Genomic DNA, 144,179 nt, shown 5'->3' with positions numbered 1-144,179 from the left:
ATAAAGATGACAGTAATTATCAGGTTTTCCATAGTCATACCTGTGCTAGTGGAATCCTTACCACACCGTACCGTACACACCTGCCCCAACATAGGTAAGTACAACCCTCCTGCAGTGCAACAATTCTTCAACTCAAATGACAGATGCTTCCGTACCATGAACGAGTTGTGGAAATAGATGCCCACTGGGTAGGAAAATGGTTTTAATTCTTGGTACTGGGAGAATTTCCAGGAACTGTACTTGTCCTCCTCCACACATGGATTACACTTTTAGAGGACACTTTATTGACCATGTTGAATTGTTATGTTTGCGTTATTACAAACCCAGATATTCCAGTTTCCCTTTGATTCTGTTCAGGAGTTTAGGACTTTGGACAGAGCCAGGCTACAGTAACTGTGCTTCCAGTCCTGCTTCCAGTCTTAATGCTAAGCAAACCTAACCACATCCTGTCTCCAGTGCTATGTTCTCTTACCCCATGTTTCCTCACCTTATGTTCCTTCAGCCTATGTCCAGTCAGCCTTATGTTCCCTCAGCCCTACGTTTCCTCAGCGGCTCTAACTCTGCTGTGACAATGTGAGTAATGAGTAATGTGAAAAGTGAAAAGTGTTATATTTAATCTATTTCACATAATAATAATAAAAAAAACATTATTTGGCAGTGAACACATTAGAAAGTGTAAATTATAAGTTTCTTTTTCAATATTTTTGCCATGCTTGTATGATAAAAACTTGTGAAGCTATTAATCTAAATAGAATGGCATATTTCTTTTTATCCTGCTGAACTACGGCGGCGGAGCTCTCGACTCCAGAGGGTTAACACATAGACACGCGAGGTGTTTAAATCTCATCTTACTTGAATAAGCACGTTTCCCAAAATGTCAAACTATTTCTTTAATCCCTGTTGAGAGGCAGACAGTTTTTTTTTCAATCCCATGAGTCACACATTAAGTCACTTAAGTCACTTTTAAATCCAGTTAAAGCTAATTTTCAGATGATACACTCCTATCAGTTTCTGCCTAGTGCTGTAAGTGGCTTGTTCTGCCTGAGAACAGGCGTTCTCCCCTGTGCTTCATGAGGTCATTGTATCTGAGTTACAGTCCACTCCAGGTCATGGGCCGCTCCAGTTCATGCTGAGGTCCTCATGTGACTGTTGCTGTTGTTCTGGGATCCAGCCGTGCTGGTACTCAACTGCTCTAGTAAAATCTGGAAAGCAAAACATGGGGAGTGGGAGGGAGAGAGAAAGAGATCACAGGACTCTACATGGAGAGAGAGAAAAGAGAGGAAAAAAAGAGAGAGAGACAGCGGTGTCTAAATCTTGTCCGGTTGTGGTTGCCATGCCAAGAGCTAAACAAGCGTTTTATCAGTTTCTGGGGCTCAGATTTATTCTGGTGTCGGGAGTTTCTGCCTCACAAATCAGTGCATGACTCAGCCTGTATTTGCCGTTATTGGCTGAGTTACCCCTTTGGAAAAAATATATGTATGTAGAAGGGTTATAGTGTGTGAAGCATCAGCTGGTTAACAAGCACATTAAACCAAATAGACTCTGAAAATGATTTCAATGTATACTCTGATGTCAACAGCATGGGAATGAACTTCCAAAGAATGGGGATTTCCAATAAACTGAGCTGAGTCTAACCAAAACAGTGATAACAAAAAACTGCATTTGGCCTTTTGATGCATTAAGCTGCATCTTTTCCTTGGAACAGACATTCTTCATTTTTTTGCGACATGCCCTGAGGTCACCTCAGATGTTTTTTGAAATGGTGCCGCTGGACGCACACCAATCCCTCTGCTCTAACCACTATGGAGTGAGAACAGGCGACGACAGTCTCCTGCCTCCTGCAGTGATAATACCTGCAATAACCACAGTCACATAAAACTGACAGAGGATGGGTGCTACACTGTACTCATCTCTTCTGACATGTGTAACCGCGCATACAATTCTCACCTCTTTTATGATGTGGTGCTATAATTGTAGACACTTAGCCCTACCACAGAGCCTTTGTCTGAGGCTTTCTGGCTTCGGACGCTGCTCAGCTGAAACAATAAAGGGATCAATGCCTCGCCTTTTTTTTCTCCTCTTCATGCCAATATTTGTAGTGACCTGTTTAATTTTACCTTACGCTTCCTTCACCTCCTCCTTCTCACTGTGCTGTATGACTTGTTCGTGTGCTCGGTTTCCACACGTGACAAATCTGGTTCTGCTTCTTATTAGGCGCGACCACAACGACCCAATGCTGCGATAGAGCCAGCATGTCCCTTCCAACAATAGGAAACACCATCACCTACAATTAGCCAACCAATACAGAATCTCTGGCTCCAATCACAAACCTTCAGTCTCGATCGAATTTGGCAGCCGCTTTGCGGATAGCCCGATGGAGACGTGACAAAAAACAGAATTATTGCCTAATACCATGTACAATCTTAGTTTCTAAGTTTATAACATTGTTTACCCCACTGGCCAGATGGATCTGACAGCGAGACCCTGCCAACAGGACACTTCCAAACCGAGGAACACGATCAGCCAATCAAGACAGCTATTTGGTTCTCTGTCAGGTACTTTCAGACTGTGTGATTGTGCATTACGAATCCTGGCACCAAAAATGGAAGCTTTTCAAATGGAACAGTGCTACAGCGCTGTAGGGAGTTGGGGTTTCATGGGAAAGCTAACAACTTTCTGTGTCCTTAAAGTGATAAGTGATACCATTTAGTCTGTGAGCACTTATACTATGTCTAACTGCATTAAGCTCTTATCTGTTGAGGCTACTGTCTGTAGTAAAAAATGTCCTGGCACTATCGTGCTGTATGGTTGTTAGAGAGCTCATTGTTTAAGTTTTACGGTCCAGTTCTGAATGCTAACTATACTCCAACTGCCCAGTAGCAAATGGCAGTGTTGTAGTACCCCCCCCCTATTTGCCTCAGGAGTTAGAGGTGACCAAAAGTGAGTTCAAATGAGAGGGAATATTGGACTGGTCAGAAACAGATCGAAATGACTGCTATGTTGCTTTGTGTCTGCTAGATGGTTAAATCATTGATGTATTAAGGAGAACTGGATACCAGCATTTCTTTGTTTTTAGGAAAATAGAGCCCTACACCAGCGAGCCAGTTAAAAGAATGCACGTCCAAGACTTCTTCCACTGGTCAAGCCAACTAACTTTTCTGTTTGTTGCCCCGCACACATAGATGTAGACTTTCCAAATGTAATTGGACCAAATGATGCTTTTTGGGCCAGTGTGCGTAACATGATAATCCTGGAACTTGCAATACCTCGTGTGGCCACTACGACAAGATCGCTTAACCCTTGTGTTGTCTTCCCGTCGACCATGCAATTTTGTGTTTTTCTGGGTCGAAATTTCAACATTTCGTTGTTCTTTTTCTACACTTTTCTCTACGTTTTTGTCGATTTTATTTCAATTTTTTTGTCACTTTTTTGGTGTTTTCTTTTTCTTTTCTTTTTAACAAGTTGTTGTCACCTTTGGCGATGTTTTTGATGGTCACACAAAAAACTTGGCTTGGGTCAAATAAGTTGTTTGCTTGCCCTGCCAAATCTAATTTAACTTAATGATATAGCAATGTTATGTCCACCACCCCAAAAAAAAATCTATTGATACTGCTTTAGAAAGATGATATATACTACAATAGTGTGTAAGTAACAACATGGCATTGTGTTTCCATCTGATATGCAGTTATAAATGCTGATAAACCATTGATTAATAGCCTTAATAGCCGTAGTCATTAAGAAAGGCTTATACAACAACTTATACACTGTAGTCTGCAGTTGTTAATGACATAGCCAATATTTAGTAAAATGATAGCAGTCCAGATACCCTGCAGCCCAGTGTCACACCAAAAAAGAAATTTTTTTAAGGGCTCATAACTGATATAGAGCTTAAGTACATTTTTTGTTAACCATTAATAGCTACCCTTTGGAGTGGATTAGAGTCATGAGGTTAGGAGGGTTGGCTATACCTCTCCATGTATTTTTTGGGCTTCACAAAGTCAGTTCAGTTCATAAACCACTATGACAGCATATGTCCACACTCACATTCAGCAATACATGCCTGTGCACGTTTTGAAATATATCGCTGATGTGCACGTGCCCACATACGCATGAATACACTTACTGTGAACACACACACATAAGCACAAATACTTACCCTCTTGTTCAAGTGGATAACTGGCTGTCTTGGCTGTGGTACAAATATTTCATATCAGGAAAGGCAATATGATGTAAATCAATTTTTTTTATACCAATATGACAGGGTTGGGTTGGACACACTTACTGTATTCACTGATTAATCTAATTTGAAAAAGTTGACATGCTCTACGCAGAGGTTCTTGATGTGTGGAGAGAGTTTCAGGAGTAATATCATTTGTCAGAGAAAATATTGGATTGTGACAGAAAGGATCACAAGCAAAAGTGAAAAAAAAGAAGAGAGTTTCAGATTGCTTCGTAGACGTGTTTCTGTAAGAATTACAGCTACGTGAAAAACGCCCTCACACATCGCTTATTTCGACGGTGACCATACAAAGCACATGGTGCATGTGGACACTACAGTTCTCCTTGTGTAAGTCACTATTTCAGCAATAATGTGACATCGCCCAGTAGCAGTGGCAAACTAAACACATGCTACAGGATAAATAATCTCATTTCGTCCATAGTTTAATCACACTTAACATGTGGACCGCTTCACTGACATAACATAATAATACATTTTATTTATATAGTGCTTTGTATGGTACTCAGAGACACTGGAATGCCAACTTACTAAAGTCACTCCCTAAGATTAGGGATAACTCCTGGTGCAGACACAGATGCAGATTTCTAAGTGGCTGCTGCCAGAAAGCAAGATGGATGAGGAAGGTTATTCTGGCCAAAGGTGTTCCACTAGCGGAGCTAGACTGGGACACTGAAGGAGAAGCTTCAGTACACTTTCTTTTGGTGCATCATGAAAAACATCAATCTAAAGCAGCACTTCAGACACGAAACATGCTTACTTCCAACTAATAAATCTTTGTGAAAACAGCACCTGACCTTGTTTGAATTAGAATGGGTCTGTTGCAGCTTGCATTGACCTGCTTTGGAAGCCACGGAAGTCCCTCAGTGACACTATGACTCAAACCTGTTTTCAAGCTCAGTGAATAGGCTCCTCCACAGGCTGTAGAGGCTCTGAAAGAGAGATGAAGATGGTTGTGCCAGTTGAGGAAGGGAGCACTCAGGGGGTTAAAAAGGCCACACTCATACTTGAGCTTAAACCCTGAGGTGCTGAAGAGCAGCTGTCTGTCTGCCTTTTAAAAGCAGGAGAGCACAAAGAAAAATGGGGGAATGAAACTGTTTTCCATTACACAGTTAATACACGGGCAAGTTATGTGGCATGTATAGACAGGTTAGAGAGGCCAAAGTATGTGAAAAAAATTCAAATTCATGAACAAAACAACCAGCTTGATCATGCATCACTTTGTCTGCACAAAAACTAACATTTCCCTTTCTCCGTTGGCCTAGTTGATGGCCTTTGTGCTTACCTAGCCACCTGTTCGCTGTGGACCATTTGCATTGTTGTCATGAAAGGTCACTACGTTTGCTGTCACATAGTCTTACATAAAAGGTTCCCTCCGTTAATTTGCCCTGCACACAATAACTAATAACCAATACATTGGTTGATTATTCCTTATTATTTTTGAGGGATACCAGTCTTCTTCTGTTTTATTTCTCACATAATAAAACAAGACACCGCGCCGTGTTTGCCAACAATGAAATCTGTGGTATATTATTAGATTTCAGACATGTCATTACAAATATATGCTTTTGTGTTTGTCTGCTGAGGGAATATATTGCCCCCTTAACTAAGAGACGTTGGAGTTAGCTGTATGTAAAACACTTAATCTGATCCCCTTTCAAAGGAAAGAAGCAGTATCAGTGGTTTTCATAAGAGTAATGATTTGCTATTAGACAATAGTTGGCGCACAACAGTGAGAGAGAGCAGAGCTGCTGTGGGAGAGCTGAGGGAATGGAAGAGCAAGTGGCTGTCCAGGAAAAAATAATAGGTGCTGTTCTGAACCATTCTTACATTATGCTATCACACGTCATCGCTCAATGTAATGCAGTTGTTTAGATGACCTGTTCAGATTTCTAGCTACTCTAGTCAGGTGACTCTAGGGATGGCAATGTCAGTCAGTCCACCACTTTGATCCACACTGAAATATCTCAACTATTGAGCGAATTAGGATGTGATTTTGTGGTCCCCAGAGGATGAAACCTACTGACTTTGGTGATTACCTGATTTTTTATTTGATGCCACCAGTTTGGAAATTTTGGTTTTGTGTAAAATGTCTTGACAAATGGCCATTACATTTGGTATAGACATTCAAATTTCCAAAACAACAATCCTCTGACTTTTCATCAAACGCCATATCAGGTCAAACATTTACTGTGATAAATACCTGCACAAGTAATGACACTCACGTCAAACATTATACCTGCTGAACATCAGTATGTTAGCATTGTCACTGTGTGCATGTTATCAATGTGAAGTCAACTTTTAGTTGAGAGCTCCACTGTGCAGCTTCACAGAGTCGCTAGCATGGCGGTAGACTCTTAGATGCAGCGAAACATACATGACATGAGTGTGCATTATTGTTTAATAATGTATTCTCTCTTAAAATTGCTTCTAAGGCAGTGATGGAGTACTCTAATCCTGGACTCGGACTCAAGTTTGACTCGAGTCGCTATTCTCTGTACTCATGACTTGACTTTTGACTTGAGGATTGATGAAATCGGACTTGAGCTTGGACTCGGAAGTTGGATGAACTTTCTGACTACTTAATAGGCAGTGATGGAGTGCTAGAGTCCTGAACTCTGACTCAAGTCTGACCCGAGTTGCTAGGACTTGGACTCTGAGTGACGCTGGGGACTTGACTGCAACATTATTCTAAGGTACCAAGTTGCTGAGTGTAAGTCAGTGAGCAGGGGATTGTGCAGTAGTGGATGAGGTAACTTTACCACACAGATAAGCCATTTTCATGTGATACTCCCTATACTGAAAGTAAATAGTCAGTGGAGACTGTCAGAGACCTGTTACAGCCTCACCCATACACTCATGGCACTCATAGTGATATCACTGATTTCAATGTTTTCCTAGAACTTTATGTCCATTTGGAGTTTGGCCAAATAAAGGTTTGTGTGAGCTTCCTCTTCTTCCTCTTTTGTAACAAGAAGGAGCCAACTTATAACAAGGGGGAGAATAAAATCAGCAGGGATTTCTCATGTTTTCCTTTTTTTCTTCTAACCATTCTTTCCCAGAAGCTGCTTGATGAGGTGATGGTGAGAGTGCCGACCCATTAGCAGACTCTGAGGACCCGGCATTAAGTGTCCAGCTGAGGACTGCTGGCTGCTCCACCCACAGACAGATATGACTCTGCAGTGCTGTAGCCAGGCCAAAGTTTAAACTAAATAGTCAAACCTTAGCAACAAACCTGGGAGTCATCCAGTGCCAGATAGATTGTAGCAATCCAAAACCAATTGCTCAATAGATATGCATAATTTAACTCTCAAGCTGCAAAAATGAGTTGTTTCAGTTGCTCACTGGAACAACTCATCCCGCAAATACTGTATAATGTAGTTGATATAGACTAGTTTGTATCAACTACATTATATTTGCGGGATAGTTTAGCCAGATGTCCCTCACCTTCAGTTTTCTTTTAATTTTGGCATTCTAAACTCCGGTCGCATCGGGAAACATCCTCCGACCTATAACTGACAGCTTGCTACCTGTAACATTAGCATGACTAGTATCCAGGAAGCTCAATGCTTTATTAAGTGTGGGTGATGTTACTGTAAATGATAGAAAAATGTCCAGGTGTAGACAATGCTGTCTTCATGTGTGTCTACATAGAGTTGTTTCTCAGCCATCCCAGAAACATGGAAGCCCCTGTGGGCACAACGCCAGTCAACAGGAAGAGAGTTTCCCAGGATTCCTCTCCAAACTGTCTGTGTGTGTGTGTGTGTGTGTGTGTGTGTGTGTGTGTGTGTGTGTGTGTGTGTGTGTGTGTGTGTGTGTGTGTGTGTGTGTGTGTTTAGTCTGGGTAATGTGTGGAGCGTGAACTAAGAATCACTCATGATTAATTGGAAGTTTAGCAGTTACCTACGTGTGATTTGTGACAATTTATCCTAGTATGAGAGTGAGATTCATCAGTCCCTGTGAGCCGAGAGACTGCAAACAGAACTGGGTTCTTAAAGCATGAATTGATGTGCTAAATTACTGTGTGTTTGGCTCTAGATGGGGTGGAATGGGGGGCAATAATGTCTGTAGATTTTTATGACTTTATGTAGACCATCTGTTTTGTATACTGTAAATACTTTGTATTTTATTGCGCCATCTACCTGACCAGGGACTACGGGCGGAAACGAGCAATTTGCTACAACCTGGCACAAGACATCTATTAATGTTTTTTGTGCACTGTTCCTGTTCAAATAAATAAATTACAATTACAATTTATGGTAAACACAGGAAGACATGCCCTACTCTGTACAGACCGAGAAAGTACAGGGAGGTCAGATAAAAAAAAATTGTATATCAAGATATTCAATGTCAAAATTAAAAACTCCCAAAACTGAACACAAAACCATAAAAAGACTCTAGTAAATCAAAAAGCCAAGACCTTAACCTTGCACGAATCACAGTGTTTCTCACACGGAGAGACAGCGATGTATTCACTGCAACATGTATACAATTAGAAGGGCCAGAGAGTTCAGCATCCCTAGCATTTCAGCTCCATATGGATTCAGTAAAACCACTTTCATATGACCAGAAACTGCCACGGCAAACACCAAACCTCCTTTTAAAAGACTCCAAAGTCTCCCAGAGCTTTAAGCAGAATGGGAAGCTTGCTCACTCTGTAGTTACTGTGTCTTTACTCTATTAGCTATTTCTATGATTGTGAAGAACAGGTAGATCATCTCTCAGTGATGTACTGCAGTTGTTGCTAGAGAGAAAGTGGAGATGTGAATCGACATTAAATGATACATTCACAGATTTTCAAGCCTGCCTTAGTCGGATGGATATTGGAACATTGGACAGGTTTTGCTTGCTGTAATCATTCCTCCTGTTCATACTGGACATTCAGCAATCCCATCCTAATGTGCTGTCAATGTAAGTGAGGGGCAATACAGGTGTTGTTAGACAAATAAAGAGGGTCTCTTTTGAAAGTTAAGTCTCTTTAGTATTAAATTCCCTCTTTGTGTTTCTCAGGGCAATCTTTCCACGCTGACCTACAGTAGAAGGATAGAAACAAATAGATGAGAATATGGACTAAAAAGACTAACTACTACGTGTTTTAAAAATGACAATAACAATTAGCTCGTTACTGCTGATCAAATCTGCCAACACTTGTCATTTCAGTCGACAAAATCGACTGTTGCAGGCTAGAAATGAGGAGCCTGCTTTAGGTCTGCATCTGTCTGAAATTGTGTGTAGCAACAGTAACTAAGGGGGGCATGACTTAGCGAACGGTCAGTTGGTATTCAGTGTATTGTTGCAATCGTGTTGAGTACAGAGGCAGAAAGAGACCATTTACATGTACGTACTGATGCATTAGTCTCAATTCATGGGGAAAAAAACATCTCCCACTATTGGGCAAAAACAATGTATCTCCATGTTTTATTTTGATGTTTTCAGTATTACATGCTCCTTTATTGGTTAAAACAAATTGTCCCACCTTAGGCGCCCTAAAACCTTTTCAACCCCGTTATTATCTCAAACTTGCCCTGTCTTCAAGCAGTCTTTTAAGATTGCTTTTTCTTGAAAAGCTCACAAGTCTGATATGCATTCGTTTCACTAGAACAGAAGCGATAGAACCTCTATCGACCTCTCAGTGCAATATGCAGTTTTAAAAATGGCTGTCAAGTTGAATCAGATCAACAGAAAAAAAAGAGCTGAGCAATTGATCTCTCCAGTGATGTCACCTGAGGGAACTAAACAGCAACAAGAGAGCAGGAGATCTACAGTATGACACAACAGCATAAGTAAATATCAGCAAAATAAAGAAACCCCACTGGCTTAACTCTGCCACCCAGCAAGTCATCAATAACAGAGAGTTTGGCAGGAAAGGAAGAATTCTCTCTCCCAATAATCAACAGATAAAGAAAGCAGTGGTGGTAATTGGATGTTTATGTTTATGAAATATGGAAGTGTGTGTGCTTTGTGTGTTACTACTTCTGTCTGCTCGTGTTTAGGTGTCACGCCATACAAGGCTGGTGCCAGGATATGAGAAGCCGCCTAGGCCAAAATTGAATACTTCACTTGCACATATATACATATATACTGGTACTAAACACTTGCACATACATATATACATACATATATATTGTACTTGCACATACTAGTACTAACTACTTGCACATTGGTCTCGCATTGCCAGACCTACCTCCACAGCGCTGCAGATGAGGGTCTGGCTAGTCCACACAGCATTCTGGGATGAGAGAAAAACATGCTCTGGTCTTTAAACCAATCACAATCGTCATGAGCGGCGCTGGGCGCCGTACGGAGCAACGGTGCCTCTGCAAAACAGCCTCGAGAAGGAACTTGTTTTGGTGGAACATGTATACGTTCAAAAGTAGTTTTAGTCGTGCGACAGAAAACTCAGATTGGACAGATAGTCTAGCTAGCTGTCTGGATTTACCCTGCAGAGATCTGAGGAGCAGTTAACCATAGTCCTCACAAATCCACCGGAGGTTAGAACGACAACACAAAGAAAGAGGAAGGTAACGGACATCCGGCCGAAATGAAAGACATCCGGCGGGATTTCCGGCGGTACCTGAACAATCCTGGAAGTGGAACTTCGTGGCTATAGTCTAGTTGTAGTATAATAGTAGCCTAGTACAATTTTCATTTTAAAAATAACTAATTACAAAATTGTAAATGATAAATAAGCTCTCATTTTGAGCATTTAATTGATTAATTTAGATGTACTTCATACATGTTACAACCGTCCCTGTCATTTGTTACAACTGTCCCTGAATACTGGGACGGTTGTAACAGTGGAGTAACTGTATTTAAATAAATTTTGCATCCTGTACATATTTCATAAAACCACTTGAATGCATTTTTTCAGTAGGTGACGCTGTGAAGTGTATAATATAGCAAATTGGCTTTTGCAGTGTAAATGGTTCTTGGAAATTGGTGGTTTGTACCAGTATATATGTATGTGCAAGTGAAGTATTCAATTCTGGCCCAGGCGGCTTCTCATAGCAGTGTGTGTTGTACTTGCTTGGCATGTCGGCGTGGCCTCGCACACATGCAGCAGCGTTTTTCAGACTCATAGGCAGCATCGACGATGGCCAGAACAGACACTTTACACAGCAGTAAACACGTCCAGACCCAAGGTCAGCTGCTTGACGTCAGCCTCTGCTTCGCTTCTCCGCTGCTTGGAAACGCAGACACGCGCACACGCACGCGCACACGCACACACACATACATAGTAATCACTTGGGCATATATGTGTCCATACACTCTTGAATGTGCTCTCCCTTCCTGTTATTTTCTCCCCTCTCTCTCTCTCTCTCTCTCTCTCTCTCTCATAAACACATTATCCCTCCCATCATTATAAATGTGATGAATGGCATTGTTCTGTTGTCAATGGTTTAGTGAGCGAGCAGGTTGCCATAGTAATCAAAAGACAGCTTTCATAGATTAAGCAGAGTAAAGGCCATAAATCAAAGCTATGCATTACTGTGAAACTGCAGCCAGTCAGAAAAAGGAACTGATTCCAGTGATAGGAAATAGCTCTGAACTGGATTGATTTATATTAGGGGAATGATATATTAGGTTTAAAATGTATTGCAGGTTCTAGATTTAATTATTGTGTGAGTCCAGATGTTGATGCTGCATGCTGAGCAAGCCTTTGTGCCTTTAAATCCTTAATCCACTTCAAGTTATATCCTTAAGATTTTCATTATATTGAACCCCATTTTTGATATGGCTTTTGATATATTATAGTTTTCATTTCTTTCTACTAAAGCCATTGCTAATGGTCTCTGTGCATGGTAATTTTCATAGCTACCGGATTAGTCTGCCTTTCCCATGTAATCTGATTTTGAAACCCTCATGAAGGATCCTTTCAATGTAAATTAATTTCCAATTTCTGTATTATACATTGCTGTATCACATAATCTTCCTGCAGATTCCTTTATGTGTGGCTCTATCACCCAGCAAAAGACTTCCACCAACTCTGTTCAAAATGTATTTTTTTGGGGGACATTTATTTCCGACAGGACAACTTAGACTTGAAAATGGGAGAGAGAGGGGGAATGACATGCAGCAAAGGGCTGCAAGTTCCTTTCCTCAAGGAGTTGAACCCGCGGCCGCAGCGTCAAGGACTAAGCCTCTGTATATGGGCGCACGCTCTACCAGGTGAGCTACCCCTGCGCCCTATGTTCAGAATCTCTAACTGGAGAAATATCAGGATTTGACGCGTGAACAGTTTAATGCCAATGTAGTAAAAAGACAACATGTTCAATAAATTCTACTTAAATATGTCCATTCTAGCCTTTTGTAATTTTTGATCACATTTGAATTGTGCCATGAATTACACATATGACATTTGTCAATTTAAAAGATAATTTTGAAAGTCAAGAAAGTCACAGTTTGTCATAAAATATAATTAGACACCCAAAAGCCATTGGTGGTGTGGAACATAGCGAAGTTACATGCCTTGCTAGCAAGGTGACATATATTGTGCCAGAAGAGAAATGTAGTTCACTGAGTGGTTTCACACAAAACTAAATGCAAACCTACGACAAACTCTAACTTTCTTCTTTTCAATTATTTTAAATTGACAAACATCATATGTGTAATTCATGGCAAAGTTCAAACGGGAACAAAGAAGTATTTGTCTCTTGCCGTTGACTACCGATATATTTTTTTTACAAAATATGGTCCCATGGGACACTGGAAAGGGAGGGCGTTTGCCTCTCTATATTCGTGCTTCATTTCTGACGAGCCAATAAATATATGTTTGCTGCCTCTAGTGGCCTATAAATGTAATTTCAAACAAAACACTGGGACCTGAATCATTACAATGCACCGGCCATTACTACCAGTAGCCTGGATGTTTCCAAATCAAACAGGACTGAAGTCCTGAGGATTATGAAAAACTAAGCCCCATGTAGACTTGAAAGGTGGCTTTAAAATGTTTATGGTGGAAAGCTTGGGCTGTGTCAGCTTAGGTTCACAGCAGTTACAATGGATTGACCCAGTTTCACAGTGAAAAAAAATAAATCATAATAACATCCATAGCAGCTTATCAAACCTCTCCTTAAGCATAATACACGTGGCACTCATTCACGGCTTGCAGTTAAATCCTCAATCCCAACCCTTGAAACCCGTTGAAAGCTGATACAACGGGGGGAAAAGGACAACATAGATTGCATGCAAAGAAACCTCATTGTGTGGTGTGACAAGGTCTTTCAAATACGCTTGTACCACGATGATGACAATCACTGAGAAACAATAATCTGTGTGGTATTGATAAGAATGTCTTCACTGATAATTTCTGGTGATGTAGGCTATTTGAAAATCCCAGATCTGATTTCTAACGTGTGGTTATTGACTTGTTTTTTTTCTAGTTAAGCTGTGTGAACTTTTTACCTTTTGACGATGTATGCACCTGGCAACTTTATGGCTTCCTGTTATCTAAAGTGTAGAGACCGTGTTTTTTTTCTCTACCCCGCCTCTCAGTTCTAGAATTTGATGGCCAGAGGTCAGAAGGGTTGTTGATTTACCACTCCCCATCCCTGTCAACCCCAGGAATGTGTAACACACAAACTAACAAGTTTGAGACCTGAATAAAGACACATTTTTCTATTAAAATGTACATTAACTAATACATGTTTAAGTAACTATGCTATGTTTAATTAACACTACTCCAGTACTAAAAGAATGTTAAACCGTCAAGCGTTGTACTAGTTGTGATACTCACAGTTAATCAGAATAAAACATCATGTGTTTAGACTCGGTCAGCAGCTAATAGAACCAGAAATATTAATATTCAATTACTTGATCAGTTCATTTCTCATACCTCATTTTAAATAAGAAGTTAAAGGAAGTGCTTTGGGAAATGGTGATGTTCCCAATTCACCCCCACCCCTCCTTAAAATTGTCTCACATTCCTTGAAGAGACAAGAAAAACAGCCACAGCCTGGTACCACTGTAATCCTTAAAGGTCCCATGGCATGACAATTTCACTTTCTGAGGTTTTTTAACATTAATATGAGTTCCCCCAGCCTGCCTATGGTCCCCCAGTGGCTAGAAATGGTGATAGGTGTAAACCCAGCCCTGGGTATCCTGCTCTGCCTTTGAGAAAATGAAAGCTCAGATGGGCCGATCTGGAATCTTCCCCTTATGACATCATAAGGGGAAAGGTTACCTCCTCTTTCTCTGCTTTGCCCGCCCAGAAAATTTGGCCCGCCCATGAGAGAGAGACATCATGGCTTAAAAACAAGCAAAGTGGCAGTTGGTCAAGGCCACACCCCCACCCTCCACCTTGCCCCCCCTCTCCTCCTCAATAGCTACAGACACAGAAATGGCACATCCTAAGGAAAGCTCATTGTAGGACTGGCTCTAGTAGCTATAATTCTGCACCAATGCTGAAATTGGGGAAAGCGACTTCAGATACAGTATTAGGGGACCACTAAGGTCTATATAAAAGAGTCTTCAGATACAGAATTAGGGGACCACTAAGGTCTATATAAAAGAGACTTCAGATACAGTATTAGGGGACCACTAAGGCCTATATAAAAGAGACTTCAGATACAGTATTAGGGGACCACTAAGGCCTATATAAAAGAGACTTCAGATACAGTATTAGGGGACCACTAAGGCCTATATAAAAGAGACTTCAGATACAGTATTAGGGGACCACTAAGGCCTATATAAAAGAGACTTCAGATACAGTATTAGGGGGACCACTAAGGTCTATATAAAAGAGACTTCAGATACAGTATTAGGGGACCACTAAGGCCTATATAAAAGAGACTTCAGATACAGTATTAGGGGACCACTAAGGCCTATATAAAAGAGACTTCAGATACAGTATTAGGGGACCACTAAGGCCTATATAAAAGAGACTTCAGATACAGTATTAGGGGACCACTAAGGTCTATATAAAAGAGACTTCAGATACAGTATTAGGGGACCACTAAGGTCTATGTAAAAGAGACTTCAGATACAGTATTAGGGGATCACTAAGGCCTATATAAAAGAGACTTCAGATACAGTATTAGGGGACCACTAAGGTCTATATAAAAGAGACTTCAGATACAGTATTAAGGAACCACTAAGGCCTATATAAAAGAGACTTCAGATACAGTACTAGGGGACCACTAAGGCCTATATAAAAGAGACTTCAGATACAGTATTAGGGGACCACTAAGGTCTATATAAAAGAGACTTCAGATACAGTATTAGGGGACCACTAAGGCCTATATAAAAGCATCCAAAAAGCAGCATGTCATAGGACCTTTAATATACATATCTTGACCTGTTTAGCATATTGTTAAACTTTCCATTTTCCCTTTTTACTATTCCACAGATTAACTTTTCCTTTGCATTTATTATATACGGTATGTTCATTCTGTGACTTTTTGAATGCTTTCTTTAAATAAAACCACGTGCATGTATTGAAGGTGCCAACAGATTGTGTCTAAGATTGCAGGGGGTCGGCTGACTGACTCTTCCTGTCCCTGTATCTGCTGCAGGCTCAAGCTTACTTAACAAACTGAACTGAACAGCCTCTTAATTCCACCGGAAGAGGAACAACTTCATAAGCACTTTCTGCACCTGGCTCTTTATCTGCAGCCTGCCAGGCAATGATCTTTCTTTTCTCCATCTTCTTCTGCCGTGCCAACCTCTGAACCCGGCCCGTCGACTGCGGACCTCTGACTGTGGTCACATAAGCTATGTCAACAGATTCTCACTCCCATTGCGTAAAATACGGACACTTGGTCAGGTGCCTTTGACGTTGTTATTGACATATCTAAAAGCGCTTGGTCGGGACTATTTCCGTCACTTTTGACGTCACTTTTGACGCAGTTAGGTTAAGGAAAAGGTCGTGGGAGGGCTTACGTTCCCATGACACGCAGGAAGAACGGGATAGTTGGGTTTAGGAAAGGAAGAATGGACAGTTGGGTTTAGGAAAAGAAGAACGAGACGGTTGGGTTTAGGAAAAGAAGAACGGACAGTTGGGTTCAGGAAAACAATAATGGGACGGTTGGGTTTAGAAAAAGAAGAACGGGACTGTTGGGTTTAGGAAACGTGACACGATCCCCGCTCTCCTGGGTGAAAGTCCTGTGTCGTTTGACCCATCCACCACCCCGATTTTCGGGCTTTCATACTACTCGCTACTGTAGTCGCTCTTAGTGCTACGTCATCTTCAAACCCTGTCTAGCTGCTGCTCTCCCTGGTGCGTTTTACAAACATGCTGAAGGGCGTTTTTTGCATCGCTTCAGACACTGACAGCCACTGTCCAAGCGTCCGTATTTTAAGAGTTCAGAGTGAGAACGGGTTGGCTATCTGCTGCCTGAAAACTGAAAACAGACGTGCTGATGACCAATGTTCAACCCATTTGTACAAAGACACTTAAGCAAAAGAGACTTTGTATTGAGCAAGGTCAGATGAAAACTGTTCACAACATGCTGGTTCCGAACAAGAGAAGATGGTCTTCTGCTGCAGAGAGACAAAGAGATCTGGTTCAAACCGAACCGACCTTGTGGGAAATCGGACATCCAAAGATTGCCAAAACTTCCAAACTCCTTCTGCCAAACCGTTCCTCTGCCTTCAGAATCCTTGGGGGAGACAATGTACTTTTAGATGATTCATGAATTGATGTGAAATGTTGATCCAAATTAAAATGAAAACCTAAATGAATGATCATTAACCTAAATTAATAATCACTCACATGTAAGCTTTAGACAAAAGATCTCCCTAATTTTAAACATGAAACTTATAACTCCTTTCTTCAATTAATTCATTCCTCAGAATTACTTCTTATACTATCTAACTTGCTGATGGCATCTCAACCTATCAAAATATCATTTTAGTTTAAGTCAAGACATGATTTGCTGATTCTAACTGGTCTACACTGTGGTCCACATTTGTTCATTGTTCATTGTTCATTCATTATTATTACCACTACTTATTATTTTTGTTATTTGCCTGTTTAGTTATTAGTTCAATATATATATACACTACCGGTCAAAAGTTTGGGGTCACTTAGAAATTTCCATTCCACTCCATTCCAGACAGAATACCAGCTGAGATCAGTTGCATTGTTTTTTTAATCAGGGCAGCAGTTTTCAGATTACATTATGTGTTTACATAATGTCAAAAGGGTTCTCGACTGTTGTAGACAGAAGTGGCTGAAGAAACGCTTGAAATCCATGCTTTTTGGTCTAAACGTCATACCCAAATTAAAAGTGGTACAGCTCCCATATACTCTGACACTCTGGGGTGTGCCTGATATCATTGGAAAGGTTAACAGTCTCAAGGTTTTGTTACAAGTGTCAGGGTGCTCTAGGCCTTACTGACACAGAGTTACAGAGACTAGAATGGAGGTTTTTTATTTCCATCCAAGTCATACATCTGTAAAATGATTGGAATACACTGCTGTAAACACATCTGACAGGTGACAGACAACACAGGGCATTAGCCACATGTCTCAGCTTACTACAGAAAAAATCCAGAAGCCAAAAGACTCAAATGGATTTTATATGATTTTTTTTTCTACAGATACCTGTATGTCTGTGCATTTTTTTATTTCCATTTGAAAAGTGCAAAGAAAAAAGCCCAAAAACTACAAAATACAACACTTCTCAAATACACAAACACACCCACATCTATCACCTTTCCAATGATATCAGGCACACCCCAGAGTGTCAGAGTATATGGGAGCTGTACCACTTTTAATTTGGGTATGACGTTTAGACCAAAAAGCATGGATTTCAAGCATTTCTTCAGCCACTTCTGTCTACAACAGTCGAGAACCCTTTTGACATTATGTAAACACATAATGTAATCTGAAAACTGCTGCCCTGATTAAAAAAACAACGCAACTCAGCTGGTATTCTGTCTGGAATGGAGTGGAATGGAAATTTCTAAGTGACCCCAAACTTTTGATCGGTAGTATATATAAAAAGAACTTTGCACCATGGTTTGTGTGTATGAAATCAACGGTCATTGTCCATTGAGAAAAAGGACCTGTAGCAACCCTGAGATTATTAGGCTCAAATGATTGATTGATTGACTAATTGATCAAGTTTTCCTGTTTTTCTAAAATGAGGGTGGCGTCCACATTAAAGTTTAATTGAAATACTTTCACTCAGGATAATCCTATTGTCTGGTAATTGGAGTGAGTGTTATCACTCTCCTTCATTCATGGTACAAATGTGCGTGTGTATGATGCATCATTTCGAGTTGTAGTTTTCATTTATTATGAGTTGTTGATGAATGCTACTGTCACGCTACACTGGCAAAGTTCAAATCACCATGTTTGGATCAAAACTTCAACTGATGCTGCATTGTAAATTCAGAATTTACTCTACAGTACAGTATGCACGCTGCTAATGTGACAGACCCAGCTGGGCCGGACAGTTCTGGCTCTGCAAACCATTTCAAATGTCGCACCCTCCCATGGGATATTATTAAATATGTGCAAATATCTGGGTCTCGGCATGGCTTTGTTTTGACAGGATGAAACTGAAAAGCACAAATGCTAATCTGTACTCACAAAAACAGTTTTGTTCTCAGGAGAAACAACAATGTGAGTCTCTGTATAAAATAATATGAATGTGAATTTAGTTTCCTGTTTACAAATAGTTTTGTACAAATAGTTTTGGCGCTTTACTAAAGCTTTTTCACTCTTCTCAATCAATTGTGAATCTTTAAAAACTTGTAAAATATGTTGATACAAATGTTTAAATCCTCCATTTTACAGACTGGTGGCTATTATAAGTACCCACAGGTTTATATACATACTATATTTATTTACAGAATTACATCCAGAGATCCACAGCCACAATACCGCCATTACAGCAGCTATTTCACAGTGTGCAGCGAGCTTTGATGCTAAATTATTTGGGTTACATTTTACTTGAAGGTACCTACATAAGAGTGACATCATGAACGTGTCATAAACATTATAAACAAGTCATAAAGTTTATGACATAATGTTTCTTTTAGTGTAATTCGTTTTTTGTCATGACAAGTTATGGTTATGGTTAGAGTTAGGGTTAGGGTTAGGGTTCATGTGTCATGACAGTGTCATGTGTTCATGACAGTGTCATGTCACTCTTATGTAGATACCTTCAAGTAAAGTGTTACCATCATTTGTTTCATTATGCACATTGTCTCCGGTAAGTCTTTTTTTTTTAAAAGAACATCAGAGCTGCCGGTAAACAGTCTTTATAAAGTTACCGTAGTAACACTGGTGAAAGCTGTAATTGTTTCCTATCATCTGGTTTTCTTTCCGTCGCCATCATCTGCTCACCAGGTCAGATAACAAACAGCTGTTTACATACAGCAAACTACATTTTTATTAACTTGAAAAAGTTCTGAAAAATGCAGGAATGAGCCCAACTACACAGTGAAATTTACTTGGTAAATAAATACCATTTTTTAACATTGCAGGCTTGCTAAGCAATCATTGTCAGACTTTGTCAGATGTTGTGTAAATGAGCTCAGCAGACCTCTTCCTGAGGTCTGTTGTTTGTTGGTCTTACCATTTGGCTGTTATGGTGTGGAAAAAATGCAAAGTGGTAACAAGCAAAAATAGAATTTGTACCGGCAAAGAACATCATCCAAGTTCAAAGTCACTGTGCTTGCTGACAAACTTTTTACTGTCTCTCCAAGACACATGAGAACCAGATGAGTGGCTGTGCTGCTGCCATTTAATCCCAGAATTCATCTGTGTGGCATCCATGCCCACTGATTCACCCCTGCTCACTAAAAACACAGATGCATTTGTACCACACATTCAGACAGTGAATCCCAAAGATTCTAGTCAGGATGTATCTGTTACAGTATCCGAAGCTCATCATGTCTCTTCTAATTAGAGTGTGTATCTACTGCTTTCACAATCCCCTATATGCTTATGAAATGCAAGCCTTTGTTGAACAAGATCATGATGCCAACAGCTCGTTGATGTTACTTTTATGTTCTTGCTGAGAGTATTGATGAGATCTGGCAGCGTCCAACCTACCAAGACACAAACATTTCTTCCAATGGGCTTTACCAATAAAACAGTTATAAACAAGAGCCTGGCTCTCCTACCATTCCAACATCCCAAAGCAAAACAAGATGCTGAAGCTGCAGAAACACTTCCCAGATGTTTTTCATGAAGTGTAAGAGACTGGCTGTATGGTATGATCCCTGTGCTGCTGAGGACAAGGACAATAACAACTTGTATGTAAGACTCATTGGCTTCTGATGACTCATGACTTTGCATGTCTCATAAAAACATACTAATCATGGCATCTGTACCCTAACACATGCTAAATGACTTAGCCTTTACAAATAATTTCCGTGTGAACACAATTTTCACATTTTTAGGAGAAATAGTTCATGTCTTTTTCTGCAGCCTACTTTGACTTTTCATAGCTGCAACACAAAAACTGGTGATCAATTGTAACAGATGGGAGTTTTTTTGGTCTTTTTTTGTCTTTTTGTCTTGGTGTCAGGAACCTAGCAGGAGCACTGGGAGTTATATTGGTTTCCAGTGTTGATCCCTGCAAGTACATCTAATCATTTCTGTCAGGCGGAGAAATGAGACGATGTACCTCATGTCACACTGTCCCAGGTAGGGAAGGTTCAGGCTGTCGTTTACTCACGGCCATTTGCTGCTGATCAATAGGGTCTTGGATGTCCCGAGGTATCTTTTAAACCTTGAGGGGTTTTGCGATACTGGTCTCACTGTACTGGTGGTGCGGGAAAGAACCAAATCCTGTGAGACAAATTAATATTAAGGCACACAGGGGAGGACAGCTGCTGGAAAGCCGCTTTGACTGTTAGGCCTGCCAAAGAAAACAAAACACAATGCAGTGTCCCATATTCAACATCAGGAGAGAGTAGAGTCAGATGTTATTCTAAAGAGCTTTTAATTGATCAGCTGACTATCATCTCATTTTCTATCAATGCCATATGGTTGAGGAAAATAAAAACCGCCATGTTAATATCCCTGCTAAAGCTGTGGTTGAAGCTGCTTAAAGGACAATTTCGGCGCAAAAAGAACCTAGGGGTTAATATCAGATGTGCACCCACTCTGTCGCTCTCTGGGACATGTTTTAATGCTAATTGAATGAGTTTGGAGCTTGAAAGACGCTTGCACAGACCGCTGATTAGCTTACAAAGCTAGTATTCGGGGCACAGGGAACGTAAAAACAAATATATATTTTATTTATACCACTAAAAAGGCTCAAAATATCACTACACTTCAACGGTAGCATAATGAGGGTCCCTAAATGTTAACCGAAGCATTGAGAACTGTGTAAGTGTACCGACAGTTTATTGAAAAGATTATATGTAGCTACAGATTATAAAGACACTCACGTTGTCATGTCATGTTTACATGCTGTCGCCGTCCTGAAAACCAGTCATGACTTACAGCTGGCGATGCAAACTAAAATCAAAAGCAATTTGCTCAATATATCTGAAATAATCGCACTGTGCATAACTTGTCTAGTGTACTTACTCAGTGGATAACTGTCCATCTGGTCCCTCCGGTCTGGGTCGCTGAAAAAGTAGAGCCCTGTTTATCGGAAAGGGGAAATCTTCAGACTGTATAAAACACTGCGTCTCTTGGGTGTCGCGACGCAACAGGTCCCACTCTGCAACAGGTCCCACTCTGCAACACAGACACTGTTCGGTGGCCATAGCTTCACAATGTCCGCAAGTTCACCACCAGTTTCCCGAAGTACGAGGCTGTGTTGCGGCATTGACTACTGGTAGCTCTCTCTCTCTATCTCGTAGCCCTTTCATGGAGCTCCCGCAGCTCTTCGTTCAATAAACTGTCTGTACACTTACAAAGTCCTCAATGCTTCGGTTAGCATGTTGGGACTCTCATTATGCTACTGTTGAAGTGTGGTGATATTTTGAGCCTTTTTAGTGGTATAAATAGCGATTTGTTTTTACATTCCCTGTGCCCCGAATACTAGCATTGTAAGCTAATCAGTGGTCCGCCCTAGCGTCTTTCAAGCTCCAAACTCATTCAATTAGCATGAAAACATGTCCCAGAGAGCGACAGAGTGGGTACACATCTGTTATTAACCCCTAGGTTCGTTTTGCGCCGGAATTGTCCTTTAACTCATACTTTAGGACAGTGATTCCCAACCTTTTCTGTCCGATGTAGCCTCACATCCCTATTACATGAAGATATGCTCAAGCATCAACACCATCTGCCATGGGTTCTTTTCAGATTATATAGTGGATTTTAAGTACACACAATACACAATAGGTGGATGTTGTTATAATACTTTTTACAATTACATTATCAATGTTTTTCAGCTGTTTATTTATTCATTTTAGATCATTATTTGATTTGTGTTTATTTACTTTTCTAAAAATGTCAAATGTTTATCTGTTTATCTTCACAAACTATTGCAATTAATTATTCATTATACTTTTAGCAAAGTATTTAGACTATTATGCTAGCTGCAAATTTTTTTGGTCCGATAACATTTGTAAAGTCTAAAAGGGCTGCACGATTAAATCATTTAATCCCAATCCCATTCAAATTAACAGATTGGATAGTTATTTTCCTATATGAAGATATTTAAAAAAACAAATCACAAATTATTTATGTAAATATATATATATATATATATTAGGTGAACTATTCCCCCTGGCAATTGCAGAAGTACTATCTGGTATCCCTGCTTGGGAAACATAGGGAAATATGTTTTGGGCTCAATGGCCAAAATGTGGCCATACAGTAACTGAAAGTACATTCTACTTTAGACCCAGCACAGCATGTCATCCCTTGAAACACAGCTATGAACCAGGTGTTTTAAATAAGGAGGAAGGGTCGCCCAGAGCTATGAGGTCCATCTTGAGGTTCCAGTTTACTGTTCAGGAAATGTCCACTGCCAAGGCTTCCAGTATGTTTACCCTATGGCTGCTTAAACATGCTAAGTGAATGTATCATTCTCTTTATGTGGAGAATTCTTCTGATAATCTCCACATACACACAGAAGAGCAGGTGGGCGTAGACTCACAGACACTCATGTATACACATGCTTGCCAATAAACTAACATTTCGGTCTAGGAGAAACAGTTGGGTCTCTGTCTTTAGGTGTGGGGTTAACAGATTGCTCCTTGTGGACCCGCACATCAAACATTCCCATAAAAGTAGAATTTGGGGAATGCTCTGTGGAACATCGACAGCACGTTTTTTAAGTCTGTTTGAGCCTGCCTGCGGTGGGGAGAGGAAGACAGGATGCGGGCTTAGAAGGTCTGGCTCGAGGCTGAGGTCTACTGTAAAGTTTATGTGAGTGTGTGAGCATCTGTGTGTGAATGTTGCAAGGTGTGGGACACTAATATGTACCTTTGCTGAGTGTAAATGCTTTAGAGGCATCTTGTGAAGCAGGCTGACAGCACCTTAGACATAATTACACAGTCTGTCAAAGCTAAAGAGGAGGTTCCCTCTGAAATGAGGACTGGCAGGTCAATGTGAAAAGTGGAAACCAGACTGCCAAAACTGCAAAATTGTTGACTAAACATCTGAGTGTCTGTGTGTGCTGGCACGTTTGCATGTGTTGAGAAGCGTTTTCTACAGTTTCAGTACATTCAAAGGCAATGAAATGCGTCTCAGCACTTAAAAATATAGCCTATTTAAATAAGAAATAAATAAAAGATAAAACAAAATGATACAATAATAAATAACTGTGAGTGCTTGCTCTTCAGTAATTTAACCACCTGGGGGTAAAAAACATCTTTGAGGCAGCTGCACCAAACTCTGAAACTAATATAATAAAGAGAGGTTTGTAGCAGGATGCTATCAGTCGCCACCATCTTATCTGTTGCAAGCTGGGTACCTCTTCTTCTTTTGGTGGATCAGCGGGGTTGTTGGTTGATGATTGAAGTTTGAACTTTGCTAGTTCGGAATTAAATCTATGATCTGCTATATTCCAGCTGCACTGGCATCTATGTGCTTTTAATGCTTCTCTCTCTTTGCCCTTCCATGATATGTGAAAAAACAACAAGGGATCTCTGAGGTGTTTGCTATTATTGTTAGTGGCATTTACAATGTGCTGCTCGGTTTCAAAGAATACATCACATACTTGAACATGGCGGCCATATTCTGGGCGGGTCTGGTCCCTTTGGTAAAGACTCATAATAATTGAATTCAGTATAATATAATAAGTAATGAAATAAGTTGTTACTGCCTTTGCTGCAAATGCTAAAACTACTACTACTGTACCAAACATAGTACTAATGCTAATACTTCTACATGGACTACTACTACCAATACTCCACGAGGGTCCGTGTGACTTAAATGTCGTCATCTGCCTATGTCCGCTTGCCGGATGTCCGTGTGCAGCCCAAAATTTGTGACTGAGCAGACTTGTTCTAGACTCCAGTCCAGTTGGTGGCGTTTGCACCTCTAGCTGGTTTGCCAAGAAGAAGAAGAAGATGACAATATGGATGCTTGTTTTGAAGAGAGATTGAGTGAGAAGATTACCCATGTTTATATAATTTGTCTTTAACGGAATACAAAGACAGCCAAATGCCGTTGAACTCATGGCAAGAAAATGTGCAAATGCTTGGGAGAGGTGAAAATGCTTGCCGTCAGAAGTCAGTTGTTGCAGTTGGAACTGCGTGCATGCAACCGGTACAAAACAGCAGCTGTCCGCGGAAATGGAAGTATGAGTGAGAACAATTATTTAATTTTTAATCTCAATAACATCTTAGGGTTCGAAAGCATGTTATCCCTTGGAGTCAATGTGATTTATGAAACCATATTTAAATCAATGTACTACTGCAAATGAAAAAAATTACCAAAAAAAACTAATATTGTATCATTAGTAGTAAAATCAATAATAAAATAATTAAAGGGATACTTTGCCGATTTCAGGCCAGGTCTGTGTCATCTTTGTGTGGGCAGTGTGTTTAGATGAACAGTGTGTGCCTTCCCTCCGTGGCGGTAGTACACAGAGCTCGGAGCAGCCGTGGTCTGCTGAAATATATCATTTAGTGTCATCGGGTGGATCTCAGCAGTTTTTCAATGTTTTAACTACAGCTGCAGAGGGAAGGCACACACCGTTCATTGAAACACATTGCCCACACTGCCATGACACAGAGCTGGATAGAAATCAGCATAATATCCCTTTAATAGTATAAATTGTTGAAGATTTTATTATTAGTTTTACATTTTATCATTAGTATTTTTCTGGTGAAGTTGTTATTCTACCATTTGTAAAAAAAAATTCTGTTATTGTTGGCCATTACATAATTGTCAAATTTTCCAGTAATATCACTTTGGGCAATTATTTAATACATGCCATAACAAAGGTTTCAGACTCCTAGAAAATCAATGTCAATCCCTGCTACTCTGTGGGTTTCGGCAACAGTCCATGAGCCCTGAGGTGATGTTTAATGAAATGTCATCTGAGTGCAGACTCTGAGATAATCCTGCAGTTCAACAGGGCAGATCAGGGCACTGAAACTGTCAGGGTTGCATAATGCATCCATCATAAAAAAATAAGTTTAATTAAGTACCTCTCAAAGACCCAACACGTGTTCTGTAAAGGAGTGATGAGGATTGTGTTTCAACATCCTGTCAACAACACATCACAGTACACCAAAACCAGCAGCGTTCTGAGGGCTCTCTGCTCAACTACTATAAATATTCCTTCATCCAACGCCAAAGTGAGGGGCAACTCAATAATAGTTTCCTATTAGTAAAATCTCCACCACATTGTTGTGATGTTTAAGAAATTTGCAGTTTCATGCTCTGCTGGTGTGCTCTCCATTGGCCTTGGCACCGGCCGCAACAGATTTTGTGAAAACCTGTCATGTGAGAATGATCACTATGCCCACAGGTTTTTGGCTTTTATTTAGCTATTTATTTACTTATGCATTGTACTTACTGATGTCCCAGAGCGGAGTACTAATCTTAAAACTTTAGTTAACTGATAATAAAATTAGGATAAGACTCAGAGAGATTTATTGGCCTAATATTGTCTTTTAATCATAAATTCACATTTGGGATTTGTGTCTGCTGGATGTGTAAATAGGCAACTGTTTGCTAATACATTCACCATATTGCCTTCAATGTAATAAAATGGTTGTGTTGTGTTTACAGCTTGTCGTACTTTCCCTCAAGTGGCAAAAAAATCAATGAATGCAGGTTTTAAGAAATACACTATATATACAAAAGAAGGACAAATGGGAACAGGAACTGAGATAAACAAGCTTCTGAAGTCACTTTTTTACACTTGTGTGATGGATTGTTGGAAAATGGATACAACCCAGGATGAAAATATCCTGTTATTGCTCAAGATGATTCATAATTTAATTGCCCACGAAGTGCTACCAGAAATCAACCCTTGCTCAACCAATCAGCATTTGTTTGCCACTCCACTGAACTGTAACAGTAATTGGTAGCAGGACTATAAATTTAGCAGTCACTTTTGCTGTATTAAATAAACTATTTTTTATTAACATAAATGGTTAATAGCAAAGTGGGTGTGGAAGCTTTTTAATCAGGTGAGAGGAGGACGTAGTAATCAATGGAGGAAAGTTTGCGGGTGGAGAGGTGAGGCTGTAATTATCCAGATACAGCTGACTCTTTCAAACACACACACACACACACACACACACACACACACACACACACACACACTCAAAGAAGTTTGTAGCTAATGATGGTGTATACAGGTATTAGATGTGTTGATTCAACTTAAAAGACATTTTCAAGGCTGTTTGCAGCGTTTTTTGGTGTTTTAACCCCAAACGTCGTCTTCCAGGCAGCGTTGCCTGGAAGACACTAGGATTAGGCAATGGTTAGGGTTAGGCTTGAAGTCGACGGTCGCAGCCTCGTCTGGGAATCGAACCCAGAACCTTCTTGCTGTGAGGCGACAGTGCTAGCCACTAACTTTCCTTCATTTTGCCACAGTTAGCCATATACATTTCTTTTTTTTGTCATTTTTTTATATCTACTATAAATCTACTAAAAGTGGCATAAAAAAGACACTTACATGTCATCTAATTGTGGCAAAATTTCATTTTAATCTTTATTTAATCTCAATAGATCATTGAGAATGAGCTTTCATTTACAATGATGTTGAGAATAAACAGGACATAATAAATACAACATTACAACATTACAGAAAAAAGTCAACCAATTTAGAGCAACTGCAGATTGGGATGAAATGGTTGTTTATTAAGGATTTAAATGCAGGAAAATGTACAAGCCCTAAGGTAATCTCTGCACTGGTGCTGCTCTTCAGGCGACTTACACCCAGAACACATCATTGTTGAACTCAAATGCAATTGACAGCTGTGATGTTCACAATTGTCTTCCATACTGTTGATTGGCCTTCAGGAAGCTCTTGCAGAATCCAAGGTCTTAACAGAATGTTTTAATTTATGTTTCAGAGAATAGATGGTATCTATCCAAGACAATGTGAGCCAACATTGAAGGAACATGACTTGCTCTCTGCCTATAAAATAAATAAGATTGATGAGGTGTTTGATCTGCCAAAAAAATAGCCTGCCTCTTTCCTCTAGCTGACGTGACTCATAAGGTGATGGCCTGCACCAACTGAATGCACGACCTGTTTGGGTCTTGGAGCCATTGTGACTCTCTTCTACATTAGACCACACCAGGAATACAACACATCGCCATCAGTGACAACTTTATTGTCAGCCTGCCAGGTGGAGATTTTACAGACAGGCACGACTACATTGTAGTCAGGCTAAGGATGTTTAAATTTGGGATGAGGGTTAAAGTAGTGGTTGATAGAAATACAGAAGCTACCAGAACATACATTGTTGTGATAAGGAGAAACCTGGAAATGTCCTTCTATACAGGTATACTGCTCTGTGACATGTTTAGAATGCTCAGCTGACCTCGGTTTTGGATGGAAAACGTCTAAGTGGCTTTACCCTAAGATGAAACCGCATTTCTGTCTCTCTCCTCCAGGATGAAAATGCCTCCATCCACAGGGCAGGTGCTGCATGGTGGGGGTATGTTGCTTCAGGTACAGTTAAGAAAAGGGAATCCAAATCCAGAAGTCCAGTTATATTAATATATTAATGCAGACGCCAAAACACTTAACAGTGGTTCATAATACTCTGAGACAGGATTGTACAACTCTGGATTGTTACCATGGCAAAAATAAAAGTCTTCACAATGATCTTCAGGTAAACAGTTGAAATACAGCGTTCACGTAACCAAGTAATCTACAGGGAATGTGAGCTTGCACGTATTTGATTAAACCAGCTTTAACTTTTTTGCTAGGCGACGCTGCATTCTTCTGGCCCAAAAATACTTTTTCCTATAGACTTACATGGTGATAAAGATGTCTGTAAATGAGTGGAGCGTCACAACCTCCGTGAAATGACTCATTTCACCACAGAATTTGATCCATTCAGTTGGATAATGTTTGGAAAGTCTAGAAGAGCCGCACGATTGAATAATTGAATCCCTGTTCAAGTTAGTGACCAGAAGTATAGCCTCTAACACACCTGCTCTATGGGCTGTAGGCCTGGCAAACTCGATTCCTTTAAAGGATTCAGGTTATTCTGGTTCACTCACTAAACTGATCCTGGTTGTGCGAGTCACTTGAGTACACCAAAATCTACAGTAGGCCTAGCTAGGCTACGTGCAGAACATTGTATGTTATTTCAAAAGTAAAAGAATGGCTTTTGTTGTGGATTTGCTTTACCCTGAGCTCGAGGAGAGACCTTACTCGCTCGTCCGCTACAGATCCACTCATAGCTGGCTGATTCGCGCGATTGACTGACTCATGCGAGAACTCATGAGAACTCATGAGAACTCATGAGAACTCAGTTCTCGAGTTAGTCCCATGCTCTGCAAGCTTGCAATGTTTCCGGCTCTGAGTTTGCGGGTCGGGAAGTTCCTATAACCTGTCTCGGACTGTCTCTCTGCTCACTCAGTCGCTTGAGTTGACTTGTGGAGTTGTCGTTGCCTTCAAAATTGTAAGTTATGAAGCTTTTGGCAGCTAAGATGGCTAGGACTAGTAGTAGCTAATGTTGCAAGAGGTTTGTGTGTGGTGCTGTTATCATTTTAGATTGAATTGTAGTAGGACTCAACTGATCCGAGTTAATGATACTAGAGACAGGTTTAATGGGCCGCATAATGCAGAAGCAGAACAGAAGATGGCTCTATGAAGGCTCAAGGCGCCACTGAGCAACTATCATAGGAATGAACGCCTCCAACGCTGTTTCCCATAGGCTTTTATGTAATACATTCCTATAATACATCTATGGTGTTTGCCTTGACTCCTTAGCCATAATCAGTGGCACCTGTGTGGAGAGGTGGGAGCTTTGGAGCTGGAACGGACATTCCATGATGGAGACGCCGGATGACAGACATTTTGGTAAGACAAAAGACTGAGAAAGCAGTATTTTCACACACCACCATGAACGGGATTGTATAAACACCTTTTAAACTGAACATACACATTGAAGAGTGGGCTGGCTGCGCAGCCTGAGCTAGCTGGTTGCGGGAAGCGAGCTGTGAAAGGACGGTGAGTCAGAGGAGAGGCAGTAGGTTGCGGGCTTGCTAACCATGTAGGAGTTGTTATGAGCCTGACATAGCAGTGTAACAAAGGGCCATCACCAAAATATCAAATCAGGGTATATAAGCGTTCCATAGCTTTTCAAGCATTTATGCCAAGGAGAACTGAAGTGGTGTTGGTGGCTCGTGGTGGCCTAATGCCTTAGTGAGATCAGCTGTACATCTGTACATGCCAACCAGTCAATCCCATCCTGTCCAATTCCCTCTCTTTGACTACAGCCTGTTTCAATCTCATGTATTTTATTTTCCATGTTCGCTAGAGAAATTAAACCAAAAATGATAGATCCAAATACAATACACAGTGCTTTACAAGATATAAGTAAATACATTTCTGGATTGGACTTCCTACACCTGTACTGATGTACTTCCTAGTAATCACAGCCCTGAACAGGCGTTAAGGCCTTAGATGGCCTTATATGTGAGTGTATAAGGCCATTTTTAAACCATACTGAAAAAGTATCAGTGTTCTAAATGGCTGCCAGATGATTATAAATATGATACAAATTCCTCACCTCGAGTTCCCTCACCAGACTTGAGTTTTTCAGTCCAACAGGATAGCACGTGCTGGACTCTTGATCTGATGTCAGCCTATAACTTTAATAAAATGCTTGGATGATTCAACTTTAGTCATATATTTAGGTAGGGTGATTACAGACTGGTGACTAGCATTGTGAAATTTGGATCTCAATCGGGGAATTTTAACAAATCATGCATAGTACTTGGACAAAAACAAGGACAAAAACACATTTAATTACATGTTTCAGACAGACTGCAGCATGTTTGGTAAACGCTATATGGTTTATGGCTTTAAAATGCTACATGTCTTGAAACCATTAACATTGCGGGGTTGGTTGGGTGAGAATAAAGATCTGCATTTCGGATCAAAACATTATTTTTGTAGATGTAGGTCTTGAGTGAAACAATATGTGACCATGTATTAAAAAAGGCTGTTCTGCTTTAACTTGTTTCCTTGTCCTCAAGTAACTTGAGTGATGAATGGTACCAACATAGATTTTAGATAACAAAATAAAACTATTGTCTCTTTTTCACCGTGCCCTTCCTGTTATCTGCTTTGTTGTTCAATTCTGTCCATGCTTTCTATTGTAAACTCTCCAACTGCTGCTCCTTTGAGCTTGATTATCACTTTGGAGACTGGAGACAGAGTGGATAGATGAGGTATTTTATTGTCATATTTTGAGCGGTGCGACTGCTGTCTAATCTTTATGGCCCTTTGGCTCCAATGGGACACTCACCGGTCAGCATCTAACCAGAACAAGCTGTTTTCCATTGCCTCTGCTCAGGCCAGCACATCATTATTTTGTTTGGATGCAGGCCCTGTCACATGTGTGTCACACTCTCTGGATGTTTCATCTCCACTGTAGCCGCCGGTGCACTTTCTTCCACTGCCGAGAGAGTTCATGCTCTCGTGACACAAAAGGATCATTAGGTGTATGAATAATAAAATATAAGAAGTGTTTGTTTTTGTGATCACCACCATCAAATGTATAAATTGTGTTCAGAGTATAGCTCATTTGCTTTGACAAACAAAGGCTGGGTTAGTGTGATATTGAGGTTTTCATTCACTCATATCATCACACTGTGGGAGCATCACTATTCACTAAACATGAAATCTCAACATCAAAGAGCAGGCCATGCAGCATGGAGTATGAGATCCATGTGTACAAACCAAAACCATTATACTATATTACAAGTGAAAGCATATGAATTATTAGATTTTGTCTCCTCGTTCAGACAATGTGCTAACGTAATGTTTTCATCAAAGAACAATTACAGAATCATGCTGTAAAGTCCTGGTAAAGTTTGAGTCTATCACACCACAGGAAAATGGGCTATTAACCACCCAGCCAAATCTGACTATATAAAATGAGGATTTAAAATTGTGAAAAATAAGCAGTTCTCCCTGCTCTGAGCTGTTGGGCTTAGCAGAAGGCCCTGAGCCAAAGAACAAGCCGCTGAGCATCGGCAGATCTTGTAGCACAGCACACACACCCCTGAACGACTGCCGACTATTGTTAGAACTAACAATAATTGTTAGCAACTAACCCAGTAGAACACTGAGCATTGACGATGTGTTACAGGGCGTTTAGACCGAAAACAGCCGCGTTTAAAAAGAAGAAGCAAAGTGCTGCATGGTGGGGGTATGTTGCTTCAAGTACAGTTAAGAAAAGGGAATCCAAATCTAGAAGTCCAGTTATATTAATATATTAATGCAGACGCCAAAACACTTAACAGTGGTTCATAATACTCTGAGACAGGATTTTACAACTCTGGATTGTTACCATGGCAAAAATAAAAGTCTTCACAATGATCTTCAGGTAAACAGTTGAAATACAGCGTTCACATAACCAAGTAATCTACAGGGAATGTGAGCTTGCACGTATTTGATTAAAGGTCCTATGACATGCTGCTTTTTGGATGCTTTTATATAGACCTTAGTGGTCCCCTAATACTGTATCTGAAGTCTCTTTTATATAGACCTTAGTGGTCCCCTAATACTGTATCTGAAGTCTCTTTTATATAGGCCTTAGTGGTCCCCTAATACTGTATCTGAAGTCTCTTTTATATAGGCCTTAGTGGTCCCCTAATACTGTATCTGAAGTCTCTTTTATATAGGCCTTAGTGGTCCCCTAATACTGTATCTGAAGTCTCTTTTATATAGGCCTTAATGGTCCCCTAATACTGTATCTGAAGTCTCTTTTATATAGACCTTAGTGGTCCCCTAATACTGTATCTGAAGTCTCTTTTATATAGGCCTTAGTGGTCCCCTAATTCTGTATCTGAAGTCTCTTTTATATAGGCCTTAGTGGTCCCCCCACTAGAGCCAGTCAAGAAATTTTCATGCCATGGGACCTTTAAACCAGCTTTAACTTTTTTGCCAGGCTGCATTCTTCTGCTGGAGCCCTCTGTGTTGTCGATGCCTCCAGAGAACAAAGGAAGCGACTCAGAGCTTGCCGTAAAGCAGTATCTCTGGCCGTATATGTGTATGACGTCATTGACATTTTAAAAGGCTTTTTAGAACAAAAAAGCCACTTTAAAAAAATCTAATACCCAGCAGTGTGTATTTTCTTAGCCTCCCCTTTCGAATGCAACATTCAAACTGCTAGACGAAAAATGATATCCTGAGAAAAGTGGATTTTGAGGGGTATAGCTCCATAGACCTCCATTCATTCTGCACTTGCCTGTGAGCGTTCCCTATATGGAACTCTGGTGGAACTGCAACCAGTTCAAAAGCCAGAAGTACTGCGAGAGTGGAACTTATTAGACATTATCTGGTGTTGTCCAGGCTCTCAGGAAGTGAGCCAGGCTTTGAAGCAAAGTGAACATAGTGGCCGAACGGTGCAATTACGACGTCACGTGGCGCACTCTGGCCCAAAAAGACTTTTTCCTATAGACTTACATGGCGAAAAAGATGTCTGTAAATCAGTGTAGCGTCACAACCTCCGAGAAATGACTCATTTCACCACAGAATTTGATCCATTCGGTTGGATAATGTTTGGAAAGTCTAGAAGAGCTGCACGATTGTATAATTGAATCCCTGTTCAAGTTAGTGGAGCGCTAAACCAGAAGTATAGCCTCTAACACGCGTGCTCTATGGGCCGCATAATGCGGAATCAGAACAGAAGATGGCTGTATGAAGGCTCAAGGCGCCACTGAGCATGAGAATGTGTTGTTAGTGTGATTTTGAGGTTTTCATTAACCATCCAGGTTCTTTGTTGACTTAAACTGCAGGTCTGAAAGGCCCGTGTCACCTGTCATCAGACTGAAGAGTTTGAATAGTCAGAACTCATATCATCACACTGTGGGAGCATCACTATTCACTAAACATGAAATCTCAACATCAAAGAGCAGGCCATGCAGCATGGAGTATGAGATCCATGTGGACAAACCAAAACCATTATACTATATTACAAGTGAAAGCATATGAATTATTAGATTTTGTTTCCTCGTTCAGACAATGTGCTAACGTAATGTTTTCATCAAAGAACAATTACCGAAATTTTGCTTTAAAGTCCTGGTAAAGCAAAAAAAATAAAAAAGAAGGTGTTTTGAGTCTGTCACACCACAGGAAAATGGGCTATTAACCACCCAGCCAAATCTGAGTATATAAAATTAGGTTTCTTGTGTGTGAAATTGTGAAAAAATAAGCAGTTTTCCCTGCTCTGAGCTGCTGGGCTTAGCAGAAGGCCCTGAGCCAAAGAACGAGCCGCTGAGACTCTTGTTGCAGCTGTGTTTGCTAGAACATATATTAAAGGAGTAGCACACACACAGTCTATAGCACAGCACACACACCCCTGAACGACTGACGACTATTGTTAGAACTAACAGCTATCGTTAGCAGCTAACCCAGTAGAACACACCGTCTATAGTAGGACAGCACACACACCCACAGCAGTGAGCGGTAACTGTCGGCAGGCTGGGTAGCCGATTCTGGCTAAAAGGACTGAAAGTTACGGCTATTTTGCCTCTGTTTATATGATTGTGGCGTTTAACCTTAACAATGTGTTTATTTATGTAGCCTATTTATTAGACTAAAAGAGATAAGAGAGCATGTGTCAACCCCCAACAGGGGGGGTGACCGAAACAACACTGATGCTATGCTATGCTACGTTAGTAGTAACATTGTTTTTGTACAATAGAGGAGGGGTTACATTGAGGATAACTCCAGCGCTTCACCGAACTATTACTTCAGGCTGCCCAAAAAATCCTGGACACATAAATAGTGAAACAGTCTAAGGCCACAATTCACTACTACCCAGTTTACAGTCTTCTCACATGTTCTCCTAATGTTTTTCGTATAATGTGTTTAGAAAGAAATCACTGATTTTGCTTTACCCGACTTTAACTTTTTTATGTTTAGTAGTGAAGAAATTACAGGAAACTAAGGAAAAAGATCAATCGGTAACACATGAATTCATGCATGACTTCATGCATGAAACAGTATGAATTAATTCATGTAGTACTTCATGAACTAGCAGTAAAGGATTAATAGCATCTCACGCATGACTTAATGCAGGGACAGTACAATAATGAATGCATCAATTAAGGTATTTCAATCATCACGATTTCTGATTCATTAATGATGTGCATGTCTTCTTCAAAAAAACTGACCAGTCACAGCAGTGTACATAGATTCTGAAGAATTGTAGTGTTGTAATCACTGTTAACTAAACACTACTTCTTCATTACTGCATCGTGTTTGTGGCCCTTTAAATAAAGTGCTGACCTGGTCCAGCTTTAACATTGATAAATAAGATATGATTAATGGTGGCATAACATGTAATGTATTAAGAATTAAAGGAGTGGGTTGGCAAAAAATATACTGATGTCTCTACATTTACACAAAATACAGTACACTGTAGATGCATTTGTATAGTTGCTTTATTCACAACATGAGGCACTTAAACAGAAATGCCTGATAACAATGCTCACCCAAGTAGGGTATTTATGAATGTTACTTTTTACTAACTTCTAAGTGTCTGAACGCCAGAAATGTCTTGACATTATTTTTAATTTGAGGAGTCACAAAGATGATTGCTGCATATGCCAGCATTAATCATATCTTATTTAATCAATGTTAAAGATGGACCAGGTGAGCACTTTATTTGAAGGGCCACAAACATGATGAAATAATGAAGAAGTAATGTTTAGTTAATCATGATACAACACTACAATTCAGTTTGTTTAGCCTGTCTCCTAACTACAGATTTACATATGAAGAAGACATGAACATCATTAAAACAGAAATCATGATGATTGAAACACCTTAATTGATGCATTAATTAACGTATTCTTCCTGCATTAAGTCATGCATGAGATGCTATTAATCCTTGTACATTACTGATAGTTCATGAAGTACTACATGAATTAATTCATGCTTTTTCATGCATGAAGTCATGCACGAAGTCATGATAATTCATGTACCATTAATATAAAGTGTTACCGATCAATCCATCCTGATTAAAAGTATAATAACAATCCGTTTTCCTCTTCAGCATAAATAAATTAATGAAATTAATGAATTAACAAAAGGTCGGAGGATCAATTTTTCCAGGCCCACATTTTAACGTCAAAATCTTAATCATGATATGAATAATGAATAATCCTCGATTCTGCCTTTACCACGACAGTAATTATCTGAGTGCTCGACTGTGCGTGTTACAAGGGGCTAAATGTGCCTTCCTGTGACTCACGTCATCACAAATTCATGACGTTGAATCAGTCAACAACCGAGCACTGCCGGCGACACAAGACGTCACATCGGGAGTCAAAGATCAGGGGACAGGAATTAATACGTGCAGGCTTGTATCAGGCATGCAAACCGTGGCTTGACAGCATCAGCCAAAGATCAGCCCTTCTGACGTCTGTTATGGGCATGAATCACAGCACAGTGGCATATCATATAGAAAGTCTGCCCTCTTGAGAGTCTGAAATCCTCTTGAACTCTGGAAACAGAGAACAGATTAGTCATCTGAATGTGTTTGTGTGAGTCCTTGTTATGATTTTTAGGTTGATTTAAAGCTTCAATAAGCAACTGTGAGGGGATGAGAGAGTAAAAAGATACCTTTGTATCAATGTGTTCACTTCTGTATCTACTGAGATACATTTTCGCCCTGAGTTCAGTCCCTCAGACAGCATTTCTTTCCAGACTATTACCACAAGCTTGACTAATCAAATGCTTAAGGCCAGTGTTACAGACGCCAAGCTAACCTGGGCTCGTCGTAACACAAAGGAACATAGCTACAAAAGGCTAACTTAGCTCGCAACATTAATCCTTCTGTCTCGTTTTCCCTACGTGTTGCATTCAACATAAGAATAAAACTAACTTGCCTGGATGAGTGTATGTCTTTCCTACTTCTAGAGGGGTTTGTGCTGTATTGAACTGACTCAACCAGAATCTGCATGGTTTCGCTTCTGAAGACGGCTGTTTGGTCCCGGTGACCACGACGTAGTTACTTGTCCGCTCCATCGGCGTCTTCGCCAGGCCAGCCCTACTCTTCCTTGTTACCCTAGTTCAGGTTTAAAAGGTGTATTTACAAAAGTTTGTTTTGTGGGAAAACATGAATAGTCTTTCAGCCTTTACAGTCTTCAGTAGTGTTCTCTGTGTGGAAGGCGTCTGGTTTGCAGCCGTTCACTTGAGCGTGCTGCCTCCGTTTCCTGAATTAAGAAATTATTAAAATGAATCTCATTCCAACACCTGCAATCTAGGTTAATCAGCGTCACACAGACACGCCCCCTTATCATGTCAGGTGTCAGCACTCCATATCAACTATCAACTATCGACTCAAAAGACCTCTCGTAACCCCAGTCTTTCCCAAAGTTAAGGTTGGGACCCCAAATTGATTGCGGACCTGTTTTTATTGGGTCGTCAATTAGCAGAATGAAATGCGTAACAACGATTTGAGATGTAAATACATTTTCGGAATTCAAATAGAAGAGGGGTGTTGTTTTCAGCTCAGACACTTATGTGCCCCCCACTCTTTTCTCTTTTGGGGGCGGCTGTGGCTCAGTGGTAGAGCGGTCGCCTGCCAATCAGCAAGGTTGGTGGGTCGATCCCTGGCCCGGCAGTCCCATGTCGAAGTGTCTTTGGGCAAGACAAGACACCCGATGTTGCGCATCAGAGTGTAAATGTGTGTGAATGTTTATCTGATGAGCATACACTGGCAGCTACGGCCACCAGTGTATGAATGTGTGTGTGAATGGTTCCTGTACTATGTAAAGGCGCTTTGAGTAGTCGTTAAGACTAGAAAAGCGCTATATAAAAACACTCCATACATTTACATCCTCACAAACCTTGACCTGAAAATGTGTTCACAATGTGTCAAAAACGCTTTAGCAAAAGCAAAGCCATTTGAAATGCAGAGGAGAGGCCTCAATGTGTTTTACGTGGAAAGGTGCAACGCAATATGTGCTATATGCATTTTAAATTTATGGTTTGTTGTGTGCTCTATCAGTAGTTCAACAATGGATCATGAATTGCTATGACATCTATGTCATGGCAATTCATGATGCATTTTTGTAAGTTTGGGTCCCTGCCTAGGTTATAGGTAAGGTTAAAGGCAGTGGGTGGTGTTGGGATCCGGCAAAGATTCTGAACGTGGGAGTAAGGATGGGTCATTTTTTTCCAGTCAAGCCAAACATTATGAATAACACTAAGTTTACATTTTCACCCACTAATATGTTTTTCATTTCAAAACGCTTGAATTTTGTTATGGTTACGCCTGGTGTCAACACTACTCCGATGTTTCAGAACCTTTAAAACAGAGACATTTTAAAATGCTGCATTTGTTTAAAGTTGTGTTTCGGACCTCATGATGAATATAAGTCCAATATTACTTATCCTCATTCACTGCTAAATGCTCCACTATGTTCACCAGCTAGTTGCCATTTTTGGTAACACTTTACTTGAAGGTATCTACATAAGAGTGACATGACACTGTCATGAACACATGACACTGTCATGACACAGTCATGACACATGAACCCTAACTCTAACCCTAAACACTAACTTGTCATGACAAAAACCGAATGACACTTACTAAAAGAAGCCTTATGTCATAAACGTTTATGACTTGTTTATAATGTTTATGACACGTTCATGACAGTGTCATGTCACTCTTATGTAGCTACCTTCAAGTAAAGTGTAACCCTATTTTTTATCTGTTGTTCTGGGCAGGTAGCATACAGTGGGCAGGTAGCTGCTGTGACAGGAAACAAGGTTGATGAGAGATGTGAAATTGAACCAAAACGAAATTCTGGGCCGTAAAACAAAAACAAAAAAATGTAGCTGAACAACGCTGAAATGTTCTTTAAACCACAGTTTGTTTGTTAAACCACAGGCTGATGAGAAGGATGTAGGTTTGCACTAAAATCAAATCTGGTACAACACCATAGACAATTATAAGCAATCATAATCATATCATCTACAGTATTAGGACTGCATTAGTCTTGAGAATCACATCAGGAATTTGGAATACATTTGCAGCGACGCAAATTGTCATTGCATTCCACATACTGACCATCTGTAAAGTCTGCAGTGCAACATTTTGGTCGGAATCCATGGAAAAACATCAATTGTAATTAGGGGTTACATCAGCACGGGGTGGATGTCGTTTTTCCTTCACATGGGAACCCAATTTATGGTTGAATTCTGAGGTTGAAATCACAGAGAAAGTGAAGACGCAGCTGTCAGTCTGGTTCAGACGGGATGACATGGATGGAACGAGGAACACACAGGGTGGTACGGCACTTGAGGTTTCGCTATAGCGTTGTCTTGGGCTGCTGCCTGCATACTTGATCATACCCGGAGGGCCGAGCAGTTCGAGGTCCATTTTGAACCCTGTGTGGGAAAAGCTAATGTAGGCAGGTCAGTTTAAGGCACGCTATTACCATAAAATGAGGATTTTCTTCTTGTTTGGACCTGCATGCCTCATAACACAAATATAATATACAGAGGATGTAGCACATAGTTGGTGCATATAGCGCAATGCAAAACAGGAAAGAGCGTTATATACAGTGTCATATGATATAATCTTGGGGATCTTGGGAATGGGGTTAAATGATAGGGTGCACTTCAGTATAGAGAAGATTACACCAAAACCTCTCACGATAGAACGCTGCTCCGTTTACACTCATCCAAGCATCCCGAAAAAACGGACGAGCAAAAAGACGACACAGATGTATCATTACTACATCTTTGGAGGAAAATAATATGCTGAACTCCGTGGGCGATGTAAGCTGTGTGTAGGTCAGTGTCCACACCAGTGACACTGTGATTATGACTGACCTGAGTCAATATTTTATATGGCAAAAATGGGAATTTAGGGATGAAAGGAGGGATAAAAAACCAACCATATGTAGTTACATCAGTGCCATGCCCTTTGAAGCCATATTGCCCTGTACTGCACAGCATGGTGCTATTCAAGGTCTCATAAACACACAATAATTTAGCAGGGATGAGCAGTCCACAGAGTCCACAGGCAAGAACAGTGTGGTAGTAATGGCTGGTGTTCATCTCCAAACATCTGTCAATAAACAACCAGGGGCTACAGCACAACTTCCAGTTAAATAACAAAAATATTTGAAATACCGTCTTCATATCTTTCTTCAGTTGATCTCAGGGCGAAACGTAGAAGGTGGTGCCGTGTCTCACAGGCTGTCTGGTGAGTAATAGTTATGAATGATACAGAGTGAGTCAGGATACCTGCTGCAGCTGTATTGGCCTCCTGTTAACATCAGGGTTCGAAAAATGGTTTAATTAAAAAAAAAAAAAATGGCCGTCATGAGATACTGCAGTCAGGGGAGACTGATTTTGACAGGGTTGCCAGTTTATGAAGGTAATGATACTAATCTGATAATAATGAATCATGCTGCAATTTGTGGCCCAAGCAAGGCTGTTTATAAGTCTGGGATTTGGCATTTCTGGCTGCAAATTTTCCTCTTTTGCTGTCTTTAATTTGTGACCTCACAGGTTAATCATCTTGCCAAGATTTTATTATGTTGAATTGTAGGTTTTTCTGAGTAAGTTTGTCTTCAGCTGGTGCTATACGCTTCTCTGCTGCTCCAGCTGGAAGGATCAGTGCACTAATCCAAATCTCAGCTACAAATTCTCAAAAACCTACAGCGCTGAATTATTTCCTGGATCTTACCTGCACTCTGAATCAGTCGGCTGCTTGGCATGCAGATTGTTGGAATGCGCTGAGAATCAATTAAGGGAAACTTTTCTGCAAGGGAGTCACAGACAAATCTATGGGAGGAAAAAGACTGTAAAAGTAAATCATAGACTATCTTAAAAAATATTTTCCCATTATCCTCTCAGTTGGTTGTAAAGACTTGTAAAGAGTTCTGAGAATATTTTAATGCTGTATTTTTCTTTCCCTGCTTGAATGAATAAAGTATTTTAGGATATTAGGTTCCGTGAAGACACTTTAGATTGCTGGGAAAGTATTGATGTCACCACATAATCAAACTATTAATCACACTCCACATACACATTCATTTTAAGTGCGTGTCTCCCATCCCGGAATGCTTTGTGGACTAGCCAGACCTTCCTCCGCAGCGCTTTTTACATGTGTGCTTTTATGCACTGTTACAAGCCAAGGCATTTTGACAAACAAGTAATTTTCCCGCTCATTTTTCCGACAACACATGAATGCTGCACAAATGCATTATCTGGTTGTACAAACGTAATAGAAGTGAAAACTAATGTGTGTATCCGCCCTTAATTTGGATTAATTTCAAAATATAATGGGTTTCTCTCAGGCCCATGCTACATGTTTCCACCAAGTTTCATGACAATCAGGCCAGTAGTTTTTTTTCTGTTATCCTGCTAACAGACAAACAAACCAACAAACGGACAAACCGAACTAAAGACGTAACCTCACATCACCTCCTTGGAAGAGGTTATACTGTAATTCCAATCATGTCAGTCAAGCCAGCCAGTTTTCAACACAACCAGCTCTCTCCAAATGCTGGAAACCTGAGAATTTGGAATCTGAATGGCATGACAAAAATAAACAGAATCAATCATTACAAATTAGCTTTATTTGATTATGGTGTGTGTGTGTGTGTGTGTGTGTGTGTGTGTGTGTGTGTGTGTGTGTGTGTGTGTGTGTGTGTGTGTGTGTGTGTGTGTGTGTCCATTCAGATCAGGATTCTCTTTCAGCAGGGATTTGTTGCTAATGTGATGATTATGCTTGGCTCTTGTGCTTCTGCTTCTGAGGAAACAGTAACAGCAGTGCCCATAAGGCATTGTAAGGTATCAGAGGTACATTCCATGTATACTTGCATGTACAACCAACTTAACATGCAAAACAAGTCAATTTCTCTATGGTACAACTGATTAATGGCTTGAATTTATTTAGAATTTCTCTGATAAATCTGATGATAAGCTCATGTCCACTTTGTGTATGTGTCATGAACAGTGATGGGGTAGTAACTCAAAAAAGTATAGTATTAGATTACACATTACTAGTTACATAAAAAATGTAATGCCTTATTTTACTACATTACTCACTGCTGAAAAGTAACTAGTTACACTACTAGTTACATTACTTTTGAATTACACCGTAACATCACCTGAGATGCCCAAATCAACACAAACCCTTATTATAATGAGGACATACACAACATCTCTCTATTATGCTCTTTAATAACACAAAGCTCACAACAAAGTGTGAACATCAGCACAAAATTTGTCAAGAAATACTGGCGGCCGTCTGCTCTTCATTATCTGTATTTTGCCCAGTATATTTCGGAAAGACGGCAATTCCACTGTCGAAACAGGAAACAGTTCCTCCACTATGTATGCTGCCAGAAGCCATTTATCTCTGCCTTGTTTACCTGCTGTTGAAAATCAAGTCTTGGCTGCTTGGCTGGTGTCGGCAACATGCTCTTTTCATCCGCGTATCAGTGTCCGGGGGTCTTTAGCAACTAGCTTAGATTGGATGTTGTGTCCGTGGCGGTGGAGAGGTGTTTGTGGCCTGGGCACAATTTACACTTTACAATCAAGTTTTTGTCCTTTCGTGCAACTAATTTGAAGTAATGGGCATACCTCCACCCCTAAAAAGACGTCTTAAGTGGTGGCTCTGACATATATGATAACGGACGTTAGATTTGTTATTCTCTCCTCACGTTATGCAGATAGTTGAAGAACCAGTAACGCAAGTAACGTGATCATTATTTGATAAGTGACTGTAATGTGATTACTGAGTTATCAACAGTAATGCGTTACATTACTGCGTTACAGACAAATGTAATCTGATTACAATAAAGCGTACCCCCAACACTGGTCATGAATGAAACACGTTGATTAGCTGTAATAATGTAAATAGTTTCCAGGGACAGGAACAATATACACATGACATAAGAAAAAACAAATGCAAAATATGTCATGCATAAAGCGCATCTGGTTGAAACTAATTTGCAGAGCACCATCATTGGTTAGGCTTTTACATTCACATTCACAAATTCTCATCTGCTTCCACTTTCATTTTTTTCAGCACCTAGAGCGGTAAACTAGCGTGCTTTGCTTTGCCTGGTTCTGCTGATTAATCATCTTACATACAGGATCCCAACAAGCTGTCCTCATTCAAGTGGTATTAATGCCAACCAGTCCAACTGGCAAGCATCTCCGGAGCCACTGAACCTTCGATGTCATCTGTGTTAGGGAGACACCCCGAAATTCTTGGTCCTGCAGGCAAAAAATATGTAACATCTGTCCCGAGGGTGGTGCCAGAGAAAAGGCTATGTGATCAGCATGTTATGATGCTAATGACCAAGCATGCTAGCAACCATCTTAAAATGCTTGGTTTAGCTTGCAAAATGTAGTATGGTACAGACATAACAACTTCATATGGTACAGTATCTTAGCATTAAGCTCAAAGTACAGCTGAAGTAGCTGAATTTGGTCATTAGCTTTATAATATTTTTATTGTTGTTGAACAAGTAGCATTTTTGACCTATTGGTGTAAAAATATATTATCAAAGTATTGCTAACGTTGATATTCTGAGGCTGAAAAGTGATGTCAATGCGGAAGTTCCTTAAACCCATAGACATAGTCTTTGGTTAAACTTGCACCATATCTAATTTCCGGAAGGGGACATTCCACTGGCTCCAAAAAGAAGTCTGATTGCATAGAAGTCTAGGAAAAAAATTACCTCAGGAAACATTTTCCTAATCACTAGTTTCAAGTCAAATAATAATAATAATTGACCCCTGGTTTTAAAAGGGCAGCCGACAAACCAATGGGCGACGTCCAATATTTTTTACAATCCATGGTGGTAACATGAAAATGCAGGAACAAAAACAAAAGTGAAGTCTGAGGCTGGGACCATGTTTCTGTTGTTACCTACTGTGATGTAAACCAGCTGTTCTTCCTTAGCTTTGCTTTGAGCTTAGTGCAAACATTAGCACACTGTGTGTGTGTTTGCTCATACATGCTTGAAAAGTCAGGTAGTCAACAAAATCATAAAGGGTCTGACTGAACGTCTGACAAACACACCAATATTTCCATCCCTAAGCCCCACTACTATGTGGCTGAGCTTATACAGCTTAACATTATGTACACAAATCTGGATGTCAGATTCTCCAAGTCAATTCTTTTCCACCTCTAATTTTTGTAATTCATAATTAACAATCGTCATCTAACTGAAGATCTTGCAGAACAATCATGGGGGCCTGGGTTTAGAGTAAAAATAACAGAGTCTGATGAAGGAGTGATCAGTAGAAGGTTCTCACAAATGCAAGCAAATGTGTGTGTGTGTGTGTGTGTGTGTGTGTGTGTGTGTGTCTGTCTGTCTGTCTGTCTGTCTGTCTGTGTTTATAACAGAGGGTTCATTTGCTGTTTCTCCAAATATTTGCTTTGGGTGTAGGGCTGGTCAGTGGCTGGGTGTCGTGGAGAGAGAGGGTGTCTGTGGCAAATCAGTGCCTTTGAAAGGAGATCAGAGCAACTTCTGGCCTAATTACCACCATGTTTACACCTACACATCTGGGCCGCACCGGCGTCTGCTGAGTGATGGGGAACATGGAAGAATATAAAAGGAGCAGGTCAATACAGATAAATTAATTCAGTCAGGGATGAAAACACATGTAGACCAGGAGGTTTAGTGGCAGCTGATGCACTTGGTAATACACTTGTATTAATGTAATTATAAAAATATTATTAACCCCTTTTTAGAGATTTACATAATGGACTGGCACAAATGTTTTACAGACATTTCTGGTTTCCATAGAGTGAATTCTAAGAACTTGGGTGCTCTCCTAACTTTCACTCTACCAACATGAGGTGGACATTTGCGGTTTTAACTGAAGTGTGCTACTGTTGGATGGATTGCCATGAAATATGGCGCAGATATCCATGGTGCCCAGATAATTTGGGTGATCCCTTTACTTCTCCTCTAGTGCCATCATCAGACACAACACTTCTGTTTAAGCCATTTTGTGTTTAGTTCTGATTATCAAATGTTAGCATGCTAACAAAATTAACTAAGATAATGAGAAAAGTAAACATTATACCCACTTAGCATCAGAATGCCAGCCTTGTCATTGTAAGCATGTAAGCATGCAGACATTTGCATTAATCTGGAAGCTCCGCTAGGCCTAAACCTGAGAGTACGGCTCTAGACTTTTAATCCTGTTTTTAAAAATGTATGCACATCGGGTTTGGGTAGCCTTTCTTAAGGTCCATTTCCGTAAAGAGCTCTATCAACAACTTGCTTTCTTTGCCTTTCCAAGTACTGATAGAGTAGGACTAAAGGAATGATCACCACACACAGTCGATTTCTTTGAGATTAGAAATCCAGGCAAATCTGAGTCAGTTTGATAAAATACCTTTATTAAGACATAAGGGACCAACCCATGTTGACTTCCTGATCGAGTTTAACAATCATTTCTTTATTCTTATGTCACTCATCACGTTTGGATTCACCACTTACACTAATGTGAGCAGCTATAATAAACATTTATGTGTTTTGGCCAATAACTCAATGCATGTAAATAGAACACTTGCAATTGCAATTTCTCTGCCGTAGTAATTGCTATCAACATAAAACTTATAATGCTTGTTTGGCATGCTGCTTGGAGGCTCTGTCCCAAATTTGGTGAAGATTGGCCATTAGGGGGCGCTATAATCAACATAGACCAGTTTTGGCTCTTTAACTCAATCAATGTAAATGGGATATTTGCAACAGCAATGTACTACAGACCTTGTAGTTCACACTTTGCAATAGTTCCTGATGTTTGCCTCCCCACCGTTACGCTTTGGGATCTGCTTTTGCATGCTCCCCGGGTCGTCGGGGGCGACTTGCGCCAGGGAGGCTTGGACCCCGTCATAACTGCTTGCAGTTCTAGTTTTCTTTAGAACCAGTACACATTTGTCTTAATGGAGTCATTTCCCGACAAACTAAGGAGTAACTAAACAAGAAAAAAGAGAGAAATGAGAAACTGCTCAATGAAGAATTGTGTTGTCATTCAGCCACCTACACATTGCGTTGTAGGGTTGACAGCCTTTTATTTCCGGGATGAAATCTACAGTAGGCTCTTCTTTGGGGTATCATTTACTGCATAGCTGCCATGCAGTTATCACAAAAAATAAAATTGATGTGAATTAATTCCCCAAATTATAGTGCAGTGCAAGTGGAGTCCCTTACTGCTAACTCATTTACTCATTTGTGAACCGCAGACAAATGAATGAGTAGAGGCTTTGATTCAAGTTGGACTTGTTAAGGAGCCATAGTGGGGAGCAAAGGGAAATGTCTGCCGGCCGCACCCACACTTCCTGCAAAAGCCTGCCTCCATGATGGACACAAACCCAAAACAGCTATTGGTATTAAGACACATTCCTCTTATCAGCACTGCCACAGGGAGATTAAAACTGTTCCCAAAATGTCTATTACTATGCCTTAAATCAGCCGTGTTACCCATGATTAGGGGGAACATACACTTGTCTTAATTACAAGCAGCCACAATATTCATCATTTAAGCTATGATTCATTATTATTTATGCAACCAATGTGCCAAAAACATTTACTTAAACTAAATCCTTACCAGACATGGTACCACAGCCACTCATATTGTGTGTAAAACCCTGCAGCACAACAATCAACTCTTTGTCACCAAAGAAAATAAACTTTAGCCTCTGCAATGAGTGGGTTTGTTTTACAGTATCTCAATTTGAACTGGACTGTCATATTAAAAAGGATCTGTACCGAGTCAGTGATGTGAAAGCCATGCATGCTGCAGGCAGCCATTGTTTCCTCCATTGTTCTCCCTGGTGACTTAAATAAAGGGAGTCTCCAAAGCCACACAGCTCTAAATATGTATTTCTGCTGTGCTAATTAGAGACTGTCCGTCAAGCGGGCACTGAGCCCAGAACGAGGAATGGCTAAATATACCAAAACAAAAACAAAGCTTCCAAACGGAAAATTATAAACATTTAGACAGAAAGTCGTGGAAAAAAATGCAAATATAACTGGAAAAGTGACTTTTTGTGTGTGATTGTTTTATTGAAACAGCAGTTTAATGAGTCGGAGGCTTGGTCACAAGCTGTGAGATAGTGAATGTATGGGAGGGCGGGAGGTGTTAGTGTTTTTGGTAACACTTTACTTAAAAATATCGACATAATCGTGACATGACTCTGTCATAACTATGACATGACACTGTCATGAACGTGTCATAAACGTTATAAACCAGTCATAAACATTTATGACTTCTGTCATTAAGTGTCATTCAGTTTTTGCCATGACAAGTTGACATTGTTCGGGTTGTCTTGATTATGATAAGTTGACATTAATCAAAGTGACATTATCAGAAGTTGTCTTGGTCATGACAAGTTGACATTACATTTTTTTTGGGCTGTCTTTGTAATGACAACTTGACATAATGTCATCCAGTTTAATGTCAAGTTGTCTTAATAAGGACACTCCAAAGAAATGTAATGTCAACTTGTCATGACCAAGACAACTTCTGGTAATGTCACTTTGATTAATGTCAAGTTGTCATAATCAAGACAACCCAAACAATGTCAACTTGTCATGACAAAAACCAAATGACACGTAATGACAAAAGTCATAAATGTTTATGACTTGTTTATAACGTTTATGACACGTTCATGACGGTGTCATGTCATAGTTATGACAGTGTCATGTCACAATTATTGTGATACCTTCAAGTAAAGTGTTACCGTGTTTTTTAAAAGGCGGGACAGGTCACACTGTTAATGAAATACGCAGCTTAGAGAAATCAGATACAAGTAACAGCCATTGCTCTTGTTTTCCAACGGCTCAATTTAGATAACTGGTGACAATGTGACATTGTTCCAGTTTACATGGTAACCGTTCGTGTCACTTGAATGAGGTAATTACGTATTTCAGTGGAAACAAGTGCAAGAAATAATTCACCCTGCCTGTATATACAATAATTTGTATTTGAAAGCAGTATTAATACTTTTTTTGATACTTGGACTGCAGATCAAGCTGGAAATGACATAATATCCTTTGCTAGAGTTTTTCTATTTACACATTCATCAGACACTGAGACATTTGGAGTTGTGTTTCTATCCACTGGCTGTACCGGAATCCCCAACATATTGGCCGTTACCCCCAGAGACTACATTGTGGTCACACTGATAGCTAATAGGTTGCAGAGTGTAAAAATTGAATTAATAAATTAGTGATTTTCTTAAATTAAATGAATGTATGATCCACAATTTTTGCAGTGCATTCATATTACTCTATGTGACACATTCCCTGACAAAAAGAAAATAATTAATATGCTAATATATATTATGAGCAGACCCAAACAATTTTTTTACAGTTTTACAAAATTTTACAGTTTTCAGCAGTGATACAGAATAAAAATCAACAGCGTTTTGTGGACTGTTTTTCTGATGGGGTGGAGATGTGTTAATATTCTGATTTTTATTTTAATTTGTTTAAAATCTGCGGAAAATTCTGTAGAAAATTCTGCAGAAAATTCTGCGTCCACAGATTCTGTGTGGCCCTGATTATGAGATATCACAAGTAAATTATGTGGGATTTACTTAAAAGTGTGTGTGTGTGTGTGTGTGTGTGTGTGTGTGTGTGTGTGTGTGTGTGTGTGTGTGTGTGTGTGTGTGTGTGTGTGTGTGTGTGTGTGTGTGTGTGTGTGTGTGTGTGTGTGTGTGTGTGTGTGTGTGTGTGTGTGTGTGTGTGTGAAATTGTAATTGTATCTCTGCAGACCACTGCCAGATTCAAATTCATTTGACAAGCCTCTAAGGAAACTTGGCGCTGCATGACAAAGAAGTTCTCAGTAAGAGAATAGCAAAGTATGTCTAGGATCTAAAATTTACAACAAATCATTTAAGTGAAACTGCAAACCTTGGGGATGCTTCAAATTTCTGTCTAAAATATCATTGCAAACATTTTGGAAGTCTTCTCACCCACACAACAGCTACTGTATATGTGGATTTCTGCTACACCCAAAATTCTGCAATAATCCTGGCATCTCAGACAGTAAAGGCATGTAAGTCTCCAGCTTTTCGCCTTGATATTTTTGTTCACATTATTGTCTGTGAGTAGTACCAGAAAAGTAATAATCTAATTTACTCCTCTAGTGTGATCTCAGCAGTGCCCAGGGTCAGTCAATTGCCTGTCCTTTCACCAGTTTCACTTCTACTTTGCTCCCCGCTCAGATAGTGCTCTGACTCAGCCTCCAGGAAGGTGAAATGTTTTACTGTTCACACATTTCCCCCTCACTGAACTCAAATGACTCCTCTCTTCCCTCCCTGCAAAATAGCGTTCCTTGAGATCCTTCAGCACCGCCGCTCAACGGCACATCGGACACAAGAGTGGATTAGGTGCTCTGTGTCTACAAGTGTTTTTTCTTTTTCTTAAAAATGAGAGCGTGTGGAGGGCTGAAAAGTGAAAGCCATGCCACAAGCCCGGACTAGCATGTTTAAGTTACGCAAATATGTGACCAGTAACAATTTCAAAGCATAACAGCACATTTATGAGTTTGACTTGAAGAATAACCAGCTTGTGATGATATCAAGCTGTGTTAAGGGTTTGGTAAAGCTATCATTGCAAGCTAATATTATAACAAACTGTAGCTATAATACATTCTCTGTAGTGATAAGTAATGTGCAATATTAAAACTTCTACTACTGCATATGAATAAGTAAGTTATGATTTAAATCTGAATGTTAATCTTTCCCACTCCGCCTTTTTTAGGTTTTGTAGATAATGTCTAAAATACACACTCCAAAATGAGTCAGAGTCTCCAAGGAAGCTATTTATCATCTGGAATGCTCCAGAAAAAAAAAGTATGTAGATGAAATGCAACTGCAATCCAAACAGAATTTTGTGAAGAGTAATATGAGTGGTTGACACTTGTCCTTCTCATTCTAAGCTTCACCGCAGATGGACATCCATGTGTTTGGAGATGAAGCATAGTGGATCTAGTTGCTTGAGCACATCCACACTCTTTTACCTTTATTTTGAATTAAATGAATGATACTGAATACTGAACTGTATACACACATAAAATATAATATACTTAAAACCTGGCAGCGCTTCATTCGAGGACACTACATTCATTCCTTAGCACATAACCCCCAACTGAAACTCCAGACCTAAGCATAAACTATCTTTATTTGTTTTATCCCAGATGGCATCTAACATAGTATGGGATACCCCCCACTCAGTTCCAGAGGCAAGGACAACAACATGTAGTAAATAACATTATCATCATCAGTATCAGATTTAAAGCTGTGTGGAATTGACAGTGTTGTGCACTAAGCTAAACACTGAAGGGGGAAAGTTGCAGATTTTAAACTTTAAAAGATTCACCGGCTGGTAAATGCTGACCTCCAGGTACTGTCGCCATTCATCTGCATGTACAGCAGTACAGAAAATCAGCAGACTTTTCCTTAAGGGACTGTTAGTTTTTAAAGGGGTTAACGGAGGAGTTTTGGGATCTTTAGTCAAAATAGACCTGACCCTCCCTTCGCCAGCAATACATTTTTCTATGACCCTCCAAAATAATTGGGAAAAAAGGCATGACCCTCCCCAAGAATTTATTGATGCCTTCTGTACTGGATGCACTTGGCAAAGATGCACAGATAACCACTATTTTTTTGCAACCATGACATATGTGACTAAACCTCTGCTTTCTCATCTTACATATCACACTCCTCTGTTATGGTGTGGTGGCCATTTCAGTAGATTTACTCGCTAACATTGTTGTAGAAACACAATAAGCATGAAAACTAAATGCACACTTCCTGCATTACTGCATTACTTCAAATACTAAGTTACTCCTCTAGTAAACTAGTATTCACATGAAATAAAACAATAAAACATTGAGACCATTCAACAAAGCACACTAGGTAATAACAAATCAACCCATGAACTTGTTGCTATGGACTCGTCACTAGGCTTCCTCCTCAGTCATTGTATATTTTAGCATCTAGGTAAAGCTGCCGAAGCTGAACATTATCCAAATCTCAATTTCTCAGACGAACGTCAATTTGGGAGTTTGCATGCTACCACACCCAGGCATGGAGCTGTGGGCAGCATTGACAGCTGGCCCGCCCAATCAGAAATTCAAAGTGTGTTGGTGTTCAAACGCTGCAACAATCACAACAACCGGATTGCTGTTGTGGCCAACAACTGGAAACTTTATACATTGTCCGTCTGCTATTTCATTACTAAATTCACTTCTGAGACTTTTTTTATGCGAGAAATCAACTATGTAGAGCTCAAATATGGGCCGTTTTACAAAAATGTATGGCTAATTGCAAATTTGGTCCGACTGTGTCGCAGTTCAGAAGCTCCACAGTCTGACGTGACAGCCGGCGGGTGCCTGCCGGGGTCGCTGGCCTGCCGCCCAGCCTGCCACCCGGCCTACCGCCCGGCCTGCCACCCGGCCTGTCCACCTTCACAGACCCCGCTGTGAGCTGGCTGGAGCTCTATCAGGAAACTCGCGGACAAGAGCCGTTTATTTCTCCGATCGTTTGTTTAAATAACTCAACACACATATCCATTATAAGATTAACTGGAACCTGTGGTTTTTCGAAGTTATAATGCTCCACAAGAGATTGCTGACTGGGCTGTCACTCGCACACGCGCGGCCACGGAGCAGGCAGAGGAGAGGGAGAGCAGCGTCTGACAGGGCAGAAAGATACCCGTCTCCCTTTGACAGTCTTGTAAATAAATTATAATATGTATATTAGAGCTGTCAGTCTTCCTCTATCATAGGCGCCGATTTATGTTTTCCTCCGTGGTTGCTCACAGGCACACGCCCTTTAAAAAAAAAGTAGTCAACAAATGTTTGCATTTCAGAACCTTAGGAAATGGACAGCGGCCGACACGAACACACATGCCTATTAACTCGATAATAAAGCCATAAAGTAGGCTATCTTTCAACTCAGGACAGCGCCACTTTTCACAAATACAGATAGGATTGGAGATGAGAAGTTTAACTGACACATAACCGTGATCAGTGCTCACACGCTCCACTTAGCACCAACTGCAATGTTTAATTTTGAATGAATGTAGCCTACTGGCAGTCTGGCACACATGGATGCTCAGTATTTTCCGTGGGTGCTCGAGCTCGAGGCAACGTGAAACCTTTGAGCTAGTTAGCTTCATTATATTCCATCTTCATGTCAGTGACGATACTTTGGCAACAGGTGGCGCAGTTAGCTATAGGGTTGCATTCTCAAAGAAAGCAACTCCAAACTCGTGTTGCTGTCATGTTGCAATTTTTGTTGGGTCAGACCCATCTGCTAGCGATGGGGGGCCGAGACTGAGAGCTACATGGAAAAATATGCACCAAACAAGCCACTTTGAAATTTTGCTGTTTTCATGAATACAAAAGTTGTTCAAAGTTTGTTCAACAAAGAATAAAAAGACATTACCCTCCCCTATTTTCCTCCGGTGGTCGATTCCATAAATACCGATTGGTCCCTAAGTTCCCAGCTAACGCTAGCGGTAGCTACCCAGCTTGGTTGGCATAACACTGAACAAGACGTTTTTAGGCGACTAAATGTTCCAATTAACTTTAATTAAGTGAAAACACACAGTTAGAGGGTCAAAGTTTAAAATAAAAACACAGTCAACACCCAAAACAAGTTCAGGTCTATTTAGTGTACCCAGTGCTATGGTTAGCATTTTCTAAGCCTCGCTTCATAGCGCTTCGCCGGGTTGTTTTCACGGTGTAAAGCATTCCCTGCTTTATCATACATTTTAAAATAAATAGGACAATGATTTACAAAATAAACATCACGCTGTATTGAAGACCTGAAAGTAGTGATTGAGGCCATAAAGCCATTATGAAAATGTTTATTGAGGTAATAAATCAGGTGAGAAGTAGGGTCATTTTCCAATAGACTGTACAGAAACAGACTTCTTCTTGCAACCAGTGGATAAAAAATTGGAATCTATCGAAACTTGTTTCCAACCAATGGAACATGACAGCTCTGTTTCCAAACCAAAGATGTGTGATCTTTAAAGTTTGTGACGTGATATCTTAGACGTTATATCGAAGGCAGTCAAAAGCTGTTCTTTGCCAAGTGAAAAACACCACACAAACTCTGTTCTGTGTGTGAAGACTCGTTGACTTAAACCCAACTTTGAACCAAACTGTTTTAGTGTTTAATGCCTTCTTAATCGTTTTAACATAGTGATGACTTTTTCACCACACAAACTTCAGAGTACGGACCAAACATAGGCTTTAGTATCCATTTTCTACGTTCTCTGAGGAGTGTATTTAAAAGATGGATAAAGTGAAAATAATGGGGACAGGAAATGAAAATAACTCTAAAAAACTTTGCTTGAAAAGCTGGCTTTCAAGAAGCGAGCAGCCAGAGGTTTTGCATGTTTTCCTTTGTAGGTACAGTACACAACTGGTATTTTGGCAAGTCATCTATCAGCATTCTAATTTTCTCTCCCAAAGAACCTAGTTCAACCCATAATGACATAATCTCACAAATAACTATGATGTGTACTTTACCAAAAGCATTTTGGGTCTACAAATCAACTGCAAGCTTTACAAACATCATGTTCCCCTCACAGTCAGACTTGGACAGATGGTGCACATTTGTGTCGTATCAACTTTCACAGACAATAACTTGTTGCTTCCACCAAGCTGGAGAATGGAATTGCTGGCCTTGTTTAGTGGGGAACAAAGTATCATCCCTGACTTCGAAACAGACTCCCAGTTTGCCATGGAGAGTGAAAGCGTGCGAGCCCGACATGCAACGCTCCTTCGATTAGGGCTGGAAATTATTTCCTTACGTCAGCACCATTTACGTCAGATGAGACTAAACTGCCCTCTGTGTCGGAAAGGATGTCGTTGGTACACAAACACCCCGTCAAGCCGACAGCCAGGAAAAATGGCCTCCGTTGGACCTAGAGTGTTTTTGTCTCCCCTCCCCACAACCTCACCATCTGGCCTTAGCAACCATCTTTCAGCCTCAACAGTCAGAATTAAAACTACCTCTTACCTGTTTGTTTTTTGTAAAGACGCCGATGCTGATAATGAAGGAAGTGATTCATAATATCCATTATGTGAGGGAAAATATCTGATAGTCAGACAGGCAGATTTACATGTGTTTAGTGTTTTAGAGCTGTTGCGAGTGCTCTGTTTGGGCTTAAAGAGGCAGTGGACCACAGCTTGGAAACCCAAACATTAGGCTATATGCTGTGCAGTAAACTCTTTCAATCTTATAGCATCGGTGAACTAATGTACAGGGCATATTTTGTGTGTGTGTGTGTGTGTGTGTGTGTGTGTGTGTGTGTGTGTGTGTGTGTGTGTGTGTGTGTGTGTGTGTGTGTGTGTGTGTGTGTTCTTGTTTAACTATATTCGTGGGGGTCCAAACCGGGAATACAGTATACTTGTGGGGTCCGGACAGCTTTGTGGGGCCAAAATGTTGGACCCCACAACTTTAAAGGGCTGTTTGAGGGTTAAGAATTAGGTTATGGTTATGGTTAGGGTGAGGGTAAGGGTTAAGGTTAGGCATTTAGTTGTGATGGTTAAGGTTAGGGTAAGGGAATCCGCTTAGGGAATGCATTATGTCAATGACGGGTCCTCACAAAGATAGTGCCACGCACTATGCATGTGTGTGTGTGTGTGTGTGTGTGTGTGTGTGTGTGTGTGTGTGTGTGTGTGTGTGTGTGTGTGAACTCGTGAAACACACTGCTTGCAGGTAAATGTTTGATGGGGTAATGAAGCTTTGGGTAAATGGAACAAAAACAGACGGTGTTCTCCATCCGTCCCTTGTGATTCTAGAAGACATACACTGGAGTTGGTGTTTTTAAAAGGCAAATACACATATCATATAAGAGCAGTAGTTTATAGACAGGAAATTGAATGTATGCCTGAACATTCAACATGATATACTATAGTCTTGGAAGGTTCAGAAAAGTTTCAGTTTTGCCCTGAAGGGTAAGATTTGTTTACCTTGCACGGCAGCTGCACAAGATTACGCAACGATTGCAGGATCACAAGATCACACGAAAATCCAAAAGTAATGCGTTTGTGTCCGGACCACCGTGGCTCGGTCCAATCAGAATCCTGTGAGGAGCTACTGGCAGCTATGGGCGTAGTTTAGGTGTGTGTGACAACAATGTAGATAGAATGAGAGTAGGATGATGTTGAACTGTTTGCCCGTGGTCTTTTGACTAGTTCAAAAGAAAATGTTGCTCAGCACTGTGCTTTGACAATAGAAATAGAACGAGTTAGCCCGCTACAACGGTCCCTGTTTTTTGCAATGGCAAAGATACACACAAAAAAATGGCCGCCGCTCTGACCATCCTGCTATGTTGATTTGAATGTGAATGTCCGTTCTACTCTCAATCTATTCTGTGGTGAAGACACGGAGAGGCGGCTGTTCGTTCAAAACAACAATGGTGGTAGATAGATAGATAGATAGATAGATAGATAGATAGATAGATAGATAGATAGATAGATAGATAGATAGATAGACAGATAGATAGATAGATAGATAGATAGATAGATAGATAGATAGATAGATAGATAGATAGATAGATAGATAGACAGATAGACAGATAGACAGATAGATAGATAGATAGACAGACAGACAGATAGATAGATAGATAGATAGATAGATAGATAGATAGATAGATAGATAGATAGATAGATAGATAGATAAATAGATAGATTCATTCATAGATATATTCATTCATAGATAGATAGATACTTTATTCATACTGAGGGAAATTTTAGAAGGGGTTGGTTGTATGGTTGCTCCTAAAGAGGTTAGCATAGATGTTGCAGTCAGAACTGGGGAGTATTTTTTTTTATTGAAAGAAGAGCAGAGAACGGCATCGAAGGCTTTTCTCGATAGAGAAGCTCTTTTTGCTCTTCTCCCGAATGGCTTCGGCAAGAGTTTGATAGAAAGATGGTCGAATCAACTGCCAAGTATTTTTTTGAAAGTGCCTGCCCTTTTCCAAACGGTTTCCAATAACGGCTTCTCAGATGGTTCTGTGTAAAGAAAAAAAAAAAACGTGGCGTGTCAGGTTAAAGATTTGTATCACTAACACATCATCATCTTTTCTATAGCCACACAATCCAAAGTGAAGAATTGGCTACAGTACAAAGAACTAAACTCAAATGCCTTTTTTTCAAAGTCCAACAAAGGCTTGGCATCATATCTCCCCATCACAAGGAAGTACAAAAGCATACATCCTGTTTAGCATTGGTACTGTATGTCCTAAGTGAGTTTTGTTACATTACAAAAACGATACCTAAGAATGCTGAGCCTGTAAATGTATGTTTGACATTTTGGAGAAACGTTATAAACGTTATTTTTCCAGCATTTTATCAAGTGTTGTGGCAGCTGCGTTGACATTATTCCATACCATCTCTTTCTCACTTCACGCTATAACGGTTCATGTATTAAATAACAAACTAACATCATTTTGTCAGTTGGTTGTTCAGTTTGCTGCACAACAGTTAAACCGGGCAGTTAAGTTTAAATATTTGGTAACAAGGAACTAGTTTGTGTGGCTCACCCAGTTTTGATTTAGTGACGCATAAATCTCTACTTAGAAAACGCATACGGATAAATAGACGGTAACACTTTACTTGAAGGTATCGACATAATCTTGACATGACACTGTCATAACTATGACATGACACTGTCATGAACGTGTCATAAACGTTATAAACAAGTCATGAACGTTTATGACTACTGTCATTAAGTGTCATTTGATTTTTGTCATGACAAGTTGACATTGTTTGGGTTGTCTTGATTATGACAACTTGACATTAATCAAAGTGACATTACCAGAAGTTGTCTTGGTCATGACAAGTTGACATTACATTTGTTTGGGATGTCTTTGTAATGGCAACTTGACATTAACCAGGATGGCATTACCAAAAGATGTCTTTGTCATGACAACTTGACATCAAATTTCTTTGGAGTGTCCTTATTAAGACAACTTGACATTAAACAGGATGACATTACCAGAGGATGTCTCGGTCATGACAACTTGACATTAACCAGGATGACATTACCAGAGGATGTCTTTGTCATTACAACTTGACATAATGTCATCCTGTTTAATGTCAAGTTGTCTTAATGAGGACACTCCAAAGAAATGTAATGACAAAGACATCTTCTATTAATGTCGTCCTGGTTAATGTCAAGTTGTCATTACAAAGACATCCCAAACTAATTTAATGTCAACTTGTCATGACCAAGACAACTTCTGGTAATGTCACTTTGATTAATGTCAAGTTGTCATAATCAAGACAACCCAAACAATGTCAACTTGTCATGACAAAAACCGAATGACACTTAATGACAGAAGTCATAAACGTTCATGACTTGTTTATAACGTTTATGACACATTCATGACAGGGTCATGTCATAGTTATGACAGTGTCGTGTCACGATTATGTCGATACCTTCAAGTAAAGTGTTACCAAATAAACTAACTTTGAACTTATGAAGATAATAGCTAAGGAATACTTTGGAGGATTTCTCTGCAAGGTGACGTTTGTCAAAGCCAGTGCCAGCAGTCATTACTGCAGGTATGTTGAACACAAATATGGTAAGGTCAATCTCAACTGTCAAAAGCCGGGGCTGTCATACGGTGTACAGCTCATTTGCTATTTTCAATAAACCCTGTAGTGTTTTTCCTATCAGGGAAAGTGAACATGTTTGTCAGGAATGAGTTTCTCATTCAATTATTGCAACAATGTTAAGAAAATGGCAAACAACCCTCAGTTATGCTGAACTGAAATGAACTAGCATTTTGTCTGTCCACCACACATCATTTATTGCACCATCATCATCATTTTCCACTTTAACCACATGACAAACTATCCCAGGCTACATAATATAATTAACTATCAAAATAAAACATCCAATGGATGTTGAATAAAGACAATCATAGCAATCCTACGGATGTGTAACGATGCTGTAAAACATGCCCTGACAACCATTAAAATGCACAACAGGCCACATTACAGGCAAAGTGGTTCTATAATATTCAGTAATCTCTGGTTGTGCGGTTCGACGTGCACCAGAGCATCTTCACCCCCCGTAGCTTCACGTCGTGACCTACCACCCCTGGTTTTTGCGTTTCATGTAAATATAGTGTGTAATGACACACTGTCAGAGCACAGATGCTATTATGGCCTTCCTACCAAGCAGAGGTCGTCTTTGCCACCCCGCCCAAAAGAGGGGCCGCCTCACCGCTGTGGTTAAAGGCCCTGCTTTCACCCAGACCAAAATGACAGACGTGATTTTATCTTTACATTTTGACCAGGGTTTGTGGTGGAGAGTGCTGAGAATCCTGAAACTTTACAAGAATTTAGCAGATACGCGCTAATAAGGGGAATATTTTTTTTACATTGGGTAAACCATCTGACTCTTTGCTTTTTCGCTTGTGACTACTGATTCCGGGTGCTGCAAACTGCCCAAAATTCATTCATTCATTCATGTCAGCGATTATGAGAAACAGGGAGAGAGCATTTGGCATAGAGGCACATATACATTCCAGCTTTAAGCCAATCTGAGAAAATATTTACAAATGTCTCCCTTTGAAAGTTCAGTAGGTAACAGGCCATGTATGCACTGCAGAAAAGGTCTGGACTGGTCAGTTACTATGGAATACAACAGTTCAGATCTATCGCAACCATTCTAGATGTATTTATTTTAATAAGCCACAGCTCAAAATACATGCTGCCAACTGGTTTGATTTAGCAGCAGTATGTATTAATCGGATACCCGACATAACATCCGTGATGCAGTTTCCTTCTACTGCACACAAAGCCGTTCCCATCACTTTCAAAAATTGTTAACATATTGAAAGCAGTTAGTCTAAAAAAATAAAAGAGCAAGTCGAGCGCACTGCCACACACGTCTTGACCTCTATACTCTAAAACATTTTCAAATAACACACAAGGAATAAGTACGAACTGAGTTATGTTTGTGATCTTATTGGAAGATTTTCCAGATGGCTGTTACATGGGACCACACCAAAGGACTCTCTCTGGTGACCAGGTCTAGATTTAAGCCATCCTACTCTTCAAAAGCCCAGTCTGTGCCATGGGGGGAAAAATCACCCTCCTAATTCATTACTGGCACTTTGAAGTCGTTCTCACCTTTCTCCTAAACTCCAGTGATGCCTTGAGTTCAGCACTTGAGAGGCAAATTAAAAGCAAAGACCTTGAGGCACGGGGCCATCTGGTCTAGCTGGTGTGTCTTGTAAATGTTTCATTAGCAGGCTGATTATTCTTTCCCCACAGGCTTAAAACTGCTTGAGGAATAAATGACCATAAGGCTGTACACAGCAGTCAAATTACATCAACAAATACGAGGATCCTTGTGCAAAAACTGGCACGTAACATATGCAATAAGGAATAAATAAGTTGTTTTCCAAATTATTCGATTAATCATTTGGTCTATAGAGTCAAAAGAGGTGAAAAATACTTATCATAATTTTCTAGAACCCAAAGTGAACTATTAAATAGGGGTGTAACGATACATCAATCTGGATCGATATATCGATTCAATGACCAACAATCCAGTATCATCGATTCAAAGTGAAAATATAGATACATATTATCTTTAAGGCCGGCCACACACTGGCTGCGTGGTGTGAGCATGTCAGCTGCGTAGCGTGTCCATTTTTATTTCGGCTCCCATGTTAGCCGAAAGGGCTTGAGCCGCGCCGAAAACGCGTGCATGCTAGAAATAGAACCGACGCCTATTTTTCATGCGACACGCAAGCGTGTTGGAAGCGTTTCCAGGCAAAATAGAATAGGAAAAGATGTTTATATGTCGTTTAGACACGAATACATATTAATAAATGACATGTTGATGTTTGAAAGTCATAATAAATAATTATTGATTTTCAAATATTGCACCTGTCAATACATAACGAGATATTCCGTAGCCTATTTTGCCGTCAATACTGCCGACGTTGTCTTTGCTGTAATCAGATCAGTCTATAGTTATGTTTAACGTGGTATTTCATTTTTATCAATGGGAAACATCCATGTGTCCAGACGAGGCTAGCAGCAGCAGCGCCGCGTCAGACACGTTTCTGGTGTGTAAAGACATAGAAAAATCCACGCAGCCGACACGCAACAGAAACGCCACGCTCACGCCACGCAGCCAGTGTGTGGCCGGCCTAAGACACGCATTTGAAAAACAATTTATTAAAAAGAATAGTTTGCTTGTTATTTAAGTCTCAGTAATAAAATCATTTTTTTGTTGCTTTTTCTGAGTTGATATTAATGTTAGATTGTGTTTAATGGCCGTAGATCATCTCTTACTGATCGCAGACCCTAAATTGAATCGAATCAAAATCGTATCGTGGCAGACCTTGTGATACCAGCAAATATCATATCATTGTCCAAAGAATCAAAATAATATCTTATGGTGATAAAACCCCTACTGTTACACAGCTTTTTTTGGGCCAATTGTTTACTATCATAGAAGACAAAGAAAACCTGAATGGTTGCCAATGTATTTCCTCTCGATTGACTTATCACTTTATCCTTTTAAGTGCTTTTGATTATTTGGATTCTGTGACCTGCTCTCTAATTCCATCCTAAGGTCAACTTTACATATATAGCCCCCCTTTGAGAATACCATAACTCTTTCAGTATATAGTCATTTCATCTAATTCTGTCACAATGTGGTGAACTCTGCAGCCTGGGCCTGTTTCACACACGATTTCACTCATGACACACTTGCTTTCTTTGCACACGAGCTGTCAGAGTGGCAGAGCGATTGAGGACGCCATCATTTTTAGGCATTTGCAGAATGCAAACCTCTGATGGGCTTTTTAAATGTCACTGAGGCGATAGTTTACCTGTGACTCACAATCTCGCCAACGTGCAGTAGAAGGACACAGGGTTCCAACAATGGCCCTGATTGATTCCACAACTGCATATCAAACGTTTAGATGGTAAGATGGACAAGAAGTTCAACAAGGAAAGACAATTTTCTCATGGAAGCACTGATAAAATGGCAAAGTCTTAAAACTTTACAGAGGAACAAAAGTAGGCACAGTGGCCATGATTTAACATTTCCTTAGTTTTACAATTTTACGTAATCAAACCAAAGTGCTACTTTAGTACTGTTAGTTCTTCAGTTTTGCCTTAATATTTAAAGGGGAACTGACGTTTTTTTAGCTTAATTTACCTTAACTGAACAGCTTCGGAGTCATTGGAATGGTTATATGACTTTTTTCGGATTGATGGTGGTCGTCTCTCTCCCCCCTAGCGCCTGTGAGCTGAAAAACCACCCTTGTAACTTTTTGGCCGGCGAGCCTCAGCGTCAGGAAGGACCGCGTGATATCAGGTCTCGCCATGTAACGGCCTCACGGCACTGCACACATACGCCCATTCAGGAACCGGCTAACAAGGTAGCGATGGAGTTTTTCCACACTATTGTCATGGCTGAGCTGGCAAAAAAGAAGCAGAAAGTAGGCCTGCACGATAAATCGTTATAAAATCGGGATCTCGATTCACCCATGTTCACGATTGGAAGGACTTCGATTTTTGTTTTACTCCTTCAATTAATTTATTGAAAGCATTTGAGATTGACATGTTTTAATTATGTAAAGACATGTCCAAGGAGTTCAGATAGAGCCTGTATCAGGGCCATATTTAGCTCAGTGTGTTATATGGCACTATTTTTGGTAGCCTACTGTACTTAAATGGCCAGTATGTACTTTATTTTCTGTATTCATTGAAGCCTCTATGTTTACAGGTTCGTGGTGATGCGCAATGTGCTATATGTGCCCAAAAATAATCTGTTTGGTCCTGCCAATTTGTTTCGTTTTGTCATGGTTCATGTGTGCAATAAACATTACATTTTGTTAGAAAAGAAATCGTGGCAGAGAATCGTGATATCAATTCTAAGCTAAAACATATTCATATTTTTCCCCGAATCGTGCAAGGCCTAGCAGAAAGCTAGGAAAGCATTGTCAGAGGAACAGAAAAAGAGGAAACGGCAGACTGACCGAGCGAGGAGTCAGACACGAGTAAACATAGGAGCTGAAAAATATCTATTCTGAAGCTGTAGGGGGAGCTCTGTAGAGAAACATGCCAGCAAAAAGAGAGAAAACAGCAAAGAAATGGCCCAATCTGCATAGTGCCCCTTTAAATCTAATGCAGTAAAACATGTCCTGGTGTTGTAAAATTCCCAAGATTTATTAAATGTGCAGACTTTGCCATTCTGGTATATATTTCCCTTAATCCCACGACCAGTGGCAACCCTGTAGGACAGGTAACATGTTGACTTTGGTATACACTGTAATATCCCAACATATTCAAAGCAATGTAAATCACCAAACCAAATGTTTTCACCAATACTTAATACTTTATTTTCATTAAAAACCACAGATCCACTACATTAGTACAATATGGTTCAATTAATATCAAACTAAATAAAGATTAGAGCAGAGCTAGACACATTCAACCAAAGGTAACAGCACAGAGAGGCAGACAGTCACAAATTCAATCAAATACAGTTTCCCCCATAGTATCCAACTCTTGTTTAAGAGAAAATCAAATGATGTGCATTATGTTGAAAACAGAGCTTCACCTAATGAAGTGGGTCAAGTCATTTATTTCCCTTGTAACAGAATGATGTTCCCTATGCAGAGGAGCTGTAACAGTCTATAAGCTGGAAGACACAGGGGGACATGGAGCCTATCTGGATACGGTTTCCTGACTGGATGATTATCAAAGTGTCTTTTCCTGGCCCCTCTCCACTGATTGGATGAATGAAGAGGAAAAGGAGATGGTGTGGAGTCCAGGGCTATCAGAAGTTGGCCCCTAGAAGAAGAGAGAGGATCAATAAGTTAAAGGAAATAACTTGGCGGTCCACGGTGGATGGCAGATGAGCAGGAAAAGTAGAGCTGCTTGGAGATGGTGAGCAATGAAGATGAGAGGTGACGTGTTGTATTCAATTAAACATTTTATTAATGGCTCCTTCCACCTAATTAATCAAGGCCAACATTTTAATGGCTATAACTCAAGATGACACCGACAATTAAAAAGGGATTACAAAAGTATCTGGCGGACTTTCAAAAGGTTATTAAAACCTCCTGCAACCACTGGAAGACAATACCATACCAACAGTAAGAGGGAGCAGTATGAGATTTCACAAGTAAATATCCATGACATGTAGGCCCTGTTAACACTTGGCACTAAAATCAGTCTTGGGTGGTCTGATTACAAGTTGGCAGCTCTAAATACAGGTGTGAATACACCCAAAACAGATGCTTCAGTATCCTTAAAACACTCCAGCTTCACACTGGGTGCCAGAATGTCCCCAGTTGTGCTTATTAGGAGACAGGTCTCTCCTACCACCAGGTGTACCCAAACAAACATTTGGACTTGCAATGGCAGGCTAGTTCTCTGCCATTGGAAGAGTCAGACGAGGCCTGTTTTTGATTATTGGTTAACATTATTGACAGACTTTTAAATCTTTAAATCGCAAAGACTAATAATTATTATGGGAAGTTGTATCAAGTCTTGTCTCATTTTATAATGCATATAAAGAAAGAACCATAACGGAATGAATTTACTGTTGGGTGCTACCATCATTTATGTTGTACCTATGCGCTATTTATACTTTTTTCTTAATATTAAACTTCTGAGGAGAACTGTTATTTTCTTAATAAATCGATCAATCATTTGGTCTATAAAGAGTCAAACAAAAGTGAAAAATGACCCTCATAATTTTCCAGAAACCAAGTTAAGACTTTTTAACCAATGGTTTACTATCATAGAAGACACAGAAAGCTTAAAAGGTTGACAATTAACTTCCTCTTGATGGACTACTCACTTAATCAGCTAATTGTTTCAGCTCTAGATCCTCAGCTTGACCCACTCCCACTCAACACTCCAGTCACACCTGGTATTTTTTTAAACTATTTCATTTCATTTTATTTCAAGCTAATTGGGCTATACAGAAGGAAGACGGTATGTTAAATGGATACGGTTTGAAGATGTGCAATGTAGGTTTAAAATAATCAAAATAATATTAATGTTTGCAACTGAGATGGACCTAAATACGACATTAATGGTAGTTAAAACATTTGTTATTTAGTGCAGACATTGTTTTTGCTTACAGCACCCCTATCCTATTTAGCAGTTGCATCTTTCCACATGTAAAACCCAATGTGAACTGGGAAAGAAATTACACTCCCACTTGGTTACTAGAGCTGCATTTCACATGTACATGATACTATGTCTAAATTGGGCCCTGGAATATGTATTAGCCTGTTATGTCGGTATAAGAATAAATAATATACCTGTATGTCTAGCGGAGGATTATATTAGACAGCTAAGTAAAAGAGCGAATGCTATTTAATTTTCTCTCTAATGATGGTTGCTTGTTACTGATGATAGGTCATAGTTTTCATGTCTTCATAACTACATTACTGGAATATATAATGCAGATTATAGGGCAATGGATGACAGGCCGTAATATACACTAAGTGTTCGAAAATTACATAATATCTCTTCGCCACTTTCCTTCAAAGGAAGTTGTAAGACCTTTCTTACCTGACAGGGGTTCAGTAGTTGATCATCTTCTTAATTGCCTCAAAGCACTTCCACTTGTCTGGGATGTAGAAAGGTTCAAAGATGTGAGGGAAGGGGGTGTCATAACCGCAGACTCTACTGATGGGAGCCTCCAGGTTAAGGAAGCACTCCTCCTATAAATACAAATAATCTCATTATTGGTTGAATGCTGTCAGTGCTCAAACACGCTTCATTCAGGCAGGGAAGCCCCGCTAACATGTTCAGACTGCAACAGCTCTGATCCTTAAAGGAGAATTCCGGTCGGTTTCAACCCTGTAGCTCTGATGTTTGGAAATTTGGAGTGCTGTCAGTAGCGAGAAAAACGAAAACAATCGGTGCTGCCTACACCGCGTTATCCCCGGTATTAAATCTGACTGGAATATTGGATTGTATGAGTTCGACAATCGACTAGTGTGGACTTGGCCGGAAAACAGGAAATAAACAGAGGTATGTGCACTGGCTGGATTAACACAACTTTTATGCCTTTCTGTCACATCTACTGCAGTCAGATTTGCTGTGTTCCCTTGGAAGGAATCACTGCACATGGGTAGGCACTTATAATGACATTTCGAGCATGTTTAGAGGCTAAAAACACGTTTAAAACATGCCCTGTTTAAGCCTGTTGGGTGCTAACGCTAGCAGGGGGATAACACGGTGTAGGCAGCACCGACTGTTTTTTTTGCTACTGCCAGCACACAAATTTACAAACAACAGAGATACGTGTTGAAATTGACCGGAATTCTCCTTTAAGTGTTATGTCTGAGAGAAAGAAGGGGCTTCTATCTTATAGTCAGCTGCATGTCGCAAGTATGTTCGGCCAACACTATGACGAGGGGATTTGTGATATTGACTGGAAAAAAAACGACATTTTTATAGCCACATCTGATTTATATAATGCTACAAGTCAAAATGGTTCATTTATGGTCCTCAGAGCAGGCCAGTGCTAAGGCAATTTGGCCAAAGTGCAAAACAAGCCATGACTCATGTCTCTATATTGGCTTTTGACCTCTTCCCATGGAGAAAAAGCAGAAATAAGTTGGCCAAAACACTCCAAATGGGACAAACCCCCTGATGAGTTAAATGAACACACTTGGATGCGCGCACAGATTTGCAGAAACAGCCCTGAAGTACCCTCTTTCAGATGAAAGTGACCTGCAAATAACTCAAGCAACCGAAAACCAGAACATACGAGTTGACTCAAAGGGAGGTTGCACAGCACCCTCTTTGCGTATTGCCTTGTTGTGCACAGTCTGTCTGACAAACAGAAACGGATTTTGACACTGACGGCATCACAAACTCAGCCATGTAATCCCACATTAAGAACCCATCAATTGACTGCCATGGAGCAGTTTGGCATCTGACAGTGCAGAACTTGTATGTTTCACACTATGTTATTCATTTCTTATACAACATCTGGTCTAGGGGATTGTCAGTCTTGATGAGGAGCCGTTTGTGCTTTGGTACTTTTTACAGCCTGTAAAAATACAACACAACAGGAGAAGAAGAGAGAGACTGTAGCAGAAGTCTGCTGCTCTATGTGTCTGTGGAGTTGACATGGTACAGTGAGAGCTTTCACGCCTAGATGACAGTTCTTGGGTTGTATCACTGAATTCAATGGATTGCCAAGTAGGAAGACAAATCCAGAACGATCAAGGTTGGACAGCTTTTAGTTTAAGTGCACCTGACTCGTGAAACAAAATACAGCACTTAAAATCAACTCACTTGTGCTTTTGGACATTTTAGAAATCAGATTTTGGACCTCCAAACTTCTACTTGTAATTGCTTTACATAGTTGTATTTCCTTTGCATCCTGGTTGTCTTGATCGGTTTATCACATTGTTTTTCCTTTTTGGAAAAGTTTCAGTGTCTTTCTTTGTTCTTCCTTCTCTGTGTCGTTTCCTTTGTCGTCGTACCTCAATGTCATTGTGAATGAGGGCTGCCCCTCAATGATCTTTTGAGTATAAGTAAAGGTTGAATGAATGAATGAATAGATGCCCCTACGTATATATGCACTCAACAACGCTGCTGCTAAATGATTAGCACCGCTGCTATATGAAAACCTCCCCAAAAACAATAAACAGGGACGAGCGAGGACTATAACTCAAACACCCTCAGACATTGCCACTGTTGAGCAGTAGCAGTCTGTTGTTGGAAACTGCAGTTGGCGGCAACGAAGGCTCCGCTGCCAGTCTCGCTGCCAGTCTCGCTGCCTACCTGTTACAAGGAAGTTCAGCGAAGATACAGATGCTAGGGATGCTAATTAAGATTTTCTTTTGTAACCGATAGCCAACCCTAGTTAACCGATCATTAACCGTTAACCGACAAGAAGGCAACTGAGTCCTCCTGAGCTGAGGACTTGTACTCGTCGCACCGCCACAATGTTGCATGCATAGTCGCGGACACATGCGGCCCCTTTCCTGGAACCACTTGCACGTGAAATTTTTTTTTTATTGACGTAAGAAACGCGATTCCTATCTTCTAAGATTCTGAATCAATTTGCAACTTCCAAAAATGCTTCACTACAAAATAACCTTAATATTGCCTAATATCGGAATGAATTGTCATCAGGGCTCAATGCTAATTTTTTTAAGTGGTTGCCGGCTTGGCAACCAGGCATCAGCTTTTGGTTGCCAAAATTAACAATATGGTTGCCATGTTTTAAACTGCCTATATTTGGAGCAATTCATTTCTTATGTACCTATACCACACTTTTTAATAATGAAACAATGAGATAATGGCTTGCAATATAATTTTCCATGATTCTCAAATAGGGGTGCAACGGATCACAAAACTCACTGTTTGGATCCCGGTTTTGAGTCACGGATCAAATTTCGGATCAGCACAAAAAACAGGTGAATTTAAATGATTATTAAAAATGTAATAACCAGTCCCTCCAGGATTTCGCAGCATTTTTTGAGATTGTTGTGGCCCAAAATGCCTGAATTTGCGGGAGCTTTTGTAAAAAATTCTGATAAAAGTTGTGATGTCTTTTGCATTTTTGTGTTGTGTTTTTAAGTTGCCCCTTCTAGGCTAATGTTGAAAATCCCTCTAGTGGACAGAAGTAGAACAACAACCATAAGTTGATAGTGGCATCAGCAATGCCAATGCAAGCCTGAGTAGTGGAGTACGTTTTTTTTTACACTTTGTTTTGACAGCATGACATGCAGTGAATGAGCTTTTGCCCTGAGTAACATTTCTTATGGACAATGACAAGGACAAACACTTTCCCTACCACTGACCCAAAATAACACCACAAGGCACCTTGTTTTCCTTTCATCTCAGTGTACTGATGAAAGTGACAATGAGATTAGATGAACACTCACCACTTACAACGTTAAGCTACCATGAATAAAACTCAGCACTTCCTCCAAAATGTTCAAGTTAAAAATTATTGAAGCCTTCCCTCTTTCACTAGGCTTTTAATGTGAAAAAAAAATTAAGAAGTTTTGTTGACAGTAGCTTAGTCTCGCACTGACAGACCTTACTTCACAGCGCTGCGGAATGGTCTGTGTTGTTTGCATTTCTTTAAACTAGAGATGCACCGATAGACCGGCCGGTGACCGGAATTGGCCGGTTTTCACGTGCTCGGCTATGACCGGCGACCGGCAAGTCAGTCTGACATATGCCGCTTTCATGCCGGTCAATGCTACAATTAACTGACAACATAAGTTATACGTGTTACAGTTTTCAAGGACGCACGCACACACGGACGCGACAACCAGTCTCTTTTTCCTTTCTCTCAACTTTTCCGCCGTGTGTCGCGTGTACCCGCTCGCGGTGTGAAGCGCGTGTCGGCGCTATTCTCGCACATGTAGGGAACCTCGTGAATTAACCTGCAACATGTCAGCTGTTTGGAGATTCTTCAGCGTGTGTGCAGAAGATAACACGTTTGCAATATGCAACACCTGCAAGGAAAAAGTAGGGCGTGGAGGGACGACACCAAAAACCAAAATCACATTTTTTTAGTTGGAAATTGGATGTGACGTTGCACTTTAGATGTGTGTGAATTTCCCACACCAGGAGTAATTTATATAGTTCTATTTTATAGTGATCCATTATCTGTTCAAAAAATGTTCTATGTTCTGTGCAAAATGTTCTATTAAAGCAAAGATAGAAAATAAATATTTGTGTGTGCTGTAAAGTGGTTAGAAAAAATGAAATCGGAATCGGCTAAAATCGGTATCGGCTGGCCTAACTCAAAGAAAATCTGAATCGGCCTAGAAAATTGTAATCGGTGCATCTCTACTTTGGGAAGGAACTTGTTTTGGTGGAACATTTGCACCCCGCAAAAGAAAACACCATATACAATATTAAATGAAGTTAACTGTTCACAAAATACCGTAACGTGAGCTGGATCCGGCAATTATCCAGTAAATGAACTGTCGTTGATCCAGACTAACAGTAGCTTAACATCAGACGTAAGACAAATAAGAAAACATGATGACTGAAAACATGATTTCTTTGCAACTCCTTGCAGTTATATGAAGTTAAGAAATGGCTAACAAGTGAATCGGGCTGTAGGACACAGTGCAACGGACGAGACTGAGCAGCAGCAGACCACCATTATATAACCTTCTTACTCAACATGGTGGTACCCGTATCCAATTCTCCAGTATTTTAAAAGAGCCCCTTGTATAAACACAGTCCTTTGAAGGCAGTTTACTTACTTTTACAGTTGAACGCCCCAGGCCTCGTGGCTACTCTGCTTTTAATTCAGACTAACCCGACAGGCAACTTGATTCTGATTCAGAAGGCATTTATGGCAGAAGATATGTAAGCCTTCAGCTTCAGCGAACACCAACTAGGCCAGAGTGGAGTCAGTAGTCTTTGAACCACATCCCAGAACAGTACCACAACTCAGTGGGGCATGCTGGGCTGGATGTTGGACTACTGGTTTAAATTACACAAATAATGGAAAGTACTACAAGTGGACCTAGAACCAGGCAATCCAAGGGCCCCACAGAGAACTCTGAGACCCCCTGAGTGGCAATGCTATATGATTAAATGCAGTCTAAAATATGGCTTGTGTGGAGAATAAACTGTAGTTAAGACCAAACTACCATCTTCAGTACTGTATTGTACACTTGGTATGTCATCTGCACTTTTTTTCTAATTGTTCCAAGCAGAGAGTTCTTGTAATACACAGCGGTCACAAGTGTACAGCATTCCATTATGTCTTTGACAACCATTGGAAAAGAGTATAACTTTTTTTCTAAATCCAAATGATCAGCCAGAGTTTGTACTTTTTGGAACCTGAATCGACTATAGTCAAGTCTGTTGTGGTTTGGTGAGTTAAGGGAAGAAGGATGAGTCACCACTTCTCTCTGTGCATCCCTGAGGTCCATGAAAGCATTGTCTTTAGCCACATTCTGCCCTACTCTGTTCTGTCCTACACTCAGGAAAGGGCCTGCCAATGACACATTAAATCACTAGCACAGAAGCCAAAGCTTGATAAAGGAAACTTGCCAAGCCCTACTTAACTTCCCTTTGTCTTTATTTAAAAGAGAAACATCCATTAATAGATCTTCCAGGAAGGGACTGAGGTGGAAAGGTAGTAGCTGAAGCCACTCTTTCTGGAAATAATACACTAAAGCACTCCCAGGCAACATTGCCTAGACTACACAAGCTTTACTGACAACCAGTTTCTCTTTTTGTCCCTTGATTTTAATCCTGGGAGGGCCACACAAGTAAACAAAGAGGTGTGGTACGAGTTAAAACATTTACCATCCACACTGCTGTTAAACTCAATTAGTCCCAGACTCAGAATCTTCCTGTCATCCCATTCTCAAAGCTGAGTAGGATTGCTCTATCAAATTGAAAACTGACATACTGTTTTATGCCACAACGCTTTCTTACTCAAACATGACATTTCTCCTGCACAGTGTCCAAGCATTGAGTTCGCCAAGCTAACTCATTAAACCAAGCACTCATGATTTAACCTCAAGCTGCATCAAGAAATGAGAAGGCTGCGTTACACCAGTACGCTGTGAAACATATCGAAACAGAAGAAAAAATAAATATTAAGATCATTGTATTAAAACTGTTCAAAATGCAGTTATGCCGCAGCTATTGACATAACTCGCGGTCAACGGTTGTCATAGTAACGCAATGCAACATGCTTTCTGGCTTTTTCAGGGGCTCAGCAGTCAGATTCAGCCCTCATTGGTCTGACAGGACTGAATCGGAGCCAACCAACAAAACTATTCCACTGAACACTCCTTGGCTAACAGCTTGATTGACAGGTTTTTGGATAGATGGAGATCCATCACTGTCTGATAGCACATTCACTGTGAAATTGCATGTTCCCAACATTATATATATTGAAAACAAGACAAACAAAAGTCAGTGGAGTGAGAAGTGTGGGTTGTGTTCTCTCTCTCCCCAGATCAACAGCAGACTTACGTCCCATTTACATGCATGCAACTTGGTAGTTTTGTTTTGGTTGTTTTTGGTGGCGTTTGTCCTTGTTCACCTCCCATTAAAGCCAATTATTTGATAACAAACATAACAAAGCAATTTTTTTTTCATAGTTGCAGTACCATCATTTTCTGCCACAACCTAATAGGGGGCAATATTGTTTGGGCCACAGGTTAAACCTGGTCATCTAATGAGCACCACCATCCATACATGGTTTAAACATACGTGTGTGGATATGTATGCATAAAGAGGATTAAAGGTCCTATGACATGCAGCTTTTTGGATGCTTTTATATAGGCTTTAGTGGTCCCCTAATACTGTATCTGAAGTCTCTTTTATATAGGCCTTAGTGATCCCCTAATACTGTATCTGAAGTCTCTTTTATATAGGCCTTAGTGGTTCCCAAATACTGTATCTGAAGTCTCTTTTATATAGGCTTTAGTGGTCCCCTAATACTGTATCTGAAGTCTCTTTTATATAGGCCTTAGTGGTCCCCTAATACTGTATCTGAAGTCTCTTTTATATAGGCCTTAGTGGTTCCCTAATACTGTATCTGAAGTCTCTTTTATATAGGCCTTAGTGGTCCCCTAATACTGTATCTGAAGTCTCTTTTATATAGGCCTTAGTGATCCCCTAATACTGTATCTGAAGTCTCTTTTATATAGGCCTTAGTGGTTCCCTAATACTGTATCTGAAGTCTTAAGTTTTTTTTCAAATCCAGAAATGTGCAGCCCTAAAGCGCAGCCTGCACCACATCCCAGTTATTTTATGGTGAGTAGTGCTCCACCTAGAATCTTATCTCTTTTCCTATCCATGTTTTTAAATGCTTGATTTTGCTTGGTCCTTTGTAGAGTGTGGTGGCTGTAGTCAGCTTGGATTCACATTAGTAGCAATACGATTCCAATGGTGACCCAGTTCCATGGTGAAGAAAAAACAAAAATAGCCACAAAATCCTCTCAAACCACTCAAGCAACATCAACTTTTCTTTTTTGCCAAAATATGGCTTAACTTCTCACTTATTCATTACCCTCACCTGCAAGAAACATAAAAGATGGCTTTTGGGTTGAACTGTCAAGTTCAGTTGAGAAAGAGGCGCTGAGATTATCAGGTACTTGTATCTGTCCAGTATTGGTCAAAGCTTGATATCGACTAGTTGGTAAGGCGAGATGGGTTATTAATAAGCTCTCCCTTCAACTCTCTCCGCACCTACTGGGGAGGCGCATCTCACAGTTTTAAAACCACTGCTCTGGGGCACTCAGTGAAAGGCTATTACAGCTTTATTACAAAGTGGGACTTTTATTGCCAAAATCATTGCAACCCATTAAGACCAAAAGCTTTAAAGACCACCTCCTAACCCTGTGAGCCACAGACCCTATGAAACTCTCATGAAACACAGTATGTTCTGATAGACAGACTCACCTGTACTGTTGAGCTGATTTCAGCAGCAAAGCCTCCGGTTATTGGTGCCTCATGACTGATGAGCAAACGTCCAGTTTTCACCACTGACTGAAAAAAAACAAAAAACAAAGACGATTACAGGAGGTTCAGCGTTCCACTCTTTCAGGGTTTGAAAGTAGCAGTGCCTGCAAATGATGTGGTTGGCATTATCTGCTAAATTGGTCAAATCAAGTTGGGCAAGTTGGTCAAATCAAGCAAATAAGAGATCCAACATAACATTGTAAGAAGTGCCTACACGGCTAAGCTGAATATTCATACAGGAACCTGTGACCAGTTGCCCCAGTTTTACTCTGCGCTCCAACAATGTCATCACATCTTGCTCTTAAGTGTGCGCTTAGACACGAAAGGTCTGTACGAGTTTGTGTGCATTCTGAATGCACACACACATTGTGAGTGACACTGCAGAGGTGAGACATGAACTACAGAAGGTGCCATGTTGAGGCTGTATGTAGTCTGGGAGACTAGGGTGACCAAGTCAGAGTGGTTCATACTGCCTGCTGTGGTATGCTATATCTGCTTGCAACCCTTAGGCTGCATGTGTGTCTGGCTGTGTCACTTTGTGTGCATGTGTAAAATGGATATGACACGAGAGTATGCGCTGGAGGGCTGATTTAGGCTGGTATATAGGCTGGTATACAGGGCCAACGAGACAATCATGCACATTAGAGGTCTCAGCCTCTCTAAGGCATTTACATTTGGGTTTTCTGTAACCCGACATTACTGCAGAAGGATGCCTCTGCTCCACCCGTTATCTACCACAGCATAAAACCAGTACTATACTATAATCTAATCCACTTGCCACTGGTCCAGACCAAAGCTATGTCTGTTCTATGCAACTTCAGCTAACCTTTCCTCTGCCCAGTAGTTGCATTTAGTAGTTGTAGTGTAACTTGTTTCCAGCAATAAATTGGATAAACACCTCTGAAAACCAACTCAGAATCCTTACCAATAACCAAGTTCATGTTGTTTTCTGCATTATATTGAGAATTTAAAACTTTCAATAGGACTTGAAATAAATGTGTAGAGACTTATATGTGCGGGTGGAATCCCTGGTCCATGTTTGGGGATATGCTTTGATTTCCCACTGAAATAATGGCACTAAACAATACACTCTTCATTATAAACACAGCATGGTACATATCAGATACCTTTCCCTTCCCTCAAAGCCATAAACCAAGCCAAAAAGCCATCATAACTAAATAACTGACTGAAAATAAGCCTCACATGTCCATATGGCACTGATAATTGGGCCTGGCAGTTTTTCCCTTCAACAGGACCACAAAGTATTAAACACAGGGGCATTCTGGGGCTTCACGCTGATGCTAAACAGGTAAATGTTTACATTGCTGAGGTCCTGGGTTTGGCTGTGAAGCACTAAATAACTGTGGCAAACTGTTCCACTATCACATACTAATATTGAGGGCTAAATGAGTCAGCACTGTGTCACACTAGTTCACCAATACTTGATGCAAAGCCAACATGCCTCTATCTGGTGGGGCACATTGGAAGACCTTGTATTTAGAAGCTGGTATGTATGTAAAGATTCTTATTAGTCTTTCATTTAACATTAATGTAGAATAGCTACTGTAAATTCAATGTCAGTTTACAGAGGCTACACATTTAGCCATCTTTAACCAGTTGAGGTGAATGAGTTCAGTGTGCAAAAATCACTGATTATATGACACTATCTTCAGGAATGTGGAAGTTAATAATAACACTGGAAGACAATAACAACAGTCGGCAACCGGCACAGTGAGGAGGAATCAAGCGAGGGGTTGAGAGTGGGGCAATGTCTTGATATGACATGTTGCTGTTAGGTTCGCCTTAGCGCAATGACTCATACAGGTGTGGTGCTCTCCAATCCTTTACACCCCCCCCTTTACACACAAACACACAAAGACTGTTACCATAACTTCCAATTTAGACTGTGACACCAGCCATCACCCAGATATCCCTGTAGGTCATCTCTCTGCGGCGAGAGCCATCATAGTACTCGCTGCATTGGGAGTGCATTCTTCAGTTGCTTTTGACACAAAAGAAGCATGCCACTGGTTTTACAACATCATGGTATAGAATGTCAGACTATGGGGCCTGGGGAAAACTCATAACCCAGTTTATAGACTTGACCCACAACCCTCCTGCTTAAAGGACAATTCCGGCGCAAAATGAACCTAGGGGTTAATAACACGTGTGTACCGAGTCGACCATTCTCTGGGATCTGTTTTCATGCTAATCGAATGTGTGTGGTAATTAGCTTATAGCGCTAGTCGTCGGGGCACGGGTAAAGTTAAAAAGAAATCTCTATTTCTACACCACTAACAAGGCTCAAAAATAGCACCACACTTCCACGGTAGCATAATGAGGGTCCCTAAGTGTACAGACTGGCCATGAAGATGGCGCCCGCCTGTATACATGAACGGTACTGTCTTTATAATCTATCTTTTTAATAAACTGTCTGTACACTTACAAAGTTCCCAATGCTTTGGTTTACATGTAGAGACCCTCATTATGCTACCGTGGAAGTGTGGTGTTATTTTAAGCCTTGTTAGTGGTGTAGAAATCGAGATTTCTTTTTACTTTAGCATGCCCCGACGACTGGCTTTATGAGCTAATTACCGTTTTGTGCTAAAACTGGTCACATTAGATTAGCATAAAAACATATCCCAGAGAACGGTCGACTCGGTACATGTTATTAACCCCTCGGTTCATTTTGCGCCGGAATTGTCTTTTAAACAAAAGTGACCTCTCTGGCAAAGTGCTCATTAGCTGACCCTAGTTCAGTTGGCTGATCTAAGTAGTGCTGCATGCCAGTGCATTATAATACATTACATTAATGTTAAAAAAATTGGCAAAATGCAGTATGTCTGGGACAGCAATGTGGCACCAGGTGATGGTGCCGGATGAAAAGTCAGAGATCACCTAAATTATTAGTAGGGCTGTCAAACGATTAATTTTTCTTAATCGCGATTAATCGCTGAAATTCTATAGTTATTAAAGTCAATTAAAGATTAATCGCATATTTTATCACATGATTTCAGTTCTATTATTTTGCATTTCAGAACAGTTTTGAAGTACATATTAACAATGGGAAGCCATTCTTACCAGTGTATCTTGATTGGGAATCAAATGAATGCAAAGAAAGTTACTTTATGAACTTGGCTTTACGATTTGTAATTGTTTATTATTTATTGTAAACAAAAGAAAAATGTGTGAATCTGTCATTATTGAACAATTCCTCCAAGTACCTAACAAAAAATCCCTATCCTTACCAGAGTCAATATAGTGTTTAGTAACTCCTAAATAATGTTGATTACTCACTGACATCCAGTGATCACCAGTTAATGAGCGTTTGCAGCACCTTGCAGCAGTTCCAGTTTGGCTGCTTTCTCCGTGTCATACAGGCTGTGTATGGTGAAACTACTGTCCCCCTCGATGGCAATGAGACAGGTCAGAACATGCCAACCGTACTGCGTCTTTAAGACCTGAGTCTTCTACGATGCTGGCAGGTCTGCAGTTAGTTGCCACCCATTTCGCAAGAGCTGTAGTAATTTTTTTGGGATTTGGTTTCATCAACAGGTCAGCAAGTAGCACTCTCCAAAATACTGTTTTGCCTGAGTGGGTAGCATGCTAGCGGGTAGCATCAACCAGAGTCACGTTAATTAGCTCGTAGGTGGTAGCTCAAGCTTGACGTGCTTCAGTGATATTTTATTCGGCTTTACACAATGTGCATATGGCTTTCGACTTGTCTACGTGCCGTCCGGGAGTTTTGGAAAATAAAAAGCGCCATTCAGAACTGTGTTGCTGCTGTCTTTCTCCATCATACCTGCAGCCTGCAGCAGGAGGAAGTATGGCAGCTTGATGATAAGTAACGGTGCGGCAAAGGGTCAAAATAGTAGCCTGTTAGGCACGACGCAAAGCCGAGTGAAGTGTAAAATAAATTAATAAATGCCGGCATGCGATTAATGTGATTAAAAAACCATGTACGCGTTATGCTCGGCCCTAATTATTAGGATTAATCCTCTAGGCAACATACATTTTGTGCCAAATGTCATGGCAGTCCATCAATCAGTTTTCGAGACACTTTACTTAACGCCACAAATGTCAACCTCATGGTGGCGCTAGAGCTAAAGTCAGAGAATCACCAAAGTCTTTAGGATTAATTTCTTTGGGTACCATAGATATAGGTTTTCGTCTCAATACATATTTTTTGAGAACACGTTTGTCTCTCCACCTTAATGGAATTCACAGTCTATTCAAAAGGGCAAATGTAATGGCTTCTCTTGTCAGATTGCAACCTACTCGTGGTCGGCCTTACACCTCACCTGTTCAACTCATTCAACTCACTGCCTGGGGTTCAATTACACACGGTTTCAAAAGACAAAGAAAAGATACACTCGCACCGAGAATAACTTCTACATAGTAATTGTGGCTGTAGCCTTTAACTCAGTTGCTTCCGGTTGCTGGATGGGGTTTCAGGAGACAGAACAATCCACTCTCATAGTGTGGTTTAACCCTTTTCTCAAAAAATCATCCATCCTCTTATTTAACTATAAATGCCATCTTTCATATCAGTAAAATTGGGAACGGGGGCAAAGATGTTACTTTTAAGACAGCCTAGGAGCCACAGAAAGTACATTGAATACTGTAAGAAGATGATCAGTTAGATGCATCCAATGGGAGAAATGATATGTCTACAGTGAGGACAGAATAGTTAAACATGTCATGAATCTTTCAATCCAACCTCAGGAAGACGTGCTGGTAGGGGGATCTCTTTGTTATGGTTTTACACCATGGCCTCGTGCCTAATGAGTTTATCATTGAGTGGCTCCTGTCATGTGAATCAAAGAGCATTCCCACACTGCTTTTTTGCACAATTGAAATTTAGAAATGATACCTTTTTAAATAGTAAACAATTTTTTATATTTCAGTGAACCAGCAGATAGTTGCCTAAAGATAAGTACACAGTTTATTACTTAACACCTTCTGCTAAATTCTGCTAGCTAGCTAGCTGTTACCATGTGGGATGTAGCTTGATTGAGAATGCTAATTGAGGAGTTTTAATTTATCAATTTCCATGCATTCTTTATTTTATTAATAGGTTGTTCATTTTAAACCCTAAGTTTGCACACAGCCCACATTGTCAGCTCAAATCTATTTCAGAGTACCTTTTCACATTAACTTCTTAGCTATGTAACTCACCACTTGAAACATTTCACTTTGTCAGTGTCCAACATAACATTGTTCCCCCCCGAGCCAGTAGATTCCCAGAATTTTGCAACCCTAGTCAAGCATAAATTCTTAATGTTTTCTAACACTGTCTAGCTTCTGAGAAAAGCAAACAATCTCAAAGGAAGTCAGGCTATAAATTAGTCAACTTGTTATTTACTACTAAAGTTTTCCCAGACAATAATTACATGACAAAACAAGGATACACACCCGGAGCCTTGCTTGATTTAAGTGCCAGCTAGGACACTGTGGCATCACCTTAATGACACCAGTTCAGTAAAGGGTGGACACTTGCAATTGTTTCCTGCAGGATCTGACTTTATGTCTAAAGAAAATCCTGAAAAAGACCTGAATCTCAGGTTTGAGATTCACTCAAGTTAAAAAATACAGAATTTGGGGCCATACTTAACTGGCATTGGCTGGCATTCACAGTAACATTAGATTGTACCCTTTTCCTAGTTGGTGACATTTTTTAGGTCAATTACGGTTCTGTATGTACGGTTCTGTAAGTTGCTTGGCTTGAGACATCCTCCTCCCTGCCCCGGCTCAGAGTCAAAACGAGGGATCCTGGTTGGTGGCGGCTGGTGGTAGTTGGGCTGGGCAACAGCTCTGGTGGCTGCAGCTTTACTATTCATTGTGCTGCAGGGCTGTCATTAGATGCCGGAGTCGTTCCGCTGGCTGCAGGGGAAATGTCATGTTTACCGCCATTCCCATACACACCCAAACCTAATGAGCAACATAGAGCTCGTCCGCCTGCATTCACTCCTTCCTCACTACTTCAATCTGTGCTCCTTCTGTTCTGTTCTTCCTGACTCCATCGTTCCTCCATGCTGTGGTTCGTCTCATCCTCGTCACCAGTTTTTCTCTTTGCTCCTCTGTCCATCTATCTCTCAAACCATCCATTTACTCTGCTTTCATGAAGCCTATGCTCTCAGTCCCAGTGCTCCCCACCACTGAGAGGCTGGCGGCCAATGACCTGGCATAACCTCAGAGGCTAAAGTCAGAGCTGTCACTCTCCCATGGCGCGCACGCACGCACACACACACAGAAATGGGGGCCCCACAAAGGCATGTGGATGCATACTGCACAGCCAAATATGCATATGTATATAGTGTGTTCAAGTACACCACACATGCATACACACACTGCTTTTCATAAATCGCTTACTCAGGATTGATTAATTTATATTTCATAGGTTGCCTCCTGCTGCTGATGCTGTAATGGTATTTTGGCATTAAAGTGTACATTTAGGGAAATGGAGACATACTGTACATATAGTGCAAACAAGACTCCTAGAGAAAACCTAGTATATGGCATGCCGTGTATGGTCATTATGTTGAAGTGTAGCCAAATTGTTACAGGGATAGTCAGCGGTGGTGTTTATAATGTAAATATAGATATTGAATGTTCATCTTTAGTAGTGCTGACCGATTTTTTTTAGTATTTTTATCGTCATTATTCATTAAACATTATCATTAAACTATTATAAAAAACGACATAATTAAAAAAAATCATGCTGCAGCGTCTCTCCTGCTCTGTGTCGGGGCTGAGCTCCTCCCAATACACACACAAACAAACACACACAGAGCGAAGTCAGCGAACAGCAGATCAGAGAGGCTGCGCTGGAGACAACTACGCTCGTAACTGCAAGTAAGTGCAATAAAACCTTTGCGAGTAAAAAGCCAATAATTTGTCAATACAGCTGTTCAGTAAGCATACACATGTAGACATGTAGAAAGTGATATTTTAATCTGCTCTGCCGCAGTTCCACTGCTATTATGTTTTACACAAGCACAGCGCACTAGCTCTGCTAATAGTGAATTATGACAAGCTAAAACAAAAGCTGTTTGTATGAAAGCTAACTGTTTCTTAGTTTGCCACATATCCTAAAAATTTGACAAATTCTTGTAAACTTTTGATTTATCTGCCCCTCTCTGCTGCTCTCCTGGAGTTTTAATTCCCCGACTTTTTACTAAATGAAATATCAAAACCCCATCCACTATATTTATTTAGAAATAGCATTGTGGCAATGCTGTTTGTGTGACACGCATGCACGCACGTCGTGCCAGTACAGTTTGAAAGGGAAATGGCCAATGGGGAAACACCAACACTGTCTTCATCACACTTATTCCAACCAATGGGGGAACTTCATCACTAAGTGACAGAGCGACTCAGTGACTGAGGAACAGAGTGACAGAGTTTTGAGGTTATAGGCCTGGCCCTAGGCCCTGTGGACCACGATCCAGCCAAAAAATAAATAAAGCTGTGGCATATTTATCAGTGTACACTGTATACAGCCGACTAATTCATTCTACAGTGTACAGAGTATGGGAATGAGAAGTGAATAAAAACAGTCCATACTTGGGAGCTAAACTGGGTTGTGGTTTGACTGGTGCTTTTAAAAGTTTTCAAAACAAGCGAGTCTTTCCAGAATAAGTTGCCAACACTTATTTGTTGGATCTGTATTTTTACACCACTAAATTGGTCGAGAGTAATTTAAAAAAAGCAATGATGACAAAAACAAAATTTGCTGTGCTTCGACTGTATGCACGCGTGCACACACACACACGCTAGACTCTTAAGTGACACCCCGCCATCCCTCAGGCCGTCCATCAAAACGCGACAGGAAGAGAAAGTTTAGTTCTGTGCCGCCACCGAGGAGTCGTCCTTACCACTGGGTTTGCTGGCTTTGCTCCCTTCTGCCGACCCTGTAATTGCACGGCCACCGCAGGGTCCTAACTCATGCGCCAACATGTGATCTCCATGACAAATGAGAGTCGGGACGAGGCTTGACTACTTGCTGAAGCCTTTAAAGTGGCACTCTGCGATTAGCGGAGAGGGGTGAGTGCTCGGCGAACCGGAGGTCCTGTTAAATCAGAGCGCTGGGAGGGAAGCAGGGTGGGAGGAAACACAAACACTCACTCACTCCGTGCCATACAATCACCCGCTCTCTCTCACGACAGAGAGAGGTTGAGAGAGCACAAGAAAGTGTAGAACAGCCTCTGCGCTGGGCAGAGGGCCAAGCCATCCTCCAGAGGAGCCAGGACGCCAGAGGAGACCTCAGACAGGAATAACTCCAAACATCCCATAAAGTCCCATTAAAACCAATTCATCTCAATTACTCCCCGACACACACACAGCACGCACTCATTCTCTACCTTTATGGCCTGCAACCACACTGCACCACAGACTACATAGTAGTGGGGTGCACCGATCCGATATTAAGATCGGATATCGGTCCCAATATTGACAAAATAGTTTTGTTAGTTTTTTTTCCTAAGTCACATGTGTGTCGCATGCTGGAAGAGTTGAGTGTACAAATAAGTAAGAATTCAATACATTCCATCTATGTTATTTTGTCTTAGTTAGGGAAGTAATGTTTAGTTAGGAAAGTCTGGTGCCTTTAGTCTCTTCCACATGGTGGAAGGAAGGTATAAGGTGGAAGGTATACAGTGTATTATTAATTCAACAACGGTATCGGGTATCGACAGATACACAACGCCCAGGCATCGGTATCGGGACTGAAAAAGTCGGATCGGTGCATCCCTATATAACTGTACACTCCAACTGGGTGACAGCTCTTTGTGAGCATCTCAAAGGCTGCCGCATGTATGAACAGAGATTAAGGTAGTAAAAAAAATCAATCAACGAAAGGCCTTATTAAATGGTTTATACCATAACAAAGGGGTTATTTTTGCATTGTGTAATCATATATGTACATTGCGGAAATACTGGGGTTATCTTTGTTTAATTGAGTTTTGTTCCCTTTTCTGGTTAATTTTAGTGAGGCTACGCTCTAAATACATAATAAACAGTTGTATGCTCGGGGATGCAAAGAACTATCTACAGAAAATATTTTTGGGGTTTGGACATAAGGGCTCTGTGGCAGGATGTTCTGCTAGTGCAGGGGTGCTCAACGTTTTTACACTTCCGATCTACTTTTACATTTTTCAACATCACACGATCTACCAGTCCAAAATCCCAGTCTCTATCCCATCATAAGTTGCATAAAGCACATTTTCCATTTCAGAGAAGGAAGTGATAGGAATTTTTGGAGGAGGATGGTAGTTTCTCGTAATCAGGGATGTAGCAGCTGGTGGCAAGTCTCAGGGAGGCGCATGGGTGGTCATCTGTCATGGTGGATCTGAACTTGGCCTTCATGGTTTTCATGTGGGAGAAGGCAGATTCACACACACAGGTTGGGTTGATCCACATAGGGCTGACAGGCAAAAAGCACATCTTTGTATGTTAGGATACTTCTTATCTGAGAGCAGGTGCCCAAATTCACCCTTTATGTCAGTGGATGCCCTGAATTTTATCGTCACGAACGTCATTCTGGGTAAGAATTTCCTCCTCCACTGCAGTAATGTCCAGTAGGAATAGTGTTCCCACTTTGGAGGCAATGTCATCCACATCAATATGGGAAACAAACGTAAACGGGAAACACATGTATGAGGCGACTGGCTTGAGTGATGCATGTCTTTCAAAAACTGAGGCAATGCTCTGAACTTGTTCAACACTGTCGAGTTGAGCTGCATATTTGCCCTTAAGGTCTGCATGCATGCTTTGAAATTAGCGCAGGTCCTGGCGCTGCAGCTTGGTTGAAAGTAGCTGTAGTTTGCGCTTACAGTGTTCACAACACTGATCATGTCAATTATAGTTTTGTTTTTTCCCCTGCAACTCTAAATTCAGAGCATTCAGAATGCCAGTCAATTCAGTGAGGAACGCCAAGTCCATGAGCCACTGCTCGTCATCGAGCTGGGCATACACTGCATCTTCAGACTGCCTGAGAAATTCTTTCACTTCAGGCAATAGCTTGCAAAATCTTGCCAGGAATTTGCCTCTGCTTAGCATCGTCAGTATGCAACAGCAACTCTGTGTGACCCGCTTTAGTATCTTCCACCTGAGCATGGAAAGCTGCCTCTCTGTCCACCTTCCCACGCAAAACTTGTTGGTGGATGATGCAATGATAATGGATAAAGTCTGGAAAGAATCGTGTTTACACAAGGCACATGTGGGGGCTCCATCGGTGGTAATGGAGACTAGTTTAGAAATAGGCAGGTGGACTTTGTCCACTAACTCCATGAATGCTTGGAAATATCCTCTCCCCGTGTACGTCCTTTCAGTGGCAAAATGTCCATTATACTCTCTCTGGTACTCGCGTCGTCGAACACCATTCTACAACTGTGCTGCATCTGTGATCTATTGAAGGGAGAAACACTCAACAGTCAATGTCATTGTTAGTTGATCCTCAAATGTTTTATTTTTTAAATATCCAAACAGCGAGTCTGTAGCCTTTAAAAATGCCTCCTCTGTCTTTGAATGGTCTTTTATGTTTCACAAGAACTTGACTCAATATGATGCTATGGTGGCTGCTTTCCCCCTGGTGTTGTGCTCCGTGAAAATGCACTGTTGTGCTGCTAGTTGAGATTTCAGTTCTTAAATGGAACTTTCGGCCAGGAAATCACTCTCGTAGGTTTTGCGCATGGTTTTAAAATGCAGTTCTTTAAGAGGAAGCTATGAAGACTAACATAAACCCCGTGCTGAAGAACTTCACAAACCTCCACAACAGGAAGCCTGTTTAATGCATTCCAGTACCCGTGACATTCCTACAGGAGCACAGAGACACCACAGAGGCGACAGCATCTGGCTCCTATCAATACTGAAATTTTGAAAAATAATTGTCCCAAATATATTTGTTTCTTTTATAAACAGTGACGTACCATTTTGTTGTGAAAGTCACAAAACAGTAAACATAATGTACAACGACATTTTTTAAATAATTTCAATTCTCTCAATTGTTAGTGCATATACAGTCTGTTAAATAAAAGATGGACAGCTAATTTCCTAACAACACTGGCTCTTAAATGTCAGTACATGTCATGGGAAACACCCACCCAGAGGCCTTAAGGCATGGTTTACACTAATATGTCCAAAAACAGTATTTTCCTTTTATAATGGAAAAACAAGCTTCAACTCTAACTTCAGTATAAAAGATATCAGAGTGCTGGCAAAACTGTGAACTCTGTGAAGTGCAGACAAAAAAGTCAAAACACAGCCAATGAACACTAAAATGAAAGTCTAAGAAACATGGGTGAAAATAATTGAGAGTTTAAATAATTGTTAACAATTCCAAACCATTTTAAAAAGGGAGATTCAAAAAAATATAACACATTAATAAATATGTTTTCGATTATTCTTAAGAGCCGCTGTGAAAAGAAAAAAATAAAACCCTCCGTTTAAGATTGATGAAAATCGTTATAACTTTTTGGTTTGGTTTCAGGTTACGCAACAGACTTGTGTCCTTGTGACTTCAGACACTCCGTCTTTTCCACTCAGTCCTGCTATCGGCCTACATGCTGACCTCGATGATCTCAATCTGCCCACACATCTGGCCAAGGCTCCTTAACTAAACCGTCCTCTCCAGTGGAAAACTGACGACCTGGCCCAACAAGGCAACAACCAGTCCAACATAAAGGGCCTTTTGCTTTAAGAGGTCTCACTTCATAACAAGAAAGTGTCACTGCCATCTTCATCATTATCATGTATCATGTGTTTAGCCAACAATCATGCATGAGAGAAATAGAAGAGAAAAGTGCAATTTCTCTGCCTCATTTTGATGTTTCTGCCCATTTTCAACAGTGTCTGGTAATTATTCTCATCGGTTTGATCTGTATGGGAGACATCCATAGACTGTATATAACTGGAGACATCCTGGGGTGAGTGACAATGCGCTCATCTGTTCACTAGCTAGTCGGTCTCTTTCAAAAAAAAAAAAAAAAAACATAACCATGGCTACTATTCACTATGCATCCTAATACTCCGTGTCTGTCGGAGCTATGAGCCTATATGGCTTTACAATGTGTGCCGTAGTGTGGATTTGGGCACGTTTCTCCGGTGACACTGGGAAGAATTTGAGAAATCTCCAGTGCCTAGCCGTGGAATGTGAGCGCTAGATACTGCCAGAAGGAAGAATGGAAAAGAAGTCAGTAGAAGACAGTCAAGTGGGGGGATTGGAGGAGACACAGAGGGGAGATTACTCTACCCTAAAAATGTTTGGTAAACCACAAATGGGCTTCACCAACCAAACATTTTGTGATGTACACATCTAATACAGATGAATTACCCAAATGCTGGAAACTCAAGTGCTGGTCAAGGGTTTATTCTTTTTGCAGTGCATTACGCCATACTTTTCACCAGTGACACCAGGAGAGAAAGAATGAGGAGCTGGAACCATCACAGAAAAACAACCATGAGTAATTTTCCACTGAAACACTGCTGCGGCACGACACATGACAGAGTTCTGACACACACATCGGCCAAAAGGCACGTATGGCTCCCCTTGCCCCAAAATCCCCCCTTCCAATCTTTATCCGGCTCTCTTTCTTGCCCCACATTTTCTTTCTTTCTTTCTTTCTCTCCACAAAGTCCTGCTGGTTCGGTCCACAGAGCTCAGTGTTAACATTGTAATTACAGACGTGGGCTATAATAACAAGAATGCAGGGAGTGGGACCCAAACATCTGGCCACTTTCTTCCTGTGCCATTTTATTCTACTTATAGTGTGTGTGTGTGTGTGTGTGTGTGTGTGACAGTGGGCCAAAGATATTAGGAGGTGTTGTGGTGGGCCAGTGAGCAGATACTGGCGGAAACCCCACGACTGAAAGGGAAACTCAGGCATGAGCCCGGTCCGTCTGTCTGCTAATCACTACCAGGCTGCCTGCATCATCCCTGGCCCGGCTCCAGACCACAGACTCAGAAGGCAGAGGCTACTCTACCACTGTGCTGGGTGTCAAATTTGGGCAGACATTTTGACTTGTCATAGTATGAAAAGCACAGCTGAAATTGATAACCTTAACGATGGCTCAGTTCCATCAAGTGTCCCAGTGAGCTATTTCAGTGAGTCAGCATGCACAATACCAGGGCCTCTCCTAAGTGGAATGCAGCCATCATTAATGGGTTTGAATACACCTGTGCTTTTCCTACTATGACATGTCAACATACAACAAAAAAGGTATATTACCAAGGCAAGGGGATTCTTACAGACCAATAATGTTCTCTATGTGAAATTCTCATTTGCTAGATTTGTGAACTTGTGATGTGTTAATAGACAACTTTGAGAACAGTTAGCTGGTAAGACATAGTGGCCAATTACCAATGGGTGCAAGATCCTAGACATGCACACGCGCACATGAGGACGGGTGGTTCTTAACTTTATAGCACTGCTTTACTTTTCTCTTTGCGCCTCTGTCTCTTATTAGCTGCTCTCACACGTGCACAGATCATTCAGTGGTTGAACTGATCAGGGGTTGATAAACTCTGCAGACGTTTGGTGCTCCTTGCATTTGATCGTATGTGTAGAAATCGTTAGAGCCGTTCTTCCTTGTTGCTTTAATGAGACGGACAACAATGGCGGATTTCAATGTCATTTTAGTAGAACTTTACCACAAGGACAGAGCAGACGGACATGGATTTATAAAAAAAAAAAAAAATCAGACCGTGAGTGGCTATTTCCACAAAAAGCAAAAAAGGCTGAATTATGAATTATGTCCTTGGCCTTTTTCATATCGATTCAAATGTAACATTAAAAAGACTGCTCAAATTAGAAAACTCCTTACCTGCAATGTTATCAAACATTTTATAGTTTCTCATCTTTTTTTATTCATAATTAAAGCAACCATTTTTTCAGCCATTTCTATGTCTTTATTTGACATTAACATTGCTACTTTTTGTTGTTCTTGGTAGGGATTGTCTATTATAATTTGATCATACTCCGCAATTATTGCAAGAAAAAAAAAATATGAACAGAAACTCATATGGTTACAATTTTACTGACACCAGTGCTACTGTTCAGGTAGTTTTGCAGCTATTTTTTCCTGTAGCTTTGCCCTTATTTGAACAATACTAATCTAAAATACCGTGCAAAGAAGCCCTTCATCTTCTTCTTCATGGCAGAAAAAGGCAGGTCCTGGGCCATCATGTGGAGGCCACCTGTTGGTAGCCATGATTTGCTGTTCTGAATCATTATCATAAATAGGACCTCAAAAGCTCATGTTTCTATTTATTAAGGAATTAAGCAAAAAGGCTAGGTCATCATTCTGCCAAACGTTCTTCAATTGGCTTTCATGGAAATGCAAAGGTCATAGAAAGCTGCGGCTGAAACAAGGATGAAAAGTTCTGTCTCGGGTTCAGATTATGTCATGAGACACTGCCCTAGCTTAACTGAAGAGGAAAGATGGATCTCTGCTGGTGAAGTACAATCAGTGAACAAAGGTTGGGTTTCAGCATCATTACTGGGGTGACATCTTAAATAAAACCTGCAGTGCCATGTTCACATGCGACATGCAAAATAGGATCAAGGAAGCATGCTCTGAACCAGCATTTGCCAGCAGACTTGTTTCAATAACTTTCCATGTGGCCGTTCAGAAACCTGGCTTCATTGGAAGAGCTCCACACATTTTCATAATTCAACATGATTGTAGCTGAAACGCAAGGATAATAATGAGGCTGCTATGAGTGGCAGATGTAAAACAGACTTCTTAAGTGGTGGGATAGGGAAAGTATCCAGTCCTTGTCAAATAAATAAATAAATTTGTCACTTTTCTCTGACCTGTTAATAATTTTTTTTAAAAAGGAATCAGTTTATTTTTTCCACTTGACTATCTGATGAAAAAATAAATGCTCCAAGTTGTGGAATCGTTAAGCTAACATCATCATAATTTACTCTGTAACTAAGCTCGGGGTCTCTTGTGAACAGAGCAAAACTCTTGATGTGTACTACTGAGTTATTAAAACTGCTACATGGCAGAACAATCCTGTGTTCAAATTAGGTAAACAGAAAAACCCCTGGCCGATTATTTCCATAAGGAGAACGGATCGTCAAATTGAAACCTCACTTAACCACATTCATTCGGACACTCAAACATTTTGACATTGCATCACATTTTCCAAAACATGTTCAGAAAAGGGCTGAGAAGAGCGATGTTGGGTTGAAACTCCTTGATATTGCTGGTTTTATTTCCCAACTGAAAGCAACAGCCAGACTACTTTATTGGTCATACATATTTAAATTATGGTTTAAATGCTTACAGCAAAGAAAGCCTGTTTTTATTCATTATCAAAAGATTGTTTCCATCTGAGGAAACCAGGATCAGTTTTGCATAAATACAGACAATCAAAAAGTTACCGACTAAAGTAAAGTACCGACTTTTTAATGATTATGCTCCATATTCATGTGTGGTAGCAATTTTGTAATACTTTCCATCAGTCCATGGTGCACTGCTCTGCTAAAATGTCAGATTATTCAGCCCATATAATTATGGTAGGTGGTATTAAAAACATCCGTCAAGACTAGAACAACACGTTGAATTTGACATTGTGCAGAAAACATTGGTTGCTTTCTGAATCTATTTGCCTTCACGACTTTTTCCACCTCAGCGCATGACAAACAAACATATCCGAGGGTGCTGTGTCCTGCCTGGCTCCCGCCTGCTTCCATACACTGCATTTACCAGCCGTCTTTGGCTCGGGACACACATTACAGCTTGAAACCATTAAGGGAAAGTGAGGGGGTAAGCAGAGCCTTGATAAGGTCTTATCTGTACAGTGAGTCAACATACTCAGAACTCTGAACATGCAGACATTGCAACCTGCATCACTTCCAAGAATCAGACCAGATGCTGCTGCACACTTCTTCCTCACACAGCCCCCTCTTCTCCCTCTATCAACCATCCATTAAATTCTGCCTTTGTGACTTGGACGAAGAAATGCATTTTATAGGCTGTTGGACTTAACCTATTGGTGCACTTGTGCACTGCATGTCCTTAAGTGACTCCTCCTGCATATGTTTTGAGGTTTGAACAGGTTCAGCCAAATTGGTTGCATCACTGTTGAGGGCTGAGATCCAGGCAGCGCTGCAGTCACAGAGACTACAGCTGGAGGTCACGCCAAGAGACCCATCTATTGAAGGAGAAAGTTTACACACATTTAAGAGAAGACAATGAGCTGGAGATAACCGTTACCAGACGCACCAGGGACACACAGGCCAGCTCAAGTCCTGATAGAACAGCATCAGAATCGGCACCGCTCCCAAATATACATACACGGTAGTTGGTTGAGCAGATGTCTTAATATCAAACATTTAATTACAAGCACATTGGCACGGTTTGACACAACTTCTTAAATGTGTCATAATTCTGAGATGTTTGAACAATAGCTGCAACTTTCAAGCAAAGCAGCTATTGTTTATACATATTAGGCTGGTTAATGCCTATTACATTCTGTTTTTGACTTTTGCTATATGCAATATATTAAAGTGCTCATATTGTGCTTTTTGGCTTTTCCCCTTTCCTTTATTGTGTTATATATATCTTTTTGCTGCATGTTATAGGTTTCCAAAGTGAAAAAGCCCAAAGTCCCCCCCCAAAGGGACTTACCATCTCCAACAGAAAACACTGTTCACAAACTGCTCCAAACAGCTCTATTGTAGTCCAGCCTTTACTTTAGAGACAAAGGTGGTCACTTTGTAACACACGTTATAATGCTCGCCTAGCTGCTAGCATGGCACGCCCTCATACTCTGCTTCTGACTGGCTAGTAGTCCTTACCTAGGTACTGTCAGGGCACGCCCTCATACTCTGCTTCTGACTGGCTAGTAGTCCTTACCTAGCTACTGTCAGGGCACGCCCTCATACTCTGCTTCTGACTGGCTAGTAGTCCTTACCTAGGTACTGTCAGGGCACACCCTCATACTTTGCAACTGACAAGCTAGCAGTACATACTGTGCATGTTCGACTCCCAACAAAGACTGAACAGAAGTGAGATGTCTCACTCTGTAGCTAAAACAGAGAGCTCAACACACAGGGTGAAAAGAGGAGCTGCAGCAATGTGCAACAAAAATATGGTGTTTTCTGAAAATGAAACCACATAAACCTATTCTGGTACAATCTCTAAATACAATTATGAACCTGAAAATGAGCATAATATGAGCACTTTAAACTAAATATTGAATACAGTGAGAATCATGTAGTGCTATTGGGTCTTAAGTAGCCAATTTAACATCAAGTGTCTTCATTGAACTTACGTTTTTTGTTTGTGCTTGCCGAGCATGTGTTGATTGCTGTCCTGTGGTTTAATGATACAAACAACTGTGTTCATTGTCTACCTTTCATGCCTGCAGGGGGTGGGAGTTTGATACTCCAAAGACAGAATTTTGATGGATCACTTAAAGTATTTTATGGGCGCAGATGGGTCTTGCAAACTCACAGGCTAGCACCGACTTGCTCAGCGAGTAACTAAGAGATACAAACACAACAGAGGCTATAACAGCAGCTTTTTCTCAGAAGATATGACCACTCCTTACAGTGACAACATCTTGGCCCAATGCATCTTGTGCAATTACCTTTTAATAAAAAGTATTAGGGATGTAAAGTTGACTCTTTGAATACATCAGTCGTAAAAACAAGGAAGAAAACTATACTTTCAACTCTCTATTGTACAATAATGCACAAATATTGTGTTTATAGTTCGCTGTAAAACATTGATTAGGACGGATTTGGGCTGTCACTTTTTATTTAAAATTGAAACTTTAATTTCAAATTCAATATATAAGCACAACTGACCATTTTAAGTAGCTTTCATGTGGTTCACTATCAGCTTGGTCTATTGCATGCCCTACTGAACTATCAGTAAACTAAGTTAATAAATAAAAATGAAGGAGGACACCAGCGAGCAATGCCATGCTGGTCGGATTATTACGACACCAAAGCATCTAAGAAACTGTCTGTCTGTTTCCCGACTTCATAAAAAGCAACTGCCTTACTTTATTTTCAATGACAACAAATTAGATGATTCACCCTGCTAGCTGCCACCAAGTGAGGCAGCGGAGGCAACAGAAATGACTGGAGCGATGTCAACTGTACAACATCGTCTGCCTGCGTACTTTGCCACACTCATCCTCAGGACCCTTGTCAGGCTATCGTAACGCATTACAATATATTTGTTGCATTCAGATTAATTTGAACAAATTACGTGTTAGTTCAAATTTATTCGAACTTGACTTGCTATATAAGCCCTATAAAGGGTAAAGGTGGTTAACAATCCCATTCGTCCACAAGCCTTTGTAAAATAAAATGCATAATTTGACATGATTTACTTTTATTGATGACAAAGGACTTTGGATGACAAAGGACTTTGGAGCCCGTCTGTGGGGCTTTCCCTTTCAAGTATTGCAACTTCATTTTGGCCACATCAGCCAATCGATGACAGCGGATTTGTCTTGGACAGGCCTGGTTAGCCTTGATGGTGGACAGAGCAGTCACGCTGTCGAGACGTTACAGCAAGTGGATAACCACCGAGGGGAAAATAGGAGGCTTTTTGTCGAGGTCCACAAGCTGCTGCCCAACAGGACCTGTGTGTGGTGCTGTGGGAAGTGCCGTCTCCAATCATGGTTAAATAACCGATGAATGTATAATGGACTGGCCCTGGCGAGCGACTGATACTTCACTGGCCGGATCTGAAATCTGGAAAACCTGAAAATGAGGCTGAATCAGCAACGATGGACTAATAATGAGAGCGGAGATTTCTTTATACTGCTGACTGGCCAACTCAAAGCCAAGGCAAACAAATGTGGATACACGTAAGAACGGACGGAAATGTTGGCTAACTGGCCATCTGAACAACAATAAAAGCCATTAAACAACAGGGAGTGAAGCAGACCACTCAGTGAGGAATCAAAAAGCTGTTATGCAGCATGTGCTCCGATGAGCATCTTTACACAACTACATCTCCACGAGCACTCTGTCCAAGCACGACAGGGAGATTTTCCACAGCATATCATCTGAGCCATTGGTCTGGCAGAGGTAAACCAGCCATTTTGTTCATCCCGTAAAGAACAACTATTACATTTACTGGACCGCTGTAGACAGCGGGTCAAAATAAAATACACTCACTTTTTCTCTACATTTACAGCAATTTCTGCCCATGATTCCCTTTGTCAGCGAGAGGGTTGTATATATTTAGATCCAAGTATAGCTGGTGGCTGCCAGAATGCATCCCTCAGGAAACAGAAAGTTGGCATGTTCCTGAAGAGCGCTGCCTTAATGATCTCTCATGCTGAAAGACAAATCTTTCTTCATTTATCTTTTACATCCATACTCAAAAACAACGCGCTTACTACATATAAATCAGCTCGCCAGTCAACACAGACACATGTGCACACATCCTGACTGAAAGATAAACAGGGTAAATGTGACTCACAGGGACTTTTAATTGGCTGCCAGCAGCCGGATGTGTGTCTGCGTCCTATCTCACTGTCTGCACACTCACCGCATCTGACGGCCAGTTAATAAGCAGTACAAAAGGCCAGCTTTACAGAGCCTTGCGCATGCCGGAAAAGCTTGACACCAGGTGTACAATCTTTTGAATTAAGAAGTTGACACAATGTCTTGGCTACTCCCTCTCTACAGCTAAGAATAGCACTGGTCCCAAAAATCTATTCATCAGAGGATGAACAACCCGTACAAAAGGCTCCTCAAACTCTTAAACACTGATTTACTACGCCAAAAGGCATGTCAACTATTGTGAGATTTTTACATATTAAATGCAGTGATAAAAATATAATCTAGGCTTCTGGCAATACTGTGTTATTATGGTCTACCATCATCAGGTATTAGAAAAGGCCCAGATTGAGCTAATATATGTCCAAGAAAGAATAAAATTCATACTTGCTGACCACTGATGTCGTAGTGTGTGCAGTAATATGCAAACTCTGTCGGGTTGAGACTATTAGTCAACCGCTCAAATACCGTATTTGGCCAAATATAAGAAGGGGTTTGTAATATATTTGTATTCACAACTAAATATATTCTATATTTATATGTATATTTATAATATACGTTTCCTTATGTCGTTTGTAGTCTTAATGTTGCCACATACAGTATAGTGTGTCTGTTAGAGTTGGTCAGCCCTAAAAATGTTTAATAAAATGGTAATATTTTACCTTTTACTTCTACGTTTCAAAATAAGGGTTGTCTAATATTTGTCTTATAATCAGGGATATATATATTATATATTATATATATATATAAATATAAATAATTGTTATTTTAATATCCTTGGGTTTTGAACTGCTGGCCAGACAAAACAGGCAATTTGAAAACATCACACTGGACACTTTGAACTTGCGATGCAACCGTTTCACTATTTTCTGACATTCATCATAAAAACTGTTTAATCTGTAAAGGAAATAATCATTGCCTGTAACCCTAGAATGGTGCTGTACTATATATAGGTATTCCACTTAAACTAGTTCTGCATGGGTGGGTTGCTGTCCATCGAAATCATCCAAATGTCTGAGCCTCAGCAGAGCTGCAGCCACAGAACCATCTGATGTCATGGCAGCCCAGAGCAGCTGTGCAGCACCCAGTACTTAGGGCACCACTGTGCAGGGTTATTGAGGACACAAAGGGCTGCGTTTCTTATTTTATGCATTATATTTTCATCAGAATGTGCATGCATGGCGGTAAAGGGCTGAAGCACAGGCCCAACATTTCTGCCTGTGAAGGCAATCAATGTGGTATAAATAAAACCATGTAACTATTTGCTATTCCTTTAAATTTTGGAGTATATCCTTGAGACAGGGGCTAATACAGTAATAATTATATCAGTATAATTTGTTTTGTCAATGACAAAATATAATCAGCTAAATAACTTTTCAAAAAGGTTTTCAGAATTACACTGAATGAATGAAGGTGATTGCACTCATTCACGGACTGCAACTAACAATTATTTTATCTGAAAATTATTTCCCCCATTAATCGAGTTATTGTTTGGTCTATAAATTGTCAGAAAATCATAAAAAATACCCATCACAATTTCCCGGAGCCCAAGGTGACATCTTCAATTTGCTTGTTTCGTCCAACCAACAGTCAAAAACTAAAATATATTCAATTTACAATAATATAAAACCGAAAATCTGCTAATCCTGAGCTTGACTTTTATTTTTATTTTTTAACTTTCGCATAAAAAAATAATTCATGCAACGGCTCGATTATCAACACCGTTTATGGTGATTACATTTCTATTAATTGAAATGAATGGACTAATTGTTTTTAGATCTAACTCATTCCATGATTTGCTAAATAGACAACAAACAGAGATCACACGTACTAACCCTTTGTATGCAAGTCAAAGAGCATCTGCAACCCACAGATATATCTTAAAGAGGTGGCAGAAACACGGGCAAAGTTCATGACCAAACATTGCAAATAAACAATGACAGACATGGTCTACCATGCGCCAGCGGTTATGTCAGCCTAATGCATTCAGCCTTCGCCCTTTTATGCATCAAAGAAACAGGACACTACTGTATATTGTATTGATGCTTTGTCATCAAACCAGTGTTGATTCCGCCACCTTTTATTTGTATCGTCTTATAAAAGCTGGACAACACCGTAGCATTAACATTTGTTTTCATTCTGACTAATGCACATCTACATATTTGTCTACTCCATTCAGATTAATTAAAAGATAAAATAAAGGCTCTTAATGCAATATTGCATTAGTCTGGGCGATGAGAATCATGGTTTATCCTGGAATTGATGATGTGCCTTCACTGAGATTTGATAATAGCTTGATTAAAAAAAAGGCTCTTTCTGTGCTCATCCAGCAAACATGGCAGGAAAAAAACTCTAGGGATACCCGTGTATCAGTGTACAAAAACAGTGATTTAACTGCCAAATGTGTGTGTGTGTGTGTGTGTGTGTGTGTGTGTGTGTGTGTGTGTGTGTGTGTGTGTGTGTGTGTGTGTGTGTGTGTGTGTGTGTGTGTGTGAGAGACAGGGTTGAGGGAAAATTGGTTTATGGGTTTGACATCGACAGACATTCGAGAGGGCATTTAGTTGGAGGAAATGACAAGAAGAGCCCGAGGTGGCAGGCCTGGCATAAGGCCCACTGAGCAGCACATAAACACTCTATTCAATTTCATGGCAGCGGTTTTAATGGGAAGCTACTTCAAAAAAATACCACATTTACTTGAGAAGTCCCCTCTTTGAGCAAACAGTCTGTAACTGACTACTGCTCACTTCAAGTTGAAAGTCCTTCAGCGGCAGCACAATACTACAGTCTCTGCCCTCAGTTCCAATGGACTCCCTGTTAAATTACTACCCTCCTACCACAATTTCATCCTGTGCTTTAACTGTTGGTTATAAGATTTGCTTGGCAGCAGGAGCAGCGTGGTGCTCACCGACAAAGTTGTATGTTCCACCAGAGGAGCATGAAAATTGGACAATAAATATGCCAAATCAAAATGTATCCGGTGATTAAGCTGCAAAAAGCAGCCGTGTTGACACAAGAGGACACGGGACAGTATGCCAAATTCAAGAGCCATTGGAAAAGCAGTGTCCTGAGAGAGTGGAGAGGACGTTTATACACTGTAAAGCTCCTTGAGGTCTGCCTTGAGACGCACCTCGGTTTTCATATCCAAGGGTAATTTTCAAAACATCAGAGTCTCTCATGCAAGTTTTGTCTACTGACACTCGCCAGTGGTGACCATGAAAGATGCCACTACTCCCCAAACTGTCTTGTGTTGTGCTCCTTGCCTCATTTCAAAATAAATGAAGATGGAATACCTACTGGAAAGCATCTCAAAGCCTTCCCAAATAAACTGTTTTGGTTTGGTGATTGCCATAGCTTGAATAAAGCTGCGGCAACATAAACTAGGAGTCAAGCCTTACCAGCTGTGGAAAAAATCCTCTTTATCAAGCACCAAAGAGAAGCACACAGTCCAGAGGGACATTGCCTCTGCACCACAATCAACACATCTACAGTAATTCCAATTAACAACTTTTCAATGGCAACATTATTCATGCCAAATGATGATCTAAATGATCTATTGAAGTGTAATCACTTGGGGGTGCAGAACATGGCTACACAGTCTGTGACCAAAGATGAAAACAGAGATATAAACAGACTATGATACAAGCATATTTTTTTAGAATATTGATCAATATGCACCACAAAGAAATGCCACAAAAATAAATGAAAAAGTTTCTCAGCAGACAATGAGCGTGAGACTCTTCCTTTACTTGATGCTGTTCCCAGTTTTGAGATGCATTTTTCTCAAGACTGCGGTGTTGGGGATTGCATGTGTGTTTCTGTTACCTTACAAACAGTTTCGGTGTCCCAGGGCAGGATGGTCTGCAGATCGATGAGCTCGCAGGACACTCCCAGTTTCTCTTGAGCCATGTTGGCCACCTCCCTCATCACATGGATCTAAATGGAAAAAGAAAAGAGGAGGAAAGCCTTTAAATCTATTGAGCTAATGCAGTTTAGTTTGGCTAGGATATCACTCCTGCTACAACATAAACTCCTGTCCTACATCTGTTGTGCGTTATGTGTCTTTCAATTCTAGTAGGCGTACTAGGGGTGGGAAAAAAAATATCGAAAATCATGTGTAACGTCATTCTTTTTGCAACGATTTTTAAAATCGATTCTTTTCCCTAGAATCTAAAGTTGTTTTTTTTACCAATGAGTCCCCTAAATATTTTCTGTTTATAAGGTACCGTTGACAGCGACTACTTCATATCCGTTTCCAGCAAAACGGAGCGAAAGCAGAAAATGCTAAACAATAAAAAAAATGTACGTGTTACGTACTTCTTCTTCTACAAATGAAATAAATGTCAGACTGACTGACACGTGATGTGCATTCTTCTTAGAAAAGAATTTTTTGAAATGCCTCATGATATACTGTCTCCAGAAGTGTATTTCTCAACTTCTGTTTTTTTTTTTTAAAGAAGGAGAAAAAAAATGTGCAATACCTCTAGAATCGCAATAAATGAAAGTCGCGATACAAACTGAATCGGCGACCATGTATCGTGAAAGAATCAAATCCGGACAAAAGCATATCGTCCCAGCCCTAAGGCATACACTAAAAAGGTGCCTGGTACATGCTCATGTTACTTTCAGATGCTGCAATACTTATCAGAACTCAAGCAGAACTGATTCAAAATGCCCCAAAACAAACTAATCTTGAATCATGTAAATGCATCAACGACATGCAGAAATGCTGCAAAATTACTCTCAAAACATATTGAGATACAAGTATTGTAATTGCATCATAAACTGCAATACGAGTTTGCTTTGAATTTGGTAGTTTGACAAAACAAATGCGTATTCCTTTCTCCCCCCACAACTCATAAGAAGTTTCACAGCCCTACGATGTACTGTGTATTACACATGTATCTTTAAATGCAACAATGTATGAGAATTTCAAAACGCACTGTTCAAGCAGGTATTTTGTAACTTAACATTCGCATTACCTACTTTTTAAATGCTCTGCTGGTACACAGGAGGCAAAAAAGAGAATAATGATAGAGCATTGTTTTTTATGTGTTTAAGTATTTGCTGCTGAGGAATGCACAGCCTCTCGGATATCAGTGCCTAATAAACAGAAAGTTGAAAATAGCTATTTAAAACTCAAAACATGTGATTCCCATTAATTCATCATTTGTGTACTGAGTCCATGTTTACTGGCAGGCACTCACTACTTCAAAATAACAACCACTGGGATCAATCTGAATTATCACAACTAGAAGAGTTTTCATAACAGTAAAACCAGTTTGAAAGATACAGGCCCTGGCCTCAAGCTTACAAATAATCTCAATAACTGTTAAGCATTTATTATGGAATGGTGCTGCCATTACATTATTTCCAGCAGATAAAGTGGATCTCTCTGAGGGAGAACTCATTAATAGAGAGACTGTTAAGACTAGGGGGGAAAACGTCCTCTGTTTGGGTGATCACAAGTGAGGACTGGGCACTCATCCTTTCACTCCACTCTCTCATCAGCACAGGGCTGACAGATGAGGGGAGTAATGAGGTGGGAAAGAAGAGTGGCATTCTAAAAAATAAAAGGAACGCCATGCTTTCCACTACTTCACTGGATCCCTGTTTTTCTCGTTCCACCCTTCAACAATAATACCGGATTTAATGGAGACGTTTTCCTTCAATACCCCTCAGACCCCCCTCCTGTGCTCCAGGTACATTATGGCCTGGATAAGCCTATTGAAGATGCCGGGTACAATCAAAGTCAGAGATGACTCCTGGTGAGTTACAGGCACCGTGATACCAAGGTGCAGAAAGAAAAAAAAATTATCTCGGATGAAAAGAAAGGCTACAATGGAAAGCGTGCGGCAGACATGCATGCCAAGAACAGCCTTGATGATGTGGGCAGATATAGCCACAGACTGCCGGCTGAGAGACCCCGCTGGGGCAGAGGGGGGCTTGTGATAGACTTAAAGTGAATCCACTGCTTGCCTCTGTGGCGTTAAACGTCATTAAGTGGAGATAAGACTGGACTGATTTTTTCCTGTGGCCATGGAAAATCATCCAAAGATAGATGACAACTTTAAACTGCTCATGGAACCCACTGAGTCTGCCAGTGATGCGCAGGAACGCCTACCTGTGTCCCCCAGGCAACCAGAGTGACATCACTTCCTTCCTGTAGGATCTCGGCCTGCGAGAGTGGGACGGTGTAGGACTCCACGGGAACCTGCTCCACTGAGGAAACACACACACATCCAACGACAGATTAATATTCCATCAGTGCTTAAAGTGCAAACACATTAGAGGCAAGCTCACACACAAAACAGACATAGGTCGATTCTGAACACTATGCACCCTGCGGTTTTCATGACAAACTGGTGAAATGACAGACCGTCAAAGAACACAATTACTACCCTACAACATTTTATCTGGTCCCATGTCAAATGCTTTGTCATGCTTTTTCCAGAACCTCATCTCTCCCCAAAGACAGAGTGCATTTATCAGCACAATCTGATGCATGACCTAATGATATCTTTTGCCAGCAACAAGCTCATAACCCTGTTTAATTTTAAAAACAAAACATTATTGGGATGGGATATCAATCAGAAAAGGGGCCACATAAACGGGGCATCGGTCCAAAAAAAGGGGGGGGCAGTCCATCTTTGAACCCAAGTCAAGAGCATGTAAAAATATGGTTTGAATAATAGTTAATAATGTCTTGGAAAACTGAAGCATGGTCATGGGATTCATTATAATACAAAAATGTATCATGAACTCAATCTGCCATAACTTTTAAACATGTAGCTTATTAGCAATATTTATACTGCCCAGACACAACATATTATCACTAAATGCAGTACTTTACCTATCTTTGAATCTCATTCACCATTATGGTTTTGGCTGCAAAACACGCACAGCATAGGATTTTAAAGTGTGAGTGGACTCTGAACCGAACTGCTGAAAGCATTCCTACATGGCAACGCATGAAGTCAAATTTACAATTCGGCAGAGTAATAATACTCTGGGGAGACGCTGGGTTTGAGATCTTTCTGGAAACCTTTAAGGACTTCCATGATCCTTTCAAACATTTGAGAAGCTGTAAAGGAAAGAAAAACTGCCCATCCTGACAACTCACTATATTAAAACAACATAAAAGGCTTGAGTGAATCATACACAACTCCTGATTTAGGCTTCCAGACGAGACAGAAAATAGGCCTTTAGAGTGGAATAATGAAGAATTTTAAAACTGAATTATACAATCTGGGTTATGGTGTAATACGTGGAATGTCAGGCCACACAAAACAGTATGGCCTTGATGAGACAAATGTGTGGTTTTTGTCCTCTTCTGCACAAGAAAAGAGAGGTTGCTGCAATTAAAAACATGACTTCATAATCCATGCACAGATCATTAGAAGCATGTGGACCTGGCACGAGAGCTGGCTGGCTCTGCCCCTTTAGGAAATCAAAATAACTCCTGAAACGCTACCGGTACTAAGAAACCCCCTGTGTGAGATGGAGATGGATGAGTGGTTCGTCATACAGCTTTCAAAACATAAATAATCTTTTAATTAAAACTAGCCAGAAACTAAATAGGGGAAGGGGCCATGTGTTAATGTGGGTGGAACCATAAAGTGATATGTTGCCATAAGCAGCTGGTCAGCAACAGCAGCATCCTCTTAAAACATGTCTCAACACTCATGTTGACTTGATTGACTGATCCATATCTTGTATTTTATCTACAGTATGTATCTATTATATTTGGACATCAGTTCTTTTGGGAAATGCTGCAAGCATGTAAGAGAGGTCTCTCTTACATACAGCATATTACTGATGTAATATGTGACTCATCACTTCCCAAGAGGCTAACAAACCGAGATCCGTATCAACTGAGCAACGATGCAAACAAAAACACTGCCAAGAACTCAAGACACCTGGTCTTGGTTGCCCTGCTGAACCACATCAAAAAACTGCTCCACACAGGAGGACTGATTGGCAGTTAATTATGAGACAGGAAGAATGGTACAATCAATCAATTTTATTTGTCATATTAAATCGTACAAGGTACAATTCCATTGAAATATTATCCTATACTTGAACAAGTGCATGATTCATCATGAAACAGAATGTGGCCGTCAGATAGGCACAAAGAGTAACCCGGTTGAATGGCATCTGCACTCCAGGATCCAGCCAAGTCTCGGCGAAAGGCCACCACAGTTCGCGACTTCCCGCTGGGAACAGACACAGGCACGGAGGCCGCCCAGCTCAGCGTCCGACGCCTGGCTGCTGGCTAGCAGGATGCCCAGCAGAGAAGCCACAGTCGGTGTTCAACTCCTCCACACCCGCCTTGGCACCCCCTCCGATGCAGAGACGGAGATGGACGCAGAGATGGTCCCCGCTTGATGGGGCAGCAGCCAAAGGTTGTAGCTGATAGCATCACCTTTTCCTCCGTGTCTACTCAGATGCTTCCACTCAGAAACCTGACTGGACAGGCTGGCAGAGTGAGCAGGAGACTGGGAAGTTGATTTCTCTATCCTGATGGGCGACTCTTAGTTATGAGATGGCCGCAGAGATGGTCTTGCTAGCTTAAGCTCATCTTCTCCACCTTTTCCTCTGTGTTTACTCTGATGTCTTTTTTTTTTTAAGTAGCTAGCCCAGGCTATCAGAGTCAGCAAGAGGTTAGCAGAGTCAGCAGGAGACTGGAAAATCAATTTCCCGATTGCTAGCTACAGTATTTTCTTTTCTTTTTTTTTGCTTTCCTTTTTCTGAGTAGTCGTCACAAAGCTTCTACAACCAAATATATAGGATGAGTAAACTAATTTTGCTGTGAGTAGGCCTTAAAATGTATCGATTTTATTGCTCTTTGATTTAAATAAACTCAAGAACTGAGGGAGATGTGATGATTGGAGGCACTCCCTTTGTCAAGTCAAGTCAATTTATTTATAGAGCACATTTAAAACCAACCTAAGCTGAACAAAATGCTGTACAAAGTTATGTTATAAAAACAAAAAGGAAGACAATACAAATATAGACACAATGAACATCATACAAACAACACACTTCTATACAAATGTCCCTAAACTAAATCATAAGCCAAAGAATAAAAATGTGTTTTAAGACGAGACTTAAAAATCTCGGCAGTAGAGGAGGACCTAATATGAATGGGAAGTTTGTTTGTTGTTGTTTGAGTCTCGGGGCCACAATGAAGAAGGCCCGATCACCCTTTGTTTTCATCCGAGACTGTGGAATAGCTAAAAGGAACTGATTAGGCGATTAGATATTTCCAATTTCAACAGAAAAGGTTATATATATATATATATATATATATATTTTCTTTTTAAGATTATTTTTTGGGGCTTTTCCCTTTATTCAATAGTGACAGGGGATAAACAGGAAAGGGCGAGGGAAAGAGAGGGGTTTTGAACCCGGGCTGCTGCAAAGGACTCAGCCTACATGGGGCGCACGCTCTTACTGGGTGAGCTAGAGGCAACCCCCAAAGGTTCTATATTTTAAATAAGAATTGAACCACTGTATAGCAACAGCCTGGTTCCCTACCCTATGCTGAAGGCGATCCAACAAGATGGCATGATCAGTGTCAAATGCAGCACTAAGGTCCAGCAAGAGTAAAATAGCACAATTTCCTCCGTCACCGAAAAGCAATAAATCATTTAGCACTTTAAGAAGTGCTGTTTCTGTGCTATTGTTTACTCTGAAACCAGACCGAAATAACAATAATTTAGAAATAGGCCTAAAGCTGTTACAATCAGTAGGGTCAAGGTTGGGTTTTTTAATTAGAGGCTGAACCACAGCATGTTTAAAGCTAGATGGGATTGTGCCATTCATAAGAGAGCTATTTATTACAGACAAGAGGCTGGGACCAATAGTATCAAATACCTCTTTCAAAAGACGACAACGGACAATATCTGAAGATGAATAGGTAGGTTTCATGTGTGATACAATATGCATCAATTCTGACAGGGCCACAGGCACAAAACAATTCAGAGAAGCAGGGCATAGGATTGATTTAGAAGGGTCATGATCAGTAGGTGAAATACAAGATCTGATAGTGTCAACCTTGTTGATAAAAAAGCTCAAAAATTGTTCTGTGACTTCAAACGTAGCATCAGGGAGTGCAATAGCATGATTTGGTGCAGTATTTATTGCACTAAACAAAATGTTAGGGCTATGTGCATTTTTAGCTATATCAGAAAAATGCTTTGCTTTAGATGCTTTGACAAGGCGTTGGTAGGATACCTGGTGATCTCTCAGTATCTCATAGGACACTTGCAGTTTCTTATTTCCATTTCCTCTCTGCTTTTCTACACTTTTGTATAAGGGCACGAGTCTCACTGTTAAGCCAAGGTTGGGCTTTGACTTTGGGTCACTTCAGTTTAAAAGGGGCAACAATATCAAGAACATCTGTGACAGTGGTATTAAACCGAGTAACTAGCTCATCTGTAGACAATGAGGCGGAGGTTATCTCTGTAGGGCTAGCAAAAGGACAAGCTATAAAAGCATCAGAAAATTGCCTAGCAGTGATGCATTAAATATCACAGGTTTATGGTCAGATAGACTAGCAACATCCAGCTCAATAGTTAAAACAGGAAAACCTAATGATAAAACAAGATCCAGTGTATGACCATGTGTGTGGGACCAGTTACAGACTGAGTCAGATTGAATGAGTCCACAAGTTATAGAAAGTGGCTAACTAAAGGCTTTGATGGACAACAGACATGGATATTAAAAGGATTAAAATCTTATCCGAGTTGGGCACAATCAAGGATAGAAACTCAGCAAATTCACTGATAAATTCCTTATTGTACTTTGGGGGTGTATACAGTGGGTACGGAAAGTATTCAGACCCCTTTAAATTTTTCACTCTTTGTTTCATTGCAGCCATTTGCTAAAATCAAAAAAAGTTCATTTTATTTCTCATTAATGTACACTCAGCACCCCATCTTGACAAAAAAAAAACAAATGTAGAAATTTTTGCAAATTTATTAAAAAAGAAAAACTGAAATATCACATGGTCATAAGTATTCAGACCCTTTGCTGCGACACTCATATTTAACTCACATGCTGTCCATTTCTTCTGATCCTCCTTGAGATGGTTCTACTCCTTCATTGGAGTCCTGCTGTGTTTAAGTAAACTGATTGGACTTGATTAGGAAAGGCACACACCTGTCCATATAAGACCTTACAGCTCACAGTGCATGTCAGAGCAAACGAGAATCATGAGGTCGAAGGAACTGCCCAAGGAGCTCAGAGACAGAATTGTGGCAAGGCACAGATCTGGCCAAGGTTACAAAAGAATTTCTGCAGCACTCAAGGTTCCTAAGAGCACAGTAGCCTCCATAATCCTTAAATGGAAGAAGTTTGGGACGACCAGAACTCTTCCTAGACCTGGCCGTCCAGCCAAACTGAGCAATCGTGGGAGAAGAGCCTTGGTGAGAGAGAGAGAACCCAAAAGATCACTGGGGCTGAGCTCCAGAGATGCAGTAGGGAGATGGGAGAAAGTTCCACAAAGTCAACTATCACTGCAGCCCTCCACCAGTCGGGGCTTTATGGCAGAGTGGCCCGACAGAAGCCTCTCCTCAGTGCAAGACATGAAAGCCTGCATAGAGTTTGCCAAAAAACACATGAAGGACTCCCAGACTGTGAGAAATAAGATTCTATGGTCTGATGAGACCAAGATTGAACTTTTTGGCGTTAATTCTAAGCGGTATGTGTGGAGAAAACCAGGCACTGCTCATCACCTGCCCAATACAATCCCAACAGTGAAACATGGTGGTGGCAGCATCATGCTATGGGGGTGTTTTTCAGCTGCAGGGACAGGATGACTGGTTGCAATTAAAGGAAAGATGAATGTGGCCAAGTACAGAGATATCCTGGAAGAAAACCTCATCCAGAGTGCTCAGGACCTCAGACTGGGCCGAAGGTTCACCTTCCAACAAGACAATGACCCTAAGCACACAGCTAAAATAACAAAGGAGTGGCTTCGGAACAACTCTGTGACCATTCTTGACGGAACTGGAGAGGATCTGCAAGGAAGAATGGCAGAGGATCCCCAAATCCAGGTGTGAAAAATGTGTTGCATCATTCCCAAGAAGACTCATGGCTGTACTAGCTCAAAAGGGTGCTTCTACTCAATACTGAGCAAAGGGTCTGAATACTTATGACCATGTGATATTTCAGTTTTTCTTTTTTAATAAATTTGCAAACATTTCTACATTTCTGTTTTTTCTGTCAAGATGGGGTGCTGAGTGTACATTAATGAGAAATAAAATGAACTTTTTTGATTTTAGCAAATGGCTGCAATGAAACTTTAAAAATGTAAAGGGGTCTGAATACTTTCCGTACCGACTGTACACCAGTGCACAAATCAGTGGGCAGGACAAATCAACCTTAAATGCTTGCAGCTCAAAACTAGTGTACTTATCAACTGGCAATTGACGGCATTTATAGCAATTTTTGAAGATTGTCGCTAAACCCCAACCCCTGCCAGTGGATCTGGGACTAAAAAAAGTCACAATCACCAGGGGACAAAACAGTGAAAGGGCTTAGATCACCAACATGCAGCTCCGCCGTTTCCGTGACAAATAAAAAGTCTAGATCACGTGATAGAAGACATTTAAAATGAATGTTTTGTTCGAGTGATTGCACATTCAACAATGCAATTCGATAGGGATTGCATCCACAGCCCGCGCTGATCCTATTAGATCATTTGAACAGTCAAGGCAACGGAGATAACCATAGTTGACTCCTCGTCATCTGCGGCCAGGGGAGTGATTATGTCCTCGGATGTTTGTAATTCTTGTGGGAATGATAATGGAAGTGGGGTTATAAAAATGGAATGGCCTGTTGGACTGATGACCAGTTCCTTGACTTGTGTAGAGTTTGTTCTTAAGTGAGCCATGCTCTAACATTAGACAAGCTCTGTGATGATCGGAACAGCTCATGAGGTGGGTGTTTAGAGAAGGTGACGAGGGAGAGTAGGTAGTAACTGACAAGGGGGAGCTCTCAAGGGTAACGTATGCTTTAGAGGAAGAGGGGTATGACTGGGGCATGTGCTTGTACACGTGTGCGCAAGATATAAACAGTCAGTCACATGTCTGAGTCTGGAGCCCGTGCTGAAGATTCCACAGAGCATTTGGCTGCCCCGTTTATTGGGGTGAATTCCATCTTGTGCAGGAAAGTGGTTTTAATGTCAGACTGCACTGTAACATGAGAAATGTTTTGGACAATGAGCACTAACCTACTGCCATAATTGAAACAATCTCAGCAGTGGGCGGTATTTTTTCCCTATCTAATCTGGCTGTTATCGAAGCGGGAAAATTAAGAGGTTTTACTTTGAGGCTGGTAGTAGCAATCTGTTCTGGTTCTGCCTTTCATTCCTATAAAATGGCTTAAACATCATCTTCAAACCTCCAATGCGGTCTTAATCGTGAATATCAAATTGTAGCGAAGGCAGTACTGTATTGCAACAGCTGCCAACAACTGTTAAGAGTTTATTATGATTTTGGTGGACAGCTTTTTACACGGCAGCCTGCCTAAAGCCATGCTGGCCTTAACACTGATGTTCCCTCCACATAGGGAGAGGAGGGAGAGAGGATTCAACACTCAGCCGATTAAGACGGTCTGCTTCACGCTTGGGGACCTGCTGATCTAACACACATTGTTTGCAGTCAGGCATATTGTTTGTTTGTCTTGCATCACACCTCTAAAAAGGGAGAACATTTGCTTTCAATAAGGCGCCTACGCAAACAAATCGAGGGCCACTGAGGCACGATGCTGAATTGAGTGCTCAGTTACATGTCGACTTTAGATTTATAGTCACATACAATAGCGCTTACCTGCAGCTCTGTACAGGATCTTGGGCTCAAAGAATATGCAGGGGTTCTGGTCAGCGATGCAGGCGAGGAGCAGCCCTTTGGCCTGAACTGGACTACGGGGTATCACAACCTGAGGAACACATGACGCACTTTATTAGACCCGGTAATGATGTTAAGACAATTTAACTTTTACTACCTCTGGAAAATATCCCAATTTTAAATGTTATCATATTTGAACTTGTTTTCACATCTCATTTCATTGTGTGCAATGTAGAATGGCTCCAGTGGAAGAAAGTAACAGCATCAAACTGGTCACAGTCCTCCTAATTGTCAGGACTTTGATACAGAACTTTTTAAATTGTACAGAGTGGACTACGACTGACGCAGAAATGATTTTAAACTCTTCCTACCAACTGTTGTCTTGCTGGCATTGTAATTGTGTCAGATACTGAATCTCTTAAATGGTATTTATGACAACACTGGGCCAAAGCTGAACATTTATCAGCCTGACCTTTGCTGGGAGACAACTTGTTTATTGCTCTCAGCGATGGTTACTCACAGTGGATGAACTGTAGCTGTAAACCATACAGCCATTGCTGGTCTGTGGCACACGAGACACTTTGACGATGATGATTATACAGTATTTATACAGTATGTATGCTCAGTGAAAAGACAAAAGCAGGGAGGGATGTTATAGCTTGACATTTTAACTTGTTTACTTTGAGCATATGCTATTCATTTCATCTCAGTGATGCTATCAGCGTTCAGAGAATACTGTATCTGTATGTGTCTGAAAGAATCACTTTTCTCTTTTCACACATATAAACTCAACGTAGCAGTCTCTCTCTTGCCTTTTTATATGCCTGAAGCTTGCAGGTGTGTTTAGCGTTGAGTACCAAGTTTATATGCTACTCAAATTTATATGACTAGGGCACCCAGATAGCTCAGTTGGTAGAGCGGGCGCCCATTTATAGAGGTTTACTCCTCAACACAGCGGGCCCGGGTTCGACTCCGACCTGTGGCCCTTGGCTGCATGTCATTCCCCCTCTCTCTCCCCTTTCATGTCTGCAGCTGTCCTGTCAAATAAAGGCCTAAAAATGCCACAAAAAAATAATTAAAATATATATTTTTTTTACATGTTTACAATGTTGCACAACCAAGTCGTTGCCCAGTGATCCGTTTCTTTTTTTTTCTTCTAAAGATCGTTATTCCTATTCAAGTCATCATAGCTTGTTAAAGTTATATCATACTGAATTGGGAGGCAGTTGCTTGCAACAATTCCTCCAGTTTGTTTTTAAGTACTTTTATTTAGTTGAGTTGGAGCAGGAAACTGCTGTGTTCCATTTGTAAATGGAACCAAAACAAGCATGACTGGAGAGAGTCACCGGAGAAGACTTACTGTATATGAAGTTGAACCTGGAGGCATTGGGCTAATTTTGAGATGCTGTGGCCGTTGCCAAGATATTCTTTAAAGGTTTAGTTAATAGCAATTAAAAACATCATGTCACGCTTCCTGGAGGCGTTTTGAGGAAAAGGTTGGAGTTGACAGTACTCAAGAAATTGTAGTGAAAACTGCTTCACTACGTGTCTCAGAAAAGCAGCGTTCAAATGTCTCAGCAAAAGCCTAGGAACCATTTCTGTTTTTGTGATCCTGAGACTTTTTTTTAGCTCATTTCACATTGTTTTGTGGATATGTTGCAGAGGAATAAAACAAAAAAACCTATTTAGTAATACACCTGGGGCCGAGTAGCAAATACAATTTATCAAATTTAAGAGGGGGATTGACTAAAAATCATTACAGTTCAAATAGTCCTTCTGCTACTTTTTTGTTGAAGAAATGTCCTCTTTATGTGCCAACAATATTCAATATTCAACTGGGAGACATGAGGAAGCAGGATTTTGTTGTTTCAGCTTGAAGACCTTCTTTACTTGTTGGAACACTGACCTTCAAAAGTATTTGTATGTATTCATGTACTTATTGTACTTGAATTTCTCCAACGCGGGTGTGACAGATTTTATGATAAAATCTAAAGGAAAACAGTTTAGGATTTTGCAAAGTTTGCCTGATTAAACAAAGCCTTATAGCAACGGCTATATTGTAGGTAAAGAGAAGTACTTCCACTCTTGGTATGGGTAACAAGAGTACAAAGTCACATGATCCTGCGGGGCCCGTGGTGGATGAGATGGTAAAGAAATATGGTCCTGCCTGTTTTTTTTATTTTATTTTTTTTTTTTTTTAATCGTTTTTAACCGCTCTTTGATGTTTTATGTAAATAACTTTGAATTGCCCTGTTGCTGAAATGTGCTATACAAATAGGCCTTGCCTATTTCTCCTGTTCTGTATTTCCTCTCTAGATGTACTTTCAGTATTATGGTTGTATTGGCCTGACTCTACCTAATGACTAAAAATGTGGACTGCGCTTCACTAACGTAATCACACCACTCTATACACTCAATTGTATTCATGATGTTCTGCTAGAACACTTTTGTATATGTTTTGGGGCAAGGCGTGACATTTTCAAATTGCACAAACAGAGGAAAATATAGAAAATGGAAACAAGTCAAGATTTTTAATAAAGCACATGGTTGACCTTGATGCCAGGGCAGTGGGCGAAGAAGGCTTCAGGGCTTTGAGAGTGGTAAAGTGACCCGTGGCCGACACACCCCCACGGAGCCCGAATGGTGAGGTTGCCGCAGTCAAACAAGTTGCCAGAACGGTAGCGGTACTTGGCTGCTTCATTGACTATCTGGAAAGAGAACAATATAATTCATGTTAACACACATTAATAGTTGACATAAGAAGATGACATTTTACCAATTCTTATGGAGCAGCTGGGTTGTTGTTGCAACGGCAGCAAATTTCAGTCTCTAAAAAGACAATTACACCAATGTGTTGTAAACATTATGAGGTTTTTAAAGTGCTCATATTGTGCTTTTTGGCTTTTCCCCCTTTCCTTTATTATCTTATTATCTTTTTGTGCATGCTATAGGTTTACAAAGTGAAAAAGCCCAAAATCCACCCCAAAGGGACTTACCATCTCCAACAGAAAACACTGTTCACAAACTGCTCCAAACAGCTCTGTTGTAGTCCAGCCTTTACTTCAGAGACAAACGTGGTCACTTTGTAACACACGTTATAATGCTCGCCTAGCTGCTAGCATGGCACGCCCTCATACTCTGCTTCTGACTGGCTAGTAGTCCTTACCTAGGTACTGTCAGGGCACGCCCTCATACTCTGCTTCTGACTGGCTAGTAGTCCTTACCTAGGTACTGTCAGGGCACGCCCTCATACTCTGCTTCTGACTGGCTAGTAGTCCTTACCTAGCTACTGTCAGGGCACGCCCTCATACTATGAGTGAGATGTCTCACTCTGTAGCTAAAACAGAGAGCTCAACACACAGGGTGAAAAGAGGAGCTGCAGCAATGTGCAGTACAACAAAAATATGGTGTTTTTTGAAAATTAAACATATTCTAAACAACCTCTAAATACAATTATGAACCTGAAAGTGAGCATAATATGAGCACTTTAAGTGTATGCTGGGTTAATCAATTGCAGATCCATTTACCAAAAAAGCACCCTAGAAAACGGAGTGCTCTCCTTTGTTTTATGAATAAAGACCACACCAGTGGACACTGGATGGAGACTGCATGTGCCGAGCCATTCTCTCTGCTATTCCCCTTAAAGCTTTTAAAAACCTTATTTTATTTTTAACGAGCAAAATCATCTAAAGTGTCCGGTTCCTTTTACCTTTTTCTACAGTTTATCATACTGGGCTTCCTCCAAAAAGGTGTCCCAAGTTTTCCTCCCTTAAACTCAGGTGGGCTGTTAATTCAGCTTTTATGACCCTCTCAGCTCAGTTTGGACTGCACCATTTTAAGCGAGAGCACAGAAGGAGTTAGGAGGATTTGGTCCACTGTTGCTCTAAATCGAAGGGACTGGCATTCATCTCGTGGGAGGGTGAGAAGACACAATATGACACTAGTGTCAGCATGTATGCATGGTTAAACAGCAGCGCTGCCCACGGTCCTGCTCAGCCAATTCTTTAGGAAAGACCCAAGAGTAGATGGACATGGATAAGAGCTCCTTTTGTTTAACATTTTCCCCAAGTTAGATTGTAGAATATGAAACAATAAACATTTGACTTTGAGGTCTGAATCAAACATCTGCACGCAACATCATATACAAATGAGACAGATGACAAGTAAGAGAAAGAAAGAAAATCACTAATAGTTGTGGCTGCCAGGCTAGCAAAATTTTTTTTCCCATTCCTTCTTTTTTTTTCCCCCCAAGTGTTTCAGGAAGATACTGAATTTTGCATCTTGTGCATGGAGGCCTCGTCACTCCTGTGCAAATCAAACTCCATATACATAGGGAGTTATCACATTTATAGTACTGAGAGTGTCAAACTGATGCAAACCAAAGATATATTACAGAACCATACTCTTTCCATCATTCTCAATGTTCTTCAGGTTCAGTGATTCCAATGTGTTTGTTTGTGTGCAACAACGGTGCTATGCACTCTCAGTTGCACACAGCTCTGTAATGTGGGTGCTGGTACACCAGGCAAGTAAAAGACTACAACCTAGCTTTATACTCTTCATTCCTGCAACAGAGAAATAAGTGGCATAGTGATTTCAAACTATACTTCGCAGAAATTAAACTATTCGATTAAAGACATGTGCACAGCATTTTTCTGGGTTTTTATTACCTTTAAAAGACTGTTTTTACTGTTTTTTTTGGCCTATGACAATGCCTTGGCTAGCCACACACTGTTATTTCCAGGAATAGTTAGGCCACATAGATGCCATCACTTAGCATGTGAGTGGTACTATATGATGTGGACCCCAGGAATTTTAGAGACAAAACCAGTCCTTCCAGAAAAATGCAGTTTTTTTTTGTGATTGTTGTGGGCAAAACTCCTTGATTATGCGGCACGTTTTCTTAAAAAATGTGATGGAATATGAATGGAATATGCGGGACATTTATGCAATTTTGTGCGATGAAATTGCAGGAACTTGCAAAAACTGCGGTTTCATCGTGGCTTCATGGTTTGCAGCTTTTCGATGACGTTCACGTTGCGTAATTAGCTCACTTCATAATGTTCCCATGGCAACAGGGGAAAATGGCTGCTCTTGTGTGAAGTAAACGCAACATTTTTCAACTTTCTGCCAAGATATGTGTGACTTTTTTTGCAACAAAAATGCAGGGATTATGAAATCATGCAAGCCCGCATATTTTGCGCGGAAATCGGCAATTTATTGGGGCGAAAGTGCGGCAAAAATGCGGCCCCCGCATAAATATACGGACTTTGGCTGATTATGCATTGAATTATGCGATTACAATCACATTTTTCTGGAGAGACTGTACAACGATTGATCAAGACCAAAAAAAAAAACAGCTGATCACTTGATAATGGCAGTAATCGTTAGTCGCAGCTCTCCTTACCTGGTCAAAGGCAGGATAGATGTAGTCAGCAAACTGGATCTCAGCGATGGCTGTGGCACCAGCAACAGCTGCACCAATACCAAATCCCACAATTCCCTGCTCACAAAGGGGAGTGTTGAAGACTCTGTCCTTACCTGGGGAAACAGCAGTAGAGAGGAGGAGGAGAAGAAGACTCAGAAGCTGAAGTACTAGTAATGGAAGGCAACGAGTGGCTACTGGGTGAGGGAGCTAACTGTTTCAACCTACTCAGAGAGAAAAGTCCACACAGAGGTTTAAGGTGTGGCAGCCGCTGATCAGGCTGGAATCACTGAACGGCCCATTTTATTTATTTATTTATTTATTTAGGACCACTGACCACAATTGTAGAGGGTGTCTAAGGAATAGCAGGGTTTTTCTGATGGCAGAGCCCATGCCTCACACATGAGTGATGAGGACAGTCTTCAAATGTCATGCAGTCCTAAATAAATGAAGTGACAAGCTGAAGCCTCCTCGGCTGTAGCAAACCAAGCCTGTGATGAACACACAACATACACAAGAGTAAAAACAGAAGAAAAAAAAACTTCTTCCATTCTTCTTCCATTCTCCACCCTATAATCTGAAAAAGAGCCACAAGACTGGGACTCTAAAATTGGGCTAAGAGTGTTATTTTTGCTCTCATCTTTGTGTATTTGCCAGTCCAGTCTTTTTCGGTTTTGCTGGGAAATGTGCTTCTCAGCAGTGAAACTCTGCCATGTGCCCTGCTCTGTGCTCACAAAGTTCAATTAGCAACCACAGCACCAAAACCCCTTAGAGGAACGGACAATTAAGAGCTCAAGCTTTTACGCCTTGCCGTTCAGACTGAAGCCAACCTCAAATATGCAGCTTCATGTGAAAGTGACAGTAACACGTGTGTGTGTGTGTGTGTGTGTGTGTGTGTGGGGGTGTGTGTGTGGGTGCTTTTGTGTGTCATCAAAGCAATGAGTAGTAAGTCAATGAATGACGAGAAAAAATACAATCGAGACATTAACACAGTGTGTGACAATGAAATGTATCGTTGCGTTGACGTTTGGGCCTCAGTTGTTCACACGGGTCTAGAATGCATATTTAAATAGACATGTTTGGGTAAGGTTTATAGCCGCCAGTGCTGCCTGGCACCAACGTCGCTTCCAGTGAAAAAAGGCTACACACATCAGTGAGAGGGAGAGCTAGTCGGAGCCTAGGGTCAACGTGTGCTGTTGCTTTCAGGGAAACAGCCCTTCAGAGGCAGCCGGCGGCGGGAGAGCTGGATCTCTGAGGAAAATGCATCCGCCTCGTAAAAAGCCTTTCATATAGTGTCCGCCCTGCATTAACCTCTGGTCTGTATAATGCCCGTGGGTGGCAGAGGTGTGCACCACCCCTTTCAGTAGTGAGAGGGATAAAAACAGCTTTGCGCTCGTCACTGTACACAAGGATGAGATGGAAAATAATGATCCCTCTCCAAAAGGTCAGCACTTCTGACGTCAATGAAAACAAAAGGCAAAGCCAGCTACTGCGGGGTGGATTTAACACTCCTTGCTATTGAGAAAAACAGATATTTATACAAAATGAACTGAAAATGACTTCCATACTATACCATAACCAACAAGAAAGAACGGTTTAGTTTTAGAGGATCTGAATTAAGACACATTTGGTTGCTTAATGCTATTTGGAGAGAAAACAAAGCCTGCTAATTGGTTGTACCCAGGTTTACTGAATGAAAAAAATCTATTTGATCCATATGTTGTAGATTTTTAAATAAATTCAGGGGAAATTGGTTACAACCACTAACTTTTCATCTACTCAGCATCAATCTTGGGCATGCTCATGGCCCATTTTATTATAGAGAACAGCTTAATGCTATTGCCATGTCTTTGGTCCTTTCGGTCCCCATAAAGACTTATGTTTAATGTCTGACTGTCAACTGCAGAATCAAACTGGAACCGCCAGTTTCTTTTGAAGGGCAAATCCCCACTGATTGTTACCAGGAAGACACAAAAATGACTAATGTAATGAACTGCAGATGCAGTGCTCTCTGTGGGTTCAAACTTCACAGCAGGTGGCAGTAGCAGCTACATCCCAATGCGTCTTTTCCATGTTACAGCGGGAAAAGCAAAGGTGTAAATGATGACATGAATGACGGCTGAATTCCGTTTAGCTGCGTCAGTTTCAGGCTCCTGGTATTGTGCATGCGAGCTCACTGACGTCTCACTGGGACACTTGAATACAACAGAGCCATCATTAATGATATTAGTAACACCTGTGCTTTTCCTGCTATGACAAGTCACAATGTCTGCTGTGGAAAAAAGGCCTATCAGTGGAATGACCTCAAACGTGTCTTTGGCGTGTCTGCACCGCGATGTCTTGCTACTTGCCAGCGAACACATATGCCAATTCTGATATCGCTGTAATAAAATTATATCTGCCACAGCGGCTACCAGCTGGGAAGAATAAATACATAGAGAACACAGCAGCATCAGTAATTCAGAGCTAATTTAGCCTATAAAAAAAACTCCAATAATATACACATTTGAGGCATAGCGAAAGAAACAGCAGACAAGATAATGCAAAATAGTTCAATGGGCCTGAAATACTATTTTAACAATATCTCCACAAATTCTCAGAAGCAAAAAGTGAACAAGAACCAAAAGAGGGCTAATAGGCCTTAATTAGGCCTAACTAGTGACATGAACTACTATCATGGCTCTTCTACATGCAACTGTACCAGTAAGACATGCTTGGAATGGGAGCACCTAATGCAGCCTCTAATAATATTAATAATAATAATAATAATAATAATAATAATAATAATAATAATAATTACTACCCGTGTGCTTTTCCTGCTATGACATGTCAAAATGTCTGTCTGCCTGGTATTCCTGTAGCTATACTATCATACACAGAGTGTTTAATGTACCATTTTAAATTCAAGCAACATTTGAGCAACAGAATCAAAACAGTAGATTCCAAAACAAACTCACAGCAGTGAGCATTGACATGCTATATCAGCTTACTGCGTCACGTTTGTAGGGCTACCCTGCTACAAAGGACAAATAAGTGCAAACGGATCCTTGTGGTCCTCTAGGCGAACAGTGAACAGTAATGCGACCTTGTGAGGTGGTAGTGGAATGGTGGTGGAATGTGTCACAGTCCTCAGCTGCCACCTAGTGGCATAATCGTGTAATGCAGGCAGAAGAACAGGTTGCTGACTGGATTTCATTTAAACCTTAAGGGTCTTATATACTAGTGCAAATGTGACGTGATGCGCTGGTGCTCGCGACACTAGTTGCAGTCTTCTCCTGACCAGCGGTGGCGTTAATGAGCAAAGGCTACAGATGTTGCTCTTTCTACGGACTAGAAGAAGAAGAAAAAGATAAACAACGGCAGAACTGGCAGCAGCATTGCCGTCAATGCTTCGATTTGATTCAGTGAGCTACTTCGTCGGATCAAGCCTTTCATTCACCATAAAAGAACTCATTTTAACCCAGTAAGTTTACAAGAGAGACTAGCAGTCACTGTGAGAGTCCTGGCATCCGGTTGTCGGTGAACCCGTTCAGGCCTCCCGTTTCCGCTTTGTTACGCGCCGCTGAAAAAAAAAAAAAGAGCCGTGCGCAACCTCTGCTCGCGCGCCATAAATCGGGCGCGCCGGCAGGATAGGTCATTTTGACGTCACGATGGCGCGCACCACCTTGCATGCGTCTAGTGTAAAACACGCTTTACTCAGCATTCAAGCCTTCTGAATGGGGAGAATCGAAGAGGAATGTAATGGCTTACCATATTTGTCTCGAAGACCCACTGTGCATCGGAAAACTCCACCAAAGGCAACATCTTCCCCAAAGATGACTGCAGATCAACACACAATACAATCAGTGATTCAATGGCACGTTTTCTTAAGATTCTGTTCTTTAATAATAATATATATACACTTTGTTAATCCTGCAAGGGGAAATTACAATGTTGTTATTACACACAGGCCTAAATTACACACACATGCTCAGTACCTCTACATGCACTAATGGAGAGATGTCAGAGTGAGGGAGCTGCCCATGGAAAGGCACCCCGAGCAGTTTGGGGGTTTGGTGCCTTGCTCAAGAGCACCTTAGCAGTGCCAAGGAGGTGAACTGGCACCTCTACAGCTAGCAGTCCACCACCATACTTTGGTCCGTATGGGGATTTGAACCAGCGACCCTCTGGTTCCGGACCCAACTCCCTACTGACTGAGCTACTGCCACCCCATTTAGCACGTTAGAACAGAAAAGGCAAGAATAAATTACATCCAAAATTAAAAAAATAAATAAATAAATAACAATCATGAGAAGGGAGAAACCGAAAACTATCATTATTGTTTCACACACCACCAACCTACAGCTCTGTGAGAACTGGTCAGGCAACATTTCTGCCCTTTATGAGGAAATCATAACACCTCAATTTGAGTAACACTAAGGACTCAATACAATGAGGATCCATCTTAAGGTTAAATGACATGATCCCACAGCTGGCTACATCAAATTCATTCCATTCCAATTATACTATAAGTTCCTTTTATGAAGATGGCTTAAAAAAATTTTAAAAAAAAAATGTTGAAATGCAATAACACATAAACAAGGCACATTTCTACAGCATGATGTTCTTGGAACATGATGCTCTTGTGACAGTTCAGATGATTTTAGCAAGACAGTCAAATCTTTTGGAAGGTGCAATGTTTTGTTGGGTACATCTAACCTGTATATACTTCAAGTGTGAAGCAACCTTATCGTAGTCCACCATTTTTACATGGCTTACATTCTGACAAGCAGGGCTATGAAAAATATTTAAAAGCCAGTGTGTTGTTTAAAAAACTGCGTGATGATGAATGAGGTTAAAGGGCTATGAAATTCCCTTTCCTGTTTTAGCATCCTACCTGCTGTTGGGTCACTGGCGAGAGTGTTGTCCAAGGCACTTGTAACGGACTGGAACAAGTTCATCTTCTGGGTGGGCCCTAAAAGGTTTTAAGATAAAAAATAAATAAATAAATAAAGAACTTGACACCAGCAACAATTAGGCCTGCACGATAAATCGTTATAAAAATTGCGATCTCGATTCACTCCTGTTCACGATTTAATTTTTAAATGACATTGATTTTTTTTGGGGCATTTTCGGCCTTTATTTTGATAGGACAGCTGAAGACATGAAAGGGGAGAGAGAGAGGGGAATGACAAGCAATTGGCAATTGACAAACTCCACTTCTCTAGAGACTGAAGCTGTAGCTGCAGCACGTTGATTGACATGTCTTTACATAATTAAAACATGTCCAAGGAGTTCAGATAGAGCCTGTATCAGGGCCATATTTAGCTCAGTGTGTTATATGGCACTATTTTTGGTAGCCCACTGTACTTAAATGGCCAGTATGTACTTTATTTTCTGTATTCATTGAAGCCTCTATGTTTACAGGCTCGTGCAATGAGCTATAGGTGGCAACAAAAATCTGTTTGGTCCTGCCAATTTGTTTCGTTTTGTCATGGTTCATGTGTGCAATAAACATTACATTTACACAACATTACAAATCGTGGCAGAGAATCGTGATATCAATTCTAAGCTGTGTGAATCGTGATTCATATTTTTCCCCGAATCGTGCAAGGCCTAGCAACAATTCATTATTTTGCATTTGGATAATATACAAACGGCACACTGTCAGACACATTTATAAGCGGCCATACCAGTTATTGCAGGAAGGAAACCACATTAAAGGAAACTTGGCACAGACTCACAGCCTTCAAACATTAGGACACACACTTCCCTTTGTTACAGACAATGAACAAATGACACTCATAGTTCCTCAACACTGGGATGGTTTTCTCTTCCAGCAAATATGTTAGCGATTATTTGGGTGCCAACATCCTGGTGAAATGAACAATGAGCTCACAGCTCATTTGGGACGACTCTGACTCAGAGATCATACTGACACTTCTCGTGTGCGATAAGGTCACATCAAAAGCTCTTTACTGCCGTTACACCAACCAGGTACACCATGCAGCGCTTTCTAGGGGTGCACGATTCAGAAAATGTCACGATTCGATATTGATTTTTAGGCTCAAGATTTGATTCAAAAAAAACGATTTTCGAGTCGAATACGGTTCTCGATTCGAAAAAAACGATTCACAGTATGTAAATGTAGTTACTTTTCCCATGTGATTGCAGTAGACATACAATTTAAAACAAAACCAAAAAAGCCCTCGTGCTTTCATGTCAATAAAATGCCAACCTTGTCAATAAACTTGTTTGGCAATTTCCCCACCCCCCTACAATCTTTAAGTCCATAGCCAGCAGTGTGAGACTAAATGTTATTGCTCAGTTATTCAAGTTGAAAATAGAGGCAGGCCGATATTAGGCATTTTCCAAACTAAACTATCGGTATCGGCATTTATAATGGCCGATAAATGAATATTTAAAAAATAAAATAAAAACGGACGAAACCCCCTTCAACCATGTTCTGAGTGTTGGCGTTGCATAGTCTGTCCACCAGAGGGCTCTCTACTACGTCCCTGTTGGCAACACTCATGTTTAACCCTTTAAGTTTCATATCTTAAGTTTGTATTTTTATACATTTTATTTATCAGAACTTTAATATATTTTGATGTTCCTCTGTTCTGTTGGGACAATAATTAATTAAACTGCATTGTCATATTATTTTAGTGAAGACTCATAAATAACTAATGTTAGGGAAATCTGTTTATTTTTTGTTACGCGTTTCTGGATTTTTTTTATTTATTTATTTTTTATATATATCGACCGATATATGGGAATATCGGATTTTTAAAGGCATACTGTGTAACTTTTCCCTCTTCGGTCCACCTGCAGGTTGTCTCATTAGAACTACAGCTCACGTGGCTGTAGTTCCAATGAGAACCTGTAGGGGGACCGAAGAGGGAAAAGTTACACAGTATGCCTTTAAATCACCAAATATTTGTATCGATATCGGCCTTGAAAATCCTTTATCGGTCGGGCTCTAGCTGAAAATGTAGTAGTCGAGCCTATTGACAAAGGCAGCGTTAATGTTTTAAAGTGTAGTTTAGCATTAGTGGCATTAGCTTTAGTTATATAGCTATAGTTGTACCAATGTTACTCTATACAAAGTGGAGCAGGTATCATGATTACAAATTAGCTAGCTTATTTTTAACGTCTATAGAACAGCTAGAACAGTCTGGTATGTTCAGAAAATGACATCACTTCACCGTAATACAGCCTTTAAAACCAGGAAAAGAGAACACTTATGTCATATCACGATATTACGATAGCTAGAACTTAAGACGATATCTAGCCTCATATAACGATGTCGATATAATATCGATATACTGCTTTAAAAACTACAAACAAGCCACGGCGTTTCTATCCCAGAATAGATAAGTGGTATTGCCAGCCAATACTCCAGCACTGCGGAGATAGGTCTGGCAATGAGAGACTAATTATGATGTTCTAATATGCACCTTACAAAAGTCAAAATTTGATGTGGAAACTGGAAACTTCCAACGCACATCCACGGAGAACAGATTAGTTACTGTGCAACTTTACAGTATCCAATTTTGACAACATGAGATATATCGCAAATAAAACCCTTTCCTATCACCTAACCAGAAACTGTTTACAATGCTGGTAAGTCACTTGTCCTTTTACAGCTAACGTTAAACTGGGAAACTTCCAGTGCTACATATGTTGTCCTGTTAATGTAGCTAGCTAACGCTAGCATTAGCCGGCTAGCCATCCACTTACCATATTGTGTAGGTACGGGGTCAGGCTGGAATGTAAAGTGCGCTGCATGTCTTCGTTGTGTTTTTGTACGGGAGTTGGAGCTCGGTGACAATTTCAGCAGAGTTGCCTCAAAAGAGCTCTGAGCCCCGGTGCCAACACCGGAGAGGGGAAGTTTCAAGGGTGCACCTCGGATGAAGAACCGTGCTGCGGCCGCCATCACTGTTGTTATGAACAGGAAGGGCAACGTGCAGAGCCCGTCTATACAAACGAAGATGTCTCACTCAGTAGAGGGAACGAGATATTCTGATATCTACCTAAAAATGTCTGGGTTACATTTTGGTATTATTGGGCCTCTTTCATCAGTCTTTATGAACATGACACTGGGATTTTCTATTATCTATCGATATCGATTTCTATATCTAGTACCCTAAATTAGGTTAACTTAACTAATGTATTGGCTAATTATATTTCAGCATTTTGTTAGTATTCAACAATACTATCCCATAGGCATAGGCTTTCGAACATTATATTTAACATGTCTTTGTGTTAGAGCTATTACATTAGATACCCATTTCTCTTAGAACATGGTGAGAACCCCCATTTTATCTTGTAAAAAGAACATCGAGGAAGTAAAATAGAGGGAAGTTTGAGAAGGGAAAGGAAACTTCGGCTCTCTGTGGTAGTGGCAAAGTGAGAACTCCTGTTTTTTTTTATTCTCCGTGCCAGCAGAGGTTGTACAAAGGTTGTGATTGGTCAAGTAGGAGGGCGGTGTGCGTGGTAGAGACCGGATACGTTCAGAGAGCACTCCTTCAAGTGGCACATCATTGCCAATCAGCAGTCTTCTTGGGTTTACGTTATGAAGTCTGACTCGGCACCGTTCTCTTAATACATCCATGCTCTGAACCTTTACCTTTTTATGTTTGCAAAAATGTGATCAGAGAACCCGGTCAAGCCAGCCGCCGTTCGGATTTTTATTTTGATGTGCGTCTATTCGCACTGTTACGTTACCGGTGCTTGGAACGGCCAAAAAGGACATTTTCAATTCAACTTTATTTCAGACACAGACACACATGTCCGTAACAGTATAAAAATAAGGCTCGTATGTCAGCAATCATTTTACACATTTGATATGCCAAGTAAAAATCTGCAAATGTATAAAAGAAATTTATATTAAATTATATTATAAATTATATTACACATTTATCAAATAATTCTTGTAGCATATGTGACGTCACCTAATTTGATAAAACCGTGGCCACCATCAAATATGTATAAACCTATAAACAATGTCCACCATATACATTGTCTTGGTAAATATAGCAATAAGTTCATCTTCCTGTTGGGGAAAAAAAATGGATTTTACAGTTTTCTCACTGCTTGAACGCTTATCTATATTTTATTAAAATGAGATTTAGTAACACAAACCGGCCACAAGATGGTGCTGTTGGTGCTCCACCTAATTCCATAATGGGAAAACTACGTACAGCCAAAGAATTTCTAATAAGGGAGGAAGTCAAGGGGGTAAGATTCTCCTCACAACCCGAACCTCCTATGGCGCCATTTTGATGCTAATAATCCATCACCTCCCGTTAGCATCCCATTGACTGCCATTCATTTTGACGTCACTTTGATAGCGAATAACTTTACATCTAAAGCGTTTAAAGACTATTTGTCCGTTGTTTATTTCTAAAGAAACACAACAATGTATAAAAGACTCCATTACCTTGTATCTCACGTTATGGCTCCGTAGCAGACGTTTTTATAAAAATAAACGCGTCTGTCGCACAGTAGAGGAATTACCGTACAGTACAGGAGAATCTCGCAGGCAGTTTCGACTCACATTAGCTGTTTACGTTTAATTAATGTTAACTATCATTTTAGTTAGCCTGTGTCCATGTTATCTCGTTACATATTCCTACGCTCTCCGTCTCTGCAAGACTCGGAATGATTGAGATTTCTCTTGGCACAGCTACCAGAAGACTTCCAACTTTCAGACAGGTTAGTTTTTTTTTTTTTTTTTTCCCCCTTCATTTACACAGTTTATTGATTGCAAAAGATCGTTTTCACTCCTGCATCTTCTCAATGGTCTCCTCCTTGTATTTGCCCTTCTCCTTCCCATCAGCACAAGACTTGGCCTTGCGCTCCAGGATCTTTTTGCGGTCCTTGTCCAGCTTTAGCCTGGTGATGACCACCTTGCTTGGGTGGATGCCGACATGGACTGTGGTTCCGTTGGCCTTCTCTCTCTGCACACGCTCAATGTAGATGACGTACTTCTTCCTGTAGACCTGCACTATTTTGCCAATCTGCTGGCCTTTGAAGTGTCCACGGACAACCTGGACTTCGTCATCTTTACGGATGGGCATGGACCTCACATTGTACTTCTGGCGGAGCTCCTTAGACATGATCTTCCTCCTGATGTGTGAGGGGGCATTGAAGTGCCATTTGCAGTTCTTGCGGCACGAGGATGTTACAAATGGATTAAGCTTCATGATGCCTGCCGTTTGCTCCTCTATGGCCGGCGGAAAAGAGCACTTTCAGACAGGTTGCTCACGTCACATCTACATCTTCGAGCTCAGTTGGAGGCTGCGCAGTAACGCTCAGCCATCACCGGAAAAGTGCTTCTAATATCCTTCACTGGTCTCCGTCCAGAGCAACGGGATCTGTTGGTCCAATCTATGGAAGAAGTTCCACTCTCTCGTTACTTCCGGCTTCTGAACTGGTTGCAGTTCCACCAGAGTTCCATATAGGGGGCGCTCACAGGCCAGTGCAGAATGAATGGGACTCTATGGAGCTATACCCCTCAAAATCCACTTTTCTCAGGATATCATTTTTCGTCTAGCAATTTGAATGTTGCATTCGAAAGGGGAGGCTATGAAAATACACACTGCTGGGTGTTAGATTTTTTTAAAGTGGCTTTTTTGCTCTAAAAAGCCTTTTAAAATGTCAATGATGTCATACACATATACGGCCAGAGATACTGCTTTACGGCAAGCTCTGAGTCGCTTCCTTAGTTCTCTGGAGGCATCGACAACACAGCTGACAGGTTAGACTCTCCCTGTTAATACAACACAGCTGACAGGTTAGACTCTCCCTGTTAATACAACACAGCTGACAGGTTAGACTCTCCCTGTTAATACAACACAGCTGACAGGTTAGTCTCTCCCTGTTAATACAACACAGCTGACAGGTTAGACTCTCCCTGTTAATACAACACAGCTGACAGGTTAGTCTCTCCCTGTTAATACAACACAGCTGACAGGTTAGACTCCCCCTGTTAATACAACACAGCTGACAGGTTAGTCTCTCCCTGTTAATACAACACAGCTGACAGGTTAGCCTCTCCCTGTTAATACAACACAGCTGACAGGTTAGACTCTCCCTGTTAATACAACACAGCTGACAGGTTAGACTCTCCCTGTTAATACACAGGCTAGAAAGAGGTTTGCTAATGTTTTAAAGATCACGCTGAAATATTGACTGACATTCTGGCTCTGCTTCGGATGCCGTCAAACGGGATCTTTGGTCGTAATCAACCCTTCACCGACCAATCAGCATTCATTAGCAGAATGCTAGCATGTTATGGGAAACACTGACTCAACCTGTAACAAATCAGAAGGACATAAGTACTCGTTCATTCAACTTTCGACCTATAATCCATGTTGAACTTGCAAAAACTACAATCAAATCTGAGATTTCTCAACGACAATCAGGCGAAAGAGACAAATTTAGCCGTCTAGCTCCATAGACTCCCATTCATTTAGCACTGGACCGCGATCCCCCCCAGTGGAACTCTGGTGGAACTGCAACCAAATTCGGTACAATGGGGCTGAATAGGGAGTGGAACGGCTTTCCGTAGACCAGCTTTGGTACAGCCAAAGTGATTCACAATTTAGTTCCTCGATACGACAAAAACACTGTCCAAAGTAGCTGTCCAGAAAATGACCCTACCAATCAAATATCAAGTATAGAAATTATTTAACTTTGCACATTTCTGTAAGCAGCCATCTTCTAGCATGAGGAGTGCTGTTAATTGCAAACATGACATGTTATTTAGCTGATGCAAAGCGATTTACAATTACTATACACGTCAGAGGTAACACGCCTCTGGAGCAACTAGGGATTAAGTGTCTTGCTCAGGGACACATTGGTTGATGTATCGCAGTGAGAATTGAACCTATATCTCCCACACCAAAGGCATGTGTCATATCCACTGCGCCATCACCACCCCTCCCCATCCCCTTTTTGTTTTGGGATTTTCATTTTGTGAATATTTTGATTCATTTAACATATACTGCCCGTTTTTCCTCACACAAAATGTGTTAAAATAGCACACCTTGTCAGGTCCATATATCCTTTGTATCAGCTGAGACAAATAAACCAACAACTCCTTAGTATACAGTATGTTTATTTGACTATGTATGGTTACACTTATTAGAGAACGTGTAAAAATGAAGAAATAATGACTTTGAAGAAAAAAAGATTTGTTAGTTCTGCATCTTAAAGAAAGTATTGTTACTGTGCTTAAGTGGGGTCTAAAAAAGAAACAAAAAGAAATAGACATCACATTTCTTCAGGATAGTTAGGTTGATGACTTTGCACACTCTGCAACATCCAACTTCCTGCCGCTGCTGCACATTTTGGCCAGATTCTGTGGGAAAGCAGAGTTATTATTTAAAGTGGCCATATTATGCTCATTTTCAGGTTCATAATTGTAATTTGAGGTTGTATCAGAATAGGTTTACATGGTTTAATCTTCAAAAAACACCATATTTTTGTTGTACTGCACACTGCTGCAGCTCTTCTTTTCACCCAGTGTCAGGTCTATGTTTTAGCTACAGAGTGAGACCTCTCAACTTCTGTAACATCTTTGTTGTCAGTCGCACATGTGATAGCTAGGTAAGGATTACATGAGCTAGCTAGCTGTTTCTCCAACTTCAGCCTGTACAAGGCAGGATTAGCCGGGAGACTTCTTCTAAACTAGGGCGCACTTCCAACTTTGCGTGGAATACCTGCAGAACAGGGACATGTAAGTAGTTCTATACAATTTATTTTGTAGATTAGGGTGAATTTGTGTGTGTTGTAGCAGTGTTTTGCCTTTGAGAACGAGCTAGCATGCTAACGGTTAGCCCCCTAGGCCCCTCGTCTCGGCTAGTGACGTAGAAAGCCGTGCAGATTTTGACCAGCTCACCCAGGCAGGACACATTCAGAAACCTGTATCTCATTCAAAACAGCATGGATGTTTTTTTTCAAAGTTTGTATGCGTGTGGAAGCACCAGAGACACAAAATAACACCGCAAATCCCAGAAAAAGTGATTTTTTTCATAATATGGGCACTTTAAGAAACTCATGGAGACAACGTCTAAAGTTGTGAAATAGGAAGTCTTACATTAGCAGCTCTAATGATGCTGTTTGGAGACTGGAGGGCTGCGAGGTCAGTTAGGATCTTCTGGAGATCGCCGTTACTTGGACATTCTGAAACAGGTGAGATGAGTACAGGTCAGTGTCACGTGGTCGACAGCAAAGGTGGCTGCCAAGACTGCAGACTTTGATTTGTTTGCATCTTGTTTGTGTACCTGTTGCAGGCGATACTTGTGGCTTCAGCTGCAGGTACGGATGCTCCAGCAGCTCTGCAATGGAGATTCGCTCTCTGGGATTTCGTACCAAGCACCTCTGCAACAACCGGACAATAAAACAGCGTGTTTAGTATTTGACATTACTTCAACATTTGACAACAGTGGGTTTATTTGGTTTATTTACTAGACTAAAAAAAAACATGCGTGGGTGAATATATTGGCAATCGCTGCCACCAGTTGCTAAGCTGATGGGGGCCAGATGGAAAATTTTAAATCGTCAAACCCTACCTAGCGCTCCCCTGTAACCAGTGTAGCATTAAAAAGGAACACGCCGACTTATTGGGACTTTGTCTTATTCACCGTAACCCCCAGAGTTAGATAAGTCCATACATACCGTCGGTACACGATCTGTGCTGCCTGCAAGTTGGCGCATGCGCAGATGATAATCCTGTTTTACCGAGGATACGACACTTCACGATCTGTTCCACGCTAGCCTCCACCGGGAAGCTAACGTTAGTTTAGCTAACAGCTAATTCGGCTAACCGCTAGCTGACGGCTTGATTCAGTCTAAAATAACGTTAACTCAAACTAAACACTGGGAAAAGCAGGCTACAGCTAAATTAAGAATTTACAGTAATAACAACAAAGACAAGTATTGAGTGATTGTATTTTAAATGAGCACAAGTAGTAAAGTAGAACTGACGTAACAGCTGTTATATATTTTATTTTCAGGTTTTATTTTGAGGGTCTTTTAAAGTTATTTCATGCTGTCTCACCTAGCGGTTAGCCGAATTAGCTTTTAGCTAAACTAACGTTCGTTTGCCTGTGGAGGCTAACGGCAGACCGCTGCAATCAGCTAGCGGTTAACCGAATTAGCCGTTAGCTAAACTAACGTTAGCTTGCCTGTGGAGGCTAACGGCAGACCGCTACAACTACGACCGGAAGCGTGGAACAGATCGTGCAGTGTCGTAAATCCTCGTACAACAGCACATGCGCCAACATCTTGCGCACGCGCAGAACTGATCGTGCAGGCAGCACGGATCGTGTACAGACACATACCCTTCTCATCTCCGTACGTGTAACTCTGACGCACCCACCGCTAGCCTAGCTTAGCACAGATCCTGGAGGTAACCGGCTCCATCTAGCCTACTGCTCCCAGTAAGTGACAAAATAATGCCAACATGTTCCTATTTACATGTTGTGATTTGTATAGTCACAGCGTGTACAAATAACAAGGTCACATGAGACACAGCCATCTTCTAACCGTATAAAAACGGGGAACTATATTCTCAGAAAGGCGAAGCACTGCTTCTTCTGCGAATTGGGCGGAGTGATTTGCTTGCAGCACCTTGAGAAGCCCCGCGGTGAGGAGCAGAGAGTAACAACGGTGCTTTTCAGGTGTTGCGCTAATCACTCCGTCCGAGTAGCAGTGCTTCGCCTTCTGAGAATATAGTTCCCAGTATGTATACGGTTAGAAGATGGCTGTGTCTCATGTGACTTTGTTATTTAACTAGTCAGCTGTCCCTGAAAAACAGCAAATTCCTCTTTGTTACCGCTGTTTTTCTGCCATCCGCTTATGTGCGCAACTGCAGCGACATAACTGTGACGTTCACTTTAAATTGGTCTATATACTGTCCTGTACGTAAGCGCATGGACTCAAGAGTACAAGCCCATTAAAGTGTTTTAATAGGTCAACTAATATGCAAGCTTTTTAGAAGCAGAGTTGCAACGGTTGGAATGGGCTAGTTTACCATCATTCCAAAATGCTCTTCAGAACTCGGAATACTGAGAGCCTTGTGTTCACATCACACCGATACAGTTCGGTCGTGGTCTCTCACCTTCAACACATCCAGCAAATCCTTCTCCGAGATGTCAGGAAATTCAACCCTATGGGAAGGATCGATGATGGCGTGCATCTTGGCAATCTGATTGGTGATGCTTTGGAATGGGGTTTTCCCGTAAGTCATGCAATACAGGATACAGCCAAGGGACCACACGTCACCTTTGGTACTGATCTGGGGAAAAAAGAACATGGTTAAAAACCACTTTGCAGTCAGAAATGATCGCTTATATCGTTTAATTGACTCGTTAGGAGTACCTTTGAGTTTGCTTTTCCTGCCTTGGATGAAGGGTCTCTGATGGCTTCGGGGGGCATATAGTTCAATGTTCCAACCTGTGTTTGACAAACAACCGTGTATTACATGAGTACAGCCCTTTCCACCTCGAGTGCAGATCTGATACAGCCCAATTATGGTTACAGTAAATCTTCTCTTTTGGGCGCCCGGATAGCTCAGTTGGTAAAGCGGGCGCCCATATGTAGAGGTTTTCTTCCTCGACGCAGCGGGCCAGGGTTCGACTCCGACCTGCGGCCCTTTGCTGCATGTCATTCCCCCCTCTCTCCCCTTTCATTGTTTCAGCTGTCCTGTCAAAGGCCTAAAATGCCCCCCCAAAAAAATAAAAATAAAAGATCTTTAAAAATAAAATAAAAAAACAAAATGTTCACACATTTGAAACCTCTATTTTGGTTGCTGCACATCCATGAGAATGCCTAGGTTTGTTTTTATGGAAGGAATATTTATTCATAATCCAAATTGAAAGTCCAAAGAGAAAACGAAGCAAGATCAAATTAAAAATAGTATTATTTTAATTAAAAATAGTATTATTTTACTACGCTACTAGGAAAAATCAAGCCATAATTAAATGTGAAATGTAAAAGCTTAAATGGAAATACTTAAAATCTCAAATAAATAAAACGAAATTTTATTTTAGCCTTTCCCCTTTATAATTTTCAATTTGACATTTTATCTTTTGAATTTTATGTTTTGCATTTGACATTTTAAGATTCGCCTTTTAGATTTCGATTTAACATTAAGCTTTTCATTTAGAAGTGACAGGTGTCAATTTAAATGAGGCGGCGTGGCCCAACAGCTGGTGGGGGGGGTCTGAAACCACTTCCAGCTGTGAGTATTACTGGCCGACCGGTAAGCAACTGATCCCGGCCACCGCCAGCTGGCTGTCACCTAAGACTGGAGCTTCCATGTCCGACAACATATCGGAGAAAATGTGCAATTGGCCATCAATCTTTGTAAAACTGCCCATATTCAAACTGTACACAGTTAATTTCTCGCATAAAACAGTTGCGGCTAGTGTAGATGACCGGGGTTATCAATGCATCTCAGGTGCATTCACACCGGGATTTGTTTTTAAGTTATGTACAATCCCATCACCAGGGCTACACGTCAACTACACATGTAAGAGACTTCATGTGTTCCTTTAGTGTAGGACATACATCTTACCTGCGAGTCCTTCATAATGCTCGTCACATCTGGTTGGATACTGTTTGCGATGCCAAAGTCAATCAACTTCAGCGAAGCATTCACTATGACAAAATTTGCTGGCTTCAAGTCACTGTGGACAATTCCTGCGTAGAAGACACGGAGGACATATATGTATTTGGAATGGTTAGAAATGAAGATCATTTCTGTGTGCCGTTTAGTAAACCCTGAGGATCGACGAGGGAACATTAGCGAGAGCTATAAAGAAAGAGAACCATGTTTGTGGATGGTATGGACGGCCTCCAGCATGTTCTTCCAGTAGAACATCCTTTCGTGCGGATTCACAGTTTTGCGGTTTCGCAACCATGTGTTCAGATCCAAGTTTCCACACTCCATCAGCATGTAGATGTAGCTGTTGGTTATTTCACTGCAAACACAACAGTCATGGTATTTGTAATCAAAATCATAATTATACATTTTTATCCGTTTCTGTACATAAATGACCTAACTGCTGCAACATTCAAACTTTCCAAAAGGAGGACAAGGCTATTGTGACTAAGTCTTTGTGTCTCCTAGGCCATGCACTTACTAGTCATAGAGCTTGATAATTTGATCGCTGTACTGCTGCAGGTGGTTCAGATGTTGAATCTCATTTTTGTAACTTTCTACCGTCTGAGCATCTGCCTCCTCCAGGTCGACGTATTTCACAGCAAACAGCTGCTTTTTGTGATCCAGGACCTGGTAGACCTGAAACAAACCGAAAACAACACTAATCAGACTGGGTCATTTAGCCCAGCCTATCATCTATGGGCTTTTCCAAATGTTGTACAAATAAAGAAAGACATCACTTTTTTTTCAGTATTTACAAAACATAATTTTTTATAGAAACGGGTGTTATACAGATCATATTGACATCGGCAACGATCGGTTATTGGCCATAACAACAATGTTGATATCGGTTATCGGTGTGGCCCATAATGTTCATATCGGTGCATCCCTAGTTACTGTACTATTTACAATTTAAAATGTCTTCTATCTTACTAAATTGTGGCTGCACAAATAAAGGAATTGTTATTGCATTGTTGTTATTTTACCGTTATGACTGACTGTCACACTAGATGACTGTATGTATTTGATGATGTTTCACAAAGGGTTTAACCTCAGCCAGGCCAAACAATAATTTATGTATGTATGTTTTATTTATATATATATAAAAAAAATTTTAACAAACTGGTACTCCGTATCAGAAGCTGGAAGAAAAAGATTGGTATCAAAACCAGCCATTATTTTTATAGGACAGCTGAAGACATGAAAGGGGGGAGAGAGAGGGGGGGGGGGGGATGACCTGCAGCAAAGGGCCGCAGGTCGGAGTCGAACCTGCAGCCGCCGCGTCGAGGCGTAACCCTCTATATATGGGCATGCGCTCTACCAGGTGAGCTTCCCAGGCGCCCGTATCAGAATATCTGTTTTGATTATATTTGCAAACAACAACAACAAAACCAAAGTGTATGAATGCTGTAACCAATATAAATTTCCTATTCATGTTTTACCTTGCTGGATCCACCACGTCCAATCATCTTCAGTATGAAGAACTGCTTGCCTTTAATGGTGATGGTTTCGTTTGACAAGGAAGCCTGAAATGAGATTAAAACAAAAAAGTATACCATGATATCACAGTTTTAAATGATTCCTTGTGTAGGTCATTTCAAAACAGAAAAGGGCCTTTCTGCATTTTACACTGCAAGACGAGCTACGTTGTTCTCTACACGTCCCGTTATTAGGGCTGGGCGATATGGACCAAAAATCATATCTCGGTATTTGTGGGCTGAATGGCGATACACAATATACTGAATATCTCTACGTTTTACAAAGTGTGCTAATGTTCAGTTTTAAGTCAAAGCCACATGTGAGAGGAGAGAAGCCAACACAGGCACGGCTTTACAGAAGAAATGGGTCATGTAACGCAACATTAAAAAGGTGCCCTGCAACACGTATTTCATTACTTTGTGGTAATGTCTGAAGTTCTACCATGGACTCTAACATTTTTTGTGGAAAGAATTGCCTTGGTTACCTTGTTTCAAGCCATTCTAGTGTGGTATAGAAAGCCTGCAGGAAGACTCAGCTCAATTTGTGCCAGTTCTCATTAATATTCAATGAGCTCAGCTGGAAGACTCTGATTGGCTAACAGCTAGCCAATGAGAGCCTGGCTATCAGCATCCTTTACCCAGCGCAACTGGGCGAGCTCATGAATAGTAATGAGCTCAGGCAACACCACGTCAGACCGACCAGCTTTTGTAATTGGCCTGATTTCTCCACTTAATTCTTTTCAGTGGCTAGAGCTGACAGAGGAGGTAGCAGTTCATTTTCACATTAACCACATAAACACATATGGACCTAACATATTTCAAAAAAATACAAGTAAAAAACGGTTTTGTGTGGTAGGGCACCTTTAAATATATCGATATAAATGGTATTGACCAATTCCATATCTCGTTTGAAAATATAGCGATATAATGTAAAATATCGAGATACCGCCCAGCCCTACCTGATATATAATGCATTTCATCTCGGCTCAATCATTAACTGAAGGGTACGAGTATTGCTGTAGCTGTAACGGAAACATCAGTACCCGTTAGTGGAAGAAAGCCGATTTACTTCATATGGTGGTTGGCACGTCTATATCAGTAACAGCTAGGTTTGCAGTAAAAACCACCACACCAAAAAAGCTTGCCAGTTGTTGCCTATGACAGATGTTTAGTGTCATGGAAAAATGGGTAGACAAATGTAATACGTCCTCTTGAGTCTTTAAAAAATAAAAATAAAAATGAGGTTTAGTATATAAGATAACAGCAAAGGGAGGACATAGCGTGCTGTACCTGTGGGGTTTGGAAACATGGTGTCTGGTTCAGTGGTGTGCATGGCTGCTGAACGGGTCCAGCTCTGTGTGCTGCCACTGCAGAGGAAGACACTTCAGGGCCTCTCTTAACAACAGGAGTAATAAAGCTGGGGGAGAGAAAGATGTGACTGGACAAATTGCATGATGGTACAAAGAAGCACATGAAGAGACAAGAGAAGCCCATTAAAGCAAATTTACAAATTAAAAAGGTACTATGTGGAATTTATTTGAAAATTCTTGTTATTAATGACACCGGAGGGCGTTAAGCGAACTGCAGTCAGCATCCTGTTGCTCACTACCCTGGAAATCCAGAGTTCTCGCGAGAGCACAGTTTGAATTAGCTCAGCGAGTCACTCTGGCATTCAGTAACGATGCTCATTAACTATGCCCTTGTAGCCGAGCTGCACCAATCACATCGGTGTATCTGATATAGGCGGGCCAGAGGCGAGGTAAACAGATGACGACAGTTTAATCTACCAGTTAGTTCCCCTGGTAGCTAAGAGTTTAATCTACCAGTTAGCTCCTCTGGTAGCTAAGAGTTTAATCTACCAGTTAGCTCCTCTGGTAGCTAAGAGTTTAATCTACCAGTTAGCTCCTCTGGTAGCTAAGAGTTTAATCTACCAGTTAGCTCCTCCGGTAGCTAAGAGTTTAATCTACCAGTTAGCTCCTCTGGTAGCTAAGAGTTTAATCTACCAGTTAGCTCCTCTGGTAGCTAAGAGTTTAATCTAGCAGTTAGCTCCTCTGGTAGCTAAGCGTATGGGGCTTAGAGTCACCCCGTGTATTGTGATTGGTCGTAGTGTTATCCAATTGCGTGCAGTGAGATTTTCAAATGCATGCTTGGTGCCGCCCCTCGAGTTAGGCCATTTTCATTACTCAATGCCAGACCCTTTATCTTTGATTCGGGTCTAGACTGAACGGCATTGACCGGCATTATGTTGATCGATGAGGACGTTACACTGCCGGGTCGGGATCCCCCCAAATCAAACCAAGTTCCCTTCATAAATCGAACGCCCTGCCGATGTTGACCCTAGTTTCCGGACGTCTGTTGACGTTAGCGGATAGTATACTAAGGACATGGTCAGAAGTAACACAATACAAGATTTTCCCCCTCACCACAAGACTGCAGAATGTTGCTGTCATGTTTGATCTTTAAATCTTTTTAGCAAGATATTAACCCTTGAAGGTGCAGTAAGAACTGAATCTAATTTGTTTTCCCGCGAAGGCATCTTGACAATCGATGTTTGTCAAAATCCAAGCTATCGATTTGGTACAGGCCGCTCCATTCCTAAACTAACGTTAGCTAGTGTTGCACACAGCTGCTGGGCCGCTGAAGAGAGCCGAGGCACTTGGGAGCACGCATAAATGTCACATCCTTTGGATTTTCCTGGCAAAACTGTCCTGGGTCCTTTACATAGAAATCAGTCCACAGGCTGTTATAGGCAACTGAAAAGGGGAAGGTCTCCCGTTTTTTTAAGGTACGCTACAATCCCTTCGCACAATGGCAATACAAGAGCGTATAATACGTGTAAATTGTTTCACATAGTATCCATACGTGCTATAGATTACGTTCCAGACCCGCAGACATCCAAGTCAAGAGCCTCAAGATCATACCTGTTAGCACAGGGGTTTCTGGAGCCGACGGGTGTCTGACACACTGTTTGTGAGTTCAGTTTTGACGGAAGATGGAGGGCTGGAGTGGGAAGTGACTCAAGCAGACGAGGAACAGGCCTGGGCTCAGGTGGCGTTGTGCGTTTATCCTAGGAAGAAAGGAAAAGTTGAATGACTTGATCAGCACTAGGCTAAGGTTTTGAGACTAAAACGTAAATTTGGTTCAATTAATAAAAAGGATTTGATGTGGTCATCAACAAAAAGAATCAATATGTCAGAATGAAGAGGTGAGAAAAGAGAAAATCAAGTTGTCATGGGAAAGTAGTTATTGGTGCCTAAATCTGACAGCACGGAACCACTGTTGGTTCTCATGTTGCTAGAGCCAACTACTGTAGCTCGTTTATACTCACACACACACACACACACACACACACACACTAAACTAACAACAAGCTGACATACACTCCACAACTATCTACCAAAAATGCTAATTTAAGGTTCTTTAAAAAGGAACACGCCGACCGCTAGCCTAGCTTAGCCCAGATCCTGGAGGTAACCGGTTCCAACTAGCTATTCTTTAGAAATAAAAGTTCATTGATGAGCAAAATTTGTTATCCTGACAGGCCTAGTCATATGAGACACAGCCATCTTCTAACCGTATACATACTTGGAACTATATTGTCAGAAGGCGAAGCACTGCTACTTCTGCTACTTGGGCGGAGTGATTTGCTTGAAGCCCCGTGGTGAGGAGCAGAGAGTAACAACGGTGCTTTTCAGTTGCTGTGAGCAAATCATGGCTGTGTCTCATGTGACCTTGTTATTTGTACACGCTGTGAATCTACAAATCACAACATGTAAACAGGAACATGTTGGCATATTTTGTTATGAAACATTTTAACCATTTTGCACAGTAAAGTGTAAGTAGTATAAGATAGATAGATAGACAGATAGACAGATAGATTGCCATCAGACCTCTGGAGAAACATTACGGTAGACAGGAGTTGGCATCTTCCACTCTGATAAGGGCTCCTTGCTGGCAGGTTTAGGCTGTTCCACTGACCGCTTCACGGGGACGCGACCAGGAAGCTGAAGTTCCTGGTTTCTCCCACAAGCGGACACACTTACTGGAACACCCGTTTGCAAGTCTGTGATTAAAAAAAAACAACAACAGTAGAAATTAGAAACATTGCAGTTACAAACAGTGTCCAACTGCTTTCACGTTAACAACGCCCCTCAGTGAATCTCTACCTGCGGGAGGTTCCTCCTCCCTGGTGGGCACAAGCTGTTTCTCCCCAGCTCTCAGGTTACGTATGGCTATCTCCAGGAGCTCTGCTGGCTTGGAATTTAACGCCTGGGCTTTGAGCAGAATTGAAGTCGCTTTGTTCACGTTACCTTGAAAAGAAAGAAAAAAAAAAAAAAAAATTGTAATTTGACTCAGTCAGTGAAGTGAATTCTTGTCTAACCAACCTGTCTATAAAATAAAGTCGGAGGTTGTAAGAGCATCAGGACACTGGCTAGGGCTGCACGATGTGAGGAAAATATCTAATTGTGATTATTTTGACTGATATTACGATTGCGATATGATCCACGATATTGGAGGGAATTTTATTTTTGTATGATTATTCTTTATTTTCCTAGAAAAAAAAACAAAAACAAAATATATATAAATAAAGAGAAATGAAATTATAATGTGATTTTTTTCAAGGATCTGTACTATGCCTGTCACGATAACAAATTTTGATGGACGATAAAAATCTGCAGGTCAGAGCCACACACACACACACACCTCGGTCCATGAATTTACATGAGAATACACAGTATAAAAATGAATAAAACTTGGTGCAAATGAATTAATGTAATGTGGAACGACTGTTACATACGCGTTTCTTAGGGACACCTAATCTGTAGCCCCGCCTTAGCTCTGAAGCTCCCAAGCTCCGCCTACATGTCGAGTCGGTCCAGTGAGTCCACACGAAGCAAACTAGTCCCTTCCATATACAACCAAACACGGATGTACTGTAGCTGTATCCCTTCTTGCCTCGACCACAAATGGCTTCCAGGCCCATTTGCTTCGCCGTTTGCTCCGCTGTTAGCTCCGCCGTTAGCTCCGCTTTTAGCTTTGCTGTTTGCTGCTAGCTCCGCTGTTAGCGTGTGAAGCTAACGCCACAATTCGCCAACTGCTCTGTGTAACCGAAGCGGCTCTTTTAACACCCCTGCTCTGTGCATTCACATATGAGAGCAACGCTTGTCTCCCATATCACACTACTAGCTGATTGTCTTATTTTGTTTACAAGTTCCAGATGGAGTCTGGAGATGATGTGGGGTAGCCTACTTATTGTTTACATCTTACTTTATACGCTTCAGGCTGTTGCAGCTAGCTCAGGGGAGAGACTGGATGACACTAGGTGGTACAGCCTGAGACATGCACAATAAAAAACATTGCCTTCTGCATTTTTGTTATGCTTTTCCCTCCATTGTACCGAACCGTGATGTCTGAACCGAGGTATGAACCGAACCGTGACTTCAGTGTACCATTCCACCACACACACACACACACACACACACACACACACACACACACACACACACACACACACACACACACACACACACACCTGAGGAGAGGAGATAAGATGGTGATGGTAATGCCTTCAAGAGATTTTTGCCTTACTGGAGAGCATTTGAGAGGCGCTGGGAGAGGCGTCATGCGCCTTTGTGGACAGAAAGGACACAACACCAGGCTTGTGCCTGACTGGGGCCCTGTTGTAAAAAAATAAAATAGCACACAAATCTGTGCATTGTCGGACACATGCAGCCACTTTCCTGAAACCGCTTGCGAGACTGATAAGTCCACAGCGGCGTGTATGTCCGAGCCTGTCTCCACCTGCAGGTTGTCTAACTTGGAAATTATCGCGGCTGGAAAAAATTATCGAGCACATTTTTTTATTTTATTTATTGACCATCGTGACAGGCCTAATCTGTACAAAACAAAGATTTTTTTTCTTTAGTCTGTAGGATACAATTTGTAGGCTGCAGCACCACAATACTTAATTCAGAAGTGTTTGACACGTGTTATGCCTTATTGCGCCCCCTCCCTGCGATTTGGATATTGCAGTGGTCCATATTGCAATTTCGATAAATATGCAATTAATTGTGCAGCCCTAACACTGGCACATCTGTAAAAAAACAACTTAGAATCAATGTTTTCGTCGGTCTACATATATCAGATTTCTGGAAACTAACACAAATACAAAGTCATTCTTACCTTGCGAAACCTCAAACTGGGCATGTGCTATGTGGACAAAGGCAAAGCCTTTACAGTTAGATCTGGCTACTATGAAGTGGTCTTTGGCTTCATCCGAGTCTTCGATCCTTTAAAAGAAAGAGAAAGAAATTTGGTTATACTTAAAATGACCTGACAAAGTTTGTTACAAATACAAAAATAAATAATGTTAAACATGTTTAGCATTATTTATGCCTTCATACATGCCTTTTTGAAGGGCTGTATGCACTGATTTTAACCTACAGAGCACGAACAGAAAGACACACAGGCTTTTACACATGAACACTTGCTGATATCTGATGATGTCAACATTTATTAAATGTCATACAGAGGCACCAATTCATCCACTCTGTATCACCAACACCACATCTGGACTGGGCAATAATGCATTTCTTTTGTCTGGTTTCTCTCCATATAATAGTATGACAACATTTCCAACGGGATTCACAGTGTAATAATATAATCATATACTTCATTTAATCATGTCATGTCTGAATGATACAAATAAAAAGGTCGCCAAAATCTTTCAGGGTCAAATCTTAAATACAATTTAAAAAAGCAGAAGCTGAGCTTCCTGTAACAGACTGAAAAACCATGCGTCTTAATGGGATAAAGATTTTAGCGGCGCGGCTGGAAATCGGAAGATGAACGGGAAATAGTTTTAATAGGACTTTAAAAATCAACATCCACCGAGCCAAAATGCTTGTTATCAATAGTTAGCTCGTTCTGGTTTCCTAACTGCGTCGCGAGGTATAGTAACGTTAGCGTAGCTGGGAGCTTCATGGAGAGAGCTAAAGTTAAAGGGGAACTATGCCTTTTTTTTACGCTTAAATTTACCTTAACTGAACAGCTTCGGAGTCATTGGAATGGTTCGGGTTGAATGGTGGCCGTCTCGCTTCCCTCCTAGCGCCTGTGAGCGGAAAAACCACCCTTGCAACTTTTCAGCCGGCGAGCCACCAGCCTCAGCACCAGGAAGTATCGCGTGATATCAGGTCTTGCGATGTAACTAATTGTTTCACGGCACTGCACACATATGCCCATTCAGGAACCGGCTAGCAAGGTAGCGATGCAGTTTTTCACACCATCGTTACGGCTGAGCCGGCAAAAAAAGAAGCAGGAAGCTAGGAAAGCATTGTCGGAGGAACAGAGAAAGCGGAAACGGAAGACTGACCGAGCAAGTTTTTACAGTGTTGCCAAATATCTATTCTGAAGCTGCTCTGATAGCTGCCCTACAGCTGTCAGAGTTAGCTTGGACTTCATATATTACCTTCTAACAGCTGTATTCTCAGTAACGTGACAATCTGCAAGAAACAGGTTGCTTTTAAAATCACTAAAATAGTAGTGACAGCACCGTTTGGCTTGGTTATCAATGCCGTTAGCATTGTGGCTAACACCATTGTTACTTAGTTCATGGCACATTGTTTCGGCTGTGCTTTCTGACATGATGTCGTCGTGCTAACCGAGCAGCGTTAGTCTTTACAACAGAGCCGCTTCAATACACTTGTTAGATAATGTTTCATTACAGGGTTCTCTGTTGATTTGTGTTTGTCGCTGTGTGCTCGTGGAGGAAAATGAATGTAAACAGAGAGCGGCGGGCCAGAAATGCAATGTGCCGTGACGTAGGTCCCCTTCAGGGCCAGGCTGATGTTGGAAGTCCCTCTAGTGGACAAAACGTGCAACAACAACCACATGCGTATAGTGGCATTGACAATGCATAAGCCCGAGTAATGTAGTACATATTTATAACAGGCTGCATATGAGCATTAAATATTCTAATATTATTTGAATATTTAAAAAAAAATAACAAGTGGAATTCGAACGGTTTTACAGAGGAAGACTGACAGCTCTAACACTCACCCCTTGAGTTCTGCATATCTGACCAGTATTCTGGCATAGCTGGCGTTTTTGCTGAATTGTCTTATTGGCAGCCTGGAGAAGATTTTAGAATAGCAGTCCTTGAGCTTATTGAGGAGGTTGATGTCTGTGTGAGGGTTGCCTCTTTTCTCCAGGTTCATCAGATACGTCCAACACGACTCGGGGGAATTTGTATTGACGACCTGGTCGAAGACGTACGTTACATCTGCCGGGGGAAAAACTAAATGTCATCAAAAACAGCCAAAACACTAAATGCGCATTGTTGACACAGCTCTAAAAGTTGTATTGCCTACTCACACTGCAAAGTAGGGCTGGGCGATATGGAGAAAATCAAATATCACGATATTTTTGACCAAATACCTCGATATCGATAGCGCAACGATATTGTAGTGTTGACTATTGGTGCTTTCACAAAAATATTTACACAACGAGATTTTTGATAAAAAATCATCAGTAATGTGGATATAATGAGTAAGTGGGTAAAAGCAAACAGTTACAACAGTCTGGTGTGTTCAGAAAAGTACATCACTTTACTGTAATGCAGCCTTTAAAACCAGGAAAAGACAACACTTAAGCCATATTCCGATATCCAAAATCTAAGACGATATCTAGTCTCGTATCACGATATCGATATAATATCGATATATTGCCCAGCGCTACTGCAAAGCATGCACTGTAGCATATCGTCATGGTTACACAGTACCTTCCATTCTGGAGGCGTCTTTTGTGTCACAGTCCACAGCTGCCTGGTCCTCCCAAGGGTGATACTCTGGGCTGACAGCTGGAGGCTGAGAACACAGCAAGATAAGAGACCGATAGCACACCTCTTTCTAGAACTCAAGCTGAACATCTTTGCTTAGCAGAGCACTAATAATGAAAACCAGAGTGTTGGTTCTAATGCTGCTAGACCCAAACTACTGTAGCTCGTCTATACTCACTTGAAGATCTCCATCGACAGCATTTTTCCTCGTGGACGATAGGCCAAACACCGGGTTCACGTTTGAACCAGATCTTTGCCTGAGACAAAATTAAACAAATTAAAGCGATAGTGCATAGTTTCTGCTGCGCCCATGAGGAATTCTAAGTAATGCCAACAACACGATACAAAGCTTCCGTGACCGCGCACCCCCCACGCAGTTGCTATAATAAAAACATAATGGACTCTTCATAAGAAGTAATTCTCTTCACTCGAGTTTCTGCGTGGGAAAGTCACCGGATGCCACAATCTTCTGAACATAGTCACACAGAGATACAGAGAGAGCTGTGTGGAGCTGATAGTCTTCATTAGCTTTGTAGCAACTCATTTGACAATGGCTTGAATGTAACAGAAGTTCATTGATATCAAAAAGTTCCAACAGAACCTACAACACTTTAATTATTACACACTTGATTGAAATATTCAAGAATTTGCATGCAAAGTAAACTGGGATGTACGTTTGTAACAAATCACATTATATTTCTTACATTACACGGCTGTCACTGTTGAATTAAATGTGTGGCAGATTCAACTCATAACGCAAACCATTTGTATGTTCCTCATAAAAGGGTTTTCTAAAAAGGGGCATTTGGGGAACTCCTGCTGTCCTTTTAAGGGACCTTGGGTGTTCCAAGTAGGATGACAGTAAAAGTCATTTTAAGCTATCATTATCATATTTAAAAAGGTGCTCTAAGTGATGTTGGGTGACATCACTTCTTGTTGACGTTTGAAGTATTGTCAAACAAAATGAGGCTAGCTCGCCCCTCCCTCCTCCTCCCTTCAGAGCACCTTTAATTAGCAACACAGATAAATATGATACTCATGATGAGTCACACAATTTTCCTAAAGACATCATTCAAATGAACACACATTTGTAAATAATTTATATTGGTAAAGGAGGTTGCACTTCAACAATCCCAAAAAATGGGAAACGGCAGCGCATCTCAAATGTCCAAGCCGAGGACGACAAAATACTCGCATTTCACTCGTTTTATTATTAGAGAGCTGACACACAGAGCCGATAATCGGCCGTCGGACCGTCTGGCGAGGTCGTGACTTGAGTCTGTTCGGTGTGTACCGTGCCGTCGTCTGTCCGAGCTGCCGTCGGCCTTCACTATGGCCGACCCGACATGCTCAGTCGGAGACAGGGCAGTCGGGACTCACCCGGAAATGGCGAGCGGATGAGCCTCTCAAAATCTGAGGAAAATCTTTTAAACTGACCTTTGTCGATCTGAAATGAAGACAGATTCAGCAACTGCACGGCCTATTTCTCGCTTAAAATGCGTACGCTCAAGTCGGCGTCGCCTCTGTGTTTTGAGGCATTTTTTTGGACCTCGGGGACCCGACTGATCAGTCCGATGGCTTTTCTGCCGACGGTCGGCCGCCTGGTTGGTGTGTAAGCGCCTTAGGCTCGCGTCACAAAATAATTACTCTTTTTGGAAATAATATGTTGGTATAAAGAACTACCTGGACAAACTGGTGAGGATTGACGAGTCATTTCTCTTTGGGGGCTTCCCATGAATGTAGTCGTCATCATCTTCTTTTTCTTGGATAGAGAAAGGTACTACGGGAACTCTCCCTGGCTGGAATACAAAACCGAAACTTCAACGCCTAGTCGGTAATTATTTCCATATAATCTTTGAAAGAAAAAAAAAAAAAAAAGATAAAAAGTGATCTGTAAAACACAAGTAGGATGAAATGTAACTCACCATGCCCACTGCTCTCTTGCGATGAGATCCAGATCTCCAGCCTGGTAGATGCTCATCTGATGGCCCACCAAGGAGCTCTGTTCTGCAGGACAGAGATCAGCAGAAGAGGACATAGTTACACAAATCTAACAGAGGCATTGTTAAATATTGAAAGTTGTTGGTTTATGCTTACCCTGAACCAAAAATACTGGAGAGCTGCAATTCGCCTGTTCCATCTGATATTCTGCACACTTTTTGGAATTCGGAGCATTTTTTGACAGAACCGTTCACATTGCTGTTCGACAAGACTGGAAGACAGAAAACACAGCCAAATGTTACCAGGCAACAAAAAATTTATAAAATCATAGTATAAGATTGCACTGTAACTGTTTTTCAAATTGCTGTGCGCGAGTCAAGTAATCTAACCATACAATTCCATGTAATAAGACATGAATAAATCCTTACATGGCACATTTTCCTTATCATATGAACAGAAGAGTTGTGTTTTCCCTGCCTGCATGCTTTGCAAGGCAGCCTCCAGCAATTCCTTTGGTTTGGCACCCAGTTCAACAGCATTCTGCAATATGTAAATGCCTCGCTTTGTGTTGCCTAGGAAGATAATATAGCAGACACTAAAATACCCCAGATAACATGTCATGACAATGAGCTTATATGTACGAGAACACCAAACAAACCTACCTTGAGAATGTTCAAACTGTGCATGCGCAATGTGAACAAATGCAAAGTTCTGGCTGTGGGACCTCGCCAAGTTGAAGTTGGCTTCTGCCTCATTGACATCTTGAATTCTAATAAAAAGGAAAAACAGGAAAAGTAGAGTAAATGCCCACCCTGCTGTTTTTTGAAAAGCATTTCATAATCTGACCTATTCAATCTACCGATGAACAAAGAATTAAATCTATAAAAAAGACAAAAGGTCTTTGATCTACAAGCAACAACCTTGGTTACTCACGCTTTAAGCTCTGCAAATCTGACCAACATTCTAGCATAGCTCTCATTCTGACCATGTTTTCCCAGTGGCATACTGGAGAACACTCTGGTGTAAAAGTCAATAAGTCTGGTCAGGTGGTTACGGTCCAGGTGGGGGTCCCCTTTCTTCTCCAGGTCTGTCAAATGTGAGAGGCATGATTCCGGTGAGTTTGAGTCGATAACCTTGTTGATCTTGTCCGTGGTATCTGTTAAGAAGCGCAAAAGGTGTTGTGATGACTTCATGACGTATGGACATATGGATACTGATGTATACTTCAGGACTGCTGGGCCATTACATTACCTTCGTTGAGACCCTCTTTAATTTTGTTGATCTTTTGAAAAAGCATGGCAAGCTGCTGCTTTCTGTCTGTGTGCTCCTCTTCCTCCATCTGAAATTGAGGAGTACCGTTAGAAACATAACATTCGCCCAGATAGAGGTTATGAAGATAACAGTTAGATAACGTTATATACGCCAAGGACGCCAAACTACAATGCCAAAAGAATGACGACTTAATAATTCCCTATTTGATATTGCAATGCGCATTAAGTAACGCTAATACACATAACTTCAGACATGTAATAATCCATTTAACCTATTCGCAAGGATGTGCTAAACAGAGTAACGTTTAGACAACTCAGAAAATACGTTTACGTTACCACAATGACGTGCTGCTCTGTGCATCCTTCACTGTTTATGTATTATTAACTAACGTTCATTTTCTTGAAAATACCTGGTATGTAAAATTGCTGCGAGTTCGACTGGTTTCAAGACAGATTATTGGACACCCTTCTACCTTCACAAAATAATTGAAGTACTCATTCGTACCTTTATTCTGAGTAAACACTCAATCCCGGGTGAGTTAGCTAGCTAACGTTAGCTAACATGTTGTTATCGCTGTTAACGATAAACTAGGTTAGCGACCTGGTGTCGCTCTGGGTGACGCAAACTCCGAAGAAGTTGAACGCGTATAAAGGTATCTTCATTCACTTTAAAATCTAGCTATAGCACTATCCAAGCGCATCTTACCGTGTTTACGCTGTGATTAATCCTGTTTCACTTATGAAAGACGAAAAAAGGATCGCCTCAACGGCCAGTTTTCAAATATGCCACTTCCTGTCTTCAGTCGTTTGTTGATTGGATAGTTTTTCTTCTTCTTCTTCTTCTTCTTTTTTTTTTTAGCGGGTTGCAACCGTTACTCATAAAATCCACACCGCCACCTACTACTGTACCGAAGCACCTGGACTACTTCACACCTTTATGAATGAAGTAATCATTTAATGATAGTATTAACAATAATTAAACAAAAAACGACCAAAAACTCACTAAATTCTATGATATAATCCTATTTCGTTTAAATATTCTACAATCGCTTTCTGTGTTTTCTGTAACGTCATCCAAGGTTCCACACAGCCCTATGTTCCTACATTTCTAAGATACTTTTTAAAATTAGGCCCTATGTTCCCACATTTCCTTTTTCATACATTTGTATCAGATTTTATCCCCCTTTCTCCCAATTTGGTAGCCAATTACACCCAACCTATTATCCAGTAGCAATGGACTACAGATGGAATGTAACTCTAACCCTAACCCTAACATAGGGCCTAATTTTAAGAACAGTTTTAGAAATGTGGGAACATAGGGCTGTGGTAACATAGGGCTGTGGGAACATAGGGCTGTGGGACCACTGGGCTGTGGGAACATAGGGCTGTGGGACCACAGGGCTGTGGTAACATAGGGCTGTGGGAACATAGGGCTGTGGGAACATAGGGCTGTGGGAACATAGGGCTGTGGGACCATTGGGCTGTGGGAACATAGGGCTGTTGGACCATTGGGCTGTGGGAACATAGGGCTGTGGGAACATAGGGCTGTGGGACCATTGGGCTGTGGGACCATAGGGCTGTGGGAACATAGGGCTGTGGGACCATTGGGCTGTGGGAACATAGGGCTGTGGGACCATTGGGCTGTGGGACCATAGGGCTGTGGGAACATAGGGCTGTGGGACCATAGGGCTGTGGGAACATAGGGCTGTGGGCAGGGTTCAAAATTAGCACCATTTACCAGCCAAATGCTGGTAAAATATGCAATTGGCTGGTAGATTTGCTTCACTCACCAGCCAGAAAACAATGGTAATCTTTTGAGTGGCTGGTAAAATTTGAACATTCACTAGCCATTTGGCTGGTGGACGAAAAAGTTAATTTTGAACCCTGGACCCCCCAGGCAAGATTTTAGCCGGTGCCCCTTCCATCGCAGCCATTGTGTTCATAGACTCAAAACTGCATAGCTTTATATCTTTAAGGTCGTTTTTAATATAGAAACATAACAAAACACAATTGATGAAGGTCCAGAGGGACCGAAATATTAGTAGTATCAATACATTGTGATGCTGAACAAGAGCAGTGTTCTTTTCTCAATCATTATTTTCGAAAGATTAAAGTAAAAAACACACAAAACAGTATTAAATAAAAACAAGTGACATCAAATGAATTATAAATAGCCTACAATATAAAGGAAGTATTGTCCAAAATACAACATTAAATAAACCAGTGCAAACAGAAAGATTTATAAATATAATAAATAAGAGTAGCCTACCGCACAGAAAAACTATATTGCAGAATTTTCAATCCATATAAATAAGAGTACTGCAAAAAAAAAAAAAAAAAAAAAAAAAAAAAAAAATTATATATATATATATATATATATATTTTTATTATATTATATATTTATTATATTATATATATTTTTTTTAAATATATATATTTATATATATAGGAGAAACTTCAGTGCAATGTCCTCTGTGAACAAACTCAATTCTTACCTCATCAGTTAAACAGATGGCCAGTCAGCAGGGTCTACTGGTGCAGCCTTTTGTGATACAAAATGTGCATCCCAGTAATGTGCTGAGGGTTAGGGCACTGGGGAAACTGATGTTGCATTGCTGGGCTTGTCTGAGGTGGAGGGAACAGAAGAACTTGACGTTGCATGTGGCCCAGGGTTTGCAGGGGTAGTATTAATATTTTAAAAAGTCCACCCAGAAAATAGGGCCTGTTTAATATAGGCTATGTAGTTATGTTGTTGTATGGGCGTTGGCCTATGGATGGATGGCGCCCCTATAGCATTTGCCTCAACAGCCTATGCCACGTACCCCATCTCCTGTTGTTCCCAGGACACACGCGAGGTCCCACCCCTGTCTTACCAATCTTTTGAGCTAGTTATCCTTT

The 144,179-nt window shown here is 40.8% G+C and overlaps 2 protein-coding genes and 1 pseudogene across 3 annotated transcripts; all 3 read right to left on the bottom strand.

Annotated features, from left to right (window-relative positions):
- Nucleotides 1-62,151: 62,151 nt before the first annotated feature.
- On the bottom strand, nucleotides 62,152-119,050 carry bckdhb (branched chain keto acid dehydrogenase E1 subunit beta). Its single transcript, XM_078253680.1, has 11 exons — nucleotides 118,821-119,050; nucleotides 115,975-116,052; nucleotides 114,849-114,917; nucleotides 111,081-111,214; nucleotides 108,226-108,381; nucleotides 105,656-105,764; nucleotides 97,942-98,039; nucleotides 95,643-95,753; nucleotides 72,223-72,309; nucleotides 64,369-64,520; nucleotides 62,152-62,631 (listed from the first exon to the last, which is right to left on the bottom strand). The coding sequence occupies exons 1-10, from the start codon at nucleotides 119,014-119,016 to the stop codon at nucleotides 64,380-64,382; spliced, it is 1,179 nt and encodes a 392-aa protein (XP_078109806.1). The 5' UTR covers nucleotides 119,017-119,050; the 3' UTR covers nucleotides 62,152-62,631; nucleotides 64,369-64,379.
- Nucleotides 119,051-120,827: 1,777 nt separating this feature from the next.
- Nucleotides 120,828-121,323, bottom strand: LOC144519061 (large ribosomal subunit protein uL24 pseudogene; annotated as a pseudogene).
- Nucleotides 121,324-123,187: 1,864 nt separating this feature from the next.
- ttk (ttk protein kinase) lies at nucleotides 123,188-142,077 on the bottom strand. 2 transcript variants are annotated; one of them, XM_078253677.1, is made up of 25 exons: nucleotides 141,988-142,077; nucleotides 141,262-141,349; nucleotides 140,944-141,166; nucleotides 140,673-140,779; nucleotides 140,439-140,582; nucleotides 140,167-140,281; nucleotides 139,995-140,076; nucleotides 139,753-139,868; nucleotides 138,248-138,326; nucleotides 138,013-138,097; nucleotides 137,292-137,514; nucleotides 135,417-135,523; nucleotides 133,400-133,543; nucleotides 133,124-133,296; nucleotides 132,155-132,300; nucleotides 130,524-130,650; nucleotides 129,198-129,281; nucleotides 128,237-128,394; nucleotides 127,923-128,074; nucleotides 127,669-127,793; nucleotides 126,471-126,545; nucleotides 126,211-126,387; nucleotides 124,373-124,469; nucleotides 124,186-124,271; nucleotides 123,188-123,447 (listed from the first exon to the last, which is right to left on the bottom strand). In XM_078253677.1, exons 2-25 carry the CDS (start codon nucleotides 141,347-141,349, stop codon nucleotides 123,379-123,381), a joined length of 2,982 nt encoding a protein of 993 aa, XP_078109803.1. In that variant the 5' UTR covers nucleotides 141,988-142,077; the 3' UTR covers nucleotides 123,188-123,378. The 2 variants fall into 2 exon arrangements, with proteins under 2 accessions (XP_078109803.1, XP_078109805.1); XM_078253679.1 differs by lacking the exon at nucleotides 141,988-142,077 and adding an exon at nucleotides 141,787-141,965.
- Between the last annotated feature and the right edge of the window lie 2,102 nt (nucleotides 142,078-144,179).

This window comes from Sander vitreus, chromosome 6 (assembly GCF_031162955.1).
Source record: "Sander vitreus isolate 19-12246 chromosome 6, sanVit1, whole genome shotgun sequence".
Taxonomy (NCBI): domain Eukaryota; kingdom Metazoa; phylum Chordata; class Actinopteri; order Perciformes; family Percidae; genus Sander; species Sander vitreus.
Note: the sequence above shows the minus strand (reverse complement) of the source record. Positions and strands in the feature narration are given on the sequence as shown.

Excerpts from the sequence above, each read along its gene's own strand:
- ttk (XM_078253677.1), bottom strand. The coding sequence starts at position 141,349 with ATGGAGGAAGAGGAGCACACAGACAGAAAGCAGCAGCTTGCCATGCTT. Across the intron at positions 137,515-138,012 it reads AGACGCCTCCAGAATGGAAG|ATGTAACGTACGTCTTCGAC; the intron begins GTACTGTGTAAC and ends TTCCCCCGGCAG. Across the intron at positions 128,075-128,236 it reads ATTATCAAGCTCTATGACTA|TGAAATAACCAACAGCTACA; the intron begins GTAAGTGCATGG and ends TTGTGTTTGCAG.
- bckdhb (XM_078253680.1), bottom strand. The coding sequence starts at position 119,016 with ATGGCGGCCGCAGCACGGTTCTTCATCCGAGGTGCACCCTTGAAACTT. Across the intron at positions 116,053-118,820 it reads CCCCGTACCTACACAATATG|GGCCCACCCAGAAGATGAAC; the intron begins GTAAGTGGATGG and ends AAAACCTTTTAG. Across the intron at positions 95,754-97,941 it reads TGGTTGCCTGGGGGACACAG|ATCCATGTGATGAGGGAGGT; the intron begins GTAGGCGTTCCT and ends TTTTCCATTTAG.